Below are 142,610 nucleotides of genomic sequence, written 5' to 3'. Positions count from 1 at the left end.
TAAAGAATGTAAACTTTTCCATCATACTGCAGTGGCTGTACTGATGGTACTGCTGGTTGACCTTCATTAGGACATGATGAGTTTAACTGCATCTGGATCTGTGTGGTAGGATGACCAACAGCATTAAAACATAACTTACAGTTTCCACTAAGTCAAGTTAGAAATTGCTGCACATTATCATAACATCAATCCTATTCATCTAGTTATTGAATCAGACTTAAAACAAGTTTATAAGAGTTTATAAACTTTGCTTTTTGTGTCAGAAATTATTTCATGTGATTAATCTCTATTATTAATGTATAAAGACTCTTATTTATTAAATAACTCCTACTATGACATTTTTCATGTAGATGTTCTCACATCCTGTACGTTGCCCCCATCAGCTAGCCAGCAGAACTAACTCTGACCTTCTGATTGTCTTTCATCATTAAAGGACCTTTAAAAATGTCCTCCTTCTATCAACACCATAAGTTCAAACATATTCAGTCTTTTTCAGCCCTTTCATAAAAATAACCAACCATGAGACTGGGTTACATCTACTAGAGCAGCTAACGTTCCAAATGTCTATGATCTTCAAACTCCAGTAAAAACAAAATGAATTTGGTCTAACTTTAGTTGTGAAATAGATGATGATGGTGGATGTGTGTGACCTGCTGCACAGTGCTAATCTACAGGTAAACAAAGAGTGTTTCCAATCATTGTATCGCTCTCCCTTGCAGCACTCACTGACGTCAGTAGCATTCGGTCAAAATATTGTGGCGTTGCATCATGCAGACATCAGGACGGCGACATGAATGAGAGCAGGGCTGGATGGATGACAGCAATCCAAAGGTTCCCACGGTGCTGCGAGGTCACTTCCTGTCAGTCCTCAGGCCCTGCTGAAGCTGGGGACCACCAGCACCAAAATGGCCGCCACAGCGACCGCCGCCACCGCCAGGTTCCAGCCTTCAGAGTTGCTTTTCTAAAAACAAGTCACGAGTCATGTTAGAACCTAGATACTGAAAGAAGTGAATAAATGTGTTGGTCTGGTTGTTGGACATCATTGAAGAAAGATCACAGCCACCTAATACATTGTTCTGTTGAAAGTTCTTCCATGTAACTGGAGGTGCTAATGACCATTGCTGTCTGTCTTCTTGTTTGTGTCCAAATCAGGGCTCTGGACTAGGATGCACCCAGTTTCTATAAAACCAACTGAGAGCTTGGGTCAAACATGTAAAGACTCGGGCTCTGAGCAGAGATACTATCAGCAGTTTCCTGTTTGTTGTTGTGATATACTGCAGCTGGGAGAAGGTCCTGATGGTGGAGTACAGCAGTGATCTACCTAAAGCCTCATCATTGACCCGATCATTGCAGAGAGGTTCTAGGTAAACAAAATTTTCACATTCACAACCAAACTAAATTCTTCCCGAGAATGCCGAACTCTCACAACCAGGAATAAAACTGTAGGGAATAATTACAGCAACTGTCTTCATGTTTCCTCTGATTCTGAAGACCTTCCCCTCAAAATGCTGAGCTTCTGACCGATCCACCAAGAACCCGTCCCATTCATGGTGGCAGAACCGTAATGAGGAAGGACGCAAATAAACAGCGGTCATCTTTAAAAGGACTAAACAAAAGAAATCAGGCAACTGCCTCAGGATACTAAAGGTGCATTGGCAGATCCTGTTTACTGGTTTATGAACAACCAGTTTACGAGGAGAACTACAACTACAATTACCAGAATATCAGTTTTTCTGACTGCAAACTTAATCACTGTCTATCATTGACACTAAATTCACGTTCTTTCCAATGACCAGCATAATGAGTGGTGTAGGTAAACCGTAGATTTGTAAAAACATTTTCTTGATGAGTCCATGGTCTCACCGGGTGAATCAGAACCACACCACATCCTTTTTGTGCAATAAATGACAGAGCAGTGTTTTAGGATGGAGAAATCCTTCTCAAGTTGGTGTTGTAAGGATGTGCACAGCCTCCTGGGTTATTTCCACTAGATGAAGACCCCACCACTCTCTCCTTGACCTCTATCACCCTTCAGAATATGGGTGCATCTCAGCACAATTGGAAAATCTCTTTCACTGAAGGCAAGGATGGGGCTACATTATGTTCTGCTATGATTCCACCTCCTACACCCACAACTGGACCGCAACCTATGCAAAGTCCTGACAGAACCCTCTCAGAATTTGAGAAATCACGCCACGGTAACATAGTACTACAACCATAAGGGTCTTATAGCCTAAATATGAAATCATTGTGGCCAGTTCATCATTTACATTCCCAGACATACCTGTCACCCGCAAGATCCCAAGGCATTCCCAGGTCAGAAGGAATATATAGCCCCTCTGGATCTACCCGAAGGTATCCTCTGGTGGAAAGGGCCCGGACAATCTCTAAAACAAGGTGTCCAGGCAGTATCTTAGTCAGATGAACCACACATGATGACTTCCAGTGGATGTGAGCTCTTCTCCTCTGCAGAGGAGGCAGTGTTTGAATTAAGGAGATTCTCAAAGGACCAGATTCCAGTCCTGCTTCAGATATGCATCAATCATGCTACACCTGTGCCTGCTGACCTCACCACCATGCTACCGTCATGATAATTAAACACTACAACCTTACTGTGATCTATCAAACATAGTGGGGAGCCCACTCTGTTCTTGATACCCTCATGAAGACCCTGCAAAGACCATCTTTTTATGAGGTTGTTGGGTATTAATCCAGGTTGAAGTCAGCCATGCCCAACTGAAGCTACTGAGATGATGATGGGGGTGAAACTGCAAACCGAGGCCCACCCACTAAAAGGTGACATCACAGCGCGTACTTCAGTTTAATGGATGCAGCCTTTTAATGGTTATATAATGCACCATCATTGCTTTAAATAAACTCTTCCTGTTCTTTAACTGGCAGTGGAACATGGCTTTCTACTGAAAGTCAGACATGATGTTTTACTTTGATGCAAAGCACTTCTATCAGTCGAGAACTAATCCCATTTACTCACTGTCTGGCGCTCATTTGTCATGTCAGTGCAGCCTTTGCTGAGTGTGTCTGAATGAGGCACAGAGATCAGGAGGAAGTGAGGGCATAGCATCAGGTTTCATCTAAACTCCACTGCAGCTAACTGCATGAAGGTGGTTTTAGTACATTCTCGTTTATCAGCCACTCTTGGCTGCAGAAAGAACAAAGCCATGGCCATACCTGGTCCCCTTTAGGACGCCAGCTCCTCCCACCAGCACCAAATCAAGGCCACTATTACAATCAATCCTATGAAGGGGATGGAGAGAACAGGGGGCTCTGAAGGACGGGTGCAGTTCTGGGGAGAAGACAGGGTGGGAGTGTAGAGGGAGGAGGGCAGAGGAGAAAATAAAAGAAGAACATAATCTGAGTGATAAAGTGAGGAGTGACAGGGAGTAAATAAAATGTGATTCGATGAAAGAAAGATCTGCAGGCAAGTCGAGGATCAAAACAGCTTTAATCTGACAGAATTTTATAGTTAACAGTATAAAATTCATAGTAAACAACATCTGACAATAATCAGTCGAAAGCATGCAAAAGGATGGACAAAAAGCAACTAAAACATGGTCAAAGGCACAATGCTAAGGTGATCCCATTGGGATGGTCTGAGGAGCATCGGTGAGGTCACAGAGGGTTGGTCAGACTGAACCATGTAGTGTAAAAAATTTGGGGATTCTTAAACAACGAATACCAAAGGTGGAAAGAAATCCCCATCTCTAATTCCCAAACCAAACCTAGAAGAGGTCCAAGACCTCAGAACCAAGAAACTGACAAGATATTTGTTTTTGTTCACGAGGTGCTACATCTTAACTGCAGGGGGAGCCAAAGAGATTAAAACTAAATGTTTAAATGTTAGGACAATAAAGCTTTAAGACTTAAAATTTTCATGTCCAGAATATATAGTTAGTATATTATAAGGGCGATGTTAGCCAAGGAGAAAAACCCCAGCTAGATAACTAGCTGTATGTCACATTGGAACTCCAGAAAAAATGTGTTTGTGTGACAGTTGGTGGAGTTACGCCCTGTTGGAGAACTGTTCAGTCGCTTTGATCAGCGCTACTGGAAGCAGGAAATCTGGGCAAATGGTAACCCTAAGGCAGGAGACTTAGCCCTGAGGCTCCAATGACTCCAATAAATATAAAATGAGTTCTGAAGTAGTCCTACAGAAATGTTGTTTGAGGTCAGATGTTTAGGAAAACATATTTCTGAATCACCGTATATCTAAAAACCTCTACCAGTGTGATGGCATCATACTGCTTCCTTGATATGCTCTCACTATGCTGCACCTTCTGAGAATAACCCTACCACAAGCCACCAGCATCTGGGCCACGACCTAACTTCCCTCTCTCAGACTGTGTAAGGATGCAGTTACATGCTAGAAGATCCCATCTCCATAAGCTCAACACTACCACCAGGGGAAACAAGTAGCCTAGACATGAGGACATGTCAGACAAACTTTAAATCCTCACAGGACTACACGATGGTGTGGATGGATAGAGATTCCACTACAGGAGCCTTATAAACCACTACAACGCAAGTACTGAAGTTTCACTACATCTATCATTGGTAAATGGGCTCCACTGCATTCTTAATGTCACTGAAGAGCTCAGCCAAACCCTGCAAAGACATCCATGTTCCAATGACTTCTTTACTTTGGTGTAGATTCTCCATCCAGAATTACGTCTCCCCGAGTCCTTAAGATAAGAAGCGTCTGCCTATTTACAAATAATTAAATTTAACTTTGAGATTCGTCTCTGTTGGATCAAACTGTTAACCGTTTTCAAGAGTCCTAGTTTAGGAAAAGAAGGCATGTTTGCAAAGTACTTGTAAAGACCCAATTAGGTGTCATAGGGGCGCTGCCAGAAATTTTGGGCCCAATGACAAAATATCAAATAGGGTTTCTCCTGTGCAGCTGCTTTCACCACATCTGTAGAATCTCACTTACCCATGAAAAGCTTGATGTTACTAACTTTAAAGGCTTGCAAATGTCTTGCTTCCTTTGGTCCAGTTCTGGTACTACCACAATATTTACTACTGGTGAATTGTACATGCAACAGTCTGCATACAGTATGTAGTTCACTGTTTGACGAAAAGTAGGATATGTTCCACACAGAAGGCTGTTTTTTAATTACGGTATTATTATTTTATAAGGATTGTTTGAATTTCTGCCAGTTCTGTTGCGTGTTGATAAAAAGAGCAAGAGAGAGAAATCCCTATAAACTCCCTGCAATGATGCTAAGTGGCATGTCATTCAATACAGTGTTGCTCTGGACAGGGTGGAGGAGGTATGGTGGGTGGTGTGGGGAGTTAGGGCTGCTGCTGACTCATTTGTTGTTAAGTGTGGTAATACCAACAGGGACAGGTTATCTATGAATACCTAATCCTAACCTTTCACTGATTAAATGCTGGTGAAAAGTAGGCTAACGATAGTCTGTAGCTAAGCTAGCAATCTCATTTCACTGTCGACAATAAGCCAACAGGGTGATATTCACTCACACTAGTCTACCTGCCTCTCGGAGAAAAACTGGGTTACAAATTGACAACATTTGCTTTGTCTCCCTTCTTTCTCTTTCCTATTTTGAAAACCTGATTTCAATATTTTTCTAGGCAGCATGGATGTCATTCTTATCTCCTACATATACAGTATACAGTACAGACCAAACGTTTGGTCACACCTTCTCAAAGAGTTTTCTTTATTTTAATGACTATGAATGTTGTAGCTTCACAGTGAAGGCATCAAAACTATGAATTAACACATGTGGAATTATACAGGTCCTTCTCAAAATATTAGCATATTAAGTTCATTTTCCATAATGTCATGATGAAAATTTAACATTCATATATTTTAGATTAATTGCACACTAACTGAAATATTTCAGGTCTTTTATTGTCTTAATACGGAGGATTTTGGCATACAGCTCATGAAAACCCAAAATTCCTATCTCACAAAATTAGCATATTTCATCCGACCAATAAAAGAAAAGTGTTTTTAATACAAAAAACGTCAACCTTCAAATAATCATGTACAGTTATGCATTCAATACTTGGTCGGGAATCCTTTTGCAGAAATGACTGCTTCAATGCGGCGTGGCATGGAGGCAATCAGCCTGTGGCACTGCTGAGGTCTTATGGAGGCCCAGGATGCTTCGATAGCGGCCTTTAGCTCATCCAGAGTGTTGGGTCTTGAGTCTCTCAACGTTCTCTTCACAATATCCCACAGATTCTCTATGGGGTTCAGGTCAGGAGAGTTGGCAGGCCAATTGAGCACAGTGATACCATGGTCAGTAAACCATTTACCAGTGGTTTTGGCACTGTGAGCAGGTGCCAGGTTGTGCTGAAAAATGAAATCTTCATCTCCATAAAGCTTTTCAGCAGATGGAAGCATGAAGTGCTCCAAAATCTCCTGATAGCTAGCTGCATTGACCCTGCCCTTGATAAAACACAGTGGACCAACACCAGCAGCTGACACGGCACCCCAGACCATCACTGACTGTGGGTACTTGACACTGGACTTCTGGCATTTTGGCATTTCCTTCTCCCCAGTCTTCCTCCAGACTCTGGCACCTTGATTTCCGAATGACATGCAGAATTTGCTTTCATCTGAAAAAAATACTTTGGACCACTGAGCAACAGTCCAGTGCTGCTTCTCTGTAGCCCAGGTCAGGCGCTTCTGCTGCTGTTTCTGGTTCAAAAGTGGCTTGACCTGGGGAATGCGGCACCTGTAGCCCATTTCCTGCACACGCCTGTGCACGGTGGCTCTGGATGTTTCTACTCCAGACTCAGTCCACTGCTTCCGCAGGTCCCCCAAGGTCTGGAATCGGCCCTTCTCCACAATCTTCCTCAGGGTCCGGTCACCTCTTCTCGTTGTGCAGCGTTTTCTGCCACACTTTTTCCTTCCCACAGACTTCCCACTGAGGTGCCTTGATACAGCACTCTGGGAACAGCCTATTCGTTCAGAAATGTCTTTCTGTGTCTTACCCTCTTGCTTGAGGGTGTCAATAGTGGCCTTCTGGACAGCAGTCAGGTCGGCAGTCTTACCCATGATTGGGGTTTTGAGTGATGAACCAGGCTGGGAGTTTTAAAGGCCTCAGGAATCTTTTGCAGGTGTTTAGAGTTAACTCGTTGATTCAGATGATTAGGTTCATAGCTCGTTTAGAGACCCTTTTAATGATATGCTAATTTTGTGAGATAGGAATTTTGGGTTTTCATGAGCTGTATGCCAAAATCATCCGTATTAAGACAATAAAAGACCGGAAATATTTCAGTTAGTGTGCAATGAGTCTAAAATATATGAATGTTCAATTTTCATCATGACATTATGGAAAATAATGAACTTTATCACAATATGCTAATATTTTGAGAAGGACCTGTAAATGGGGTTGGGACCATCAGTTGTGTTGTGTTGTGCAGGAGGTGGATACAGTATACAGCTTGGTCCTAGAACCTAGAATATAAGACATATTTTCAGTTGTTTCACACTTTTTTGTTCAGTATATAATTCCACATGTGTTAATTCATAGTTTTGATGCCTTCAGTGTGAAGCTACAATATTCATAGCCATGAAAATAAAGAAAACTCTTTGAATGAGAAGGTGTGTCCAAACGTTTGGTCTGTACTGTATATAAATATATATATATATATATATATAAATATATATATATATAAAAATAAAAGTAGGGGGCCATTTGAATTGTCTATACGGTGCCACTGAGGTATCAGCCAATCACGCTGCCTTGTCTAAGCCTGGTCTGATTTTAATTTAAAGAGAAGTTCCTAAAACATGAATTATCCCACTTTGGTATATCAGACAGTGACACTAAGCTGGTGGCTCTCCAAGTTACGGTCAGGACCCCAGTGTGGGTCAGAAAACAGAGTTTCAGACCTCGAGTCATTTTAATTCAGAAATGATTGAAGAAATCACAATTATGCTCATCTTTGAACACTTCAGCCAGATTTAGTCAAGATTATTGAAATATTTTCCTGGGGAAAGGCAATGGAAATTTGTTAGGTAATTTCACTTTTCTGGGGCTTTAGGGGTAAAATGTTTATTGTTTTTATACCAATAATTTCTCACAAAAACTAGTTTTAATATGTTTGAGGTTGGAAGTATGTGAGAAAATAGACCTCAGAACTTCATCTATGCAGTCAGTTCATCCAGCCTACATTGAAATGTTCTATTGGAGTTTTCACAGCAGCGAAGCTCCGTGTTCTAAACAAAGCTAACCCCCAAATTCCACATCCTCCATTAAGCCGGGCTCACACTGAACGCGGTGCAGATGCGATGCAGCTGCGGTGTGGTCGTGCTGCAGAAAGCCACTTATACTGCGCTGCGGCCAGCCCGGCCCAGCTACGCCTCTGCCTGCGGAAACGGCGTTCCAGAGAGCGTGGGTTCACACTCTTTCTGGAAATTCAAGCAAGAACTAGCCCAAACATTTAGCAAGTCTCTCATAAACAAAGCCCCTATTTGGCCGTATTTTGACCCCGTGTCACCTGTTATGTAATGTTCATGTTTTGGAGCATCCAGGTAAAACAAGAGAGGAAAATCCCTGTCTCCTCCTTTCTGGTGCTCTCCCTCTAAATGACTAAAAACAGTTATGGATTTCGATTTCTATAGCAAGACCCGTTATCTGTGCGCATAACTATCGTTTTTCATCCTCAAATAGTGCCTTGTTCCCTAATTTTTCAGTTTTTTGTTTTGTTTACATTAGTCAATTTAGCGTACGTTGGTGGGTTGATTTTATTATGAAAATCACAGGAACTCTCTCTTGTCTGGCTTCCTGTTTGGCTGGTAAAGTTCATGAGCTTGATGCAGAAGCCGCTGCGACATCCGGTCATACTTCCTTCCGGCCAAATGTTTCCTTGCGGAAACATTTCGTTGAGCTGCATGGCCTCGGTAACTGCAACCACACTGCACCGTGGCTGATGTGAGTGTACACATTTATTTGAATGATTTGGGTTCCTTGCGGTGCCCGCACCGCAGCTGCACCGTGTTCAGTGTGAGTCCGGCGTTCCTGCTCCGTTCCGATCAAGTCCGACCAACAGAGCAACTCCGTTGTTAATGTTAATTAATGAAAGCGGTTCCACATTCTCCGTTATTACTCCGAACCTCACCGTGACGGACCCGCTCTCCATCGTACTCAGACACATTATGGAACAAGTCCAATTTTCTGTTCCGTTTCTGTCCGTCTGGCTCCAGCCGGGTCAAGTTCCGCATTTTTAATCGTAGCAAACAGGAAAAAGAACGCCAACGACAGCTGGTTTGTCAAAGTTAAACAGTAAATAGAGATTGTTAACACTCACAATAAGGTTAACCGTTTTATTTAAATATTGGAGGCAAACCACTCTTTTTGCACCAAGTAAGGAAGCAGATTTGCCATTTAAACAATAAATTTGAAACGTGATAATCCTCTCCAAATAGATTTGCATTCTGCTTGTAATTACGATGGTACATAAAACAACGGCTAAACTTAACTGCATTAGCTATTTTATGATCTATATTTTGGCGGTACCCAGAAAATCACAATGTCTAATTATATATATATAGATCAATATGTTTATTTTATGTTTATATAATGCTTTACTCTGCTAGGCTTAACATGTACTTCTCGCACATGCTCTATTCGGGGTCCAAGGAACTTGTAGTGGAGCTCAATGGAGTTACAGCCGATGTAGTAGGCTTTGCATTTCATGGACTGACGGAAGTGGTCTGAATACAAACCGGCCCTGATCTGAACCAACTACAGAAAACGTACGTCTCTTTGGACTTAACAAGTCACCGTAGCCGGTAGCAGAGATGTATGTTGTTCTGAAATCATACCTGATCAGCTGTATGTTGCTTAGCAATGCTACTGGCAACTGCAACCAAGCCAGCCTCCACTTCGAAAATGACCGTCAAACCAACCCTCAATGGGTTTTGTAGGTCATGCAAACACCATGCATTACGGTGGTAGCCCGAAGAGGACATTTCAAAATAAAAGCAGTATGTCTTAAGTTTATTGACTGGAGTCAGTTGATATCATTTTTGCTCTTCTGTTCTAGAAATATTTTGATGCCCTCCTGTGAATATGGATATATAAGAAATATATACATTTTTTATTTTAGTCAGTGTTTTATGTGGTTAATTGGATGCTCCTTATTTCAAAATGTCCATTTATTTACCCTAAGTTTTCATAGTTATTAACCAAAACTGTGTGTTTCCACTGAGTACTTTCCCTTCAGGATAACAGTGCAATACATCCAGATGCTGCTCACCAAAGTTCACCAACATCTGATGTGGAATTTCAAAATTAAAGCCCCTCAAAATTCACATGTACATAGAACACCTCCAGATCATGCCCACCAAACGTCATTAATATCTGATGGGGAAATTCAAAATTAAAGCCCTTCAAAATCTCTATTTCTAGTCACTGCTACCTAATTGGATGTCAATGTCACAGCAAAACTGTCTGTTTCCAGTTACTGATTTCACTTCAGGATCAGAACAGAAAACCTCCAGATGCTGCTGACCAAAGCTAATTAAGATCTGATGTGGAATTTAAAAATTAAAGCCCTCCAAAAGTGAGATTTGTCCTCACCTTTACTGAAGTTGTCGATGTTCCTAAAAAACTCTGTTTCCAGTTACTGGTTTCACTTCAGGATGATAATAGAAAACCTCCAGATGCTGCTTATTAAAGCTGATTAAGATCTGATGTGGAATTTCAAAATTAAAGCCCATCAAAATCTGACTTTATAGTAATTTTTCCCAAAGTTGCTGCCAATGTTGCAACAAAACTGTTTCCAATAAATACTTTCACTTCAGGATGACATTAGAACATTTCCTGATTTAAAAATTAAAGCCCTTCAAAATATAAATTTTTATAGTTGACTATTTAAATACCTGGGTGACAACTTCTATGTACTGTACATACAATTTACGCAAAAATATCTAAAACAAGTTGGATAAATAACTTCAATAAAAACAATAAATACAAGCAGCAAACTTTAAAAGCCCCCGGTAGGGTCTCCCATGGCAAACAGGCTCTGGGTGACAGGTCAGACAAAGAGCGGTTCAGAAGCCTTCATGAGGAGTAAGTAGTACAACGAGGCCAGGCCTTGGGTTGGGACCCGTTGGCGAGCGCCTGGTGGCCGGGTTATTCCTCGTGTGACCCGGCTGAGCCAAGCCTGAATGAGAGACCCAAGCCCATCGCCTAGTGGGCCCACCACCTGCAGGGGGAACCAAGAGGGACCGGTGCTAAGAGGATCGGTAGTGGTCAAAGGTGGAGACCTCAACGGCCTGATCTCTAGATGTTTAAACTGGCTCTAGGGACATGGAATGTCACCTCAAGACCTACAGCATGCATTGGAGCGGTTACAGCTGAGTGTGATGCACCTGATATGAGGATCAGCTCCTCCAAGTCTGAGGCCATGGTTCTCAAACGGAAAAGGGTGGCTTGCCCTCTTCAGGCTGGAGAGGAGCTCCAGCCTCAAGTGGAGGAGTTCAGGTATCTCGTGGTCTTGTTCACGAGTGAGGGGAGAATGGAGTCGGAGATCGACAGACAGAGCGGTGCAATCGCTGCGGTAATAAGGATGCTGTGCAGGTCCGTTGTGGATACAAGTGGCTAAAATAAGCTTCCTCCGCAGGGTGGCCAGGCACTCCCTTAGAGACAGTGTGATGAGCTTGGCCATCTGAGTAGGGCTCGGAGTGGAGCTGCTGCTTCTCCACATCGAGAGGAGTCAGTTGAGGCGGCTCAAGCATTGTTTTTGGATGTCTCCTGGACGCCACCCCTGGGGGGTGTTCCAGGCACTCCCACTGGGAGGAGGCACGAGGGATGGCCCAGATGTCTGGGGAGAGGGAAATGTGGGCTTCTCTGCTTAGTCTGCCACCCCCGTTACCACGTCCTGGATAAGCGGAAGAAGACGAGTACAATTATGAGTATCAACTTGGATTAAAAAAGAAAACAGGTGTTCCAATTATTAAACATGTCAAACATGCCCTTCTTGGAAAGGGATTTATTTCCGCAAAGTTAAAGAGACGATTTAACATATATATCAAATGGATAAACACCCAAAAGGGGGAGGGGGGATTAAAGCCAGCTATTGTAGCTATTTAACAGATACAAAAACTCATATGCTCATATTTTACACTTCAACAAGTGCCATCGTAATAAAAGTTATATTAGCCTTTATGTTATGGCTTTCTGATATTGAGAAGCCACCGAACACTGAAATGATCAATTTTATCGTAGAGACGTAGGCCTACTTACCCATGCTATTTCTTTGACATCCTTGATAACTTGATAATTGATTTTTATGACCCTCACAAAAATGGCGGCCCATTAGACGAATATGCTATCCTAAATACCACGATGTATGGGCCATGTATTTTAAAGAAGTATAAATATTATTTGGAAATGTATAAAAAAGAAAGGTCTGTGTGTTCTTTTCCCCATCTGACTGTAATCGAAAAGAAATCAAATTGAAATTCTCAATGATTAAAGATGTTCTCTGTTGGTAAACTAAAAAGAAGGCTTGTCAAACTCCTTTTAGATTAAAATGCATTAATAAATGTGATTTGACCAATAATATTCTATGGGTTTGAATTTGGAAGTTCCAAAACAGATGTTGTTAACTGTCTTGGGCAACATTTGCGGTGGTTGTTCTATCTTCCAGAAATGAAAGTATTTACTGGAAACTGACAGTTTAGTTGCAATGTTGACAGCAGCTTAGTAAAATGTGAATAAGATTTTGAAATTCCACATCAGATGTTGGTGATCTTTGGTGGGCACCATCTGGAGGTATTCTACTGTCATCCTGAAGTGAAAATAGTAACTGGAAACAGTTTTTTTAGCAACATCGACAGTAACTTAAGTAAAAGTGACTAAAAATCTTAATTTTGAGGGGCTTTAATTTAAAAATTCCACATCGGATATTAATGATGTTTGGTGGGCATGATCTGAAGGTACTTCTACTCGTCGTCTTCCGCTTCATCCAGGTCGCGGGGGAAGCAAACTCAGTAGAGACACCCAGACGCCCCTCTCCCCAGGCACCTCCTCCAGCTCCTCTGCGAGGAGCCCAAGGCGTTCCCAGGCCAGCCGAGAGACATAGTCCCTCCAGCGTGTCCTGGGCCGTCCCCTGGGCCTCCTCCCGGTGGGACGTGCCTGGAACACCTCCCAAGGAAGGCGTCCAGGAGGCATCCGGTATAGATGCCCGAGCCACCTCAACTGGCTCCTCTCGATGTGGAGGAGCAGCGGCTCTACTCCCAGCTCCTCCCCGATGGCCGAGCTCCTCAACCTATCTCTAAGGGAGTGCCTGACCACCCTACGGAGGAAGCTCATTTCAGCCGCTTGTATCCGGGATCTCGTTCTTTCGGTCATGACCCAAAGTTCATGGCCATAGGTGAGGGTAGGAACGTAGACCGACCAGTAAATCGAGAGCTTCGCTTTTCGGCTCAGCTCTCTCTTCACCACAATGGACCGGCACAGCGCCCCCATTACTGTGGCAGCCGCACCGATCCACCTGTCAATCTCCCGCTCCATTCTCCCCTCACTTGTGAACAAGACCCCAAGATACTTGAACTCAGGTCTTGGCTAGAGGGGGCCAGCAGGACCGCGTCATCTGCAAAAAGAAGAGACGAAATCCACTGGTCCCCAAACCAGACCCCCTCCGGCCCTTGGCAGCGCCAAGAAATCCTGCCCATAAAAGTTATGAACAGGACCAGTGACAAAGGGCAGCCCTGCCAGGGTCCAACATGCACTGGGAACAGGTCCGACTTAGTGCCGGCAATGCGAACCAAACTCCTACTCCACTTGTACAGGGACCGGATGGCCCCTAATAAAGGGCCCCCGACTCCATACTCCTGGAGCACCCCCCACAGGGGACACAGTCGAATGCCCTCTCCAGGTCCACAAAACACATGTGGACCAGTTGGGCAAACTCCCATGAACCCTGGAGTACCCTGCAGAGGGTGTAGAGGTGGTGCAATGTTCCTCGGCCGGGACGAAAACCACACTACTCCTCCTGAAGCCAAGGTTCAACTATCGGTCAGACTCTCCTCTCCAATACCCTGGCGCAGGCCTTACCAGGGAGACTGAGGAGTGAGATCCCCCTGTAGTTGGAACACACCTTCCGGTCACCCTTCTTATGAAGGAGGACCACCACCCCAGTGTGCCAGTCCAGAGGTACTGTCCCTGACTGCCACGCAATGTTGAAGAGGCGTGTCAACCATGACAGCCCCACAATATCCAGAGACTTGAGGTACTCAGGGCAGATTTCATCCACCTCCGAAGCACTGCCACCTTGGAGCTTTTTAACCACCTCGGTGACTTCAGCCTGGGTGATGAACGAGTCTAACCCTGGGTCCCCAGCCTCTGCTTCCACCAGGGAATGTGTGATGGCAGGATTGAGGAGATCCTCGAAGTACTCCTTACACCGCCCGATAATGTCCCCAGTCGAGGTCAGCAGCTGCGCACACACACTGTAAACAGTCTTGGCGAAGCGCTGCTTCCCCCTCCTGAGGCGCCAGACGGTTTGCCACAATCAATTCGAGGACAACCGGTAGTCCTTCTCCATGGCTTCACCGAACTCCTCCCAGGCCCAAGTGTTTGCCTCTGCAACAGCCTGGGCCGCTGCATGCTTGGCTCCACAGTACCCGTCAGCCGCCTCAGGAGTCCCACAAGCCAACCACAACCGATAGGACTCCTTCTTCAGCTTGACAGCGTCCCCTACTGCCGGTGTCCACCACCAGGTTCGGGGATTGCCGCCGCGACAGGCACTGCAGACCTTACGGTCACACCTACGTGCATCAGCATGGACAACAGATGTGGAGAACATGGTCCACTCGAACTCTATGTCTCCAACATCCACCGGAATCTGGTCAAAGCTCTCCCGCAGGTGAGAGTTGAATCCATCCCTGGCCGAGGGCTCCGCCAGACGTTTCCAGCAGACCCTCACTATGCGCTTGGGCCTGCCAAGTCTGTCCAGCATTCTCCTCTTCCCGCAGATCCAACTAACCACCAGGTGGTGATCAGTGGACAGCTCAGCCCCTCTCTTCACCTGAGTCTGTTTCCAGTAAATACTTTCACTTCAGGATAACAGTAGAACATTTCCTACCAAGCAAAGTTCACCAACATTTGATGTGGAATTTTAAAATTAAAGCCCTTCAAAAAATAAATGTTTATAGTTGACCTGCGTGACAACCTCTATTTTTTGTACATACAATTTACACAAACAATATCTAAAACAAGTTGGATGAAGAACTTTAATAAAAACAATAAATACAAGCAGCAAACTTTAAATGACAACAAAGTCGATCATCGACCTCCTGCCTAGGGTGTCCTGGAGCCAAGTGCACTGATGAACATCCTTATGTTTGAACATGGTGTTCATTATGGACAATCCATGACTAGCACAGAAGTCCAATAACAAAACACCACTCGGATTCAGACTGGGGAGGACATTCCCCCCGATCACGCCTCTCCAGGTGTGACTGTCGTTTCCCACGTGGGCGTTGAAGTCCCCCAGCAGAACAATGGAGTCCCCGGGAGGGGCACTATCCAGCACCCCCGACAGGGACGCCAAGAAGGCCGGGTACTCCGCACTACCGCTCAGCCTGTAGGACTATACGACAGTCAGAGACCTGTCCCCAAACCGAAGGAGCAGGGATGCAACTCTCTCTTCCAATGGGGTAAACCCCAACACGAGACGGATGAGCTAGCAAACCCACCCCAGCCCGCCGCCTCTCCCCGTGGGCCACTCCAGAGTAGAAGAGAGTCCAGCCCCTCTCGAGGAGATGGCTTACAGAGCCCACGCTGTGCATGGAGGCAAGCCCGACTATTTCTAGTCGATATCTCTCGACCTCCTGCACAAGGTCAGGCTCCTTCCCCCCCAGCGAGATGACATTCCACGTCCCTAGAGCCAGCCTAAGCATCCGGAGATCGGGCCGCCGAGGTCTCCACCTTCGTCTGCCGCCCAATCCTCTTTGCTCCGGTTCCTCATGGTTCCCCCTCCAAGTGGTGAGCCCACTGAGGGATGGCCTCGCGTCTCTCGTTCGGGCTTGGCCCGGCCGGGTCCTGCGAGGAGCAACCCAGCCACCGGGTGCTTTTGACCGACCCCAGGCCTGGCTCCAGGGTGGGACCCCGGCTCCACCGTACCGGGCAACGTCACGTGCCTCGATTTTGTGGTCCTCATGAAGGTGTCTTGAACCGCTCTTTGTCTGACCCGTCACTTAGAGCCTGTTTACCATGGGAGACCCTACCAGGGGCATTTAAGCCCCAGACAACATAGCCTCGAAGATCATTCGAGCACGCAAACCCCTCCATCACGTTAAGGTGGCGGTTCAAGGAGCGGTGATCTGAAGGTGCTCTACTGTTATCCTGAGGTGAAACCGGTAACTGAAAACATACAGTTTTGCTACAACATTGACAGGAACTCAGTGAAAACTGAATATACATAAGAATTTGGAAGGCCTTTAATTTAGAGGTTCCACATCAGATCTTAATAACCTCTGGTGGGCGGCATCTGGAGGTGTTCTATTGTTATCCTGATGTGAAATCAGTAACTGGAAACAGTTTCTTACAAATATTGACAGGAAGTTAGGTAAAAGTGACTAGAAATAGAGATTTTGAAGGGTTTTAATTTCGAAATTCCATTTCAGATCTTAATAACCTTTGGTGAGCAGCACCTGGAGGTATTCTACTATCATTCTGAAGTGAAATCAATACCTGGAAACAAACAGGTTTGTTGCAACATCAACAGCAACTTAGGGAAAACTGACTGTACATATGAATTCTGAGGGGCTTTAATTTTGAAATCCCACATCAAATGTTGGTGAACTTTGAGCAGCATCTGGACGTATTGCACTGTTATCCTGAAGTGAAAGCAGTCACTGGAAACACAAGTTTCAAAAATTATTAAATCTAATAAAAAATAAATGGACATTAAAATGATGAACACACCAACAACCATATAAAACAGTGAAAAAAATAAATAATAAAAAATATTTCCATTTCCACATTCGGACCTGAAAAATAAAATTAGAACACAGAGCAACAAGAATGACACGAGGGCTGGCTTGACACCAGTTACTGGCATGTTGTGGAACAAGGCACATTCTTTCTCAGACACCGTTCCAAAATCAAAAATAGAACTTCGCAAAATCCGTGTTGAGTGAGCTGCTCCTGACTTCCACAATAATATTGCAGCTGTAATAACGGCACAAAAATGCAGAACAGAGTTGCTGAACGCAGCACGTCTACAGTTGTTTTCCTAAATTTCTGGGTCTGTGCTGTGTCGTGTCCCACTGGCCATTTCTGGCCAAAGGGAGCAATGAACGTCACCCGTGTGGCATTGTTTACAAGTAATAGTTCACTTGCAGAAAGTACAATGTGAAAGCAAACTGCGCCACAAAAAAGAAAGTCTGCTTTTGGTCCGGACCAAACAAGCAGACTTAAGGACTTTCCTGGTGTGAATACACCCTAAGCTAAACTAGGCTAGGCTAAGCTAAGCTAAGCTAAACTAAGCTAAGCTAAACTAGGCTAGGCTAGGCTAAACTAAGCATTGGCTAGGCTAAGCTAAGCTATGCTAGGCTAAGCTAACCCATCGGCTGGACTGGGACTTCCGCACTAAAAGCTGGCTGATCTTGGCCCGGCACTGTGGGATTTCCCGCTACCTGTTTTTTGTTTGTCGGGGCTGAAATTGAATATAAAGCGTTTAGTAGGTGTGAGGTGAATACCTGCGAGTGCCAGAAAATATTTTTCAGGAAACATTTTTCACATTTTAAGCTATTGTTGGTATTAATTAATATCTGTTTCCCCACAGTTCTGCAAGACAAATGTTTTAATGCAGTGCTGATGATCAGAGCACGAGCACTTTAGATTTTCCATGTGCATAAAAATACACATTTCCCTAAAATTGTAAACCTAACTTAGTGGAGTATGAACTCTTATTTTTCATAGTTTTATTCAGACGGCTCTGCAGGAGGAGAGACAACAGTTCCAGGTTTGGATGCGGTTTCCCAGAAGCTCCTAAAGATGATCTTCATGTGTCCTACCATCATCTACTCCACTCTTTACACATTTTCTACTTTATATAAATATTTGTATATGATTAGACAGTCAAGGTATCAATTCCCTGTACCTCTGGACTGATAATCAGGTTTTTTTTATAATACAATTTTTACCAAAAACATTTTTTGTGGTTATGTGATATGATTTACCTGATGATAATAGAAGAAAAATAAGTGTGTTATTCAGTGTTTAGTAGTTATTGTAAATGAATGATGCAGTTGTAAAGCAACAACTCTGGTCAGATGCGGGTTGGTAAAAAATTAAATGTAAAATAATGATTCAAACATTTCCTGCTTATGGATCCAGAGCAACTTAAGAAATAATGGAAGGAATTAAACTGTATAACTCTAAAGCTGTTCATCATCTATTATTTATCAGTTAAAAAAAAAAGATTTATGAGCTTACAGTCTTTTAAATGGAGTTAAGGATTAATGCAATCTGCTGGAATTGAGGTGTAGTGCAGGTTTCTTCACAACTTGCCCAGACGTCGTCAGGCTGACTTAAATAAATGCTCTGTGGTCTTTCTGAGCAATGGAAACAGAAAGCACAGAATTCCATGGAATTACCCAGACAAAACAAATCCTGGGGCTTTCAGTGGAAAAGGGGCTGATGACTCTCTTTAAAACGCTGAAGCACTGATAACGCAGGCTGAGTGTCAAGACCAGGTGAAACAGGCTGCAGCTGTAGTTGCGTCATCCTTCAGTTGGAAGGCTGCTGGTTGGATCTTCTGCTTCCTCTGACTCCCATACTAATGTGTCCTTGAGCAAACTTGGGGACCATGCACCATCTTTCTTCAACAATAAACATTTTTGGCTCTCAGGTTTCAGCCTAAGGCGCTACAGACGTAATGCTTAGTCTGCTTTAGGTGAACGTCAGACATGATCTGGTCTCATAGCAAAGCTCCTCACAGGCCCAGCCAGACTGCTGCTGATGGTCCTACTGAGGTCTATGGTTCAGTTACAGTCAAGTTCACATGGAGACAGAAACCCTCCCCTTGGCTGTTTGTTTGATCAACATTTAGAACATGGCAACGCCTTTATCAGCCACTGTGTTAAGCAGACTTTGAATCAGACACATGGAGAAAACAAATGTTCTCTAAAACATGTTAAGAAGCTTGCAACAAAAAGTTCATAAATCTGCTGTATGAGCAGTCCTGCAGGCACAACATGACAGTTTCAGATGTCATCAACATGCACACAGATGGACAGTGGTCATGGTGACGAGGCCGGGAATCTCATGAAGGTCCTCCATCTTCTAGGTTTCTCCCAGCAGATCTGAGCATCTTTGTTCTTACCTTGAATGGGACCAGATGTAGTTCTCTAACTCTTCTGAGTAACGTGGCACTTCATAAAACCCAGCTCTGACATTTTGAGAAATCCCACCATTCATTTGTAGCCAGATCATCCAGCTCCCACTGGTCTTCTGAGCTCTTACCTGCGACTTTCTTCCCAGCAGTTTCTGGAGCTCTGCCTTGCAGCTCTGCAGCTGGAGCTCCAGAGCTGCTCGTTCCTGCTGGCTGTGTTCATACAGATGCTGCAGGTCCTCCAGCTCCCTCTTCAGACCTTCACACTGACACAGACACACAACAAACACCCAACTCTCATTGGTTTCATCAGAGAACAATGACAGGACTTTATTTATTACATCACAACTTACAGGTACTAATGCTGTGTTTAACAACCCAATAAAAGCAACAAATTGTTCCAAAAAAATGACTCAAAGAAAAATCCACCAAGAACAAGACAAACAGAATCAGACAAAAATGCTACAATTTGAATAAGAATAAATAAACAACAATATAAGATGCCTTTAAATAGTCACAATTAGATAAAACCCAGACACAAAACTACAACAAATGAACTTAAGCTATATCAGATACCTCCTGCTGGACCTTCTGGGCCATCTCCTCAGCCTGTCTCAGCTGGACCCTCAGGACCCTGATCTCATCCTGGACCACTGAGGAGTCCGGATTCTGCAGTTTGGGTCCAGACTGGGACAGAGTGATGTAAGAATCTGCCTTTAGCTGCTCCGTCTGTTCAGTTTTGCCCTTAGTTCTGACTTGCAGATACGTGTCATCACACCTGAACATAAGGCGATAATCCTGTAAGAATCCTGTGAATATACAGCTGAATTTATCCAGAGACTAATCCGGATGTAGTTCAGAACCCGAGTTTCGGTTTTTACCGCCTACCAGAAGCAACAGTAATGTCTGCCAGCTAGTAGCTTTAAAGCTAAAATAGTCTGGAGTGATTATCCCTCTGAACTTTGGATATGAACCACTCACACGCCTTGTTGCTGCTGCAGTTGCTCCAGTTTGTTGCTCAGCTCTTTGCGGTTGCTGCTCAGAGTCTGACACTCATCTGTAAGAGAAATGAACTCTTCCTGCAGCTGAGTCACGTCACCTGGACACACAAGTCCATCATCAATCAGCAGACACCTAACAGATGATGTTATTGTTTTTTTGAGGAATTCACTAACCGATGCAGTAAACTGAACTGGTTTAGACATATAGCTGTGTTGATTGGTTACCTGGCCCGGCCGTGCTGGGGCTCCTCATGCTCATCTCAGCTCTCAGCGTGGCGATTTCCAGCTTGTACTCCGCAATGGTGGCTTGCAGACGCTGCAGCTCCACCCTCAGGCGACACAACTCCTCCTGCAGGGAGGCGATGTCGTTCTCCCTCTCTGCAGCCGCCTCCTCGGCCGCCTGCTGCAACAACAGCACCTCCTCCTGAGCCGAGCGCAGCTCCTGCAAAACCTCCTCCAGCTCACTCTCCTTCTCCTCCTCGAGGCTGTTCATCTCCTCTTGGACAGAATGGAGCTGTGCTGCAAGCGTCAAATAAGCAGAGATTTGAAACTTGGTCAAAGAGTCAGGCAGCCTTCACATTTTTATCAGACAGAATTGTGGACAAGTTGAAACTCTGGTGAAATGTAGAGTTTTAGAGGGAACAGTTTTGCTCCTGAAATGAGATTGTGAGGACCTTGAAGCCTCTGGATCTGCCGGGTGAAGCTCTCCGCCTGGTGTGCACTCGCCAACCGCTCCTCATCTAACAGACCTTTGGAGGACAACAAACACACATTAAATCTGTGTCACTGTTGGTCCTGTGACACCAACTGACCAATCCTGCAGCTTCTCACCGTGCAGCTCCACAAAGCTCTCCTCATGCCTCTGAGAAACCTCACGTGTCTCGTCCAGCTCCAGGAGCAGATGGGACACCTGAGCTCTCAGCTCCTCCAGCTCCGCCTCTTCAACCATCACTTCTCCCTGATCTTCATCCTCGGACTCCCTCTCCTTTACCTCCATCTCTTCCTCCTGCTGCCCCTTCTCACCATCTCCTTCAGTCTCCTCCTTCTCCTCCATGGACTCCCTCTCCTTGGCCGTCAGAGTATCAGCCAACATGATGGGTTTGTCCTCCTTTAGCTCACACAGCTCGTCTGCCGACAGACACATACATCAACTAATGTTTCCATCATGGTTCTATGGTTCAAGTGTTGAGTTTTAACCCTGGGGACATTTTAACACGTTTAAAAGTTTAACATTGGTTTAATCATTTCCTTGAAATTCTTCCACATATCTGGAATAAAACTTAAATGTTAGAGAAAACCTGCAGATGAGAATAAAATACCAGGCCAGGAGACGAATAGAGCAGAGCAGCCAATCACATTCTGGCAGCAGCATTCATATATTACAGCATCACCACCATCACCATCCAGACCCATGTTCTGCTGCTGTTATGACTTCATCAACCTGCTCTCATCAAGACAACTGATTGGCTTACAATAAGCTTGTGGAAGCTTTTTACTTGGTGTCACTGGGGACCCAAATGCTATCTGCTAGCAATGATGTGCCAGACAGCTGGAGGAGGATGGAAAAGTCCAGATCAGATCATCTGTACCTCAACATCTCCTTCAAAAGAAAGACATGGAGGGGGAAGAGGGTACAACACCAGAGGACACCAGAAGAATGACAGAGCAACGTGAATAACAAGGAAGAAGGTAAACAACAGGGATCATTTATAATAACATGATGAAGTTATGATGAAAAACTACATGAACACATGATGAAAGAGGAAAGAATCAAATCTATAAGGTTTTTATCGTTATAATGCAGATAACATGAGAATGTCATGAGATCAATATGAGAAAGCTAATAGGATGTTACTGAAAGGTTACAAGAGCAGACTCCTATATGGAACTGGTGTTTCAGCCAGAACACATCAGCTGATCAGTCAGAGATCATAATCATGTAAATGAAAGAAAAGCCACACAGTCACACTCTGACCACCTCTGATTCCTGGAGAAAATACAAGACCTTCTTCTGGAATGTGTTTTTCTTTCTACTGAAGCTACAAATCATCTAGTCCACCCCTTTTTTCCCTTGCTCTGGTCTCGGTGGAGGACGCACGTTTTCTCTCCCTCCCTCTTGCCTGCTTCTGCATCTGCTTTTGTCTGTGTTTTTCTCAGAGCCTCACTTTACATATCTTCTAAACTTGTAAATTATGGATTTGGTCAGCTGGTCTCTCAACGCAATTGATAAATTTTTTCCACGGGAAGACAGGGTAAAGCAGAACCCTCTTGCCCAGCCGGTACGTTCTTCTCTGGATACATGATGGATTCCTGGCAACAGTGGAAGATTGTGTGCTTGACTACAATGTCGGTTGAGGACGCAGAAGACGTGTATTTATTTGGATTTTTGAGAACAGGATTTGTGCTTTTTGGAGCCGGCGGTTACCTGACTTATCGAGTGAGTAGCACAACGTGGGCAGCTGTTCATAGCATCCCAGAGCTGCCTGCGATGCTGGATGGAATCTGCAGAGCGATCAATGCTCAGACTGAATTGTTAAGAGAGCTAAGCTGCAAGCTGGACGGTTCTTGAACAGAACCGTAGCCTGGAAGCGGCTTTTGGACTCAGAGGTGAAAGGATTTAATCATGGAGAAAGTTGTTCACTCCAGAACTGCGGGAAAGTCCCAGAAATTTGGATATTTGGATTTGCAATTGAGAGATTACAGTAAAAACTCTTAAAGTGGTTAGAAATCCACACAACTGCTTGAACCAGAACATTTATTGTTTTTCTAAATCTGGTGCCCCAACGTGGCCTTGGCAACTTCTGCTAAGTGGCTATCGACAAAATATCTCCTGGATGTCATGTAAACATGGCGCTCTTTCCCAGCACCCCGAACAGCTGTGACCCAGATAAGACTTTGTGGTCGATTGATAAAACTTCTATCTCTCTCCTCAAGGACAATGGTGCTCTGTCTGTGTTGACCGTCTAATTCTTGCTCACACTCTCAGTTATATATTCACACCCCCAGGATTCCACCGCACTCTTGCAAAATATTTTCTACTTGTGTGTTGGTTAGCCCTGCACCTAATTGTGTGATTTCATTACTTTTTCATAGGTTTTTAGTTTCATCAGAAGGATTACCAGCGAAAACCAAACATTATTAATAGAAAATTTGGACTATAGCTGCTCTTACACCAATGACCCAGTTTTCTTAGTTAGACTACAATGGACTGTTATTACTTAGTTCAACTTCAGTACCAGTAAAAGCAATTTATATTATTAGCACCTGAAAATGTGGATTAAAGCTGTTTTGAACCAGTGACTCAGCTTCACTAGTTAGAATTCAGCAGAATGATGAGACTATCAATATTATCATCTTTTTTTAGCAGAAGATGCTTTATTATTAAGAGTGGCTCAGAACCAATTTCTACCAGTAAACCCGGAAGGATTATTAATGTCATTTGATTTGTTTTTCTGTATCCTTGTAATGTTTTTTCTCATGTACAGCGCTTTGAGTGCCTTGTTGCTGAAAGCGCTGTATAAATAAACTGGACCTGACTAGTCTACTAACTGAACCAGACTCCCAGCAACATCAACACATATAGTCCGCCTGAATAATGCATTTCTCACAGGTTAGTAAACAACAATCTTAGCCATCTTATCACTGACCAGAAGGGTCGAGCACCTCCTCGATGACGGGCGGCAGCCGGAATCCATCCATGATGCCGGCTGATGTAGGAGCTGCTTTGGATGCTGTGGAGGCTCGGAGGGGGGATCAGAGGGGACGGATAGAGCTCAGGAAGCTTGGTCACGCTCCGGACAAAGAGAGCCGAAGCAACTCCTTCATCTTGCCGGAGCCTAGAGATAACTGAGGAGGGAGGCAGGGAGAGGAAATCTGAGTGAGGAGAACTGCAACAGCATCCAGCTTCAGCAGAGGTCCATACTGAAGCTTCAAATACAAAGATCTGCAGTGTTCAGCTTTCCACACAGTAACATTCACTGCAGCAGGGCCACACTGCAGGTATTCATGAAACATCTGATTAGTTCTTACATTTTTAAACATATTACTGCAACAGTTGTCTGAAAACTATGAACACATCTAATGTAGTAGGTTTGGCAAGTAAATCTGATAAATATACAGAACTACGACTAAGGATGGATGGATGGATGGATGGATGAGTGGTTGGATGGATGGGTGGATGATGGATGAATGATTGATGGATGAATGATGGATGGATGATTGATGGATGGATGATGGATGGATGGATGATGGATGGATGAATGATGGATGGATGGATGAATGATTGATGGATGAATGATGGATGAATGATGGATGGATGAATGATGGATGAATGATTGATGGATGGATGGATGATGGATGAATGATTGATGGATGGATGGATGATTGATGGATGGATGATGGATGGATGATTGATGGATGGATGAATGATGGATGGATGAATGATGGATGAATGATGGATGGATGAATGATGGATGGATGGATGAATGATGGATGAATGATTGATGGATGGATGATTGATGGATGGATGGATGAATGATGGATGGATGGATGAATGATGGATGAATGATGGATGAATGAATGATTGATGGATGGATGAATGATGGATGGATGGATGAATGATGGATGAATGATGGATGAATGAATGATGGATGGATGATTGATGGATGGATGAATGATTGATGGATGGATGATTGATGGATGGATGAATGATTGATGGATGGATGATTGATGGATGGATGATGGATGGATTAATGATGGATGGATGGATGAATGATGGATGAATGAATGATTGATGGATGGATGAATGATTGATGGATGGATGAATGGATGGATGAATGATTGATGGATGGATGAATGATGGATGAATGATTGATGGATGGATGAATGATGGATGGATGGATGAATGATGGATGAATGATGGATGATCTAGAAAGCATTAAACCTGATTTCATAATGTTGTGTTCAGACGGTTCTGGATGTCGTTCTGGATTACTTCTAAAACCATAACTGTTAACCGGTACAAAACCAGAGGAACACAGAAGCCCAATGACAGCACGTCTCCTTGATGTCTTCCTGTTTCCCTTCGGTGTGAAGCACTGAAAGAGTCGTGTTCTGTCCTCTTCATCCACACACCAGTCAACCAGCTGGTTTCTCTGAGATGCTCCAGAACATCACAGGTGGAGGTGCTGTTCCAAACTTGCACAATAGATGAGCAAAGCTTGTATTTCTGTTTTAATCATTTTATTGTACTCTTCTCTTCTAATGTAATTTATAATTCTTTTTATAAATCGGTTTAATATTGACAATAAATGCCAGAGAGGACAGCTGAACACAGAGCTCAACAAGCAGGAAATGTGGAACTTCTCCTTTAACGTGAAAGCAGTGGGCCAGCAGCCACCGCACTGCGACCTTCTTCTTTGCTCTCTGATAAAAACCTTCTCAAGCATCATGAGCAGCAGCTGTAGAAACAGTGAAGACGTACCTGATGCAGAGCTGCTGCTTTCTGCTTCTATCTGTGTTGCTGCAGATGTCCTCCTCCTCTTCTCCTATATTTTCCCCTCACCATCCGCTCCACTCGCCCAGTGATGCTGAGTGACGTCACTGCAGGCTTCTAACACATGCAGGTCATGCTGAGAATACCAAAATGGTTCTGCATGATGGGATTTTTTTAACCGTTTCCTGCCTCAGCTTATCTTCATCCTCACTCCCACCAACCAAAGCATCCTGAAGGAAGCAGCTAAAAATAAACGCAGCAAATATTTATTCAGATTTCAAGTAGCAAAATCTGGAAAATCTCCCAACAAAGACTCATGCTAGCAAGCAGGAGACAACAGTAAGAGCTCATCACTGCGGCAACCACACCTCTAAAAACCCAAAAGGTCCCTCCCCTTTCCACCTTCCCTCACTCTTGAGCAGTTGCTAAGCAACAGAAACTTCCAGGCTGAAGAAGATGATGCAGGTAAAGAGCGTGATTAATGTGAGACAGTTCGTTAAACTGAAGACATAACAACACAGACAAACCCATCCCAGCACATGAAGATGAGGTTTTAACGTTGTTCCAAGCAAAGAAAATAGTTATTTTGCAGTAAACAAAGAGCACTGCATCACAATTAGTAATTTATTAGTAAATTATTAGTATGAGGAGGCATCAAATAAAGGGTAAAGGCAGGTGGTTGAGTCTAAATCAGTCTTGGGACTAAGATTAGGCAGGGTCAATGACACTGGTAAGTAAACTGTTTCTACTCTGACAGAAGGTTGCTTCTGTTGATCCAGAAGATCAGATCCTGGAGACAATGAGAGAAACCTGAGTTGGCAGTTTTTACTTTGACCCGATTGTTTCTGCTTCATGTCTCTGGGCTGCTTCCCACACAGCTGATGAAATATGGAGCAATCCCACAGAGTAGGAGGAGGACAGACTTCAGAGGGAAGTTTGAATCCCAGTTAAACATCAAAACAAGAACCTGAGGGACCCAGATCAATTATTCACTTCAGGGCTTCAGTAGGATTCAGGACACCAATGCAGCAAGAGAGCGTCTCCACGGAGACCAAGTGTTTCTTTAAAGGATCCGTCTGCTGTCACAGAAAGAGTTTCTCCCCCAACATTGGGAAGATCTAAGATTGATTTCACAATGTTCTAGAGACCTCCGTTTACTCCTGGCTAGCCCCAGCTCCATAGTCCATCTTCTCATTCAAACCAGGTCCAACGTTCTCATCAGCTTGAAGAATCTAAATCCAGATTCCAAGCTAGATGAGCACTGGTCATGTTCACAGTCTGCAGACCTGCTGAAGAAACATGTGTGTTTATAAAATGGACCCCAGGAGTGGTACCTCTGCTTCGCTTTGGATCGTTGATCCGTTACAGGGTAGGGGAGGTCCAAAAGTCCTGTTTAACTGAGAACTACAAAACATCCATCTAAGGAAGTATTTGACAGCAGCCGCTTCTGTCTTGTATGTCTATGTCGGTGAATATTTTACTCCTTATAGTTTGTCTTTGCCAACAGAACGACTGAAAACACAAAGTTAATTATTCCTCCTTTAGAAAACCAGCTTTATTACTTATGGTTCTGATGGGTTCAGTAACATCTAACATATTACTGACTTGCAGCTACTGATCTGCTTTTAGTGAAAACATCTTTTTTCTAATCAAATAAAGAGGTTATATGAATTGATTTCTTTACATTGAATTAGACTTTTCCTCAGGTTAAACCTTCTTCTAATGAAGCTGATCTTGTTTGGTTGTCATCAGGACAGAGAACCTTCCTTCCACCTCAGAGGTTGTGATTTTACATCCAGATATGAGAGAAACATTTCTTTCTATGAGAGGGGAATAATTACCGACTCAGGGTGACTCGTATCATTGTATGTATTTTTAAACCTATCTTTGATTTTGAATGGATACTAATGAACCTGACACATTTCTGCCATGTTTTTTATTCTTTATGATTTAAAGTGTCTGTGACACGCTTTTAAACAAATGCAGAAATTGAAAAAATCTTAATTTTGAAGAAACTGGGCAATAATTGACAAAAAAGTGATAAAAGACAATTGTGACCCAAAAAAGGCATACTTCCAGTTCAACTTCCAAAGTTGCCTGGAAATGACGTCTAAGGGGAAGTCTCGGCTCATTCACTGTGTGAGCCTCAGTAATAAACTGTTCAGGTAGAAGCCAAGTTGCTTTAAAAACAGCGTTAATATGGTGAAACGGTGCATTGCTGGTGGTGGCAGCAACACTAAGATAGCAGCCGTTAGTCTGCACTACGTACCTGAAGGGAAGAGGATCAGAGCTGCCTGGATCAGAGCTGGAAAACTAAGGAGAAACAGATGGGCTGGTCCCACCATGCACAGCCAGGTGTGATCAGAAGACTTTTCAGGAAACTGTTTTGAACAAGAAACCTCTGAATTCACCAGAGAAATTATGTTAGAGGTCAGGATATCTGACAGATGGAGAATGTTGAAGCCGAGTCTAAAGCCTCGCTGTTCAGAACATCTGATGGGAATAGATCTCCAAAGAAAAGGTTGTTGCTGCTGTTGCTTAACGGATCCAGGCTCAGCAGGTAAGAACATTCCTGGTGGTAAAAGTACATTTAGATATCAGCAGTTGTTATTAATTAAAAATGCTAAATTCTTATTTTTATTATTAATAATCTGAAAGTATTATCAAAATAAGATAAATTACACTCACATACGATACATTTAAATGAATGTTTCTCCAAAGATTCTAATATAAAGTTTAAAAAATGACCCACCGGGTGGTGTCTTCAGGTCTTATCTGCTGAGTCTGCTGCTGCTCATCTTCTCCGGTTGTTTCACCCAGTGCAGTTTATACTGTAACGCTTGGGTTTCACTGCCAGGTGGCGCTGTCAACTCTGCTAGTGCAGGGTTTCTGCAGGTATAAGCAAATCTAGTTTAATGCTGTTTAATGCTATTTTTAACTATTTTAATGCCCATGTCCAACTGTGCAGATAATGTATATATGAAAACACACACACAGAAACAATTGTAACCGTTTGAAAATGATCATCTTTAATAATTGTGTATGCTTAATACTGCACAAGTTTTAGTTCATTTCCTTTTTGCTGCAACTCTGTCTCAACGTTTTTGAGTTCAAGGCATTTCTCCTTGTGTCTCCTCCTCCTCAACACAGCTTTTTTCTTTCTCAGTGCTTCCAGATCATCCTCCACTGCTTTTCTTTTAAGTCCACGCATTGCAACCTCTCACTTCCTCCTCTCTTCCTCCAGGTACATCCTGTATTTTGTCCTGGCTGAGGCTACAGGAGCCAGTAGTTCTTTAGTGAGTGGCACTTTGAGAACACCCCCACAAGCTCTGACCTGGTCACAGACTAGTCTCTGGGCCTCAACAGTTTGTTCAGTTATGTTGCAGATTTCCACTTCCTTGTTGACAGAGAAGCCTCTCTCCACTGTAGCTTGGCCATGAGATAAGAGCAGCAGGCGTTGAAAAAAAAAAACTCAAGAACTCAGGATAAGCCCGGTTGAGAGTTTGATGAAGAAAAACATCAAGCCGCTGATTCATGGGTTTGAAGGAGAGAAACTCCTGGCTGTTGCCATGCTGAGAGAGAAAGCTGTCAAACTGTTGCACAAGAGCATCACCTGAGATGGACAAACAAAAATAACACATTAAATTACAACGTAAAAATTACTAATTTATACATGTCACATTGATACAGCATACTAATGTTTGTAAAATGTGAACTTGATTAAATAATGTAAAATCTATTAACTCTTCATTTGGCTACAACTTTAACTGTATTACCTGTTTCTTTGTAACAAGCCTTATCTTTAAAAACTTTGCCAGTAAGTTTAGTGTAGTCTTCTCTTCTTGCAGGAATGTTGTAAAAAAACAAAGTGCATTGCTGTTAATAGTTTCTTAAGATTCCATATGGAGAAGCCGGTTTTGAGTGAGTTGTGTAGAGTATGGAGTCCACAGCTTCTAACAGAAATTAGCTGCCGTCCTCCATGAAGTTCAGCATGTTCTCGCTGGAAGTCATTCAGAAACTTAAAGTTCACATTTGGCCCATCCATGCTAATGGAAAGGAGATTCTTCAGGTCTAATAGGTGCACACATTCCTGAGGAAAAAAATAAAACATTTGTTCAAATGATTTGACACCATGCAGACCTTCTGAAAGATATTGGTTATTGCAAGTTTTCTTTTTTGAATTAATAAACAAAAACAGCTATTTAAAGCATCATCTCCAAGTGATAAGATTCAATGAGAAATGGCAAACATATCTCATCTTAGATTTGCAATAAAAACATAGAACGTTGACTTAATAATTCTTAATTCATCTAAACACAATTCCATAAACATCAAGGTTTCCACATTTTGAGTGTGTTTGTTTCTGTGCATGGGCCTGTATGTGTGAGTCAATGTCTGCCTGTGTGTGCCTGCATGAGTCTGTGCATGCATATAAACACAAGGTGTGAGTGGGTTGACAACGTTTAAACTGGTTTAAGTCACCCTTTTTGTCAAAGCATATTTTCAATCATTTGTAAAGCACTTTGTGTTGCATTAAATGTGTATGAAAGATGCCCTAAAAATATAATTTGAATTGTTTTTATTTGTGAAAGCATAACTATACTTACTTTGAAATGTTGCAGCAGATCCTGTGTCTTTGAGTGTCCCATGAACTGTGATCCGAGATAACGGGAGTGGACACAACTGCCTTCCCAAAGCCGCACATGGACATCTAGTTGTTTATTTTTTGTCGACTGGTTCAGACTTTCATCAAACATTAAAACAAAAGGTCCTGCCTTGTTGACTGCAGAAATCAGCACATTGAATTCCAAGCATCGAGTGTTGTGACTTCGTGCACCGGCTGTACACAATAGTCAATTATAGGTTCCGCCTGATTATCACGCTATACTTCTAAACAAAACGTTTATGTAATCAACATAAATTGTGAATAACAATGTTTTTGTTCCATCAAGTGTTTGTATTTTTTCAATGCCTCCGGATGTTGAAATTAATGCTTTTTAAAGCTATTTCAGGCCTTGATTTTCAGAAAATCTAATTACTTTTAATGACCCATGGAAACCCTGTAGTGGCTCCTGCATATGGTGGCTCTGTCACCTGATGACATCTGACTGTTTTCTTCTGACTCTGCTTGGTCTCTCTAATAGTGACTGATGTTGTGACTATGAATCTGAGATTATTATTTAATAATTAATATTAATATTTTAATATTTTATCAAATAATATCTGGGTCTGTTAAGGATTGTCCTGTGAATACCAGCCCAGTAAGGTGATGGTATTAGGACCAAATAGAAAGGTGTGAGACGAGCTCTGACATTATTGAACAGCATAAACTCTGCACATATATGGAATAAATTCACACAATTTCTTAAAATACAAGAATTTATTAACAAAAATAAGTCAACTCAAAGTCAAACATATTTCAATCAACAAACTCTTTACTTTGCTAAAACAATCCAACTAAACTACCAAGCAGAATTAAAGAATAATGAAGACTAATGGGCTATGTACAATATAAACTAGTTGATTAAAGATGATTGAAAATTATGACCAAAAGAGTGATGCAACATTACCATGCAATGTTTATGTTTGAGAACCAAGGATTATCTTGAAGAATCTGGAAATGAAGTTAAGTTAGTTTTGGAACCAACTTACGAAATAATCAGCAAACATTTAGACAACCATTCACAATGTAAGATCAGATAAAATATTATTTTAATAAAATAATGTTTTAAATAATGATCTGCTGAATAAAACCAACCTTCTGGATGAATAATTCTCAACGGTGTCTAATTAGCTGCCTTTATTTATTAAAATAATATTTAAAAAAATATTATTGAGTATTTTGGAAAAGAGCCAAATCTTTCTGGAGAAATGGGGCTTAATGGTGTTTACTTAGTTATCAGATTTAGTAAAATAATGTTTAGGGACACAATATTTACTAGCTTGAAAACTAACAACCTTTCTGGGTAAATATTATGTAGCAGCTAGCACGTGTTCTTAGCTGTTAGCAGTTAAAGTTAACAAAGAAGCTGATAGCTTAGCACCAGAATCAAACACACACCTTTAAGATACCAGGGTTAATAAAAGGGTTAAAATGCATGAGCGCAGACAGCGCGTTATGATCAATGTTCTGTGTTTAAAATCATCCTTTAAATAAAGTTTGTCTTAACTGCTCCGCTTGGCTTCATAGAGACCGCTTCTCTGTAGGGAACTTCTCTGGGACAGTTTGCTGCTACAAGCCTCAGAGAGAAAGTAAGCAATGCTTGTACCTTAATTTCCCCGTTCATGAATGAAAATACCGGATACATATGATCGATGATCTTATGACATCCTTGGATCTAGTTGAAGAGTTTATGTCTGTTTGCCAGCAAAGAGACATCAGCGCGCTGGGCCTTCCCCATCCTGGTCCCACAGAGGAGCAGTGGAAAGAGGTCGACTTGTTGGAGAGGGGGTGCTCTTATTCAGACACTGGCATCATGGGAAGTCTGCTGCTACCCCCCTTTCCTCAGTTGCTGGAAGTCAGTTAAATGCAATTTATTTTGAAAGTTCCAGAAAAGTGTGTACCAGAGTTTTAATGTTGTCTGCATGGCTGGGTCCCAACACTGAAATACATCTGAAGAAACATCAGATTCTTGGTTGCTCTCTGTGTGTTCAGACATTGCAGCAGCAGTCAGTTTACTGCCAGGGTTCCCCTTTCACATCATGAGAGGAGCGGTCTTGACTTGCCTTTTTAGTGACATTTACGACCATTTATCTCTACAACTCTTTATTTCAGTGCCATGAAATTACTATTTTGCAATATTTTACCACTGGTTCATTTTCATAAATATAACTGGATTTATCATAAAATTTGGATGCCACAGGCACTTTAAGGTGTTGGTCTGCAGCCTTTCTGATCCATAAATGTGAGTTATTGATAATGCAGCTCGGTAATTATCTGACTGCCTCTGTAGTTGACCTGAATCTCCCACAGTTTAATGTTTGAGGCCAGACAGTCAAATGGAAAAGACTGTCTGATCAATTACAGCTGCATCATAAACTAGATCTTGTTCCAAACGTTGATCCATCTGATGTAAAAAATCATCTCTGCTAACAGAAAGCTTTACCTAGTATCAGCCATGGTTTCATGTGTTAAACTCTGAAATATATACAGTACTTTTGTCATAGTAGTATAACAGTTAGGGTGAGTTAACCCTAATATAACTGATCAGGAGAATCTCATATTAAACTTGTTTTTAGTAAATCCAGCTTTAATCTTCCAAATATTGTCAAAATGAGAAATATCCTGTCCCAGGGTGCTGTGAAGACTCTGTAAGTCATGTATTATTTATTAATTTTATTGGGAAAATGCAGTTAAAAGCCTTCAGCTGATTTAAAAATGCTGCAGCAAGAGTTCTGATGAAAATTAAAAAGAGAGATCATATTTCTCCTATTTTAACTTCCCTTCATTGGCTCCCTGTTAAATCCAGAATAGAATTTAAAATTCTCCTCCTCACATATAAAGCCCTTAATGATCTAGATCCATCATACATCAGAGATCTGATTGGTCCATATGTTCCTAACAGAGCACTTTGTTCTCAGACTGCAGGTTTACTGGTGGTTCCTAGAGTCTCTAGAAGTAGAATGGGAGGCAGATCCTTTAGTTATCAGGCTCCTCTCCTGTGGAACCAGCTCCCAGTTTTAGTCCGTGAGGCAGACACCCTGTCTACTTTTAAGGCTAGGCTTAAAACTTTCCTTTTTGATAAAGCTTATAGTTAGAGTGGCTTAGGTTATCCTGAACTATCTGTGTAGTTATGCTGCTATAGGCTTAGGCTGCTGGAGGACATACTCCTTGTTATCTGCAGATGTTGCTGACAATAACTTCATGATTTTTCTCCTCATGGAAGATACATCTGACCCAGTGTCACCTTCTTCTAACCGGCTGTTAATAACATTATTAGTAACAAATAAATAAACTAGGTTAAATCTGTAATAACCCAATCTTCTTTCTAACATTAATGTTGATTCTTTCCAGAACAGAACCACTGGAAGAGCTGTGCTTAGTTTCTTTGTTTATTAGTATGTTTGATCTGGTCAAATATTTCTATATAATTAGATATAAACTGGATCTGCACATATAAACTAAACAGATTTGTAATAATCCTACGTGGTTAAAAACCTTCTCAGCATGTTAACCTACTCACTCCATTTATACTGGAGGGTGAATTCAGAACTGTGATAAAAGCTGGAAGAGCTTTCTACAGGAGCAAAGGTCCAGGCCAGAGCCAGGTCAGATTTCCTGGAACTGCTTTTTTAGAAAATGATGCTGGAGGTCTTTCTGTGTGGAATATCCTCTGATTCTTCACGGTCCAGTGTTGATGCTCTGCATGCTCTGATCTTGGCATTAACTGCATCCATGTGTTTAGCTGCAGTAATGAAACACAGCTGCAGCTCAAACGTTACAGTTTGTTTTAGGATTCTGGAAATAAGGACACCAGCAGACAGTAACACCTCGTCCATTAATTCAGCTCAACACAGGTTTCTGTCATCAAACCTTTAATGTGTTACTAGAAACCGATAGATGACCCATCTATCTGAGGTGGTTAGAAACAACAGTCATGTTGGTCTGATGTTGTGAACTAACGTCATCTCCTAAAACACTACATTCATTCTTTGGTTTTATATAAATGGGTTTCTTCACTATTGATGCTATACAGTAATTATTCAAACCGGGGATGTTTTAAAATGTTTATTTTGATGTTATTAATCATTTCAGAGGCATATGTTATGTTTACAAAAAGTGATTTGTTTAAGACTTGGTCCGTAGAAGGTTGACATGGTTTCAGTAAAAGCTCAGCAAATGGACCTGTTCTAAATAAATAGGTTATAATTAATAAATTAATTAATTGTTCAGACAGAATAAAACCTGACAAGATTGTTAATGGTTGACCTTGTTAATAAAGTTTTGAAATGTGGATATCATGATTGTGTGGATGAATGAAGAATATAATGAAGAACCCTGAGTGGGGGTGTTACGGGGGGGGGATGGGCAGTGAGCAAGAGTTTCCACAGCTACTTTAGATGAGATCACACAAAGGATGAAGGTGGGAAAACGAGGAGAAGAACGGCTTATAGAGATCTCATACAGAGGAGGTTAGGGTGGAGAACATGGTGCTGCTACCACAAAGATCTCATAGAGCGGGGGCAAAAAGAGATCAGAGGCATCTGACTCCTTAATGTGACCTTGTTGATCCTTTTCTCAGACGTCCATAAGACGTTACGTAAATGTGTCGCCAGTGATGGGATTCTGAGTTTAATGTGAGTCCATCTGTTCAACAGCTGAAGTTTGGTCCAAACTAGGTCATCAACAGAACAATGATCCAAACACAGCAGCTGATACACGACAGAATGACTGGAAAAAAGTCCTGCAATGGCCTAGTTAAAGCCCAGCCCTCAACCTGACTGAAATGGGGGGAACTTCAGAGCTCAGCAGAAACCTTCATGATCTAAAGCAACACTGAATGGAAGAGTGGACCTCAGTTCCTCCACAAGCTGATGGTTGGGTTGTAACACTGCTGTGACCTCACCCTAACCCAAGGGTCTGGATTTTGTCCAGCAGGTGGCAGCAGAGAAACTGAAAGCTTTTAATCTGCCTGTTTATTTAAATTCAAATTCATAGTTTACTCACAGATTCTAATCCAATGAATTTAATCTTTCCATAAAATCAGTGAAATGATTTGGTGATTTGAGTTCATTCTTATCATCATTAATTAAATGGAAATATGATTGACTGCAGCGTTACCTGCATTTAAAAGTAGCTCAATGTAAATTATCATCAACTCAAATTCCCCTGAACACTGTCTGACAGGACTGAGGAACACAGGTGAACTTGTCTGCAGGAGCAATCTGCCGGAAGATAAAGCTCATATTTCTGTTTCTCCTCCACTGGAGGTCCCACATTTCTATGTCTGGAGACAATCAGGAAACATGGAACCACCTGAAGCTGCTCCACCTTTGCACCCAACTAAACATCTGCAGATAACTGATCAGAAAAACACCTGATATAGATGAAAGCACAGAGTGATGAAGAACAAAGATGGGTCTATTCTCTAATGATGTTTGCTACAATTGCACATCGTGAATGGAAATGGGCCTGGACAATAAAATGGAAATTTACGACAAAGACTGACATCTTTTAGCCCATGTCGGTAGTTTTGGTCTTTTAAAAAAATGAAAAGAAAAGCTGTTTTTTCTATGACCAAACTCATGTCCTTTTAGACGCTGCGCTACGTATGCAGTCGCTGGTCATGTGACTCCATCCCATCCAATCTGCAACAAGTGAAAGAGACGGTGAGGTTAAGAAAATGGAGGTAGAGCTGGTCGAGGAGGATCAGCTCATTCCCAAAGAAAATGCGTCATCCATCATTTGGCAACATTTTGGGTTCGGCAAAGACGGCAAAGGGCAAAACACAGTCGTGTGACTTAACTCCGCGGACATGTCCGCCCAAAGCTCAGTTTGTACGACCACGTGGACGGTCCCACATAAACTGCTCGGTGGGAAAAAAAGTCTCCACATCAAACTGTTTTATATGTGACACACTGCTCCGATCAGCCGGTCGCGATTACACACAGCGTCACGCTTCTCTCTATGTGTATTCCTCTTCTTCATCCCTAGTCTGCTTTATTGGACTTTAACACCACCTTCTTTTCTTTTTGTTTTTCTAAAGATACACAGCAAATTAGTTCCGCTTCCCTGTCTGATAGCAGTTAGTGTAGGAATTCGTCACCAGAAATATAGGAAATTGGTACGCTTGACTATGAAACACCAACAGTACTGACAGTCCACCCTGCTCACAGTAAGTCAGACTATGTTCTGACCTTAAGGCACATGCTGTAATTTGGGGGGGTTAGGGTTATTGTCCATTTTTCTTTATCAAGATGAACTGCTCAATATATCATGATATTGATTTCAGGCCATATCGCCCAGCCCTAAATGGAAAGTCATGTGACATGTCCTCACACCTCCCCCTAGAAACATAAAAAACTACATTGACCTCAAGCTTCAGTGAGAAGCAGGAGGTTCAGAGAAGCTCTCAATTACACACTCACTATCTGCTCATTAGATCCAAACCTTTGTCCTTCTCCAGCCTTCTGACTCCGTCAAACTTTCACAGTCTAAAGTAAGACCTGTCCTGCACACATTGGACCATCTGCTCATACGTGTCCCAATTGAAAGCCATTTAAATGTCATGTTTTTGCATTTTCCCATCACCTCAAGGATGACAGCTGAGCCTCTGGGTTAAAATGATAAACTGTTTACAATTTTTCTGGAATTACATTTTTAACCACTAGTGGGAAGCAGAGCACATGTGTGAATTAAGCCTCAGTTGTTTGTTGCCTTTTTTCACAGAAATAAAATATATTATTGCAGCACAGACCAGTCATTCATCCCAAACATTCCTCTCTGCACTTTATAAATGACATTTTTATTGATAAAATACGGGGCCTATTATGACAAAATAGCCTGATAATGTAAAAAATATTTATATTTCAATAAAATGTATAAAAACACACACTGCAGTTATTATCAGCGCTGAAGCAGATTAAAAGATGTACGCTTTTACCATTCTCATATTTTTTTCTGCAGGAACCCATTTGGGACCCTGGAGTGTTAGGTGTTGGTGTTGGTGTCCACCCCACCAGGCGGTTAACTCACACTGCGGTCTAACTAGAACCAGTCTCTAAGCATTTATCCTCTTGGCTTTAACTGTGTAAACCTGTACAACTCTGACCCTTTATCGATCTAAACTCTGCAGACAGGATGAACAAATCTGCCCTCCAATAGGAAACAAATTAAATGTGTGAGCAGATCATGGTGTATCTCATTAGTCCTGCTCTCGTGTCTCCAGCATCATTCTACAATGTTATTTAAATAACCCCCACAGGTTTTTACAGCCCAGCGGCAGGACTTTGATAAAAGTGTTAGTGTCAGATTTTAAAAACAGAGTGAGATGTTTCTTCTCCAGATGCAGTTCTGTCATGAATAATGCATGAAACATACATCCAGCAGCAGCAGCATGAATGAGGATAAAAGAGCATTTCTGCTGCGTCCTCTCACAAATGCTAATAACACTCCACTCATTAACATGAGCAGCGTCCTCATCGTCTCTCCGGCCCATTATGAGACTCTGAACAATAACATCTTCATTTACAGCAGCCTGAGCAGAGGTCACTTCATCCTTCAGCCAAACCACCACACTTGATAACATCATCTTCCTAAAAACCTCCAGCCCAGTTATACCAGTCAACAGAAGAACCTGTACACAGTCAGTTCTTTCTGAAAGATGCTTCATCTTCTGGGGATCCATCACATTAAATACATTTCTTCAGTTCTGATGGACCATCAGCATGACCCTTCAGGTCTTTCAGGAAGTGTTCCCAGTCCAGAAGACATATATAGCCCTTGCCGAAAATTTTGGATCTGCCCCAGGTTCTCCTCCAAGTGGGACCTGTACAGAAAACCAACCAATGGGAGATGTTGAAGAAGTTCACCTCAGCTGACTCCGTTCGATGTTGAGGAGCAGGTCTACCTGGAGTTCCTCCTGGATGGTGAGCTTCTCTCTTCATCAGCTCTTTTCAACATGATGTTCTTAATATCATGAACTCTTCTCTTCAGATGGATGTTTTCCTTCTGTTTTTACAACCACTGCTGAAAGCCTGATCTAAAGAGGAGTAACCTCGATGCCTTCATGCTTAATAATTCTGTATATAAAGTTTCCAAGAACAATTAGGAGCAGGTTCCCTGAGGCAGATGCCAGATTGTTTTGCTCATGAGTGGTAATCAGGCTCTCTACTTCTGGTGTCTTTATGCTCCTCTAGTTTCTGATATTCGCCTTCACTGTCACTCTACAGAAATTCCCATTCCCTGTTGACGTTGTTCCTGAACTCCAGTGATCTACTTCCTCGCGATTGTTGCCTGCACTGGAGTCTCTCTCTCCAACAAACATGACAGCTGAGGCCCAGTTGGCAGTGTGGACACCAGGCACTATCCACAGCATTACCAGACGTATGTCTCAAAACACACAGCTTACTCTACCAGAATTTCTGGGGTTACTTATGGGAAGACACCTATTAGCACAGGCTACATGGTCTTACTAGACCTTACTGCAGGGCTTGATACTGCTGACTAGACGGACTCAGACAGAATAGACTTTCTGGAACAGTTGTGAAGTGCTCCAACTTATATCTCAGCAGTAGGAAATTCTTTGTTATTATAGGAAACTGTTCATCAGAATGTTACCATGTAAACTACGGTGTTCCACAAGGCTCATTTTAGGTTCTACTGTTTTAATCTTTTGGCACTGCCATTGGGTGATGTCATCAGGAGATATGGCATTCATTTTTATAGCTACACTGATGACACCCTGCTGTACATCACTGTCTCCTTATGACCTCTGACCCATTGATGGATTTCTCATGGTATTTTAGATTATATTAAAGGAGACATCTGATGCTTTTAAATCACCTTAAATCATCCAGTTGTGGTCTATATAAAGTGGAACCTCAATGCTTTGGTCTGAACTCCTTGTTCTTGTAGCTCCTCAAGCTCCTCTTTGACCTGTTCTGCAGAGCGTCTGAGAGCAACTCGTTTTGGTGCCGTCTCTTTATATGCTGTTGAGGGACTTCAAACCTCAATGTCAAAGTTCGCTCCACTTTAACCCATTCGGCCATTTTTGTATTTTGATAAAAATTATCTAGCACCACAGAAACAAGACAAAAACAGCAAAAACAATGAAAACTGTTCATGTAACAATATTAGAACCTGCAGTCTGGTTCTGTTGTAATGGAAATTCTTTTATTTAGTGTTCTAAAGTGTTCTAAAGTGCTGTGAACTTCCATTTACCTCTCTCCTCTGATCTCTGTAGAGGAGTTGGTCTGTAAAACCATTATCAGACGTTTAATGGTTTAAACACATCCTGGAGGGTTGTGTCTCTGGAAGAGCAGATGGTCTGCTCATAAATGACTTTATTACCTCTGACCTGAGGAGGGTCTAGGGCCATAAACCACAAACTTGTTTAAGTTGAGATAACACCCACATACTCTTTAAATACGGTGTGTAAATGTTGATCGGGGCTCTGCTTCACTGACTAAACTCAGTGACAAGGTCTTCAAACGCTGAATGCCTTTGAATAATCAGAATCAGAATCAGCTTTATTGCCAAGTTCGTACATACAAACAAGGAATTTGACTCCGGTACACTTTGCTCTTTTGTTTTGTTTTTGCATTACAGAATATACATATTTACAATGTACAAATATACACATATATAATAAAAAGGTGCATTTGCAACATCTGTATGCTGTTGTTTTGTACTCTATTAAATGTTCATCAGAGAAACAGCCTGGAGGAAGAAACTGTCTCTGTGGCGGCTGGTTTTAGTGAACAGTGCTCTGTAGCGCCACCTGAAGGTAAAACTCTGAACAGTTTATGTGCAGGGTGTGTGGGGTCTGCAGAGATTTTAGCAGCTCTTTTCCTGACCCTTGACCTGTATAAGTCCTGGATGGAGAATAAAACTTATAAAGAGAAAGTCCGGATTTTCTCTTGCTGTGAGTCAACTTCTCTCCCACTTTGATAAGAAAAGTCCACTACACTGTCGTCCAGGAGCTAAAAGCAGCACACAGCGCTAACATCAGCAGAAGATCCAATGCTCCTGCTATCAGAACCAGGCCAGGACGTCACATCAACACAATAAATTCATGTCTAAAATAAAGTTTGGTGTCATTTTAGTGTTATTTTCAGCTTACCGCTTTGCTATGTCCGTCATTTCCATAGACAGAAGGAACTGACCCCTTAATCAGATTAAGTCTTTCAGCAAATCCTTCTGGATACTGGAGGAGGTTGATGAAGAACCCGTGCTTGAAGAGCTTTAAGCAGACAAAGAGGAACTTCCCCAATGATGTGGGAACATTTCCATGAAAAATAAAATTAACCAGGAACTTTGAAGAATTTGGAATACAAAATCACAGCTAGAAATAAAAATGGCAGATACACGAAATTGGGTAGCTGGATGTCCATGACCTTGTTTAGCTGTTCAGCAGCAAACACTGAGACGTAACAGTTGGAGAAACACAACAGTGGATAGAGAAAACTGAACTGACTGAAAAATATGACCCAAACAGAATATTAAGATATGTGCAGCACCTGGAGAGACTACATTCAACTTTTCTGCTCTGCTACAGACTCCAAGAACACAACAACATGGATTTAAAGGTTAAAAATGTGGATTTTGCATCATATGTCCTCTTTTAAAGATGAAACTGTAATAACTTTCACACATTGAAGGTCACAGCTGCCCCAACCTTTATATGTCATCACAGACCAGCTCTCAACACATTCAGAGGTGCATTTGCTGACATCAGTTTAGCCCCACCCCCTGACGACCAAATTACAGGTATCTTAGCTGTTTCACCTTCCTTGACAGTCTCCAGAAGTTTCAAACTTTGTCTAATAAGACATAATAATTTTAGATGACATTTTCAAAACAAGATGTCTTCATTAATCCTTCACCACCAAACAGGAAGTGACCACAGCTTCCATCAGAAAAAAACAATATTGGCCAAATTTTGAACACTTCTCACCCGAGCAGAACTTAGCATGATCGAAGGTCATAGGAAAGCTTGTTCACGGCACCGCCTAGCGGTGATGTGCGGAATCAAGCAGCCGACTCGTCGGTGGCATGGAGGCCGAGATGCAAGACTCCCACGGTCGTGACACAGGCAAAGCGGCGCTAAGCTTGGAGGGCTGCACAAAGCTGCTTGCAGCTTTAATTAAAAGCGAAGTTTCACAAACCACATTAAAAATGTTACAAAAACTCTGATGAATATGATGGAACGAAAACCTCTACATGTATTGAATTACTTTTTACGAATGCAAAAGATCTTTGTTCAAAAGCAGCTTTGATTTGTGTTGGTTTTAGCGATAATTAGGCCCGAGCAGCAAAGCAGCTGCGAAGGCCTATTGTAATCGCTCGAATTCTTATTATTATTCTTCCGGGGACTTTTGGCGGCGCAATATGGGGACTTTGCCATATCCCAAAACTCACCAAATTTTACCCAAAATTGTCCCCCGCGTGAAATTTTTGTTCTTTAATGTCGTCGTCAGTGGGCATGGCCAAACCACTTAGCCACGCCCCCAAACGTGAGATAGGCCAAACCGTAAGTCGTACAGATCTGAAATTTGGCACAATGCTGGAACTTCTCAAACCAAGAAAAAAAGTCTCTTGGGGGTATGCCCTAAAATGCACAGGAAGTCGCCCATTTTGGGTCAAAGGCCGATTTTTGCCCGTTTTTCACTTTTACTCACCTCGAACTTTAACAAACTCCTCCTAGGGATTTTCAGCTATCGGGTTCATATTTGGTCAATATGCAGATAAGGCATGGGGGATTAAAAGTTATCAAAATCCTGAGTTTTCGGCCATGTTTAGGGGGCGTGGCCGGGGCACGAACTTGGCAAATCACAACAAAGTTGGCATGAAGGAGGACCTTCCGGTTCCCGACGATCCTATGGGGTCATATGCTGACATCACCAAAGCCACGCCCCCTCAGAACAGGAAGTCACTTTTTTCACTTGGAAAGGTGCCTCTCTGACCCTCTTGAACCAATCAAATTGAAAGTGAGTCAGAAAACAGATAACTAGTGGGTATAACGTCGTTTGAAGCACAGTGACTTTTCATAAAAGGGCGTGGCCATGGCGGCACGGCGAAGTCAGACGTCACGCCATGTCCATACGTTTGCCTCTAATTTCCACATAGATCATCTAATCTGCACCAAATTCAATGTGATTTAACCTTGTCCAGTCCCCAACAGAGATCTGATGACATATTCAGTGGGCGTGGCCTAATTCGTACACAGCGCCCCCTAGAATATTTCAAAAAATCAGCCCCAAGCCATGCTATGACCGAGGATTCTGAAATTTGGTACACATATGTAACGTCGCAGGACCTACAAAAAAGTGTGTGAAATGTACGTATTTTAAGGATTTCACGAAAGTCGCAATAAAAATGGCTCAACAGCGCCCCCCTGAAATTTTCAAAAAACCATCCGCATTGACCTTACTTTATCGTACAGTTATGAAATTTTGTACACTTGTAGAACTCCCCGAGAACTAACCAAAACTCTCTTGCACCCGCATCCTACAACAAACAGGAAGTCGGCCATCTTGGATTGAAGTTAAAATTTTGACCCCATTTTTGCCCTTTATAGCATCCGTATTTGATCGAACTCCTCCTAGAGATTTTGATTGATCGCCTTGAAATTTGGTCAGTTTGCTCAGAAAGGATGGGGGATCTAAAGTTATCAAAATTGTGACTTTTTGAGCATGCTGAGGGGGCGGAGCCAGGCCTCAAAGTTTGACGACTCGCCAAAAAAATTGAAATTGTTATAGCTCTTACTAGGAAAGTCGCAGACACACAAAACTTTCTGGTATTGATCCACATCTGGCCCCAAACAATATTCAATGGTCACATCCTGCCATCATCTAAGCCCCGCCCCCTGAGAACAGGAAGTACCATGTTTTACTGTGAAAGGTCCAAATTTCACCCCTGTTACCTAATCAACACGAAACTGTCCCTAGTGACAGATAACAAGATGGTCTAAGTTGGTTTGGAACACAGAGACTTTAGGCGGGAGGGTGTGGCCATGGCGGCGTGGCAATGACAGACGTCACGCCATGGCCTTACGTTTGCCTGTCATTTCCACATTTCTAAGCCGATCGCCACCAAACTCAATAGGATTGATACTGGTCCAGCCCCCTAAAGATTTCCAGTGATAAAATTGGTGGTCGTGGCCTAATTGCTCAACAGCGCCCTCTAGGAGCACTCCTACAACCAGCCCCAAGCCATGCTGTGTCCGAGGTGTACATTCAGTACACTTATGTAACTTCTCAGGACCTACAAAAAAGTCTCTTGGACCCATTGTCCAAACCCCACAGGAAGTCGGCCATTTTGGATCAAAGCCGCCATTTTGTCTCATTTACACACGTGGAATCTGAGCGAACTCCTTCTACAGCTTTTGACTTACAGAAATCGAAATCAATGAGCATAGTCTTAACGCATTGGGCATTAAACATTATCGAAAACTTTTTGCTACATGAAAGTATGTGGGCGTGGCTAAGCCTCAAAATCTGACTTCTCACCATGAAACACGAAACTCTTATAGTTTCTACAAAGAAAGTCACAGCCACATGAAACCTTCTGGGATTGATCTGCCTCTGGCCCTGAACAATATTCACTGATCAGATGCTTACATCATCGAAGCCCCGCCCCCTCAGAACAGGAAGTGTCATGTTTCACTTAGTGTGGGCCATATTTGATCTCCTTCAACTAATCAACATGAAACTGTCTCCAATGACAGATAACACGATGGTCTTACTTCATCTCCAGTACTGACAGGTTTGGATGGAGGGTGTGGCCGTGGCGGCGTGGCAAAATCTGATGTGACGCCATGGCGATACATTTGCCTGTAAATTACACATGCAGGGTCCGATTTACTCCAAACTCAATATGGTTGATCCTTGTCAGCCCCTAAACAGCTCTATTAGATTACATATGAATTTGGCTCAACGGCGCCCCCTACGACACTTCAAGTGCTCTAGCTCCCTCATGCCCGATCGGATCCACTTCAAACTTCCTGTACATCATCATGTATCAGTGCTGGACATGTTGACACAGTCAATACATTACATCACTCTAGCCCCGCCCACTAATAAACAAATGACTGTAGCTTCCATATGGAAGGTCCGATTCACTCCAAACTGAATATGGTTGATCTTTGTCAACCCCCAAACAGCTCTATTGGATTACATTTAAAATTGGATCAATAGCGCCCCCTAGGACACTTCAAGGGCTATATCTCCCTCATTCATCATCGGATCCACTTGACATTTAGTATACATGATCATGGGTTAATGATTGACATTTTGACACAGTCAATTGATGATGTCGTTTTTGCCCCGCCCACAAACAAGCGACTGCAGCGTCCTTCTGGAAGGTCCGATTTACTCGAAATTTTGAATGCTTTTTGCCAGACCGAAACTCTGCATGACCGAAGATCATATGACATGTTGCTCACAGTGCCACTTAGTGACGACGTGTTGAAGTGAAGCGGTGTCATTGTCGGTGGCGTGTATGAGGCGATGCCAGGCTCCTGCGGTCGCTCAACAGCCCGAGTTGCGCTGAGGGGTGCGAGGGCCTTCAAAGCTGCTTGCAGGTTTCTAGTTATGTAATTGGAATTAACAGAAAGACTAAAGTCCCCAAATCAGGTCAGATAATTATAAAAAGGGTTTTCAAACATTTTTGTGAAGCTAGTTTTTGTGCAGATATTAGTAATGTTGACTGGCCAAGTGTTGGTGCAAGGTGATCCAGATAAAGCTTTAGAGGTTTTGACAAATTTTATAATGCTGATTGTAGATAAACATGCCCCTTTGAGATGGATGACTGTGTGAAATGTTGCCTCTTCATGGTTAGATTCTGAACTTCAAGGATGTTAGGCAGAGGGACAAAGTAAAAGCAGAGGCAATTTCATCAGGTGATAATGCATTATGGGAAACATATAGACAGGCAAGGAATCATGTAACAAAATTAAACTGAGCTAAAAACAGGAATTACTAAGAAGACAAATTCAAAGAAGTGAAATTTGACAGCAAAAAAACATGGAATACTTTAAAAGAATTACCTGGAAGAAAATACCAATCTGTACCAAAATTACTGGAAGTAGCTTATTCTTTTTTGACCAAGCTGGTAGATATAGCTAATTAAGTGTTCATTTTAAAAATAAAGTACAACATTTACAACAGTACATGATTGGAAGTCCCAAAGGGGACTTGTCATGTAAGACAATTTAAAATCATATCATGAAAAATAATTCTTGTAAATTCAGTTTTGATAAAGTAGATTACAGTATAAAATTGTCTTACAATCTATGAAAGCTAATTCTTCAGGCACCGGCAAATTAGATGTATGGTTATTAAAACTGGTGGCAGATGAGATTTCAGTATCTGTTTGTCATATTAATAATTTAAGTTTAGAAAAATGTAAGTGCCCTGATAAATGGAAAATTGCACAAAAAATAGTGCCTCTTCCAAAAAACAGCAAAGAGCCATTTTCTGGAAGAAATAGCAGACCTGTATTTTGCCCATTTTGAGTAAATTATCATAGAAAATAGTCTATCTTTAAATTAATCTGTTCTTCAATAAAGATGGTTTAATTCTCCATTTCAACGGGCTTATAAGAAATGGCACTCCATAGCAACAGCAGTAGCTCAGATGACTGGATAAGAGATATAGAAAATAGGAGATTGTATAATAGGGACTGTATTGTGAGATCTGAGTGCTGCGTTTGATGTACTTGATCGTGATTTGCTGTTGGAAAGGTTGAAGTGGCATGGCTTTAAGAAATACTGCAGTTGAATAGATTAAAAGTTATTTAATGAATCAATGGTTTATTGTACTGTTCAATGGTAGTTATTCTGCAATGTTCTGTGGAGTGCCACAAGGGGGTTGTCCCGGATTGTTATTTTCTGTTTTTACAAATGATTTGCCCTTTATTTTAAAGCAGGCCACGATTGTCCTATATGCAGATGATTCAACTATTTATGTGTCCGATCACAATTTTGTGAAATTAAACAATATTGAATGAGGAGTTAAAATTAGTAGAATATTGGAATAATGAGAATAAGATGATGATTAACGCTGAGAAGACAAAATGTATGGCAATTGGATCATCTAATTTTTTTAAGATTCCGCTGTTTTGAATCTGTCTATAGGAGGGACAATTATTGAAGTCTCAGGGGCTACGTTGCTGGGTGTAATTGTGGATAGTGTGCTAACCTGAAACACTCAAATTAAACAGATATTAAATAAAATAGGAAAAAGTACAGCAGTGGTTAGGCATTATAGAAAATGTATACCATATAGAAGGAGGATAACTTTAGTTGAATCGCTTGTTTTGTTTTGCCATTTAGATTATTGTTCTATTATTTGGTCAGCCATGGTTCTCGACTGGAAAAGGGTGGCTTGTCCTCTTCAGGTTGGAGGGGAGTTCCTGTCTCAAGTGGAGGAGTTTAAGTATCTCAGGGTCTTGTTCACGAGTGAGGGAAGAATGGAGCGGGAGACCGACAGGTGGATCGGTGCGGCTGCCACAGTAATGGGGGCGCTGTGCCGGTCCGTTGTGGTGAAGAGAGAGCTGAGCCAAAAAGCGAAGGTCTCGATTTACCGGTCGGTCTACGTTCCTACCCTCACCTATGGCCATGAACTTTGGGTCATGACCGAAAGAACGAGATCACGGATACAAGCGGCTGAAATGAGCTTCCTCCGTAGGGTGGCCGGGCACTTCCTTAGAGATAGGGTGAGGAGCTCGGCCATCCGGGAGGGGCTCGGAGTAGAGCCGCTGCTTCTCCACATCGAGAGGAGCTAGTTGAGGTGGCTCGGGCATCTATACCGGATGCCTCCTGTACGCCTTCCTCGGGAGGTGTTCCAGGCACGTCCCACCGGGAGGAGGCCCAGGGGACGGCCCAGGACACGCTGGAAGGAGTATGTCTCTCGGCTGGCCTGGGAACGCCTTGGGCTCCCCCCGGCGGAGCTGGAAGAGGTGTCTGGGGAGAGGGACGTCTGGGCGTCTCTGCTGAGTCTGCTGCCCCCGCGACCCGGTCCCTGATAAAGCGGAAGACGACGAGTACGAGTACGAGTATTTGGTCAGCTACAACGGAAACGAATCGAAATAAAGTGCAGGTTGCACAAAATACAGCAGCTCGCTTGATCCTAAACTGTTCGTTTAGGACAAGCATTGAGGAGATGCATCATCAGTTGGCATGGCTCAGTGTGAAGAGGAGAATAAATTATCTAACCAAATTCGTAAGTAATAGAATCACAAAAACACCACACATTTTTTATAATAAGCTGACCTTTTTTAGTGATGTGCACCAGCATTCAATACGTCAGTCAGTTGAGGGACGCTTTTTACCTGCCTGTTGGACTAACTATATTCAGAAACCGGTGCACTATAGGGCAACAGTGGCATGGAATTGTCAACCACCATTTTTGATTTTACAGATATAGACAATCAAATTTGTAAAAGGTTGAGATTATTTATGTTTGCTCAGGAGTAACACATATAGATGGTGTTGGAGTCATCCATTTTGGTCGCACATTTTGACATGCGCAGCCCAACAGATGTCACTGGGAGCATAAACCGTCTGAGATGCAGAGTTTCGGTGCCATTTCCCGCCTGTCACAGGACAGCACATAGGAGGCGCATATCTGGAAACAAAAACTCGCAGGCAAACCTTTGCTCCACAAGGCCATTCCCAGAAGAGCTTGAAAGCTGGAAATCTGTCTGATACGAGAAGATCACAGGATTTATTTGCCGATCAAAGACCATGCTGACACCCGGCGCAGGTGGAACCCATAGAGGTTCTATGTCCAAGGAGATGAGTTTTCCCCCTTGTGTAATGCAGTCGACTAACGGTTCTTCATCTTTTCCCCTCCTGGACGGACGAGAAGTTACCGTTTTGTTTTCATAATTTGATCATGGACGCGTGATCCCCGCCTCCCCTCCTTTTTCGTCAAACCTGATCCATCCTCAACCAGTGGAGAGAAGAAATCAAGCTCAAAGTAATTTCGTTCTTTTTATATTAAACTGATAGAAGTATTTTATGCTGAGCTGTATTTTGATTTGTCCGGCTGATCTCGAATCAGCCAGGAGTTAGAAGTCGGACTTTTAAAAGTTTTTCACCAGAGGACAACATGTTCTTTCATAATCCAGATACTTTAGTTCAGACTTTTCTAGCTTACTGGAGAGAACCAGAAAGAGGGCTCACATCACACTGAAGTCTCTGCACTGGTTTCCTTTCCATTTATAACTGCTTTTAAGGTTCTCTTACTGGAATTGAAAACTCGTAATGGTTTTAAACTACACCATTCATCAGATGTTCTTCTCTCCTACGGTCCCTTCAGAGCCCTCAGGTCATCTGAATAGGTTGTTGTTGGTACCTAGAGGGAGAAACAGAACTTATGCTGAGGCGTCCCTCAGCTGTAGAACATCCTTCCTGAAGACCCGAGGGCAACTGGGAGTTTAGATGTTTGACAAAAAGCACAATAAAGACGCATCTATTCAGTTTGGCTTTAGTTGAAGTTTAGAGCTGTTTATTATAACAGTTTATTTCATTTCAGTTTTAGCAGCTTTTATATTGTCTATATTTTAGGATATAACGAGGACTGTCACATGTTTTGATATTACTTTTTAGATTTCATTGTTTGCGATTTGTGTTTTAGGATGTTTACCAAGTTTGATATAACTTGTATTTTCATACATTTTTATTAATTATGTTTAACAAAAACATGTATATTTCTACATGTTTCTAGTTCATCGTCCTCTAAAATTGATTATTTTTAACATTTCATTATGATTATTTATTGTATCTTTACATTGACTTAATTTGATCATTTTTATTGAACGTGTCTCTAAGGTTTCCATTTCTGCCGTTTTTAATCTCATTATAGCTCGTTGTGTTACACCTGACTGAACGGTGTTGGAGTCATCCATTGTGGTCAGGCAGCTTGACAAACGTCACAGCTCTGACGTCACCCAGGATTATAAAACCCGCGGAAAATAAACTTTCGTGGCCATTTCCAGCATGTCTCACGGGACCACGCAAAAGGAGGCGCATATCTAGAGACAAAAGCTCGCGGGCAAACTTTTGCTCCTCACGGCCACTCCTGGAAATCTGTCTGATACAAGAAGATCAGAAGATTCAAATACCGATCGAAGACCACGCTGACACCCGGCACAGGTGAAAAACCCACAGAGGTTTTATTTCCAAGGAGATGTGCTTCTTCAGACCTACCTATCCTCAACCGGTGGAGAGAAGAAATCAACGTCAAAGTAATTTCTTTCTTTTTATATTAAACGGGATAGGTACATTTAGAAGTCTGGGCAGGATGAGGCATAGTGAAAGTGATTTACAATCACCAGTAGTTAATCTAAGGTATTAACTTGTTGCATGCAACACTGATTGAAGTGTTTTATCCTGAGTGTTTGATTTGCTGTACGGCTGAACCGCGGAACGTGGATGCAATCAGCAATGTACGTGTTCATGTTTTTGTCCGGCTGATCCTAAATCAGCCAGGAGTTAGAAGTTTTTCCATTCAAAGCTGCTGTGGCCTCATGGCCTGACCACTCCATTGTCCCAGTTTTATTACTGGAGTTTTCCCACTGAGTTCCAACCTCAGACTTTTATGAGTCTTTGTTTGAGATTTGGGGAAATCAGCTGCTAGTGGCTAATGGCGCAGCCCACCGTCTACCAGCTGATCGCTGCAATCGAAACATCAGCACCAGGAGGACTTCTCTTTCCATTTAGCCCAAATTACACATTTTGTCCATAAAACTGCTGGTTTGATCTTCATAGACATTAAATGCGCATATATTTTTCTTCTATTATTATTGTTAGGTAGTCATTTTTATTCCCTTTGTGTAGAATAGTGCTTGTTAGTTAGGTGAAGGTTTTTGGACCAGAATAATGGTATATCAGGATTATTTGGATTGAATAAATCTTCATTTATATAATTAAGAGAAGCGTGTTTAGTTGTGGAGGAATGATTTATCTGTCAAAACAAGGTCGAAGTTCCCCCCATCTTCGTTGAAGCGGTTAAATAAACAGTGATATTTAGTGGTTTTGGTTAATAATTTATCATTAATGACGAATAGCTAATTGTAATTATTAAAGAGCGTTAAGCCCATAATCACAACACCAGAGGACATCTCTGATTTCTATTTGTAAGTAATGATTTTTGGTTAAGAAATTATTCTTCTGAATTCTGATTTTTGATAAATATTAGTTAATCAATAATCATAATCCTTACAATGGTGCTCTATAACTATTGACTGATTGATCGATGCCACCACAGAATCAAAAGGTCTTCAGGAGCGCCCTCTGCTCTCCAAAAGATCTCAGTCTCCTCAGCAGGTTGAGGTAGTGGTTCTGCTAGCACCAGTCCAAAAGGTCCTGTGTCCATTGTCTGCACTCTCAGTGGTCCTCCCCTGTGATGAGGCCGACTACAGCAAAGTAATCTTCTAGATGGCAGCCTGAAGAGTTGATGGAGAAGTCTGCAGTGTAGAGGGCGAGCAGGAACGGTGCCAGCCCAGTTCCCCGAGGGGCCCCCGTATGGCCATTCTGTCAGAGACACATACTCACAGGGGGTTGAGTGTTTGGATGTGAAGATGATGAGATGGAGTCTCTGGAAGCAGAACTCTGTCAGATCATTAAAACATGTTATATTTTCTACAGTCTTGGAGTTTAGTTTGTGGCCTGAAACAGTTTTCAGGTTCTTTCAAACTTCACCCATGTTCTGGTCCTCCATCTTGTTCCTGCAGATGTTGTTCCCCTCTCTCTGATCTTTGTTCTACACAGCTCTTAGCTGCTGCTCGTTTCCTGAGCTAAAGGAGCCTCCTCGATGGTGGCATACAGGACTTCCAGTGCTTTGTTGTCTCTGGTGCGGCAGGTGACATGCTGGGTGAAGGTGGACAGATATGATGCTTTGAACTCTTCTCCTTAAACGAACCTTTGTACAATTAGATCATTTCGATCCTCGGTAACCTATCTTATGAACATTGGCTTCAGCTAAAACATCCTAAAAGTCAAGAACATCGGATCTTTATCGCAGGTTAAATACTCTCTGATGCTGAAAGCAATGCCCCTTCTCTACTGGCTCGTTTTAGCCGGCCCGGCTCGCTCCACTCGGTTCCGCTCTACTCGGTATGGTAACTGTTGCGTTTCCACTGACCCGCCGACGGCTGACACACCACCTCCAGCTATGAGTGTAGAGTGCTGTGCTGCTACTAACGTTACTGTACATTGTCACATTAAAGTCATCTGCCAGAAATGATAAAAAATAAAAAGAGAAATAGAAAATAGAAACATAAATAAACTAAATACTAATACCGTTTGTATTAATATATATGCAAGAATGTCTTATGTTTTTATGCCTTAAATGATCCACTGGGATTAATTATCTGGACCACAGCCCAGCCAGAAATTACTCAAGAATAAAATAAGGCTCAGAGGTTCTGATGTGAGGGTGGAGCAGGAGAAGCAGATAGGAGAGGCGCTGCTGTCTGGATGGTGAAGCTCCAAGATTATTATTATTTATTTAATTCAGAAAGCTAATTTGTCCTTTTCCTTTTCTGTCAGCCTTCAGGCATGATTTAAGATCTGGAAATGGTAAAATGACATGTATGACCCGCTCCAGCCACTGTGCTCCTTAATATTATTGTAGTTACTGGAGTTTTATTAACTTTTCCCTGAAACGAAAACCTTCTCATTTCTCCTCCTGCCACGGCTAATCAGTGAACAGCTGTTTGTTCATGCCACATGTGGTCCCGACTCCGACCCGGTTGGACTGGTACAGAAAAAACTGTAATGGAAACGCTCGCAAACGCACCCAGGGGTCTTTGCAGCTTTTTATTTTTGGAATAAATGTGTTTGTATTTCACTTGTATTCTACAGCATTTAGGTCGCATTAAAAGAGGAAAACTGTTAATAATATTTAAATCACAAAGGCCTAACATTTTAACAAGGGTGTGGAGACTTTGTCTGCAAGACAACATTCCCTGGAAATGAGCCTGGGGTGTTTTAGAAGGCATCATGTTGACATAGTGCCTCCGTTCAGCTGAAACCAGTTTGTCATGTAGAAATCCTTCCTGATTCTTCAAACTGACACACTGACTGCTGAGATCTACTCCACACAACCCCACTAACACCTTCCGTTAATCTCAGAGTGATGCATTAAAATGTCTGGCTTCCTGTGTTCAGAGAGGACTTCACTGGATTCAGATGAAGCTTCTAATTGTTCTAAAGCCACACATGACCTAACTGAAGAACCAGCAGGTCATCAAATCCACACACCTGACAAGAGGGAGGCAATCTCCTGCAGTAGGGGAGGAAGACCAAATGAAACAGCGAAGAGAGGAGGCTGTTTCCATCACTGCTGACTGCCAGCCAATCAGAGCGCAGCAATAATGGCAGAGGGAGAGAGGAGGAGGAGGAAGCATCTGGATGTTGAATCTTTTTATAGATGGAAGAAGAAAGTTTGTTAGATGAGACGGGAGGAAGACGGATGCAGAGGGACTACAGGTGGATGAAACTGAAGGAACAGCCTCAAAGGCAGGAGGACAGGCGAAGGAGAAACCAGTCCAAAAGAGGAGATGAAGGGATGAAGATGGAGGAAAATACGCTGATTTGAAACCAGTGAAATGAAAGTGCAGAAATAAAACAGATGAACAAGAAGGAGCAGACTAATTGCTGGAGAGGAAACGGTGAGTCTGAGTTTTCATTCAGTCTCTTGTGGTGTTTCAGGGAGATTTCTCATCATCAGTAAATCTCAACTCATTTTGATCCAAAACTGATTTTTTTTAGCATCAACTGTTGAAAGGTTGACTTTTCAAACAAACACATTACAACCACTGTAGAGTTTTGGTGCCAGAACTAGCTGACACTGCAATAGAACTTTATATTTCTACATTTAAAGTTCTGCTGGGAAGAACCAGAAAGTCCAAAGATCTCAGTCTGACTGAGAGAAACCAACCAGCTGCAGACAGAGACAGATGGAGGAAGGATGACCTCTGTCTCCAGGTCAGAGGACAGGATGCAGAGACAGACTGGCTCATGTTCTGATGTTTTTAGTAAGGTCCAAACTGGGTCATCAACAGAACAATGATCCCAAACACAGCAGCAGATTTACAACAGAATGGCTGAAAAACTAAATAATCAAGCTGCTGCAAAGGCCTAGTCAAAGCCCAGATATCAACCTGATTGAAATGCTGTGGTGGGACCTTCATGGAGCTGTGCAGCAACATTGGTAAGAGGAGTGGATCTCCTCCACAGTAAATGATGAAAAGGTTGGTTCTGTCTGAAGACCCGTCCGAAGTTCTCATCCATCATCACGGACATCGGTACATTCAATCGGAGATTTTAGAGACTCTGATCTTTGAATGCTCTTGCTTGGCTGAACTGGTAGAGTTTTATCACAGTCCCTGAGTTTCCAGCAGGTCAGAGCTGTGAGAAGCTTGTTGTCAGCCTGCTTTATCCACTGAAACCAGTTTGGATGTTTGAGGATTATTGTTCTGTTAGAATACCAAACGGGCTCCGGGTTTCAACCATCTAGCTCTAGATCTGAGGTGAAGTTTAAGAGTTTGGAGGTAGTCCTCCTTCTTCATTATCCCATCCACTTTCTGCAGTGCACCAGAACCATTGGAAACAGATGTACAGCATGATGCTATCACCTCCATACTTGAAAGTTGGCATGGAGTTTTTTGTTTGAAGGCCTCATCTCAAATTCTCCAAACATCCTTATCATTGTGTCCAAACAACTCAATCTTTGTCTCGTCTGACCATCAAACTGGTCTCCAGAACATGTTCTTTGTACATGAGGGCAGTTTTCATTTCATGGCAGGTTTATGTTTTGGTGGTTTCTGGACTGTTCCTGAACATCCCGACCAGATTCCTTTCATCTACTGGGACAGCTTGGTGACACACCTGAACAGTTTGGACTTCCATACAGTTGTTTGATCCGATGATGTTGGAATCTGCAGATGTTCAGAAATGGCTAAAATGAGTCCACAGTTCTTCTCAGATGTTCACTGAGCCAGCTGGACTGTCCATTGTTGTTCCATTGTGATTGTTGGTTGGTCCAATAAATGCTGTCAAACAGGTCCTTTATATGCTGCTGACCATCTGCCAGCTGCACATGATCCCTAACTAGAATTTACCAGGCCTTGGCTTCAGCAGCATCACGGATTAAAAGAGTGAGATGGATGTACAGAAACAACTTGACTATACATGCAAAGCTTCTCTCCCAGGTATAAAAGTCAAGGCAGCTGCATCGTGAATCCCAATCAGCTCCAGATGAAGGACATATGTTCTAGAGCTGGGTGATAAAACAGCAGCAATATGCATCTCGAAATTATTTTTCCTCGATAGACATCTGATAAAGGGTCGATATGGACCTTCAATATACAGATAATGATAGCCAATAGTAATAAGAGTTGCGCCGTGCTGGACCAATCATCCGGAAAGAAGACAGAAGACACAGCGAACCACCTGGTTGACCAGAATGACCCCAACAGTTCAGTTGTGTGGAGCTATCTTGGCTATTTGAAGCCACACAAAGAACAAAGGAGTGACACTGCAACTTATGTTGAGTGCATGAATACCACCTATCTGTTTTACCACCAGAACCAGCGCTGCTCACTGGAGCAGCAGGAGGTTAAACTTTACAATCGCAGACGAGAGCCTCGCCCTCTCCCTGAAAACAGCGCCTGCAAAGCTGCAACAACCACCCAAGGTCGGTTTCTCTAGCTCCACACCTTATAACAGGTTTAAGATTTATAACTTTATTATTTATATTTCAGTCTATTTTATTTATTTGACATCAACAGAACAATGTCAGTTTCCATTCTGTTCTCCTGTAATGCTTGAAGACTTTAGTTTAAATATACCTTTAATTTATGCAGTCCACCAAGGTTCAACTTTTCAAAATAAACCTTACATCAAATATAAGCTTCTGATATCTTGAAATCTGACTTAATAGAACCAGGGAACATTAAAGATGGACTAAAACTGTGATTTGTTTTATATTGTGATATATATCGATATCAACTGACATGAGAAATATTTTCATGAAAGGATTGTTTTCCATACCTCCCAGTCCTGATTCATTGGAGATTCATGGATGGAAAGTTCCTCTAGGAAAAGTTAAAGTTCTATTCATCCTCTGCAGACATTATTTCTGAGACAAATGTGAGATTATTTGTGTCTGGACTGCAGGAATCAGCACCAACAGAACAGAACCAAACAGAACTGGGGGTGATCAGTCCAAAAACTGATTTTAGCTCTATATAAAAATCATTAAGGCTGGAGATGAGGATGGACAGATGCAGAGAGAAGAACCAGTTAAATCAAATCATTCAGCTGCTTGGTTTCTTTAACTGAAATCTTCTGATGGTTCTGCTACAGCTTTCTGGTCTCAGCATGTTTCCATCAGGACCAGACACCACGTTAAAAAACTGCGCGTTAGGTGTTTGGCTCTGGTCAGGGTTTGATGCACCAGGGCTTTTCCCTCATATTAATGTGGTTCAGATTCTGTTGCTTTTAATGACCTCTCTGTGAGCTCGGCCCACTGGATGAGTCAGAGAAAGCTCTCTAGGTGATAATTAATTCAAATTAATGTCATTCTGGAAGCAGATGAGGAGGCTTTTATTGTGAAAGTATGACCTCCACCCAGCTGTGGAGCTCATCTCCTCTTCATCAGATTACAGAGCAGCAGATGTGCTCCACTAATTTGTATTAATGAAAAGATTATGGATTTAAAAACTCACCTCTGTGTCATGTGATCCCAGAAGATCATAATCTGATGACCTTATGGCACCTTTATGTCACTTCCTGTTGGCTGTTAGTGAGAACCTCCACACAGATGTATGAATACTTTCTGAATGTATTCAGACGGCCACTCGGGTCCTGCTAAACCCTTCTCCTCCATGGTGACACGCTCTGATTAGCATGTTCACTTCACATGGAGGAAACCATCTTAACGCTTGTTGCCGTGGTTTCTTACTCAACATGTCCACCTGCTCTGCTGTCAGAGGCATCTGAGAGGAAGAGCTCTCCTATTTTAGGTCTGATGAGAAGGAAGCTCACTGCAGCTCACCTGAACATCCAGGACAAGGATTTTCCACCAGGTAGCCTGAAGTGGCCCCCTCATTAATGAGTTTCATTGAGGGTTCTTTTATCAATCAGAAAAGAAAGTCTGTCATGAGGTTAAGCAGAGAAACCTCCTCTTTGGAGCCTGACCTCCATTGATGATGATGTTGAGAACATCAATGCTGTCACAGAACTGTTGGTTCAATTATAGAAGCTGGACAGTGAAGAAAACTGCTAAAAATGTCCTTGAAGATGCAGTTCATTAATGGTTCTGCTCAAGTCTCTGAAGGTCCCACCACAGCATTTAAGTCAGGCTGCAGTCTGAACTTTGACTAGGCCATTGGAGCACCTTGAGTCTTTTCTTTTTCAGTCAGTCTTGTCGTAGACTAGCTGCTGTGTTTGGGATCAATGTTCTTTCGACGACCAGGTTTGGACCACGCTTCAGCTGTTGGACAGACGAACTCACATTCAACCCCTTCAAGCAGATGTTGCCCACCCAAGCCAGGAGAGGCGTAGGAATATTAATCCTGAATGATAAAGCAAAGAGGCAGACATGTCAAGCTGTTGTATTACAGGTCCTTCTCAAAATATTAGCATATTGTGATAAAGTTCATTATTTTCCATAATGTCATGATGAAAATTTAACATTCATATATTTTAGATTCATTGCACACTAACTGAAATATTTCAGGTCTTTTATTGTCTTAATACGGATGATTTTGGCATACAGCTCATGAAAACCCAAAATTTCTATCTCACAAAATTAGCATATTTCATCCGACCAATAAAAGAAAAGTGTTTTTAATACAAAAAACGTCAACCTTCAAATAATCATGTACAGTTATGCACTCAATACTTGGTCGGGAATCCTTTGGCAGAAATGACTGCTTCAATGCGGCGTGGCATGGAGGCAATCAGCCTGTGGCACTGCTGAGGTCTTATGGAGGCCCAGGATGCTTCGATAGCGGCCTTTAGCTCATCCAGAGTGTTGGGTCTTGAGTCTCTCAACGTTCTCTTCACAATATCCCACAGATTCTCTATGGGGTTCAGGTCAGGAGAGTTGGCAGGCCAATTGAGCACAGTGATACCATGGTCAGTAAACCATTTACCAGTGGTTTTGGCACTGTGAGCAGGTGCCAGGTTGTGCTGAAAAATGAAATCTTCATCTCCATAAAGCTTTTCAGCAGATGGAAGCATGAAGTGCTCCAAAATCTCCTGATAGCTAGCTACATTGACCCTGCCCTTGATAAAACACAGTGGACCAACACCAGCAGCTGAAACGGCACCCCAGACCATCACTGACTGTGGGTACTTGACACTGGACTTCTGGCATTTTGGCATTTCCTTCTCCCCAGTCTTCCTCCAGACTCTGGCACCTTGATTTCTGAATGACATGCAGAATTTGCTTTCATCCGAAAAAAGTACTTTGGACCACTGAGCAACAGTCCAGTGCTGCTTCTCTGTAGCCCAGGTCAGGCGCTTCTGCCGCTGTTTCTGGTTCAAAAGTGGCTTGACCTGGGGAATGCGGCACCTGTAGCCCATTTCCTGCACACGCCTGTGCACGGTGGCTCTGGATGTTTCTACTCCAGACTCAGTCCACTGCTTCCGCAGGTCCCCCAAGGTCTGGAATCGGCCCTTCTCCACAATCTTCCTCAGGGTCCGGTCACCTCTTCTCGTTGTGCAGCGTTTTCTGCCACACTTTTTCCTTCCCACAGACTTCCCACTGAGGTGCCTTGATACAGCACTCTGGGAACAGCCTATTCATTCAGAAATTTCTTTCTGTGTCTTACCCTCTTGCTTGAGGGTGTCAATAGTGGCCTTCTGGACAGCAGTCAGGTCGGCAGTCTTACCCATGATTGGGGTTTTGAGTGATGAACCAGGCTGGGAGTTTTAAAGGCCTCAGGAATCTTTTGCAGGTGTTTAGAGTTAACTCGTTGATTCAGATGATTAGGTTCATAGCTCGTTTAGAGACCCTTTTAATGATATGCTAATTTTGTGAGATAGGAATTTTGGGTTTTCATGAGCTGTATGCCAAAATCATCCGTATTAAGACAATAAAAGACCTGAAATATTTCAGTTAGTGTGCAATGAATCTAAAATATATGAATGTTACATTTTCATCATGACATTATGGAAAATAATGAACTTTATCACAATATGCTAATATTTTGAGAAGGACCTGTATTCGCCTACAGGATTTAATGGGAATAATAATTCAACAAACATCTAGTTTAATCAGTTATTTTATAACATGTATTTGTAGGTGCACATAAATACTACCCATTAATTAATAGACCGAAACAAATGCATTTATTTGTTATATTACTGTGAACCTTCAGGCATTGCTTACAACCAGCTCAAAATGGCGCCTTGAATGCACATGGCCAGTGTTATTACCCTGGAGCCTGACCATACACGTATAAACTTAAGAGCTCATTAAACTCATAATTTAAGCCAAACTATATAAACTCCATGGTCGTTCAACATATTTATATTTTCCTGGTCCATTTTAACACATTGTTCTCTCAAACGGCGGTCGGTAGGGCTCTAACTGCTGTGGCGCAAGCGCACAAGTAGCTCCCGCTAGCTTAGCACATTAGCCTATAGTGCCGGACCCATATGAAGACAATATCACAAACTAAAGTTCTCTGAAGTGTTCACAATCGCGCCAACACTTTATCAAAAGTTTCTACATCAGTCATTGTTGTCCGGGTCCCTTAGAAGAACATGAAACCAACCTGAATGTTAAAGAAAAGAGACAGATGTCGGGCTGCTAGCCGCTTCGCCGCGGGGTTTCTTCTGCATCTTTACCTCTTAGTGGCCATTGTCTTTCTATCGATGCGCCATCTCCTGGCTCTTCAAGGTATTACAGCCACAAAGAAAACATAATTTGGCTTACTGCCATGGAGAGCCGTTTCATTCAAAATTAAATAAATACTGCTATTGATAAATTATTAATAAATATCCCCATGAAATAAAAAAAAATAATTATGTTAAAAGAAATTTTAATCTTATTTTATTTAATTAATTTCAAGATTTATTTAATTTACTTAAAGATTTATTTATTGATTTCATAATGCAGTTTTATTTTGTGATACCTTTATTTTGTAAAGCTGCTTTACGTATTTCAGTTACTTTTACTTTTTAACCCCGTTTTTCATTTTAAGCTCCTTTTATTTAATGTTCTTATATTCAAATGAGGGGGTGTAGTTTTATCTGCTGGGTGGCGCAGCAGGGCGGAGCTCAGTTCGTGGCTGAGGCCGGAAGAAGACAGCATGCCGAAGGGAGCCTGGGGATTTTCAATTTCCTATGTAAAACTTGGTTTTACATATGAAATGTCTTTTATGAATTGTTACTGCTTTTATAAGTTTTTAGCCTATTTATCCATTTTGTTCTATTTTAATTAATTTAAGACAGTATCTATCTATATCAGCCTTACACAGCTATGCTGGTTTGGTGTTTTTCTAACTGTCCTGTCATGACCTTTAACCTGCTAACTAAGGCCTATAGAGTCTGAGAAGGAGCTCTTAGGTTTTTGATCATTTCTCTGAGCTTCACACTATGACCTTGGGCTGAATCTGCTGGGACATCCAATCCTGGGAATAATCTTCTCTGTGGGATGATGGACTTCAGATAGTTTGGAGATGACCTGATAACCCTTCCCAAGTTGATGGACAGCAACAGTTGCTTCTTTAGTATCTTCTGACTTCTCTTGCTCTCTTTAATCAATTTTAAGCAGTGTGGGCGCTCATATTGTTTCACTCATGCTTTCTGAATGTTTGTATAGAGTCTTTATAAATATATATATATGGAGACTGTCTAATCTGCCAAATGTTGTCATTCATCTGAAGCTGACACTGTCTCTTTGACCTTATAGCTGTTTTTAGAGTTTATTCAGACCAATCCTTAGTCTTATTTTGGCATTTATATGAGGAAGAGAAGCAGTTTGTTAATTTGGTTTGCTGAAGTGTCTCCTCAGAATACATCAGATGCTCTCCAACAGCTTCACTGTTACCACGATACAACAAACAGGACATGTAAATACAACCGTGCATGAAAGATGCAAACTGGGAGTATTTGTGATTGGGGTTATTTAACATTTACCAGATAAGAAAAAATTAATCTGAACAATAGGTGAAAGAGAAGAAGAAAAGCTCACGCTTGAATGACCATAACCTCTCAATCATGTACAGCACCATACCACCACACCAAACACAGCATATCAACACAAACACCTCATTCCAACTGTCAGGTATGATGACGGCTTGTTCTGTAGCTACAAGACCTGGGTAGCTTGCAGTCAATGAGCGGACCACGACCTTCTCTGCTTACCAAAGCATACACACATGTGAGTCCATCTGTACGACAGGTGAAGATTGTCCAAACTACAAATTAAAACAATATCTTTAATTTCTCTCAAGTTAAGTAACTGTAAAAAGTAGTTAGGAACCATGTCAGGAACATAGTTCTCCTAAAAAAGGTGAGGAACAACATCAAGGTCACATTTATTGTAGCACAAAATCTAAAAATATGGTTAGGTAGAAAACCTCCAGGGACATGGTTAGCAGACCAACAATAAACCAGTTTCCTGTTTTTGGCTGAGAGGAGAGACAGCACCAAACCACAGGCAGACTGATGATGGCCAGAGAGGAACATCTAAAACAACCTGATGGAGTTGGTGAAACATCTGAGACTGAAGCCAAACTGAGGAACTACCTGACAGCGGTATCAGCGAGGTGAGCTCCCTTTCTCTGTATTCTTTATACATATGGATGAATGCACATTACCACACTAACTCAATTATTTCCAGATGTTAAGTATAGGCCAACTCCTGTGGTCCGACTCTCCATTATGAAAAATGTGACACCTAGCAGTCCCCCCAGTCTGACTTACCTGATGGACTACAACTACCTAGCCCTGGTTCTTGGCATCGTGTTGATCCTCGTCATCATCCTGGGAAACATCCTAGTGTGTCTGAGCGTGCTCACTGAGCGCTCACTGAAGACCGCCACCAATTACTTCATCATCAGCCTGGCGGTGGCCGACCTGCTGCTGGCTGTGCTTGTGCTGCCGCTCTACGTCTACTCTGAGGTCAGTCAGGTCTTGTGCTGGAACAGGTGGAGTGATGTCTATGTCAAGTAAGAACTGTGACTGTGAACTGATGTGTGTATAGTTCCTTGGAGGAATCTGGACTCTGAGCACCTCCATCTGTGACGCTCTGATGACCATGGATGTAATGCTCTGCACCGCCTCAATCCTGAACCTCTGTGCCATCAGCGTGGACCGGTAAGTTGCTGTTCCAATCAATATCCCTTTATATAAAGTAATGTAGACATCCATCCAGAGCAGGTCCTGAACGCCCCTTTCCCAAGCAGCACTCCTCAGCTCATCCAGAGGGATTCCAAGGCATTCCCAGGAGATTGTTTTTTTTTAACCCCTCAGGGAGTTAAAAAGGGCCACACCTTCAGCTTCTCCAGGAGGCATCCTAATCAGATGAACCACCTCAGAGGAGTTGTGGCTGTACTCCAAACTCCCCCTGAATTAGGTTCTCACCTACTTTCTAAGAGAGAGCCCTGCAGAGGAAGCTCATTTCATCTGCTTGTATCTAAGCCCTCATCCTCTACTTCTTGATCTATATCTCAGGACTGTAGGTGAGGGTGGAAAAGTCGACGGACCATAGATTCCAGAGTAGCTTTGGCTCAAGGTTTATGTTCAATTCAATTCAATTCTGTTTATTTATATAGAACCAATTCACAACACATGTCGTCTCAAGGTTCTTCACAAAGTCAGGTTCATACATTCCAATTAATCCTAACAATTGAACAGTTCAGTCAGATTCAGTTATTTATTCAAATTGGATAAAAAGTTTTTCTATCTAAGGAAACCCAGCAGATTGCATCCAGTCAGTGACTTGCAGCATTCACTCCTCCTGGATGAGCATGTAGAGACAGTGGACAGTCACTGGTGTTGACTTTGCAGCAATCCCTCATACTGAGCATGCATGTAGCGACAGTGGAGAGGAAAAACTCCCTTTTAACAGGAAGAAACCTCCAGCAGAACCAGAACCAGGCTCAGTGTGAGCGGCCATCTGCCACGACCGACTGGAGGTTTGAGAGAACAGAGCAGAGACACAAAGAGAACAAAGAAGCACTGATCCAGGAGTACTTTCTACGGGAAGGAAAAGTAAATGTTAATGGATGTAGCTCCTTTAGTCGTTTCATCTAGAAAGAAAGAACAGATAAACTCTGATCCAGTTTTCAAGGTTAGAGTCTGAAAGAGAGAACATAGAGTTAGTTACAGTAGAAGCTCAGTCAGTAGCCATGTCTAGGAGAGAGAAAGGGTTAAACACTAAAAGACAGGGCCATGTGGATCATCTGTAGAAGGTGAGCATTAAGTTGTTGCCAGCAGAAGCTTGGACGATCCCCCTCTCCAGAAAGGTGTCACAGGTAGACACAGAGTCAGGCCAGGTGTAGCTTCTAGGAAGAGAAAAGAGAGAACAAAGTTAAAAACTGAAATAACAGCAAATAATGCAGAATTGGAGAGTAGTGTGAGAATGTAGCAAAGAGGGTGAAAGTGGTCATTATGTCCTCCAGCAGTCTAAACCTATAGCAGCATAACTACAGAGATAGCTCAGGATAAACTAAGCCACTGTAACTATAAGCTTTATCAAAAAGGAAAGTTTTAAGCCTAGCCTTAAAAGTAGACAGGGCCTCACGGACTAAAACTGGGAGCTGGTTCCACAGGAGAGGAGCCTGATAACTAAAGGATCTGCCTCCCATTCTACTTCTAGAGACTCTAGGAACCACCAGTAAACCTGCAGTCTGAGAACAAAGTGCTCTGTTAGGAACATATGGACCAATCAGATCTCTGATGTATGATGGAGCTAGATCATTAAGGGCTTTATATGTGAGGAGGAGAATTTTAAATTCTATTCTGGATTTAACAGGGAGCCAATGAAGGGAAGCTAAAATAGGAGAAATATGATCTTTCTTTTTAATTTTCATCAGAACTCTTGCTGCAGCATTTTGAATCAGCTGAAGGCTTTTAACTGCATTTTGTGGACATCCTGATAGTAAAGAATTACAATATTCAACCCTAACCCTTCCTCCCTCTCTGTTGGTTGGAGTAAGGGGGAGTCAGGTTTAGCCTAAACCAGCTCAGTTATGGTTGAGGTGCAAACACACCCTCCATATCTGCTGCCTGTATGACCCCTTCTCTTTTCCAATGGTTATAATCAGTCTGACAGAGAGAGGTATCCCAATCATTGTGGTTTTTAGTATAACAATGACCATCAGTGGGACCCTTTGTGGAGATACGACATTGTTGTAGCGCCGTTTAACTAAATAATCTGAACTGAAACTATCTGTGTACTGAGCCTGGTTCTGGTTCTGCTGGAGGTTTCTTCCTGTTAAAAGGGAGTTTTTCCTCTCCACTGTCGCTACATGCATGCTCAGTATGAGGGATTGCTGCAAAGTCAACACCAGTGACTGTCCACTGTCTCTACATGCTCATCCAGGAGGAGTGAATGCTGCAAGTCATTGACTGGATGCAATCTGCTGGGTTTCCTTAGATAGAAAAACTTTTTATCCAATTTGAATAAATAACTGAATCTGACTGAACTGTTCAATTGTTAGGATTAGTTGGAATGTATGAACCTGACTGTTGTGAAGAGCCTTGAGACGACATGTGTTGTGAATTGGAGCTATATAAATAAACTGAATTGAATTGAAAAAGTAAAGAGCTGAAATGTGTCATCTTTTATTATCTGGTGAATCTAAGTTCCAGCCCTGACTCGTGCTCATGAGATATGGAGCTGGCCGGGACCCAGATCCTAATGAAGGGGAGGGAGGGCAACAAGTCCTGATGGGTTCCAGGACTTAACGTATCTGATGCTGCTGATCACTAATCACTTCCATCTTTATAGGCCTAATTAGCAGCACACTGACAGCAATCATCATGAACATTTCAAGAAAGAAGTCATCTGGTTTAATAGAAATATTTAGAAAATATGTATTATCCTGTATTAAAATGTCTTTCTGAAACAGGAATTATCAATTAAATTAAATGTATCAGTCTTAATGTCATTAAACATGTTACTCCTGAGGTCACTTTGTTGTTCATGGGGCAGAAAAATGTTGTTTTCTCATCCATTATTCCTCATAATAAATTAAGCTGCAGTGAAGAAGCTTGTTATAGAGATAAGAGGTTCTATCCTGGCTTTCCAGGATGGCAGGTGATAACAGGCCCAATTAACAACTTGCAAGGTGTTAAGAAAGTTTAATTAAACACTTTGGTGAATCAAACATGGCTGAGGCTACACATTTATATTTTTAGTACTAAGGGTGACAAGCTATATTTGAAGCAGAGGCTGTTATTTGGCATATTAGTAGTTGTTTCTACATTTCTTAAAGGGAGGATGTCTGAACCCATTCTGTCAGAGTTAGCCACATTCTGTGTGCAAATTCACGATGTTTGCTTTCATGGGGTCCCGCCTCACCATCTTCTTGTCTTCAGTCTCAGAACAAACTCCTGAGAGTCCAATATGTTTGGTTGTACTGCAGGTACATCGCTGTGGTGGTGCCCCTAAAATACAACCGGAACCAGTTTAGTGTTCGCCAACTAGCTCTCATCACTGCAACCTGGGTCCTGTCTCTGGGCGTAGCGAGTCCAGTCATCTTTGGTCTGAACCAGGTGCCGAATCGGGATCCAACGGTGTGCAAGCTGGAGGATGATCGCTTTGTGGTGTACTCGTCAGTCTGCTCCTTTTTCGTGCCATGTCCAGTCATGCTGTTCCTCTATTACTGGATGTTCCGTGGCCTGCAGCGCTGGAGCAGTCGGAGCCGGTCTCAGGCTCATCGGGTTGGTCACAGAGGTTTCTCTTTGCATCTCGGCTCAACTCTGCGTAGAGCTAAAGATACAACCCCTGGCAGCCAAAACAAGGTTGTTTTTACAGCGTCTCCCATAAGCCCAACCTCTCCATCTAAGTTCTCAATGGCAACACCTTGTGCCACCCCGCTTGGAGAGGAAAACCAGGATAGGACAGTGATGGCTGCTGATAGCGACCCAATGACCCCTCAGATGGACAGCGCGTCGGAGGGCGAGCCCACAGGGGGCAGGGAGCGAGGCAGCCGCTTAGAGAACAGTCTGAAAAGCAGCGTCACAAAGAGAGGACGGAGGACCAGCAAGACCAGTAGGGTCAGTGGGAGGGAGCGCAAGGCCATGAAAGTCCTACCGGTCGTTGTTGGTGAGTACCAGAACCAGGCTAGCTCTGACACTCGATACGATATGTTTAATTTTAGGAGACAATCGCCTTCAAACTGCATCATAAAAAGTTAGATTTTATTTATTGTCAGGATGAACCAAAGATGTTTAATGTTTTCCCTGGAATAAATGCAATAAATGAAATGCAGAGTGCAGCAGGTGGTTTGCAGCTTAAATAAACCACCCAAAGCATCAGGGTATGCTTGATTTGTTGTGCAGAGTGTGAGAGCGACCACGTGTGAAGCAGCAGCACAGCTTGAGCTGACTGCATGAACCAGCTCATCACCTCATTCATCACATTTCAGACACATGCAGCAGCAGGCTTAGCCATTCTGGCCCCTGGCGACCCTTCATAAAAGGGCCCTCCCCCATGTCTGCTGTAATGTAACAGTAGGCCCTGTGGGCCGCCACAATTTTCATACTGGAATACTGGGAACCAGACAGGAGCAAATTCGTACTTTAATAAGACCCAAATACTCCTTAATATTCTTTGGAAAAACCTTTGTTTTATTGTTATAATAAAAGTGAACGCCACTCATTGTGTACAAACTAATAACAGAATAGAATAAAATAGTACTGGGGCGTACAATGAAATTGCCATTAATGACAGAGTAGAGGTTAAAAATATAGTAAAAATATAATATATTGCTCAATTATATATTGCACAATTCTTTGAGTCATATTGGATCCTTCTGACCGGGCCCAGTTGTTAGAGCCCTGTGGAAACATCAGTGTGTTTAAGAGAGGGGGTACCTGGAGGCAGGTCCAAACATTGGTCCATTGCAGGTATGGACAGGGAACCGGACTGGATGAAGGATAATGGACAGGAAAAGATACACTTGCATGAGCTGTAAAATGACAACAATAAAAAGTTGTTTTATCTGTAAATCTTGTAAATTTGTGCCTCTCTGTATTTTCAATTGACAATGCTATTTACACAACGAATGAATCTGAAGAGTGAGGAAAGGAAATGAGTGGAACTGCAGTTAATGATAAAATGTTCAGAAATGTAAAGTTATACAATAAGAGTCCTATAAAGCCGTATGTGTGTGAGGGGATGGGAGGAATATGAGGACAGAGTCAATAGGTTGGCAGATAATTATCGTATAGTTAACAGGTTAGTATGGAAAACACTTAGTACTTACTGGTCTTGTGTGATGTGTGGATAGAGAATCGTCTAGATAAAAAACATCACCTGTTAAGGCGACTGTGGCTCAATAGGAAGAGTAGTCATCTTGCAATCAAAAGGTTGTAGGTTCAATTTCAGCTTCCTCCTGCCACATGTCGATGTGCCCCTGGGCAAGGCCTCAAGTTGCCTACTGATCTGCGTATTGGTGTATGAATGTGTGAGCGTTAGTGAGTGCGATTGGGTGAATGTGGCTAGTGTAAAGCGCTTTTAGTGGTCTGTATGACTGGAAAGGCACTATATGAGTTCAGTCCATTTACCAATATTGGCGGAGATGACCTCACTATGTTGTACTTATGTTTTTACAGCATTGAGTGATCAGACTTTATCTTTATTGTCCACTAGAACGTCTATAAAAGCAGTTGTCTTGTGTTTTACTGAAGAGAGAACAGCATCACAAATAAATTACATATAGAATGTAATTTACCAATAAAATGTACTCTATCCTGCTCTCCCCTAGGCTCCCTATTTCTGTCTCCTCTTTTATTCTTCTTTTCATGGAATATGAATGGACTTTTCTTGAATTGAATTAAACTGAAATATGCTTTCTTGTTTATTGTCTCTTTCTTCTTCCTGTCCTTTATTGTTCCTCTTATAGTGAATGCATACTCCTCTTCATGGCCCCTTTCAGATGGATGTGGTTTCTAGTTTTTTATTGGTATTAGTGATCAGTATGGATATTTAATCTTCCTGTCACTGTAGTTGGTTGGAACAGTTGATACCACTAGTTGGAAATGACCCTGCAGGCTTTGGCCTCTGGAAACCTTTGGATCAGTGCATCCATGTCCAGGGTTCCCCTGATCTCAAGGCCATTCAATCATCCCTCATCATGTGAATCCTCCCCCTTGTCCTGTTGTTTCCTCGTCACTCACTTGTTCTTCATTTGATAGTCCAGGTCACATTTGTTTTGAGGTGTTACTTAATCAAAAGGCAGTGGAGGTTTGCGGTGTGAGGAGACATCAGCATTAAATTTGATGGACCACCCAGTTCCAGTGAAGTTGGGACGTTGTGTAAAACATGAATAAAACCAGAATACAGTGACCTGCTAATCCTGTTCAACCTTTAAGCAACTGAATCTACCACAAAGACCAGATAATGTTCAAACTCATCAACTTTATTGTTTTATGCTAATTTTCCTCATGTTGAGTCTGATGCTTGCAACACGTTCCATCAAAGCTGGACCGGGTCATGTCCACCACTGTGTTTCTTCACCTTTTCTTCTAACACTCAGTCAGAGTTTGGGAACCGAGGACTAATTGTTGGAGCTTTCTAGGAGGAACTATGTCCCATTCTTGCTTGATGAACAACTTCAGTTGCTCAACAGTCCAGGGTCTCTGTTATCATATTCTGATCTTCATAATGCTCCACACGTGTTCAATGGGAGACAGGTCTGGAGCGCAGGTGGGCCAGTCTAGAACCAGAACTCTGTTACTATGAAGCCACGCTGGTGGAACACGTGCAGAATGTGGCTTGGTATTGTCTGGCTGAAATAAGTAGGACGTCCCTGAAGAAGATGTTGCTAGGATGACAGCAGATGTTGCTCCAGAACCTGTATGGACCGTCCAGCATTAATGGTGCCTTCACACATGTGCCAGTTACCCATGATGCCATGGGCACCAACACACCTCCATACCATCACAGATGCTGACTTCTGAACTTTGCTCTGATAACAATCCAGATAGTCCATTTCTTTTTAACCTGGACGACACAACGTCCAGGATTTCCATGAACAACCTGGAATGTTGACTCGTCAGACCACAGCAGACTTTTCCACTTTGCTTCAGTCCATCTCAGATGAGCTCGGGTCCAGAGAATCCAACGCCGGTTCTGGTTGTTGTTGATGTGTGTCTTGTCTTTGCATTGTAGAGTTTAACTTGTAGACGTAGAAATGAACTGAGTTAACTGACAATGGTTCTGAAGAGTTGCTGAGCCCATGTGGTGATATCTGGTACTGAATGATGTTGGTCTTTAATGCAGTGCCTCCTGAGGGGTCGAAGGTCACCGGTATTCAATGTTTTCCTCCTTGCTGCAGAGATTTCTCCAGATTCTCTGAATCTGTAGATGACGACATTCCTAAATTCCTGCAGTTGTACATTGGGGAACGTTGTTCTTAAACTGCTCAACTATTTGCTCACACAGTTGTCCTCAAAGTGGTAAACTTGACCCCATCCTTGCTGGTGAACGACTGAACCTTTTAGAGATGCTCTTTTTAAACCCAATCATGACCCTCACCTGTTTCCAGTTAACCTGTCCACCTGTGGAATGATCCAAACAGCATTCCTCAACTTTCCCAGTCTGTTGTTGCCGTTGTTTCAGCTTAGTTGGAACGTGTTGCTGGCATCAAATTTTACATGAGCGAATATTTGTAAAAAACAAAGATTATCAGTTTGAACACTAAATATCTTGTCTTTGTGGTGGATTAAACTGCATAAAGGTTGGACTGGAATGTTTTATATAATGTTCCAACTTCATTGGAAGTGTGGTTGTATATTTAATGGTCATTTCAGAACTCCTGGTTCACTGAGCAGGCTGGAGATGTCCTACACCAGACTGAGGTTAGTGGACCAAGTCTGGGTTTGATCTGGGTCAGGGTGTTAGCATAAAATCTGATTTCAATCTAAACGTCATGTTTTAAACACGTGATTCAAGGCCAGTTTAAAATAAATGGAATTATTTCCACTTTAAACTTGATCTGCAGACTTCATATGAAGTTGTTTTTCACACTTAGTTATTGTCAGTGTTAAGTTATAAAAACTACCAAACACAGTGGGACAGTAGAGGTAAGGTTTTTATCAGCTTCCTGCAGTTTCTCATTGAGAACGAGAGATTTCTCTGCAGGAAGTCTCTTCTCCACAGAAACTGTTTTCCTGTAACACAGGCAAGCTGTGGTTTCAGTAAAAATAGAAACTGCTTCTCCGTGAGAGTTGCTTTAATTCCTCAGCACTAGCTTCACGCCAAGGAACATAAAAAAAATCACACTTTATTCAGCTAAAATAGCCCGCAGGCTGTGATTTTCACAGAAACATGGCTGCAGGCAGAGAGAACACAGACAAGCTGCTTAATGCATCTGTATTTTCCTGTTTTCTTTGTTTCTCTCCAGGAAGATTGATGCCAGTCTGTCTTTTTGTGTTTCAGGTGTGTTTCTGGCCTGCTGGACGCCGTTCTTCACCGTCCACGTCACCAAGGTGTTATGCCGCTCCTGTGACATCGGCCCCACTCTCATTTCTGTGGTCACATGGCTCGGCTACGTTAACAGCGCCGTTAACCCAATCATCTACACAGTCTTTAACGCAGAGTTCAGGAACGTCTTTCACAAGCTGCTCTGCTGCCAGACGTGACCCTTAAAGCACCGTCTCCGAGCTCACAAGTTCTCCAGAACATCCTGATAGGCTCCAGAAGACCTCTGAAGTCAAACTGTCTCTTATTTCAGCGTGTCAGTCTGGTTCTTAGAGCGGCTTAGAGGCATCGAATATCAGCCAGATGTTCTGTAATATCTGAGTAGTTATACATATGTGTATTTTAAAGCTGTTGCAGGTCAGTGTGGACTTATTTGATGCTTTTTTTTTCCTTTATTACATTTTTATGACACAAATGATCAAAATGGAGCAAAACTGAATGTTTTAATGAAGGTTTGGTGATTTGTAGATTTTGAATCTGTGAAATGGACATCATGAGATGTAGCTGAAATGGATGTCCTCCTTCTGGACTACTGAGACAATAAAGTAGTGAAGGACACATCACACAGAGAGTTTTATGTTCTTACAGTAATCAGTAAGGTCCTCAGAGTGAACTTTGTTTTATCAGTTGTTAAAGTAGAGTCAGCAAGAGGCGGATGGCTGCAGCTGCAACTTTAACTGTCAGGCTTCACCTTGAAAAGGTTCCTGAAGTGGTCTAAAACTGGGGTTAGTTGTAGTGCTCTTTGCATGCTCTCCCTATTCTGGATGAAGACCCAACTGATGCAAAGTCTTGGTGAGGACTTCAGGGGTCATTAAAACTGTTTTGGGGATGCACTACCCTCTATTTTGAGCTTTGATCATTTCTTATCCTAGAGGCACCATGTTGGGGTCCTGGGTGGGTGTGGCAGCAGGATGTTCATGATGTTTGACCACATCCACAGGCGTGGCTTGTTTCAGATCATCTAAAGCAGGAACCAGCACACTAGCCTCATGCCCAGCCTACTGGAGTGATCATGGGAGTATGTAACTTAAAGGGACAAACTGTGCAAAGGTGCTACAGATGACTACAGCATGGCAAAGGTGCAAGAGAGCTTCTTAAGAACCTGCAAACCAGCAGGAAACCCATGTTTGCTGAGTGTGGCACCATTATGGTTAAAAATGTAAGAATGTAGTTTTCATCAAACTTTTTGACTGCTCGAGTGACAGGTTGATCAGGCAGTCTTTTCAACTTTCAACTTTTCCTAAATGTTGTGGGAAGCATGACCTCTCCCCCCCCCCCCCCCCCACACACCCCATAGTATTATGTATGTAGTTCTGCCACTCCCCTATGTAGAGGAATTTCACAGATCCATCCCTTTTCTTATATTTTAAAAATTTACCTCCAAAAATCCAAATACAATCTATATATTTGCTACCCTTCGTCTTTCACTGGAGAAAGCTAACAGAGGGAAAAAGACAATGAAGGAAAAATGCGGGATATGTAACATTTCTTCTGGGTTTTATATTTGTTTTTATATTACAATATTACATATTTAAGGTTTAGGAGTCTGTTTGCTAATTTTAGGTGAGAGCATGTCTGAGGGGTGGGGACCTGCTGCTGTGGTATTCGGCTCTCATTATCTTCATTGTTCACTAAATGTTTTCTATCATTCCTCACAATCGCCTTCATTAAATAGTTGTACAACAATTGTATTGAATTAAAAGACTCTATGTACTAATTAACTCTCTTCTAGAGGCAACTGTTGTTTTTTTATGACTATGAGAGTGATAAATATGAACACACCACACTTTTCAGATGTCTGAAAAAATGTTGCTTTCTCTTCTAATTCTTATTTCTTTTCAACTCTGTACCTCTTTGTGTTTTTTCTATCAGCATAATACAGATAATATATATTGTTTTTTCTAGCCACACTGTGGTAGAAAGTTGAATTTCAAATACTGATCTTTATTTACCTCAGTGAGCTCTGGTTTCAGAGCCCTTTGTTTAGTTTAAAGGGTTGACTTTTGATGAGCCTTACTGGGGTCTAAGTGTGCAAGCAGCCTTCAGATGGAATACCTGGGACAGAAAAATGAGTGGGATTATAAAATGTAATAGTTTTTGATCTTTGACCTGGTTAAGTAGGTTTCAAACTGAAAAGGTTTTGACGGAAACAAGCTGTAGGGCTTATTTAGGTCTAAGCTGCCACTGTCATTTGTTTCACAAGATAACTCAGGAGCATTTTTATTTTTGCTGGGTTTTCTGATTATTCACTGAGGTAGACATAGTAAAATGCATTGCTCACTTTGTTAGTGATTCTTTTATATCTTACAATCCTATTTTTCTTGTTACCAAAACCCGTTTCGGTAGATTTTAAGTGTCAGTCAAAGGTCTACATCTTTACATTTTCCTGATCCTCAGAACAAGCATTCTCGTATCACCGTCAAGTGAGAAACCTGCTTCAAACAAGAACAATTCAAAAAGGAAAACACATCCCCCAGAGGTGAGAGTGATTCCCTTAGACCATGCATTATACTCCTAAACAAGCACTCCACACTTTTCAGATTTTTTGAAACACGTTTTTGTCTTTTGCTCTAATTATCTGGGGTCATGGGGAGGTCAACCTGTCACTCGAACTGTCAAAAAGTTTAATAAAAACTACCTTATTACATTTGTTGTAATACCTTTGCTCTAATAAAGTCCTGCTCTGACTGGATCGGGCTCTAGCTGAAAACAGTGACGTACTTTCCAGAGGTGACCAAAACGTTGTCCACACGCACTAGATGCTGCACAGGTTCTCACCAGATCTTTAGGACTTCCAACAGGATGCTACTGGAGGAACAATTAGAAGTTGTTTAGATTACTCTGCTCATTTATTTCCTTTACTGTGATCTTCTCACTTTTGTCGAGTTCCTAAACATGTCTCATCTTCTCTCACTCCTCTGTGCTGTGTTGTTCTGTCAGCTCCATCCTTTCAGTTAATTTTCCGCTCCGTTGCAGAAACATCAGTTAGGAAATAGCCTCCTGCGTCATGCAGCTCCTCCGTGATCTTTTTAGGTTAGGATTGTGCAAATATCTACAGTACTATTTCCTAGTAGAGTAGCTGGGTACTGTGAAGAAACTGTCTCTGTGGCGGCTGGATCGGGACAAAGTGACCAGATCCTGGATCAAAACAGTCTAATCAGCTTCCTCTGTGGGTGGCTGGGCTATGCCTTAGAGATATGGGGGAGGAGGTCCATCACCAGGAGGAAGCTGCTGCTCCTCCGCCTTGTAAAGAGTCAGCTGAGGAATTCATCTGATCAGGACGACTCCATCTGTGTTGATTGGCGGAGGGATCTCAGGAATCTTTCCTGATGTGGAAACACGGACAGCAATGACTGATGGACAAAAACCCAGAAGCCAAAACAAAAAAAGTCATAAATATAACAAACTAATGGCAATGAACAAATAGTAGCTGAGTACTTTGACCTTCACATGCAGGGGGACTGACCCAGTGCAGGTCAGGGAGGTGCCAAATCCGACAGCAGGTGTGCAGAATGAGGAATCAAGGAACCGAATCAGACAATATACGCTGTAAACTAAACCAGACATGAACAAGTGAATCCTAAACACCATTTTTTATCTGCTTTGTGTTTTTTTTTGACAGTTTTTGCTCACAGTGAAAGCTCCTGTTGCTGGACCTGGATCAGCCTCTGCTGCTTCTCTCCTGCTCTGCAGCACAAGGCTTCCTGATTTCACAAACTGTTTAGGTGCTTCACGGTCTCAGACCTGGGGTCAGTTTCCCTCCATGATCCACTGTGGAATACCAGATCTGGTGGCAGAACATCAATGTGTCTCCTTTGTCAGATTCAAACAGATTCAAGGCCAGACATCTGCAGAATCTGAGACTTCATTCTGAGACGTGGATTAAAGGTCAGAGCAGCAGAATAAAGTCTCAGCTGAGAGACTAAAATCTCACCTGGACAAATTAACCTTTAACTCCCAGTGGAGGTAAAGATAGAACCAAGAGGTGGAGGATGGAGGAGAAGGGCTCTGTTGGACATTTACACGGACAGATGAAATGGAGGATTTACACCTGAGAGGGTTCAGCAGGTAGTTTCCACTCTGATGATGACTCACCTCCATCAGCTCAGAGAGAACATCAGCTTTACATGAGGAGAAAAATCTGGAGTTCTTACCAAAAACAGCTGAAATAAAGCTGCAGCAGAACCCGCTGATAGAAACAGAATCTGTCTCAGACTGAGGCTCCATCAAAGTCTTTTCTGCTCCGATGTCTGAAAGGAAGGAGTACTGACTCACGCTGTTTCACTCAAACAAGGCAGATTCTCTCTGTCCAGCATCTGTTTTCTTGATTTTGTCATTTTTAGAGATCGGACCAGTCGCTGCTTTCAATGAGTCTATCTCTGAATCTGGGTTAGGGAATATGGGTCGGCCTCATCCAGATGTTGCTCAGATATAGAAAGTTCCCCTAAACTGTGGCTCTCATTGCAGCGAGGAGCTGATTTCTGAATGTAATCAGAGCTACGGACTGGACCCATACTGCTATAAGGGCCCCATCTGGAAGTCAATATGCTTTAATGAATAGAAAACATCTTCATTCAATATATGTGGAACCTATTAGTGATGCTCAGATGTGTCTCACTAATGCAACGATGGCTTCCTCACCTCAGCTTATTTGGACAGGTGGTGGGTGCCTTCCAGCTATTTATCCTACTTTGTATATGCATTCAGGGGCGCGGACCAGGCGGTTTGAGCGCCACTTGCAACTGAGCCCAATTCACAGCTGAGTGCGATGCATGAAGGCTACGTGTGCAGTTAAGGCAAGCCAACAGTGTCATAAAACGTCACTTTTACCAGGCGTCTGGTTCAAAGTTCTATTGGATGTACTGACTGTTTTATAGGTCAGTACACCATACATTATGACAAAAATACCTTCAAAAAAGCCATTTAAGACCACCTAATGGACGCTGCTTTTTACATAATACGGTGTTCAATGACCTGAATAAAGTGTGTTTTCTCACCGCTTTATGACATATTACACCGTCTAAAACTGCGTTTTGTTAAATTCTGCAAAGCCCTGCCCATACTTTTCTCGTCCAGTTAATTTAAACTCCAGTCACCAAATAAGAGAAGCAGAACTGCAGACCACACAAATTCATCGCAGATCAACTGAGTTGTGAGAGAGCTGATGTATTTCTTTGGCTGCCTTTATTTATTCTGCAGCACTCAGTGTCAGTCTTTGCTTCTGTATGGCTGGTCCACTGGTGTAGTCAGAACCACCTGGAACTTGGCCCACTCAAGACTCTGGAGATGATGGTGGACTTTAAGAACATCACCCCCCACATACCCCCACATATCGGCTGCTACCATCTCTGCAGACCACCCACACCCTGCACACAAACAGTTTAAACTTTTATCTTCAGGTGGCGCTACAGAGCTCTGTCTGCTAAAACCAACCTCCACAAAGACAGTTTCTTTCCCCACACTTTCTCTGATGAACTCTTGACAGTCAGAGCTCCAGAACAACACCATACATACTTGGACTGGTCCCACATTATCTTCTATTGGAAAGTCAATTGTGTTTATATATACAGTACATTTAAAAAGTTATTCTTTATTATTGAGAGCAAAGCGTACCGGAGTCAAATTCCTTGCTTGTCTGAACAAACTTGGCAATAAAGCTGATTCTGATCTCATCTTATTATTCATTCTGATGTCTTTAGAGTCCAATAAGCAAATAAAATCGCAGTGAGTAAAAGTGAGTCAAATGTCATATGTGGTGACATGTCTGCACCCGGTTTTATACATCTGAATTGTTTTTAACGCCACAGTTTTCAGAATTTCTCCCTGCCACCAACTCTTAGTACGAAAGCTGCTTTCATGCATCACTACCCTTATGTTACTTCCTCTACAGACAAACATTTATATTAGTTGCCTCTAGGTGGCAGTAACATTTCAAAACAGCTATTAGACATCCATTCGATGACAATTTTATTCTGAATTTAGATGAAGTTAAGATTTTCTCACAGCTCCAGACTCTGCTGCCTTTAGGCGTGAGAAACGTGACTGAAATCAGAGGATGGGAAAATTGATGTGTGTAGGAGCTGGAGAACATCCTCCTTTCAGATTATAGAGGCGCTTCGACATCAGCCACAGGTTAGGGATAAAAACTTCCTGTCAGACGGCTGCTTCAAATAGACGGGCCATTTGGAAATACAGGGTCTGTTACCATGGTGATATACTTAGAGTGAGACTTAGCTCTCTTAGAGGAATAGAAGAGCCAGAGTTTCCCTGAATTCAGGGTTAACATACCTTGGAAACCCCCGGACCAGCATTTGAGTCCTTTTATGTTCCGAGGTTTCTGCCTCCACAAACATCCAATATTCAAAGCAAGAGAGTTTTTGGGAGTTCACTTCCTGAATGTGTTTAATTACAACATGAAGGAGTCAGAGCTGAGCCGATAATCAGCTGATAACGAGCTGCAGCAGCAGGTGGAACTAACAGGCTCCTGCTGGCCTACTTAACCTGCTCATTAATGCTGCGTAAGCTCTCTAATGCTACCTCACACACACTGTGACCACAACTAGCTCCTTTCAGCTGAAACACGAAGACACGAACCGGTGACAACATGAGGCTGAAATCAGGTCTGAAGGCAACAAGGCCGAGAGACACCGGTCGACTGTAGGCCAGCAGGAGTGACAGAGAGGTGAGCAGTTTTACTTTATGTTCATCTGAAGGTTTACTGCACCAGCAGGATCCAGTTAAACCAGCTCATCCAGCACTGAAGCTACTTGGTTCAGGTTTTACTGCATCCAACCCTGATTTCTACATCGGCTCTTAAAAAAAGACATAAAACCTTTATTTTCCTGATGCTAAATCAGGTCGGAATTAATTAAATTATTCCTATTTGCTAAATGCCAGAATAATGAGAAAGAAGTTTTTATTACTTTCCTTAAAGTCAGGTTTACTACAAACCTAAAATTATAATATTGCACAATGATGTAGCCGTTATTACTGTTGTTATTGTGTTTTATCTGATTTAGATTAACTAAATAAGGGACAAAAGATCAAAATGAATCTGTGGCTCCAATCTTTTATAGTTACATTACTCTTAAATAAATTCATATTTAAGAGTTTAAAATAAAAGTAACTGAAGCATTTTTCTAGTTTATTCTATCAATCTATAATTTGGTCAGAATGTCTGGAAACATTTAATTATTAATCCATGAATTCCTCTTCTGCTCGGGTATAAATCGGCCTATGATGTGACACCATGCAAAGTGAGGAGGATGAGAAAAGAGGTGAAAACATCTGTAAAGCTCACTGTTTAAGATCCCATCTTGGGATCACCAAATCACCATAGCAACCATGACAAGATGATCTACAACTGGTTGGTCTTTTCTCTCCCACCATCACAGATGTAAACAGGTTGAGTTTGTTAAACTCTACAGGGTCTTTAACGGGGACTGTGAGATTTCAAGCTCAGACTCTGATTCAACCAATCCAGGTGGGTCTGCTGTGAAACAAAAGATGAATGGGTAGAAAACACCTCATGTCCTCTGTTAAGCATGGTGGAGGATGTGTGATGTTGTGGGCTTGTTTCTCTTCCAAAAGCCCCAGGAACCAAACCCTATTAGAGTGCATGGCACCCTGAGCATTAAGCCCGATGAACCTGCCAGCGGTTTGGGCTGTGTGTGGTGTGTTTCATTGTTTTTGGTTTAATAACACATAATTCAGACATAATAACTGTTACAATAGTGCTTCCACTTGAAAAAATATTCTTTTATGTCTTACCTTTACACAGGTGCCAAAGGTTTGCATGCAGACCTTAGAACTGTGTGGCTATACTTGATTTATTTCAGGTATGTAATTTCAGGCAGAAATTGCTTCCAAAACCCTTAGGGCTTAACAGGTTAAATGAAAATCTGGTTCCTCAGCCAGAAAACCCAAAATGAGTCATGAACAGATAACATGTTCAGCGGACGCTAAATCAACCATCTCAGTCCTCACAACTAAATCCTGCAGAAAACCTGTGGCCGGCTGAAGAGAGACCAGGACACTGGACCATCTACAGCAGTGGTGTCCTGAGTTGGTTCTCAAGGGCTGATGACCTACATGTTTCAGATGTGACCCTGGATCAACACACCTGGATCAAATGGTTGGTTCATTACCAGGCCTCCTTGAAGACATGTTGAGGAGGTAATTTAGTCATTTAAATCAGCTGGGTTGGAACAAGGACACATCTAAAACCTGCAGGACACCAGACCTTAAGGACTGATATTGGACACCCCTGATCTAGAGGGACACTTTACAGAAGAATGATCCCTCTCTTTGCTCCAACTCTCAAATGTTCTCAGATTAACGGTTGGATTTTTTGAAATCATAGTATAAGAAGATCATGCAGCGGCAATAAGAGATGCTTTATTATATGGCTTTTTACCTTGTTGGAGTGTATCTGGGAAGTTCTTTAGTGCCAACACAGAAGATGTCACGATCATCTCTAACATGAACGGGCAGCAGCGTGAACTTACCAACATGACCATCAAATCTGTCAATTTGGTGCTGCCACCTTCTACAGGTGGAACCAGGAGAAGAACAGCATCCTCAGCACCACAGAGAGATGAAGTCACTTCCTTACAGTCGCAGCTGACATGTAAATGGAAGATGGAGGGTTAACGAGATGTTTGATGCTAAAACAGGGAAAATGTGGACTTGTCACCTTTTATCAGAGGTTAGAATCATCTGCAAGCTAAAGCTGAGCTCAGTATATTTCAGTCCAGACCCTAAACATTTTGAGAAGAAGTAAAACATATTCTGTGTCCTGCAGGACACAGACAGGTAACTTCATACCTCATTTTGCAGAGGTAAAGCAGGAGATGTGATTCTGAAGGAACGTTTGGGACTTTAATTTCTGGAATGTGAAGCAGCTCCTTCCAGGAAGGATTTAATGGAGAACAATCCCTTCTAAAGAACTGGGTTAGTTGAACGCTTGAGCAGTGGTCTGTGCCTGTGGGAGCAACTCACTTCAGTACACACAGTGGTCAGTGAACGCCTCGCTGCTCATCTGCAATATCTGGAGGGGAGCAGGAAAGGTTCTGGACCACTCTGGTGCATGCTGAAGGTCATGGTTTGAATATACCTACAGAACCACCTGTAAAAAGGAAAGATGAGACCCTGAGGTTCCCAAACCTGACCACCAACAACTCTGCCAACCCATATTTACCCAGCACCACACACAGGAACCTTCTGGGGACACAGCCTTGAGCCTTCTCAAGGTTCACTGAACACATGTTGAGGGGACAGTCAGACTCCTGCGACCCCTGCAGGAGTCTATTTATGTTTGTTTGTTTATTTAGGACTAAACTTGAGGGAGTCAAAAGAGAAAAACAAGCTCAACACACCGATGAGATGGCAGCTCAGCAAACTGAGGCTTCATAAAGTCAGAGAGCCTCACTGAAGCTTCTGATCAAACAATCAGCCCTGATCAGCATGGCCCGACTCATTTCCAGTTTACTCACGTTCTTATCAACGGTCATGACTCAGGCAGCTTTGACCTCCGACTGTTCCCGCCTCAGGACAACAACCTGCTCTCACATGGGAAACCCGGGACCCGCATTAAACACAGCAGCTCTGTGCCGCACAGAATTTAATTCTGTAAAAGGAAAACCAGATTTCAAGTCAGGCTAATGTTGGGGCTTTGACTAGGCCATTAACACCTTGATTCTTTTCTCTTTCAGCCATTCTGTTGTAGATCTGCTGCCATGTTAGGATCATAGTTCTGTTGATGACCAAGTTTGGACCAAGCTTTAGCTGTCGGACACATGGTCTCACATTTCGCTCTAAAATACTTAGTTCTACAGAGGAGTTCATGGTCCACTCAGTGACTGTAAGGTACTCAGGTCCCGTGACTGCAGAACAAGCCCAAACTATCAAACCTCCACCACCGTGCTTGACACTTGGTGTGAGATGTTTGTACTGATCTGATGTGTCCTGGTGTCCATTCTGGTCAAACATCTCTACTTTGGTCTTGTCTGTCCAGATGACATTGTCTCAGACATCTTGTCTTTCATTCAGATGCAGCTATATGACCCAAGTCCTGTTGGCAGCTTTTTTTTTTAGAGAGAAGACACCTTCTCCTTCAGCTCTTCCAAAAATCCATACTGTCATGACCTTTAACCTGCCAACTGAGGTCTGTAGAGTCTGAGATGGAGGTCTTGGGTTTCAGGCCATTTCTCTGAGCTTCACGCTCTGACCTTGGGCTGAATCTGCTGGGAAGTTCACTCCTGAGAAGATTGGCAGCTGTGTGATATGTTTTCCCTCTCTGAAGGATGATGGACTTCAGATCATTTGGAAACCCTTCCCAGATTTACGAGAAGTGTTGTGGCGATTAGACTTACATTATCGATACTGCAGGTTTGAAACAAGAGGAAAAACCAGAATAAGTCTTTTCAACATAGCATAGTGCTTACACACACTTGTATGCTCCAGAGCAGCAACCTGACATTTATCCTGCTTTTCTAGAGGTGCTGACACCAATGATGGTCCTGTTACTCCCTGTTTTATACAAATGCAACTTTATTTGCTGATTTGTCTGATGGAACAGATTGATTGTTTATTGATCAGGTGGAGGAGGAAGATGTCAAGGTCTTTCTGTCTGTTGCTGTGGCAGGCAGCTCTCAGAGTGTCCTGCCATGTTGTTACAGGTGAGAACATTTTCTGCATCATCCAATAATATCATCACATCAAGCAGTTATTGGTGCTGCTTCAGTCCATCAACTGCTGGTTCTGTTTGGTCCTCAGCCAGTCTGTGTATGGGGGGCTCCAACATCTTTGCATCTGTCAGAGAGAACAGTCCACTTGGTCAGTTCATCTCAGACATCAGCATCAGATCCGACCCAGGAGCGAATACCGTCCGTCTGTGTCTGACCGGACCAAATGCCAACTGGTTCTATTTAGAGGGTCGGACTATCAGACTCAACTCGTCTGCATCCAGAGTCCTGGACCGAGAGGTATGGCTCAGCCTCACCTAAAACCCTGTCCAACCTGTTTGATTAATGGAAACATGTTTCTTTCTCAGGTTCTGGGGCCTTTTCTGATCGCTGAGCTCACCTGTTATGAGGACGATATCAAACAAGTGAGTCCACAGAACACAATCATCAGCAGAGAATAGCCACACCAGTCAGTCCAGTAAAGCAATGTGAACTTCTTTCAGAGCCACTACAGGATTCTGGTGGAGATTCAGAATGAAAATGACAACAAACCGAAGTTTCTGGAGGAGACCATCCAACCGTTCAGCATTAGTGAGGTGAAACTGATTTCAGGAGAACCTGTAGGATTTCAACCCATGGTTTTGTCCAAGAACCAATTAAATCTTGGTTCTTTATCCTTCTGCAGGTTGCGGCAGTAAACTCTGTGGTTTTTACTGTGAAGGCTGTCGACTCAGATGGAGATATGATCAGCTACACCATCGACCAGTCCTCGGTAGGGTCTCCATTAATTTCGGGCCCATTCAGCATTAAAGTTTCTAGATTCATTCTTCAAAGCAAACCTCTTGTCAGGAAACTTGCGCCACCTGTTTTCTGGTACCTGCAGGAAGATGCATGTTTCTTCAGGATCGACCTGCCCAACAGTGGGAAAGTGGTGCTGAACAAACCTCTGGACTATGAGAGCAGAACTCGTCTGCAGATCATTATGTGGGCTCAGGTAAAGGTCAGCTGTAAACGGGTCCAACAGGACTCCAACACACCAAAGAGATTTTACTTTATGAACATTGAGAAATTAAAAAGTTTTGACTTCAATACAAATGGAAGATGCGGCCTTGAATGGTCTTGGGTAATTCTGTTTGCAGGAATCAAACACTGAGGAGAAGTTCAACATATCTACTGTCCTCACCATCAACATTGAGGATGTTGATGACCAGTATCCACACTTCCTGCCCTGCACACCAGTGTCCCCAGATGTTCCGGTATGCGTGAACCCAACCTACAGCGCCAACATCACACGGAAGTACCAGGTAAACAACAATACCTGTAGGCAAAACACTGGCTTCTGCTAAAGGAATGACCGTAACATGTTGGTCTACAAAGACCAGAACAGAACCAGATTGTATTATTGATTGGGCTGCAATGTTTAAAATCTGAGAGCTGACAGAGGAGGGAACAATTCTGGGATGTCTCCCATTGGAGGTTTCCTGGTACATCCCACTTGGAGGAGACCCAGAATCCTCAGAGTCCTGCAGCTTGGTACCCTCCAGGAGGAGCTGGAGAGGGTTGCTGAGGAGAGGAAGGGTCAGCCTAGCAACATGATTGGGCAAACAGAAGACATGCCCAGATTTGTGGGTTCATTTTACAGCAGAAGGCATGTGAAACACTCACCTATCTTTGAGCACATTCTGAGCCTAAGGAGAAGAACCTGGGTGATGGTTTAGCTGCTAACACAGCTTCAGCCTCCAGGTGTGTTTAATTTCAATTTTAGGACTCGGTTCTGGAGTTTTCTCCTGGTCCAATCAGAGCCAAGGATGGAGATCGGGGAATTAACGCTCCTCTCCTGTATATGATCCTGTCAGGTCAGCAGCAGTCTAAGGATCTTAAGTAAGATGGCAGCAGTGACCAGGTGTGACCAGGTGTGAATTTGACTCCACAGGTGATGATCATGGCAGGTTTGTGATGGACAACAGGACAGGTGAGATCAGGTTGACCAGAGCTGTGGACGACCGACAACCAGCAGCAAACTTTACACTCACTGTCATGGTAACAACATCCCTTCCTTCGTCCTGTTCCAGTCTCCTTAATGTGTTTCTGATTAGCCTGCTCTTGCTCCTGTCCAGGTGTGTCAGGTAGAGGACCGGTTAAAGTACAGTCTGGCCACAGTTCTTGTCAGAGTTCTCAGTGTGAACTCCTTCCCGCCGCTCTTTAACACAACCACCTTCAAGGGGTTCATTATCCAAAGCTCAAGCCCTGCCTCCATCGTCTCTACATATGGGAACCAAGTGTTACAGGTCCAGGTGTTTGACTGGGACTTCCCTGATGTAAGAAAGCATACTGCTCCTTCTGTACTATCACCACCTGTCCCACCTGTACACTCATCACTGTTGTCCAAATGCAGGGAGTAAATCCAAACATCCGGTTCTTCCTTCATCCACCATCCCGACTGTTCCACGTTACGCAGGAGGGGGTTCTGATCGCCAGGACGGACAAACTGCAAGCCTTCGACAGACACATTCTGCAGGTGAGTTTATTTAACGCAAACACTTGAACTGGTGTAGCTGATGTTTGATAGGAAAACAACTGAGGTGTGATGTTTGGACATCTCAAGGCCTGTTTTAAGACTGTTTCCTGGACCTCAGGTAGAAGCAGAGCAGGAGAATCAGCTGGAGCCCAATGTGAAGACTAAACGCTTCTCAGTGTGAATCCACTTCAGCTTCATCCATCAGGATACCCAACAAGCCTTTATTTCTAAAAAAGAATCAAGAGGGAAAACAAGCCCTAACCCTAAATGAATGCAGATTAGAATCCCTCACAGAACGCTGCATCAATGGTAGCACCTCTGCAATGTTCTCCCAGGTCTTCTCACCATCACCCAGTCTGCCCTGAACTGATGACCTCGTAGATAACTTTAGTCAAGTTAAGTCAAGTTTATTTATGTAGCGCTTTTCAGCAACAAGGCACTCAAAGTGCTGTACATGAGGAAAAACATTAAAATGATACAGAAAAACAAATCAAATGACATTAATAATCCTTGGGGGTTTACTGGTAATAGCTGGTTCTAATCCAACCATTTTAATAGAGGTAATTATATCATTAAATCCTCTGTGGTAAGGAATTCATCCTGTTCTAGAAGAAAAATGACAATATTAATCCTTGAGGTCGCTGGTATGAGGCAGCTGTGGTCCCATCTTTCAAATAGTAAGTAGAGAAGCCGGGTCCAAATTTAGGTCCACTTTAGGTCCAAACTTTCAAATACTAATAACATTTGGCTTTCACTGGTATGAAATAGTTGTAATACAATCCTTCTAAGAAATCTAAAAATGTATGAAGCCACGTTTAGGTAGAAAGAGGATAAGAAGAAAGACCACATTAGGTAAGAGGAGGGGAAAAAACATATTTCACATTTTAACCTTAGCAGGATACAGTTTGAGATATCAAAAAATCTCAGCACAAATAAGCAACACATATATGAGACAACATATAGCAACATGCTCTGCAGATCCCTTCACATAAACCAGGCAGCTTTGCAATGGCCAGAACTGCTGCCGACGTTTTCCCAATTTCACGATATGCCAGGTAACCACAAACTCCGAAAAGCAGAAATCCTGTTATCAGATATCCAATTATGTACACATCTTTCACATCCTTGACTGACATCATTGTCAGACACACAATCCTCCTCTTCTGCCAGGAGTCCATTGTGTATCCGGAGAAGAATGTCTCGTCTGGACGAGAGGGGTCTCCCTTACCCAGTCTTCCCGTCGAGAAAATTTGATCAATTGCGTTGAGAGACCAACTGACCAAATCCATAATTCACAATTCTGGAGATATGCAAAGAGCTCCAAAAGAAGACAAGACACAGAGCAAAAGCAGGGCGGATAGGGGAGGGTGCGGGAGACAGAGAAAAGCCTCCTCCTCCACTGAGAGCAGAAACAGAAAGGCCTGAATATTAGTCTGCATATTGTGGAGGAAAATGGATCATATCAGAACCTATTCCACAGTCACTACACTGGCTTCCTGTTTGTCAAACAATAGATGTTAAAATTCTGCTATTGGTCATAAAGCACTAAATGATTTGGGGTTGAAATACATTCCTGAGTTTGTACAAATTATATGGAAACAAATGTTTCACCAAGAGCTGTGTCTTCATCAGAGCCACAAGTGAACACAGAAGTAGGGGAAATGATTATAGACAATCTGACCACAAGGAGAGGCAGCATTTAGTTTCCATGCTCCTCAGATCCAGAACAAACTACTTGAAAACCTGAGATGTGCAGAAACTGATGGTTCCTTTAAATCAGGACCGAAAACATTTTAGTTTAGAGCAGCTTTGATCAAAGAATCTGACTAATGAATTGTTTTAAACATTAGTTTCTTGTATGCAACACTTTTATGTTGTGTTATTTTCTTTCTCTCTGTCATTTGATGTTCTGTAAAGTATTTTGGATTACCTTGTGTATTAATAGTGCAAAAGACTTTCCGCTACCATTTACAGAGCTCACATATGATGAATGTAACGCACAGACAATCCTTGGAATTTTGACTCTGCAGGTTGTTGCCAGGGATGAAGAATCAGGAGAGGAAGCTTCATCCTCAGTGGACACTGAAGTCCTGCAGCGAGGACAGGCAGGTGAGGACAAAGCCTGAGTAGCCCTGAGTGAACGTGTCTACAGGTATACACACTCACATTACAGTTTACAAGCATGTGACAGTGGCATACTGTGGTGCATTCACTGACCTTACTTCTTTCTTTTAGTGCTGACAAGGGCTCTTCATGTTTTAGTGCCTCATGGTGCATTCACTGACATGCAGTTTTCTGATTCAGTTCCTCACGGTGCGTTCATGGAGCAGCAGCTCTTTGGAGTTGTGGACAGCAGGGTGGCAGGAGGAATTACAGCGCTGATCTTGCTGATGTTTCTGTCAGCCTTCCTGTTTCTGCTGCTTCGATTTGTCAGGAGGAGACGGCCTCAGGAAGCCAATGTCCTCCCAGCCATTGCGGTTGGAAAACATCCTAAGGTGATCATAAAACAACAGAGTTTTAAAGACGTCATTAAATTAATTGAGATGAATTTATTTTGAAGGGATGTGTGAATAAGCCTGCTTGATCTGAGAGTAAAGAGCGGCTGAGTTTGTGATTAAAAGTTTTGGAGGACCAGCTCCAGAGTCAAGGAACAGATAAAGACATGATTCCTTGAGAGGAACTGAAACAGGACCAACTAAAGCTGACAGACTAACCTTTACACTGTATGTTTGTAGAAATGGTTTTAGATGATGCAGTCTTCTCACATGTTTGCTGCGAATTCACATGAAAAGATTTTATTCTGTGGGACCTTCATCTTCTCCAAAGTTCTTTTTCCACAGTGGCACACGTTTTTCTAAACCTACAGTTTCACTTTACAACTTTGGATGAAAATACTTGCTGGCAAAACAGTTCAGCATGCAGGAGGAATGCTCTGAATGAATGGATCAACAAGTCCATCAAGAATGACCTCCAGGGGGCAGAAATTGTGGCACCTGGAGGGGGCTGAAAGGTGTCTTGCATGAGATCAGTGATATTATTGTGTCCTTGTCTCAGATTATTGAGGACAGACCATGTCTGCAGGATTGTTGAATTCCAAACTTTCAGGACTTGGTCACTCATCTTTTCCCAGTCTGACCTGTGGGGGGTTGCTCAGACACCAACTCTAAGCCAAGTTGAAAGCCTGCAACAGACAGCACCCAACAGCTGCAAGGGACAGGTGGACTTGGCTTCAAAAGGCCACAGGCATATACTGTAGATACACAGGGCATCACCCCAGGGCAGCCATATGCCTCGCACCGAGGTAGGTCATCAGTGAAACACAGGAGCAGCAGCCCCAGGCCAAAGAGTTACAGGGTAAGATGTGGAGCAGGTAGCCCCCGCAACCCAGCCACACCGCCATCTCCCGCCATGAACTCCAAGCCCGGGAACCAGTGCCCATGGTGTCCCAGGATCCCCCACCAAAACCAACAGAAAGACCGCCCAGCACCAAGTAGGGCAGACCCTCACAGATCCCCCAACATGCCAGGCAGGCATGAAGCCCATAGCAGCGAGAGTAATTTCGTAGGTCAAGGTAGGAAGCACACACATTACCATCCCCACCTGGTGAGTTAGCCCCTGGGAGGTCAAGAGAGAGGGATACCCACCAAAGCCCTGTGTAGCACCTGCAGCCCACAGCTGGCCCAACTAATCCCCAGGAGCCATAGGCCACCCGACAGGAGCACACCACTCTGGGACATGGCCTGAGCATCCACACAAACAACACCCCATCAAAGGGGGAGTAGAGCCCCATCAGTCCCTCATGGTGCCGTCAGAGACTCCCAAGACATCTACAGTCCTTGCCGAACCAGAACAGGCATTGGAAGGGGAGCAAAAGAGGACCATGCCATGTCCCCCCCTGAATAAACACCCTCCATGCCCAACCCCAGCCCCTCAAACTGACGGTGTTTGCATTTGTGTCTGTGGAACTGTGAAATGTTGCAATGAATGCAGATGTGTATATCTAAACTGCATTTTAATAAGGTTTGTGGCTGAGGTATGCAAGACTGCACAGCTTGCTGACTGCAGATAAACCCCAAAGTCCTATGCATCTGTAGTGGCTTAAAAATTGGTGCAAGACGGGGCTTAAAATGGGGTGGGGGGGGGGGTTGCTTAAGGCACCACTGACCGGCCAGCTGCTGAATGCCAACACTGGAGTCTGGTTGGGTTTGGATTCTGTTTCTTATTTGGCTTCCATCACAGTCCCCTGCTGGAGTTCATCAAAGAACTCGGAGAAAGCTAAAGTTAATGATTCACCATTTATGACCACGTGGTACCATAAAAGGTTAATACTGGTGATTATCTATGTTTGGTCACTTCTCAGACCGATTCTCTGTGGTTCTTCTGTGACCTTTAGGTGAGCTCCAGGTCTCCAGGGTTTATAGATGAGTCTGTCAGTCGTCAGGCTTCCTCACAGTCCGACAGCTTCCATGGCAGACAGGGACTTTACACTCGGCGGCAGTCTCTTCCTCCTCTAACCTCCTGCTCCTCCTCAGCAGCAGACAGCACGTCCAAGCCCCGCCTTCCTGCTCCATCCTCAGAGGTCAGCCTCAGTGATCCAGCTGGTCGCTGCCACTTTCAGACGGATCTGTTCATGGTTGTAGAGAAACCTGAAAGTGGACTTTACAGGTGGGACAGGACCCCTGATGTCACAGTAGGTCTGCCGTCTACAGGTCAGTGCACTGAGGTCCATGCTGGGACACCTCAATGTGACGAGGAAGTTAAGACTGACCAATCACAGGACACTTAAATGATTGTTCCAGCCAATCACAAATCAAGACTTTACAGCAGCAATTTGAGAGATTCAACATCTGACTGGCAAACAGATTTAAACTCATATTTACTTTTTGGAGGGGTTTAATGTAAAATGGCTTTCAGAGATCATTTTTAAAAAACATGTTTGATTTCTGCTTAAAAACATTCCGTGAACCAACAGCAGGAAGATTTTTTCCGAGACTCTAACTGAACCTGCAGTAATAAGCATAGCGACCACCGGGGGGTGTTGGTGAGCTGTCTTTTTGACCTCCACCCTAACGGTAACAGCCTGAGGTGGAGTCAGCTAAGCTGAATTTTCTGCACCAACCTGAAGTCGATCTCATGTGAAGACAAATCCAGACCGGAAAGGAAACTGGGCTGAAATTATATAGCAGAGAAATATCTGAATAAAATCCTGTTTCTGGGTAAAACCTCCATTTTTCAGGCTTGGACTAGATCTGTCTCTGTGATGTAACAGTGTTTCTGCACTAAGTAAAACAGCCACTCACTAGATTTTCAGATATTTTCTACCGTTCTGCCAATTAAATAACATTTCTGCTGTTTGTGTGACATGCATCTGCTCCAACAGAACACTGCAGGCCTCAAAAGAAACACTATCACTGGGAACATTGTACCTGTCCTGGTTCTGACCCAGAGTTCACAAAACATTGTATACTTTATGAGATGAGGGTTATATCTGACAATGAAGCAGGTTCACATTTGGGGATGAAGAGTGTCTCTCAGAACTCCTCAGGTCAGATTTATGATGTGGAATTAGATGATTGGCTAACAGTTCACCGATTCAGAAGTTCCAGCTACAGGTTAATCTTTATGGAGACGAAGTCAAGGCAAGTTTATTTATTTTATTTATAGCACATTTCAGTGGCAATACCATTAGAAGTACTGCACATGAAAAAAGAAAAAGAGACATAGTTGGAAAAGTACATCACAGTGGAATAAAGGTCATAAAGTAATTAACGAACCTAAATAATTAAAGAGGATAAAAATGGATAATTAAAATGATAAGATGATAATAAAAAAGATAAAAAAATTAATGATAAAATGATTGATAAGAAAATGCAAGGAAAGTTGGACTGAAAACTTTATTAATGTTTAGATGGCTCAGTCAAAGGCCACTCTAAACAAATAAGTTTTTAATCTTGATTTAAAGCAATTTAGGGTTTCAGTGGTTTTCCAGATTTCTGGGAGTTTATTCCAGATTAGTGGACCATAAGAACTAAAAGCTGCTTCTCCCTGTTTGGTTCTGGTTCTGGGTGTGAAGAGTAGATTTAAGCCAGAAGACCTGAGAGGTCTGTGTGGTTGAGACACTGACAACAATAATGTACTTTGGTGCTAAGCCATTCGGTGATTCACAGACTAACAGAAGTATTTTACAGGAACCAAAGATCAAGAAATATACTACAGGAAATATATTTTACAAAGAAACATAAAATTCAAAGCAAATAAATCCAAAAAGCAGAAACAGAAATAATCTGGTAATAAAGTGATTATAGTGGAGTTATAATATGTTATAATGGGGTTTATAATTATGGGGCATCTGATGCTGATAAGATGAATGTTGGTGAATATGAACAGAACTGCGGCCATCCGGGTTCTTCATCGCTGATACTAAATGAGGTTCAGTTATAACTGGCCAAGTATGTCACTATAATAACATGTTGATGACATTACATTAATCAAAAGCTTCAAAAAGCAATGAATTAAAAAAATGGAATAAATAATATAGTTTTATATAAAACTTATTCATGTGCTGAGTCCGTTGTTAAGTTCAAGAACTCGAAACATTTAGTGTTCCTGTTAATCCAGCTGCATCATTTGCTCCAGCTGTAAAGTTTTTCATCAACAGGGGACAATACTGAGTTCTCAAGGTTTGGAGAACTTAACTATTCAGGATGAGATGTTTCTGACCTTCCAGAAACCTTTTATGTACACCAAAGCAACCAAAAACTACTTTATTAGTCCTACCAGCAGCAGAGCAACCTAAATCTGCATCAGAAGAACCCAAACCAGCAACAGAGCTCAAAGCAGCAGAAGAAGAACCTAAACCTGCATCTGAAAACCCCAAACCAGCATCAGCAGACCCCGAACCAACAGCAGGCATTCTCCATTCAACACCCCCTGTGGCCGAGGCCCTGCTACTAAACCAACATCTTAAAGAAGCCGCAGGAAAGAACAAAGCTAAAAGGATAAGAGACAGTAATAAACTATCAACAAAAGCCATAAACTGTCAGGTACAACCAGACACAGAGTTAATATCAGAAACTAAATCATATAAACTGGCTTTATTGAACATTAGATCTCTGTCAGGAAAATCATTTTTAATCAATGACTTCATCACTGACCACGATCTTGATGTTCTGTTTTTAACAGAAACATGTTTACATGAATTTAATGAAGCTCCCATTCTGATAGAGGCGACGCCTCCGAACTACAATTTTCTTTGTGAGAGCAGACAGCAAAGAAAAGGTTTAAAGATTTATTAGAGTGTAAAAAAGTATTTCTGGGGAAATTTGACTCTTTTGAATATTTGGCTCTCCAAGTAAAGAACCCGGTCCGAACCATGTTCTTGAATATTTACAGGCCTCCTAAGTCTAAAACAAACTTTTTCAGTGATTTTAATGAGCTTTTATCTGTGATATGTGTTGATTATGACTGTTTAATTATTGTGGGAGACTTCAACATTCACATGGACAATCCTGAAGACAGAAGTCCAATAGATCTATGTGACTCTCTTAGAAATGTTGGTTTGACTCAACATGTTAAACAGCAAACGCACAAACAGGGACATATTTTGGACTTGATCATCATTAAGGGTCTAAACATTTCCAAGGTGTCTGTAACTGATGTTGCTCTATCTGACCACTTTTCTGTTATTTTTGAAGCATCATCTGCAATGACTCAGTTTACCAAAGAGACATGATAAGAAAACGCATCTTTAAGGACGGTGCTGCTGAAACCTTTAACCAGATTTACTCTTCTACCTCCACTTTGCCCTGTAACACTGTAGATGAGCTGGTAGATAACTTTCATTCTAAAATCTCAGACATCATTGATTCAATTGCTCCAATTAAAGTTAAGAAATCGTACAGCAACTAAGCTCTTCTTCCTGCTGTCTCGATCTTTTACCCACAGCTTTCCTTCAGAAAGTTTTGCCTGTAATAACATCTGATTTAACACAAATAATAAACACGTCCCTTTTGTCAGGTGTTTTCCTCCAGGCCCTGAAAACAGCAAATATCAAACCTCTATTGAAAAAGAGCAACTTGGACAAGCTGCTACTACAGAACTAAAGGCCTATATCAAACCTCCTCTTCATCAGTAAGATTATTGAAAAAGCTGCGTTTCAGCAGTTAAACAACTTCCTAACAACGACCAACCGTTTCGATGTCTTCCAGTCAGGCTTCCTGCTCACCACAGTACAGAGACGGCTCTTGTCAAGGTGTTCAATGACATCCGTATAAATGCAGACTGTGGAAGAACCACAGTGCTGGTATTATTGGACCTTAGTGCAGCATTCGACACTGTTGATCCATTTTATTAGAGCGCCTGGAAAACTGGGTCGGCCTTTCTGGTACAGCACTCAACTGGTTTAAATCCTACTTGAAGGACAGGGACTTTTTTGTGTCAGTATACCGGTAACTTTAGATTAGAGACCACAAAAATCACGTGTGGCGTTCCCCAAGGATCCATCTTAGGGCCCCTTCTATTCAATATCTACATGCTCCCCCTAACTCAGATTTTAATAAACAACAACGTAAGTTATCATAACTATGCAGACGACACACAGCTATACGTTACGATGTTACCAGGTGACCATGAACCCATTCAAGCGCTGGGTAAATGCTTAGAAGAAATCAATGCATGGATGGGCCAGAATCTTCTTCAACTGAATCCAAACAAAACTGAAATAATAATCTTTGGACCAAAAGAAGAGCGTTTAAAAGTTAGCACACAGCTTCAGTTAATACAGCTAGAAACCACCAGTCAGGCTGGAAACCTGGGTGTAGTGATGGACTCAGACCTGGACCTTCAGAGGAACATAAAGACAGTAACAAGGTCGGCCTTCTATCACCTAAAGAACATCTCCAGGATTAAAGGAATATTATGCTCCACAAATCTGGAAAAAACTCCCAGAAAACTGTAAAAGCTGAAACTCTAAGTTCCTTCAAATCAAGATTAAAAACTTATTTGTTTAGAGCGGCCTTTGACTATGCCATCTATACATTATTAGTTAAGTTTTCAGTCCAACTTTCCTTTCATTTTCTTATCCATCATGCTATTCTCTTTATTTTTTAAATCACCTTTATGTCACTGTAATGAACTTTGCCTATTATGTTTATTTTTATTTTTTCCTTCATGTGAAGCACTTTGAACTGTCTTGCTACTGAAATGTGCTAAATAAATAAACTTGCCTTGCCTACACCTTAGGAGATTTTATTTAAAAAAAATGCTTATTTATGAGTTTATCGAATCAACTTTCAGCTGATTTTCCAGAAGTTCTGCTGCCTCATCATCTTTGAACTCCTCACTCTCACATGATTTACAGTTATTTGCCGCCACCTAGTGGCTTTCTGTAGAATAGATCCATAGAGAAGCTACTGCCTCCTATTGGTCAAACCAGAAACTGCAGCCATCTGAGAACTTTCTCCAAACACATCTGGTTGGCCCATAGAACTTGATCTGAAACCAAGTCTTGGTGAACTGTGAGTAATGCTTGGGATCATTGTCCTGTTTGAAGGTCCAGTAATGTCCAAGCTTCCTGACACTATATTGATTCCATCTTGTACTCCACATCCAGCAGGTTTCCAGTCCCAGAGGATATGAAGCAGCCCACAGCATGACAGAGTCACCACCAAGCTTTTTAATGTATGCTTCATTCTTCCTCAGAAAGACAAACCGCTGACCCACTTCTTGAAAAGTTCCAGTTCTGATTCATGGCTCCACAGAACAAATCAAGAACTTCTCTGGTGTACTTGGATCTCCCGATACACCAAACACTGAATCTCTGTGAGGATTCATTTAGACTTCCAGATGACCTACAAACACTGGAGGTGAAAATGATTTCAAAGACAGAAAATGTCTCAGCTGTAATGAGGACAACCAGGAAGTGTGTCTGAAGCAGAGGCAGGATGATGTACCTTTTCCTCTCCTCCTCAACAAAGACTGTTCAGGCCAGTGAACAGACCTAATAAATGAATAAAAGTCCAAAAGCAAGGATGGACATAAAGAAATAATGAATGAAGATCTGTTTTAACACCTTTCTGCTCCTGTCTTATGGTGAGGAGAGAGGAGTTGAACACATGGTGAGTTAACTGAAGTGATTCATTAAGGTCCTGGTGTTTTAGTCAGTATCCTGACTGACCCAAAATCTGCTTTCCACCTCTGTCATTTATAGTTAATTTATGCTAATTGACTACGACAACATTATTGTGCTAAATGTAAACGTTCATGCAGTAAAGCTGCTGAGGGAAACCGTTTAGAAATGGACCCTTCATGGAACAGACATGAACTGTGGCTCGGATTAAGATCATTTACTAGCAGCATTTTATTATTAACATTAATATAAGATATGGTGTTTAGCATCAGTTTTTATCAGTGATGCAGCCCACAGCCATGCAGTTATAATGAACTCCCTAAATATCATTTGTTAAAACTAAAACATAAACAGGACAATTTTTATATCTTTGGGCAGGAAGGTGTGAATAATTCACGATTTAAAACCAATGTAGACATTATTCAGGATCATCTGCAGAGATCAATCATCACGGTGGACCACCTGGACCATATTTGTCCCAGTCCAGCCCAGATCTAAACCCATCCATGGACCGATGGAAACTTTCTAAGATTGTCTGATGTTCCAGAAATAAGTTGGCAGGTGTTTGAGATATTTGATCATACATGAACCTCCTTCAGGACAGCCATGTGTTCGGTTAGACCTTCTAGGACCCAGTTGGATCCTCTGTTGCTGGTCTCTTCAGTCTGGATCTCTGGCTGGTTCTTTACTTTTTTTTTGTAAGAGGAACCTGAACTTTCACTGAAAAACACCCACACGTGGGCACAGGTAACTCACCGGAAACTACATGAGAGCTGTCAAAATAAAAGCCCCTGGAAACTTCAATGACTGATCGAGGTTCTGATAAAACGTGCTACAGGTGGACTCAAAATATACACGATTCCTGTAAATAAAACGGCTTCATGTGAACCTACGTTGTTCTTCTGATTAATGAGACAACAGCAGCAGGTGTATCACCAATAAAATATCTTTGTAGAACAGAGTTCTACACCGGGAGCTTTTATTTTGAAAAGAGCAGAATATCTGAGCGGAAGCAGTTTTCCAGATTCACTTTACTGCAGCTGAACGGCTCTCAGGGACTTTCTGTGACTGTCATGCGGTCCCGGCTCCGAGCATTTAGCCTGTTTGTTTGACCGTTAGGAGCGGAGCACGCAGAACCGGAACCAGGAAACGAGATCAGGTGAGTCCATCATCCTCAGAGTGATCTGATCTGAGATCTGCCTGCGCCATCAGAGACTAACTCACTATGAACTGAATACTGGTTCATCCACCGAACTGGTTTCTGTGTCAGAACCTCGACATGAAAACTTAACTAAACTCCAGATCAGTTCAGGAACCAGATTGGGCCTCATGGAGCCCGACTCTGCCCACCGCTCCAACTTTATGCATCTGTTCTTACTCCTTCCACCTACAGCTCCCAGAACTCCTAGTCTGCACAGCCATGAGCATCCACCCCCGCAGGATCCGCCTGAAGCCCTGGCTGCTGGCCCAGGTGAACAGCGGCAGATATCCGGGTCTCCAGTGGCTCAATTCGGCCCACCGGCTCTTCCAGATCCCCTGGAAGCACGCAACCCGCCACACACCCGTGTCAGAGGAGGAGAACACCATCTTTAAGGTATGATTCCTACTTTCTGTCCTGCAGGTTGCTGGGTCCAGATGAAAGCCAGGACACTTCCAGACCCACCTTTCCAAGGGTCCATTTAGCTGCTGTAGAGCAGAGAGCCCAGAATGGGGAAGGGGAACTGGCCCTTAAGCTGTAGGGACTGGGAGCAGTACCAGCCCCAGTACATGTTTCTTTTGCGTGTCACTCTGCTTCACCCTGAAACAAAGAGGCCTTTCAGTTGGACTTCCTCTTGGTGTGAGCTTTCATTTCATGCTTTTTCTGAAGAACTCAATCATGAGCTTCTCATGGTTTCCTCTTTCTCTACCCCTGCTTCCTCTTTTCTGTCAGGCTGAGGAGAATCAGCTCAGAGCAAACAGAAACCTTCAGGGTAGAGTATCCAGACACTTTCCAGCTTGGTCCAAGCTGCACATAAAGGCTGGAAGAAAGAGGACCCGAGCAGAACTGGGCTCCACCCAGGCTGAAACATGTTAAATCTCGTTTGCTGCCACGGATTACGTGCTGAAGTGTTTCCTGAACCAGTTCTGAAAGTAGAAGCAGAAAGTGAGCAGTCCTGAAACCTGCAGCTCTAAACGTTTCCTCCATGCTCTGTGTCTGACAGGCGTGGGCTGTGGAGACGGGAAAATACCAGGAGGGAGTGGACGAGCCCGACCCGGCCAAGTGGAAGGCCAACCTGCGCTGCGCCCTGAACAAGAGCCGGGAGTTCCAGCTGAAATATGACGGCACCAAGGAGACGCCGCTCAAACCCTACAAAATCTATGAAGTGTGCGACGTGCCCGGCCACGCAGGTGAGACGCACCTGGACCAGCTTTGATTCATGCCTGAACTCTGAAGGATACCTGGTGCTGATACCTGTTTGGTCTTTGTTTCAGACGGCGCTGAGGACGACGATGAGGAGGTGAGGAAGGGACCCTGTTGAACAACTATCTCAGCATTTTTTCACCTCACAAACTAAAACCATATGAATGTTTTCAGATGCCGAACCTGATGGACCTTACGATCAGTAAGTGAAAGGTGTTGATCCGTGTTTCCATGGTAACGCAGCTGCTGGTAATCCAGTCTGACCTTATATCGTCTCCTCAGACCCACGGATCAACGAACCGACCTCCTTCCCCCCCTTCGGTCTGTCCTCCAACAGGACGTTTGGATCTCCCCAGGTGATCCCGATGCCTCTCCTACCAATGAGTTCCGACCTCCAGCCGCGGGGTCCAGTGGTGGATCCAGGGAGCTTTGGCCCACCTGGAGAACTTCCTAATGAACTCCAGGACCTGAACTTGCTTTCTACTACAGTTTCCGCTGCTCAGCCCATATCAATGGAGACCAGCAGCATGGAGTCTATCCAGACAGACTCTCGGAACCACCAAACCTTCAAGTATGATCTGCTGAGCAGCGTCCCACGTGAGTCTGATGTCCAAAGGCGTTCAAAGTAGCTCTAGTTCCTCTGATTATTTACAGCAGGAATGTTCTGACTGTGGCCATCAGTGTGTTAGTGGTTAAAATATAATAAACTCAACAATAGGCCTGGTTCAGAGAGGACAGCTGACCGACAAACGTTCAGTCCATGAAGATCCGACTTCCCCAACCATGAAGTTCTGCTTTGGCAACCAGTGCTGATGCCTTAGACATGTTAGTTGTCTAACTAGTTGACTAGTTCATCAGGCTTAATGGATAAATGAACCCTGTGGAACCCCATAATTAACGAAGACCTACCAGATTAGCAAACACGTGAACAGTTCATCCGTACTTCAGAACCTAAAGGCGATGTTATGGACTCGTTAGTTTCTATCAGTAAAACATGTCCTAACAGGCCTCTGTAAAGACATCATCTCTTACTGGTGACTAAAAGCTGATTGGCTGACCCAGCTGGCTGAGTGTATGCAGGTGAACGTCACGATTAACCTTACCTGGACGGGACGGGCATCAGGAACAGGGTATAGTTTAGGTTTTTTTCTTTAGAAATGTAATTCAGTGTGATCACAGCTCAGGGCATTGGGTTACCGGGTTCTTGTGATAGAACCTGTGTTCTGCTGGAACCCCTGAAACAGATGCTGATACATCTAACCAAAGCTTTTTCACTCTTGGTGCAGTAACAGATCTGGACCTGAAGTTCCTCTACAGGGGCCGAGCGATGGGGTCTCTAACTGTCAGCAACCCCCAGGGCTGCCGGCTCTACTACGGACACTTGGAACCAACCCCAGAACAGGTGGACTTGTTTGGGCCGATCACTCTGCAGCAGGTCCTGTTCCCAGGAACATCGGAAATCCAGAACCAGAAGCAGCAGTTCTACACAGACGCTCTACTGGACGTGATGGACCGAGGTTTGATCCTGGAGATTGAGCAGCAGGATATTTATGCCATCCGCCTCTGTCAGTGCAAGGTGTTCTGGTCAGGACAAGGGATGCCAGAACAGGGACCACCAAACCCAATGGAGAGGGAGAGAAGGATCAAAGTGTTTAGCCTCAATGAATTCCTGCAAGGTCTGTTTTCTACTCCTGTTTGGGGTTCTGTAACTGGTGCTGTTTAATGAATGTTCTTCTGGTCCTCAGGGCTCATTTTGTTCCAGAAAGGTGAAGCTCCAAACCCTCCACCCTTTGAGGTTTACTTCTGTTTTGGAGAAGACTGGCCAGACAAGAAACCAAAAGAGAAGAAACTCATTATAGTCCAGGTCAGTCAGCTGATGTGCCACTTGCTCTGGGTTCTTATGGTCCAGGTTGTAAAGGTTCTCTTGTTGGCTTCAGGTGGTTCCTGTGGTGGCTCGGATCCTGACAGAGATGTTCTCAGGAGAACTGAACTGGTCCACTGACAGTATCCGGCTGCAGATCTCAAACCCTGATGTGAAGGACCAGACAGTGGAACAGTTTAAAGAACTGCAAAGGCTCCTGCAGAACCAACTGGGTGCCCAGGGGCCCTGGGCCCCCACTGTTCCCCCTGGGTCTCTGGATGCTTCCATGAGCAACGCATCGAGTGGATTCTCCTGCAGCTGAAACCTCCCTCACAATGAGATCCTGGACAGGAAACATGAGCCACTGGACTGGTCCGGTCACCTTTGACACTGAAGTCACGAAGGGTTCGGGTCAAAGCTTCTCTGACTGATTCCACAGAATCTTATTTCATACTTTTACAGATCATTGGTGGACCAGAAACAACCAGAACTTGAATGAAGCAGTCTTCCAGCTTCATGATTTATGCTTTGCTGTGTTTAAAAAGCTCCAATGATTTGTTCTGAAGAATACCTCAGGATGCCCAACCAGTGTTCTGCCTGCATAGCTAAGAAGTTTCAGTGGTGGGGCACCACCTTGGTCCACTCTGGATGGGTTTGTGTTTGGCTTCTTCCCAAACTTTGACATCTCTATATACAAAGTAGTGTCCCAAATTCTCCAGATCCAGTCCTAAACTGTCAGCCAGAATTTTCTGTGATCTTTTAAATGGGTCTTGACCAATAGTTTGTTCTAAAGGTCTTTCTTTGGACTTTGGCTGCTTTTTTGACTCGTTCCAGTCTCTGGTTCTGACCGTTTTCAGATGAAAATCATTCAGACCTCAGGTGGAGAAGCAGGGCTGTGGCGACACAGAGCCAAGATAAGTTAGTGAGACATGCAGCAGAACTTTAGCTCCAACAAGGTGATTCCGAGACATCTTCTCATAATGTAGATGATCAGCTGGAGGGTGATGCAGGTTCTGGTTCTGGTTTTCGATGAAGTCTTAAATGTTTCTTAAACACAGGACTTTCAGATCCTGTTCAGCTGCTGGAGATGTTTGTCCTGACACACTGACCTCCACTTAGGGGTCAGGGCTACCTCACACTGGTTTCCAACTGCACCATGACCCAAAATAACTCAGCCAGAACCTTGATGGTCTCTGCAGTGTCATGATAACCCAAACACTGAACCACACACAATCAGCCACATTAATCCAAAACCCTTCCAGAACTGGACTGGAGATGATAAGCAGCTGAAAACTAATGATCATTAAGCCCAAATTAAGAGATTTCCTTACAGCCTGGCTCATTGGAAGGAAAATAATGATTGTTCTGGAGTTCAGGCAGGGATATTCGGTACCATCCTTTGCTGTGATCTTTGAGGTCCGGTCTTTCCTTGTTCCCGGGTTCAGGATGTCGGTCGGCACCGCTGCAGTATTTGTTTTTCCTCCTGGCTTGTGTCACTGAGCTGGAAACATGCTGCGCCTGTTGGAACATGTTGCTACAAACCTAGAGGTAGAACCTGAAGACGGTCCGACTCAGGTCCATCAGAACACACTCTTCACTGGTGTACTACAGGCACTGAACAGTAAAACACTCGATATCATTGTTTATGTAGTATTTCAAAGTACATTTTTGTACCTTTACCAGTGAAATCATGTTTCTACTTTGATGAATAAAGGGTCAATCCCAATAATTAGCTTACTTCTCAGAGTTTTGCTTTCTAGCGCCACCATGAGGACAAACTGGAACTGGTTCTGGAACCAGTGTTCATAATTTGTTTTCTGATTGATTTTGGGCAGCAGATGACCACAAACAGAAACCAGTTTAATTAGAACTCCCAGCAGCAGGAGGAGGAGATGTCCGCAGGTGAACTACAGAGAGGTGACGAGGGGTCACCTTTCACGGCATGGTGTCGAGTTCCTGAAACATCTGAACTCCCCACTGGTTAAACTGGTCCCACTTTCTGTTTCACTTTTATACAGCAGAAGAAAAACTGAACCATGAATTCATTTTCAGCTGTTTTTTATTGTTTACAGCAAGGCTACATCACCACTGATGTCATGGTGTCAGTCTGCCTCATTACCCAGAGTCCTCTGTTTCCATTTATGGAAAGACAACTAAAATAAACCAAAGATAAAAGGTCAAAGGTGACGCCAAATCCTCCAGCATTATGCCACTCAGCATCATGGGAATTTTTTTGGCTCTGTTTTTTGGCACGGGCAAAAACACATCTTGACCAAAGTCCCAAAAATAAATCTCTTAAAAACAGTTGAGCAGGCACGTCCTGATTAATCGCCACTGAGGATCCAGCAGGAACCGATCCGCACCCTTCCTGCAGTCCTGACCCCACCCACCCAGAACCACCTGCTGCAGGTGAGGCCAGCTCAAGTGAGCTGGGGGTGGGCTCCGTCTGTCTCATCAGTCTTCACTCCGTCAGGTCACAGAGTCCGTTTCACATTCAAAGTCCCTCGGTCCTCATCATTGTCTTCGTGGTCTGCAGTCGCAGCTTTTTGCCGTCACCTCTGAATGTTGGTCAACTAAAGATTTAACCTGAAGAAGAAAAGAAACCTGATTTAGGACAGGTGCCTCCAACTCCTCTCACTGTAATCATCTCAGGACGCGTTCTATCAAGCCATGCTTCCTTTCATTAACAGGTGGAAGAACACCTGACACCAAAGGTCATCAGCGCTAACATACTGCTGTTCATTGAAATGACCACGGATACTAAATCATGACTGCACAGCATAAAAACTTAGGATACTGAATGACCCGATTACCGTTCTGCAGCAGGTCGGTCTTGTAAAGGGCCTCGAGGTAAACCTTGTCAACCAGCTTCAAATAAAAAGGTTGAAGTGAAATTAAAACAGGTTCTTGCTTGGGGCTGGAATACTGCACATACCGATACTGTGGTTCTGATACTGGCTCAATGAAGAGCACAGCTTTATAGATGGTACCAGAACATCCCAGGGCACTTAATACAAAACAAGGTCCAATTCAATAAGACAGGCTAACATATGCCAATTCGTCCAAAAGGTCCATTTACTGGTCAACCAGAACTAAAACAAAGCTATGGAAATATTGACCTGAGATGTTCCCACTGCTAAAAGTTTGTAGGTTACCTCCACCAGCCTGAAGCTGCAGCTCAGAGATGTTCCCTGTGTGAAGCCTCACCTGGTGTCATGAGAGGGCTGCAGCTATCGGTACAGTCTGGTGAACTCTCTGATGGCCCAGCACACCTGCTTACACTCCTCAGCGCTGGAAGAGAAACACACACACATTTCAGGTTCCTGTCAGATGAGTTTGTTTCATCACATGATTGAGTCAGGTGTTATCTGCTGCAGCTCAGGTAAGGTCTAGCTCCAGGACAAGTCTGATCTCGCTCCTTTTGGGCTCCAGTCTTACAGCGCTCCACCTTCAGATGGACAAGTCTCAACAAGAAACTATATGGAGCTTCAGGCTTTGACTGTCCCTGAACACCTCTTGGATGAGTCATTCCTGAGACTTCCCCCTGAGGCCCGTCAGTACCGAACCTCCTTGTTGAAGGCTGGTGGCATCAGATCAGGCAGGAGCTCCTCTCAGGAAGAGACAGAGCAAGGTTTTAGATGGAGTCCGATTCACACACTGAACAAACACTGAACTGTTATTTGATGGCTCAGCAGTTCCTGCAGCAGCTCTCTGTTGGCATGGCAACCACAGAAACCACAGGAAGTACCAGCGGCGCGAATCATGTCTAAATGAGGAATGTGTTTGACTGACGAGGACTTGAGGCTGCCGTCTGCCTCTGCTCCTCAGGAAGATGTTTGGTCAGCCGTTCAGCTCGGTTCTGAGCTGTGCAGCACAGACAGACGGTCCTCCTCCTGCTGCTGTTCAGAACTCACCTGGTCACCTGTTTGTGGAAATCCGTCAGCTGCTTGTGGGTGACGGTCACAGCTCCTCCCGCCGTTTGCTTCGGCAACCCTTTCAGAGCATTTTCCAGCCAGCGGCAGAACATCTGGAACACAGAGGAGCAGAGATCAGCGGAAAGAGATCAGTTGCCGGACGGAGCAGACCACAAAACCATCTGCAGGTGGACTCACAGGTCTGTTAAACAGCATAATCTCCCACAGAACCTCGGCCACGTCCGGCAGCGTGTACGGCGGCAGGCAGAAACAGCACGAGTGCAGCAGCTGGTTGATGAGCTGCTGGCCATTCTGCTCCATGGCCTGACCAATCAGACGCTTCCTCAGATCGAAGTCCTCTTCATGCTGCGCGCGCACACACACACACACACACACACACACACACACAAAGAGCTGAATCCTGACATTTACATCCATGATATAAAGTTTCTGGCCAGGGTTCTGACCGCTAAATGTCAGAATAATCTGCTCTGAACTCCAGATGCTCTCAGGTGTTCTTTCATGTTCCTGCTGACTCACATCATTGCCGACTCCAGTGTGGACCAGGTCTCGGATGAACTTCATTACGCTGCAGTTGGCGTCCCGGTGGTCCAGCGACGTGGCGGCGACGGCGCACTGGATGATGTGGATGATGATGCTGCTGCCGAGCAAAGTGACAGGACTCCTCTGGACAAACCTGGACACAAAGACACCAGAAGATATCAGGCAGGACCTCACATCCTGTTCTGCGGGAAGCTCTCATTTCAGACCATCTGATAAATCAACATGGAAACACAGCACCTCATCATTATGACCACTGACACATTGCATCTCTTTGGAGGTTCTTTGCTTGCCACCTTGCCAAATGATTGTCCAGCAGACCTTCACAGGTCCAGAGGAGTCCAGGAAGTGGTTCTGGCTTAGTATCTGTAAGTGCTCACCTGGTGGCTAGTCTGAACAGATCATCCACGGTGTCAGGGTGATTCCTAAGACTGTTGGGCTGCTCCAGCAGCTGAAAGGTGGGCATGCACAGAGCCTGCAAGAGAAGAAGAACAGCTCTTCGTCATCAGCTGATCAGATCTGAGGGGCGTGGTCACAGGTGTGTGTTTACCTGCAGCATGTCCAGCAGTCCCTGCCTGCAGCCCTCCTCCATGCCGTACTCGTCCACCAGGATGCTGCCCAGGTACAGGAAGCAGGAGTGTGGATACACCTGGTACACGCTCACCATCTGATGGAGACAAGCATCCCATCAGTGTTTCCATGGTAACACCCAGCACCAGATTCTGACACCATAGGTGTGTATCACCTGAGTGACGAGTGGCTGCAGCAGGGAGGCAGAACCTTTCCCGACGCAGCGCACGGCGAAGCGAAGGCAGCGGCAGCACCGCTCAACGATCCGGTTGTCAGCCTGGTGAGCGTTGAGCGTCTCTGACAGGACGGGCCAGATCTGCAGGTGAGACGGCATCATTGCAAAGATTCAAGGCAGTTTTCCACAGAAAGCTCAGGTGTGTTCGGGAGATTTACCTCCTGGATGACTTTCTGACACGGATGAGTCTGTCCGTTCTCCACGATGGGGTTGGTGTGTCTGAGGAAGGAGCAGCACGATGTGTTCACTGTCTGCAGCTGCAGTGGGGAAAGTTTTTCTGCAGGTAAACTCACCTGAAGATGACGGCCAGCCTGTCCAGCCACACCGTGGGATCAGCCGATTTCCCGTTCGTAGATTGTTCTGCCAGAAGCTGGAAGGACACAATTCAGTCAGAATGTTTCTCATAGCTTCAGATTACCGGGATAGACACACACTCACCTTTTTCAGAGCCACAACCTGAACAGCACACAGGTCACTGAGACACTCTGCAATCTTCTCCAGAGGCAGCCGGGCCAGGACCAGCGCCGTACCTGCACAGATGACACATTAACCAATCGGAAGCAAGGACAGCGTAGTTCCTGATATAATGCAGCAGATCAGTCCACATCAATTTCCCATCTGATCTGTTTCAGGACCTTAAGATCCTCCGATTCAAAACGGTCCAACTTTCAGATTCTGGTTTCTGAGATCAGCAGTTCCTAGAGCACGCTGCACGGCCTTGCTCCCACAGGTTGGGTAACCTGCAGATCCTGACTTCTGCTTCAGTCTGAGGGAACGTTTAATGAAGCAATGATGGGTCCATGATCCAGCTCACCTCTGGAGACCGAGCTGGGACCAATAATCTGCTATACTCCTTCTAGTGGCTGATAACTGTACGTCAGAGAGCCTGTCGCTCTGAACACCAAAGATTACTTCTACCGCCGACTAATCGGAAACCGACCAACTGCTGAAGTCAGACCAGACTCCTGGTGTCCAGAAGGAGCAGTGCATCTACCTTTTAAGAGTCCAACAGCAGCCTCGGTGGACAGAGCGAAGGAGTCGAGGGAGCGTGCAATTTCCAGCAGCCCCTGGAAGTGCTGAGCCATGTGATCCCTGCACACGGAGCAGATGTTGTGGATGGCCTTGGCCGCTGCAGACGCCAGAGGCTTCTCTCTGAGCCCCTTCATCAGGTAGTTCAGCACAGGGTCTGAAGCAGGAGGAAGACAGCAGAGTTTAGCTTCAGAAGGAGAACTGCAGGGTTTAACAGGCAGCATCAGGAAGGAAGTCACCCAGACCGTCGTACCCAGAAATCTGGGGTTCCTGTCCACCACCTCGCTCATCTCTCCCACCAGCTCAATGCTGGTGTAGCGCACAGCCATGTGCACATTTTCAGGAAGTAGGACGACCTGCTGCAGCACCTCAGCCACCGTTGGGTTGTTCTCTCTAGAAAAAGTCAGCAGGTCAGTTCTGAACTCTACACCTGAACCTGGTTCTATTCTGTCGGCCTGGACTGAAACTCACGGGTCGACGCTCTTTGCGATGGAAGCCATGATGAAGAGGACGGCCTCCGTCACCTCCCATGGAGGATTCCCGTCTTTTAGTGTAGAATATAACTGATAGAACAGACACACAGAACGTTATCTCAGCTGGAGCACAGAGCCTAACCCAAAGATTATTCCTGAAGATCTGAAGATACCTGAGAAAAGCATTCCATGGATCCAACTAGGAAAATAACATCTTTAACCAGGTCTGAAACTCTCATCCTGAACTCCCCAAAATCATCCGTTTCCTCTGGAATTCCCTCCTGTGCAGTGGGAGAAACTTTAGACTGAAGAGCAGGAATAAAACTGGGCCAGCTAGAGCTGGTTCTAGTGTCTTACGTGGTCTGGATCGAGCTGGCAGTGCCGGGCCAAACAGTGCAGAAGTCTCTGGATGTACGGTCGGAAGATGTTGTTAAGATTTGCATCATTTATTTTATATAGATGTTCTCCCAGACGGTACCAGAAGTTAAAGGAGATCTCCACAACCTGCAACAGAGACACCAGAATCAGAATCAAGACCAACTGGACTTTAAGACAAAACAGTGTCTGGGATCACTGTTCTGCTGATGACCCAGTTTGGACCAAGGTCCAGCTGTTGGACAGATCTGACCATAGAATAGTTTGGTGCACAGAAGTTCACGGGCCACTCAGGGACTGTAGGGTGCCCACATCATCATCCCTCCACCACCGTGCTAGACGGTTGGTCTGAGGTGTTTGTGCTGATCTGCTGTGGTTGATTTCCTCCAAACCAGAGGACATTGTCTCAGAAGCCTTGCTCTACATCCAGATGCAGCTTTGCTAGCCTCAGTCTTGCTGCCATCTAGTTTTTAGAGAGAAGAGGTTTTCTCCTTCAGTCCTTCCAAAACAGCCATACTGGTTCAGTGTCATGACCTTTAACCTGCTAACTGAAGCCTGTAAAGCCTGAGATTCCCTGGGTAAAAGCAGGATACTTATTATGCACAATTCAACCAAGAAATCTGAGTGAAAAACAGAAGGAAAAAAGATGCAACAATCTGTTTGGATCAGTGAGAACTCTGCTGAGGCAGAGATGAAGTTTCAGCATTCAGTTATCTCTGCCGGGAGCCGGTCACTGTCCTCGCTCTGCCTGAAAAAAGTCTCCAGATCTGTCCACAGCCCTCCTCAGGTGAACCACCAAATTTAGTCAGATTTAGTTGTGGGCTCTGACTCGGCCATTCTAGAACTTTCATTTCCTTTCATGAACTCATGTTCCACTGTGGGTGGAACCTGACTGACATGTGCAGAGCTTTGTCACAAACATTTTAGAGCTGTGGTCCAGAAGTTCCAGTTCTGTTCCTTCAGACACTAACAGATTGTCCTACAAGCTTCAGGGAGATTTTAGTCAGGGCCAGCATGTGAAATTTAGAAGAACAGAGTTTGGTCTTCAACTTCTGCTCCTAAGACCAGGGGAATACAGGAAATGGTTGTCACATGGGAAACAATTAGAACTAAACAGACGTTCCTGCAGTTATAACCAGTTGCTGTGAGCCTCTGGGCCGCCTCCCTGATCACTTCTTGTGCCGTCTTTTTATCAGCTTCAGAAAAACATTGTTCCACCTTTTCTTGAGGTTCAGAGGATGTTCTTCATCGTGTGATAGTACAGAAATGATGCTGCGGACTGTTTTGTTTTCCTTCTTCTGACTGATGCCTTTGATTATTTTGGTCCTTTGTAAGCTCTCTGCAACCTGTAGCTTTCATCAGGTTCTCCAGAACCGAATCAGTTCAGTTCTTCAACAAAGCTTTAGTTTAACTGGATGTTCATTTATGCAACCAAGTTATCACAGCTTTTTAGTTTTCCCTCTTACAGATGTGTTAAGGTCGAAGGGTTCAGGATAGAAGTCACATTAATGGTGAAAAAATGTTTACGATAAAATATTTTATTAATTTAAAAACCTGGAATTTTAGTCTAGACTGATGAAAATGGAATACCATCAGGCTAAAACTAAAATCAGGATAACACCAGTCAAACATCAGAGAAGTCAATCAGGATTAAATCAGTTTATAGCAAAACAAAACCCGGAATGGAACTCAAGATAAAATCTGAACTTATTTAAAAACAAATCAGGTTTAAACCAGGCTATCGTCGTCGGCTTTAAACCAGGCTAACGTCTGCTTTAAACCAGGCTATCGTCGTCGGCTTTAAACCAGGCTAACGTCTGCTTTAAACCAGGCTATCGTCGTCGGCTTTAAACCAGGCTAACGTTGTTGGCTTTAAACAGGGCTATCGTCAGCTTTAAACCAGGCTAACGTCAGCTTTAAACCAGGCTAACGTTGTCGGCTTTAAACCAGCCTAACGTCAGCTTTAAACCAGGCTATCGTCGTCGACTTTAAACCAGGTTAACGTCAGCTTTAAACCAGGCTATCGTCGTCGGCTTTAAACCAGGCTAACGTCGTCGGCTTTAAACCAGGCTAACGTCGGCTTTAAACCAGGCTATCGTCGTCAGCTTTAAACCAGGCTATCGTCGTCAGCTTTAAACCAGGCTAACGTCAGCTTTAAACCAGGCTAACGTTGTCGGCTTTAAACCAGGCTAACATCAGCTTTAAACCAGGCTATCGTCGTCGGCTTTAAACCAGGCTAACGTCGTCGGCTTTAAACCAGGCTAACGTCGGCTTTAAACCAGGCTAACGTCGGCTTTAAACCAGGCAAATGTCGACTTAAAACCAGGCTATTGTCGTCGGCTTTAAACCAGGCTAACGTCGTCGGCTTTAAACCAGGCTAACGTCGGCTTTAAACCAGGCTAACGTCGGCTTTAAACCAGGCTAACGTCGGCTTTAAACCAGGCAAACGTCGGCTTTAAACCAGGCTAACGTCAGCTTTAAACCAGGCTAACGTCAGCTTTAAACCAGGCTATTGTCGTTGGCTTTAAACCAGGCTAACGTCGTCGGCTTTAAACCAGGCTAACGTCGTCGGCTTTAAACCAGGCTAACGTCGGCTTTAAACCAGGCTAACGTCGGCTTTAAACCAGGCTAACGTCGTCGGCTTTAAACCAGGCTAACGTCGGCTTTAAACCAGGCTAACGTCGGCTTTAAACCAGGCTAACGTCGGCTTTAAACCAGGCAAACGTCGGCTTTAAACCAGGCTAACGTCAGCTTTAAACCAGGCTAACGTCAGCTTTAAACCAGGCTATCGTCGTCGGCTTTAAACCAGGCTAACGTCGTCGGCTTTAAACCAGGCTAACGTCGGCTTTAAACCAGGCTAACGTTGTCGGCTTTAAACCAGGCTAACGTTGTCGGCTTTAAACCAGGCTAACGTCTGCTTTAAACCAGGCTATTGTCGTCGGCTTTAAACCAGGCTAACGTCGTCGGCTTTAAACCAGGCTAACGTCAGCTTTAAACCAGGCTATCGTCGTCGGCTTTAAACCAGGCTAACGTCGGCTTTAAAACAGGCAAACGTCGGCTTTAAACCAGGCTAACGTCGTCGGCTTTAAACCAGGCTAACGTCTGCTTTAAACCAGGCTATCGTCGTCGGCTTTAAACCAGGCTAACGTCGTCGGCTTTAAACCAGGCTAACGTCAGCTTTAAACCAGGCTATCGTCGTCGGCTTTAAACCAGGCTAACGTCGGCTTTAAAACAGGCAAACGTCGGCTTTAAACCAGGCTAACGTCGTCGGCTTTAAACCAGGCTAACGTCGGCTTTAAACCAGGCAAACGTCGGCTTTAAACCAGGCTAACGTCGGCTTTAAACCAGGCTAACGTCGGCTTTAAACCAGGTAAACGTCGGCTTTAAACCAGGCTAACGTAGGCTTTAAACCAGGCAAACGTCGGCTTTAAACCAGGCTAACGTCGTCGGCTTTAAACCAAGCAAACGTCGGCTTTAAACCAGGCTAACGTCGGCTTTAAACCAGGCAAACGTCGGCTTTAAACCAGGCTAACGTCGGCTTTAAACCAGGCTAACGTCGTCGGCTTTAAACCAGGCTAACGTCGGCTTTAAACCAGGCAAACGTCGGCTTTAAACCAGGCTAACGTCGGCTTTAAACCAGGCAAACGTCGGCTTTAAACCAGGCAAACGTCGGCTTTAAATCCAGACCGAAGAGAATCCAGCAGATGCTTCCTGTCTGAATGAGAACCAGGATGTTTCCCCATCCAGGGTGTGGTGGTTATTCTGTACCTCATACTGCGGGTGTCCTGCACAGATCAGCAGCAGCTCCAGCATCCTCAGGTCTCCCATTCCCTGACCCGGAGTCCTGACGGTCGTCTCTAAGAACGTCTCGCAGAGCTCGGTGAAGATCCTGCAGTAGTTCAGCACCCTGACAACAGAAACCAGGCTTTATTGTGACTGACACCACAGGAACCCCACTTTCAGAACCAGGGGAGCACTCCATACTTGTCCAGGTCTTCCCGGGCAACAGCCATGTGATAGGCCGTCTCAAACGTCAGGACACCCTGAAAAAGCTGCAGAGCCAGAGGGATGTTGGTGTCCACGTTTTCTATGGCATAGAGAGCTGAGCAGACGCAGTCGGACGCCGCTTCGTGCAGGTTTGTTGATGTTTCATCCCTCTGCTGAAGAGATGGAGCAGAATCAGTTAGACTCAGACTCTGGCATCAGACTACTGCCTGATCAGGACTGAGCTTACCAGGATTTGGAAGAGAACCATGAGCAGCTGGCTGTTGGCCATAAAGTTGCTGTCCAGGACTCCCAAGTTGAACCAACTGCCCAGACAGCGGAACACCTTGATGAGCATCTTCTCATCGCTGCCCGTCTTCTCCACGCATGTAGTCTGAGCAGGAAGGACACAGAGACATTAATTAATGAGGTTCAGATGGACAGAGACAACACTAAGACAGGGTGGACAAAAACAGAGGACAAACTGACCAGCAGGGACACCACCGTGTTGGAGTAATATGCCAGGTCCTCAATGATTTCTGTCCTGCGGTTGGCTCCGATCCTCAGGGAGCGGCTGTGAACTTCCTCTGGCAGCACCGTCAGGATCTCAATGAGGAACGGCATCGAACTGATGTCATCGTTGTACCTGAAGGGGCAGGGTCACACACAGCAAGGGTCAAAAGGCGGCTAAATAGCAGAAACATTCAGTATGTGATCAGCGAGGGTTGTTACTTTTCTATGAGCGTGTGAACGCAGCCTTTCCAAGAGGCCATCTGTAGAGCCAGGTCAGCAATGGCCAGGGCCAGCTGCAACAACATAGAGACAGTCAGAACATCATCTGGTCTGCTGGTCAAACCTTAACCACTAATGCAACTCAACATTTTACTTAAACCAGCTGCAAACCTGTTCATGTACATGATAAATCATCTTTAAACTCCAGGGTTAATTGTGGAGTACCACAGGGTTCAGTACTTGGGCCAATTCTCTTTACTATATATATGCTTCCAATAGGTCAAATTATCAGGCAGCATAGGATAAATTTTCACTGTTACGCTGATGATACTCAGCTTTACTTATCCATAAATCCTGATGAACCCAACCAGTTAGATAGACTACAAGCAAGTCTTGAAGATATAAAAACTTGGATGACGTTAAATTTTCTGCTTCTAAATTCAGACAAGACAGAAGTTGTCGTCTTTGGACCAGAGTCTTTAAAAAAGAAACTGCTTAGTCAATCACTTAACCTGGATGGCATTAAATTGACCTCCGATAATAAAGTAAAAAACCTTGGTGTTATTTTTGACCAGGACATGTCATTTAAATCCCATATTAAACAGGTTTCTAGGATTTCCTTCTTTCATCTCCAGAACATTGCCAACATTAGAAATATCCTGTCCAGGAGTGACGCTGAAAAACTAGTCCATGCATTTGTTACTTCAAGGCTGGACTATTGTAATTCTTTACTATCAGGATGTCCACAAAATGCAGTTAAAAACCTTCAGCTGATTCAAAATGCTGTAGCAAGAGTTCTGATGAAAATTAAAAAGATAGATCATATTTCTCCTATTTTAGCTTCCCTTCATTGGCTCCCTGTTAAATCCAGAATAGAATTTAAAATTCTCCTCCTCACATATAAAGCCCTTAATGATCTAGCTCCATCATACATCAGAGATCTGATTGGTCCATATGTTCCTAACAGAGCACTTTGTTCTCAGACTGCAGGTTTACTGGTGGTTCCTAGAGTCTCTAGAAGTAGAATGGGAGGCAGATCCTTTAGTTATCAGGCTCCTCTCCTGTGGAACCAGCTCCCAGTTTTAGTCCATGAGGCAGACACCCTGTCTACTTTTAAGGCTAGGCTTAAAACTTTCCTTTTTGATAAAGCTTATAGTTAGAGTGGCTTAGTTTATCCTGAACTATCTGTGTAGTTATGCTGCTATAGGTTTAGGCTGCTGGAGGACATAATGACCACTTTCACCCTCTTCGCAACATTCTCACACTACTCTCCAATTATTCATCCTTTGTAGTTTTTGCTTGATGTTAATTTTATGTTGTCTCTCTGCTGTTTTATCTTGATAAAAACTACATCTGGCCCAGTGTTTCACTTTAGCTGTGAGAACTTTCTAGAGGTGGTCATTACCTGAGTGACGATGATGGGAGACAGATCTTTGAGGTTCTGGATGTGAGTCAGCAGGGAGTCCCGCAGTGCGTTGTGGGTCTCTGGAGGAAGCTCATAGAAGGAAGTCTGGATCTTCATCTTCATGGTCTGAGCTGCGAAATAACACGACTCCACATCCTGTTTAAGCTGCAGCAGCTGGTCCGAGATCTCCCAGGCAAACATCTGCACACAGGACAAGAAGTGACATCACCAAATTTGGGCGCCAGGTCAGAGGGTGGGGCCTTCATTAACTCCCTTTAGACTCAAAGCTGCACATTTTATAGCGGTAGAACAGAATCTGAACCTCCACATAGACTGAAGTAGAGTCTAAAATAATACTCAGCAAGTCAGGATTTAGAACAAGACAAAAGATGGTTCTTTAGAACCTGAGTTAGTTTGGAGTCAGAACATTAGGAATCCATCACTTCCTGTAAGATCCAGCTGAGATGAGTGTTCTCATCTCAGCTTAAATTCTGGTCCATTATAAAAAAAAGGTTTCTCTCCTAAATCCCAACCACTCTCTGCTTTTCTCAGATATCAACATGATCGTAGTGGATTACTGAAATTCATAGATTACTTCACAGTTTTCTAAGTTTATCTGCTTCAGAAGTTTTCTGTGACCACCAACACTTCTATCGATTCATGTCAAAGTTGTTCCCAGACTAGAATCAATTGTCCCTCCAGTAAGCTCAGTTGACTCATTTTCAGTACAAAAGAGCAGTAAAACTTCCACAAGTATCTGTGGCTGCAGATATTTTCCAGGATAAGAGCTTTTTTACTTTTTAACTGTTTCACAGTCCCAATAAAGTTTTTACAAATAACTCTAGCCGTTTGCAAATATATCTTTCCAATCAAAATATGGTTTACTCTTGGACCCGGTCTATGGTATAACTATTACTTTTTGAAACTGACAGGCAGTTTTTTGTTTTAGTTACAGCTAGTATTATAGATTAAAACACTTTGAACGTTGAGCCGTGATGAAGCAGTCTGACTCATTGCCCTCCTCAAACCTCAGGATCTGGTCTCAGAGTTCCTTCAGCTGATCCAGAATCACTTTCACTTAAATCCTGCAGATTCTGGCTAGAGTCTGGTTCAGCTGTCAGTCAGACATGCTGACAGCAGAACAGGGCCTGTTAGGAATAAATCTGCTCTTTCTAAATAAAATCAAACATTTTAATACTTAAACTAATGATCAGTCACTTATTGAACTGATATGAGTTGTATTTAACCAATTAAATATCGGATAATGTGACTAAAGAACAAGATATGTGTCTGTTTTGATCCATTCATTCCGTTAGCTTAGCCACAATGCTAACAGGAACCAGGAGCTCCTCTGAGACTGCGCAGGTCGCCTCACCTGTCCGCTTCCCCCTCAGGTGACACATTAAACCCATAACGAACCCTCGGCAGACCCAAGTAGATCCACTCCCCGGGGCTCTCACCGATCTCTGCAGCTCTCCGAGCCACAGCGAGGCTCGCTCCTTCCCGGCCGGGTCCGGGTCGTGGTACAGGGCCTGGACCGCCTGGTAGACCAGCGCCAGGTTCGGTTTGCCCCCCTCCATAGCGGCCTGGAAGCAGGCTGCCGTAAGGCAGATGGTTCGGTTCGGCTGCGGAACTAAAAAACAAAAAACTACCAAAGGGTCCGAGAACCGACCGCCATCTCACACGGGCTCTTCCGGGGACAGCCTAGATCCTGTTCCGACAAGAAACACGCGTGGAACATTTGTTCCTCCCTAGGAGAAAGCACCTTTGAAACGAGTTTATTAAATATGTCACCAAATCCAATTTCATTCAGTTCGCTATATATATATATATATATATATATATATATACATATATATGTATATATATATATATATATATATATATATATATATATATATATATATATATATATATATATATATACGCATATATGCCAAGTATATACACACAAACAAGGAATTTGACTGTGGTGCACTTTGCTATATGTTTTATTTTTTGGATTTTTTGTTTGTTTGATGTAATATACTCGTACTCGTACTCGTACTCATCGTTTTCCGCTTTGTCCGGGACCGGGTCGCCGGGGCAGCAGACTTAGCAGAGACGCCCAGACGTCCCTCTCTCCAGACACGTCCTCCAGCTCCTCCGGGGGGAGCCCAAGGCGTTCCCAGGCCAGCCGAGAGACATAGTCCCTTCAGCGTGTCCTGGGCCTCCTCCCGGTGGGACGTGCCTGGAACACCTCCCGAGGAAGGCGTCCAGGCGGCATCTGGTATAGATGCCCGAGCCACCTCAACTGACTCCTCTCGATGTGGAGGAGCAGCGGCTCAACTCCGAGCTCCTCCCGGATGGCTGCATCTAGAAATCCTGTCCATAAAAGTTATGAACAGGACCAGTGACAAAAGGCAGCCCTGCCGGCGTCCAACATGCACTGGGAACAGGTCCGACTTAGTGCCGGCAATGTGGACCAAACTCCTGCTCCGCTCGTACAGAGACCGGATGGCCCCTAATAAAGGGCCCCCGATTCCATACTCCTGGAGCACCCCCCACAGGGCATCACGAGGGACAAAGTCGAATGCTTTCTCCAGGTCCAGAAAACACATGTGGACCGGTTGGGCAAACTCCCATAAACCCTCGAGTTCCCTGTAGAGGGTATAGAGCTGGTCCAGTGTCCCACGGCCGGGACGAAAACCACACTGCTCCTCCTGAAGCCGAGGTTCAACAATCGGCCAGACTCTCCTCTCCAATACCCTGTCATAGGCCTTACCAGGGAGGCTGAGAAGTGTGATCCCCCTGTAGTTGGAACACACCCTCCGGTCCCCTTTCTTATGAAGGGGGACCACCACCCCAGTCTGCCAGTCCAGAGGTACTGTCCCCGACCGCCACGCAATGTTGAAGAGGCGTGTCAACCATGACAGCCCCACAACATCCAGAGATTTTAGATACTCAGGGCGGATCTCATCCACCCCCGAAGCCCTGCCACCGCGGAGCTTTTTAACCACCTCGGTGACTTCAGCCTGGGTGATGAAAGAGTCCAACCCTGAGTCCCCAGCCTCTGTTTCCACCAGGGAATGCGTGATGGCAGGATTGAGGAGATCCTCGAAGTACGCCTTCCACCACTCGATAATGTCCTCAGTCGAGGTCAGCAGCCTCCCACCCCCACTGTGAACAGTGTTGGCGAAGCACTGCTTCCCCCTCCTGAGGCGCCAGAGGGTTTGCCAGAATCGCTTCGAGGCCAACCGGTAGTCCTTCTCCATGGCCTCACCGAACTCCTCCCAACCCCGAGTTTTTGCCTCTGCCACAGCCCGGGCCGCGGCATGCTTGGCCCCATGGTACCCGTCAGCCACCTCAGGAGTCCCACAAGCCCGCCACAGCCAATAGGACTCCTTCTTCAGCTTGACAGCATCCCTTACTGCCGGTGTCCACCACCGGGTTCTGGGATTGCCGCCGCAACAGGCACCACAGACCTTGCGGCCGCAGCTACGGGCAGCAGCATTGACAATAGATGAGGAGAACATGGTCCAATCGGACTCTATGTCTCCAACATCCCCCGGGATCTGGTCAAAGCTCTCCTGGAGATGGGAGTTGAATACATCCCTGGCTGAGGGCTCCGCTAGACGTTCCCAGCAGACCCTCACTATGCGCTTGGGCCTGTCAAGTCTGTCCGGCTTTCTCCTCTTCCAGCGGATCCAACTCACCACCAGGTGGTGATCAGTGGACAGCTCAGCCCCTCTCTTCACCCGAGTGTCCAAAACATGCGGCCGAAGGTCTGATGATACGACAACAAAGTCGATCATTGACCTCCTGCCTATCAGTGCACTTGGCACCAGGACACCCTTATGTTTGAACATGGTGTTCATTATGGACAATCCGTGTCTAGCACAGAAGTACAATAATAAAACACCACTCGGATTCAGATTGGGGAGGCTATTCCTCCCGATAATAATTGGCTCATATTTTCCACCGCATGGCTGCACTTCTGCTGCAGAAAAACATCTCGCTGAGCTGATTACAGACGTGGAGAAAAAATACACGGACTCTTTCATCATAATACTGGGAGATTTTAACAGAACAAACCTCTCCAATGAACTCCCCAAATACAGACAGCATATTAAGTGTCCCACCAGAGACAAAAACACACTGGACCATTGTTACACAGCTTTAAAGGACTCATATCATGCTGTTACCAGGGCTGCTCTGGGTTTTTCAGATCATTATCTAATCCACCTCATCCCAACCTACAGACAGAGACTAAGAGCTTCCAAACCCAAGGTTCACACTGTTAAGAAGTGGACTGAGGAATCAAAGCAGATGCTACAGGACTGCTTTGAATGCACAGACTGGACTGTTTTTGAAACTTCAGCCACTGACTTAAACCAAATAACTGATGTGGTGACATCATACATCAGTTTCTGTGAGGACATGTGTGTGCAGACCAAGACCTTCTGCACCTTTGGGAACAATAAGCCATGGTTTACTCCACACCTCAGGAACCTGCACAGGGAAAAGGAAGAAGCTCACAGCAGTGGAGATTGGGCGCGGTACAGGCAGGCCAGGAACAAACTAACAAAGGAGAACAAAACAGCTAAGAGAAGCTACAGTGAGAAGATTAAGAACATCCTTTCTACTGGTGACACTTCAGCTGTATGGACTGGTCTGAGAAACCTGACTGCCTATAGGAGCCCCCCCACCCATCCTGAACAGAGTCGTCCAACCGTCTGAATGGCTTCTACTGCAGACATGACAAGAAGCCATTCACACCTCAAACCATCTCCTCCACATCCCATTCAGGAACAAATTTGACCCGTAAAACAACCAACCCCCTACCTTCAGATCCTCCGCCTGCACTAAAGATCTCAGAGGAAGATGTAAACAGGCTCTTTCAGCGCATGAAAACAAAGAAAGCTGGAGGACCTGATAATGTCTCCCCATCATGTCTGAAAGCCTGTGCAAATCAACTCAAGTCACTAGAGAAATGTGAGGTCCCCTCCTGCCTCAAACGATCCACCGTCATCCCGGTGCCCAAGAAACCCACCATCGTAGGATTAAATGACTACAGGCCTGTAGCTCTGACGTCTGTGGTCATGAAGTCATTTGAGCGGCTGGTGTTGAAGCACCTGAAAGACATTACAGGCCCCCTGCTGGACCCCCTGCAGTTTGCTTACCGAGCAAACAGGTCGGCAGATGATGCTGTCAACTTAGGTCTACACTTCATCCTGCAACACGTCGACCACCCAGGGACGTACGCCAGGATCCTGTTTGTAGACTTCAGCTCGGCCTTCAACACCATCATACCAGACATCCTCCACCAGAAGCTCACCCAGCTCAACGTCCCAGCCTCCACCTGTCAGTGGATCAACAGCTTCCTGACGGACCGACAGCAGCAGGTGAGTCTGGGGAGCATCTTCTCCCGAACCAGATCAATAAGTACTGGTGCCCCCCAGGGGTGTGTTCTATCCCCACTCCTCTTCTCCCTGTACACAAATGACTGCACCTCATCAGACTCGTCCGTGAAACTCCTTAAGTTTGCAGATGACACCACTGTGATTGGACTGATCCAGGACGGTGATGAGTCTGCATACAGACAGCAGGTGGATCGGCTGGTACACTGGTGTTGTCAGAACTACCTTGAACTCAACCAACTCAAGACTGTGGAAATGGTGGTGGACGTTCGGAGAACACCACCCCCATACATCCCCCTCACCATCCTCAACAACACCGTAGCAGCTGTGGACCAGTTCAGGTTCTTAGGAACCACCATCTCTGAGGACCTGAGATGGTCTTCACACATAGACACTGTTCGAAAGAAGGCCCAGCAAATACTGTACTTCCTGAGACAACTCAAGAAGTTCAACCTTCCACAGGAGCTGTTGGTCATCTTCTCCACTGCCATCATTCAATCTGTCCTGTCTTCATCCATCTCAGTGTGGTTTGGCTCATCCACAAAACAGGACCGGTCCAGACTGCAACGAATAATCAGGACTGCAGAGAGAATAATCAGGGCTGACCTTCCCTCCATCCAGGACTTATACAAGTCAAGGGTCAAGAAAAGAGCTGCTAAAATCTCTGCAGACCCCACACACCCTGCACATAAATTGTTTAGAGCCTTACCTTCAGGTGGCGCTACAGAGCACTGCTCACTAAAACCAGCCGCCACAGAGACAGTTTCTTCCCCCAGGCCGTTTCTCTGTTGAACATTCAATAGATTAAAAAACAACAGCATACTGATGTTGCAAATGCACCTTTTTATTATATATGTGTATATTGTAAATTGTAAATTGTAAATTTGTATATTCTGTAATGCAAAAACAAAACCAAAGAGCATAGTGTACCGGAGTCAAATTCCTTGTTTGTATGTACGAACTTGGCAATAAAGCTGATTCTGATTCTGATTCTGATTCTGATCACGCCTCTCCAGGTGTCACTATCATTTCCCACGTGGGCGTTGAAGTCCCCAGCATAATAATGGAGTCCCCAGGAGGGGCACTATCCAGCACCCCCGACAGGGACACCAAGAAGGCCGGGTACTCCGCACTACCGCTCGGCCCATAGGCCGAAACGACAGTCAGAGACCTGTCCCCAACACGAAGGCGCAGGGATGCGACCCTCTCATCCACTGGGGTAAACCCCAACACGAGACGGGTGAGCTAGGGGGCAACAAGCAAACCCACCCCAGCCCGTCACCTCTCCCCGTGGGCCACTCCAGAGTAGAAGAGAGTCCAGGCCTTCTCGAGGAGATGGGTTCCAGAGCCCACGCTGTGCGTGGAGGTGAGCCCGACTATTTCTAGTCGATATCTCTCGACCTCCCGCACAAGCTCAGGTTCCTTCCTCCCCCGGCAAGGTGACATTCCATGTCACCTAGAGCCAGCCTAAGCATCCGGGGATCGGGCCGCTGAAGTCTCCACATTCGTCCGCCACCCAATCCTCTTTGCACCGGTCCCTCACGGTTTCCCCTGCAGGTGTTGGGCCCACTGGGGGAAGACCTCGCGTCTCTCGTTCGGGCTTGGCCCGGCCGGGTCCCGCAAGGAGCAACCCGGCCACCAGGCACTTTCCGGCAAGTCCCGACCCCAGGCCTGGCTCCAGGGTGGGACCCCTGCTCCGCCGTACCGGGCGACGTCATGTGCCTCGATGTACTAGTCCTCATGAAGGATTCTTGAACCGCTCTTTGTCTGACCCATCACCTAGAGCCTGTTTGCCATGGGAGACCCTACCAGGGGCATTTAAGCCCCAGACAACATAGCCTCTAGGATCATTCGTGCACTCAAACCCCTCCACCATGTTAAGGTGGCGGTTAAAGGAGGGGTTAATGTAATATATATATATATATACATAGGTAAAGCTGAGTATCATCAGCATGACAGTTCAAATTTATCCTATGCTGCCTGATAATTTGACCTATTGGAAGCATATATATAGTAAAGAGAATTGGCCCAAGTACTGAACCCTGTGGTACTCCACAATTAACCGTGGAGTTTAAAGATGATTTATCATTTACATGAACAAACTGGAATCTGTCAGACAGATAAGATTTAAACCAGCCTAGCGCTGTTCCCCTGATCCCTACAGCATATTCCAGCCTTTTTAAGAGAATATTATGATTGACTGGATCAAATGCAGCACTGAGATCTAACAGAACCAGCACAGACACAAGTCCATTATCTGAGGCCATAAGAATATCATTAGCGACTTTCAGCAGTGCTTGTTTAGTGCTATCATAATAATAATAATAATAATAAATTTTGTTTGAAGTGTCTTTCAAAACACTCAAGGGCAATGTACTAACAAGAAATTACATAAAACCCAAGAAAATAAAAACAACAGACGATATTAAAATATACACTGAACAGAACAATCAATGGAGGTAAGCACAGAATGGATGGGTTTTGAATTTAGACTTAAACGGAGGGAGAGTGTCATTATTCCGAATGTCTGGAGGGAGTGAATTCCAGAGTTTGGGAGCAGAGTGGGAGAAAGCTCTGCTCCCCATGGTGCTAAGATGGGCAACGGGTTCAATAAAATGGATGGAGGAGAAAGATCTAAGGATGTGAGAGGGAGTAGCAATGTGAAGGAGTTCTGAAAGGTATTGGTGGGCAAGATTCTGGATGGCCTTGAATGTATACAGAAGGATTTTGAATTGTATTCTTAATCTAACAGGGAGCCAGTGGAGCTGCTGTAAGATTGAGGTGATGTGATGAAATAAGGGGGTTCTGGTAATAATACGCGCAGCTGAATTCTGAACCATCTGAAGCTAGAGATTTTTGAGGAAGACCAAAGAGAAGAGAGTTGCAGTAATCAATGCGGGAGGTGGCGAGACCATGGATAAGTATAGATGCAGAGCATGGGGAAGAGAGGGACTGAGATGACTAATATTGCATAGATGAAAACATGACAGTTACTTCCTATGCTCTCTCAATAACTGAGATTGAAGTAATCATGCTCGCAAGTATGCCAATGATTTTACTTTTAATAGAATCAATTTTATTGATAACGTATCCCATTAAGGGTTAGGGTAATAGAGAAAAATAGAGAATTTGGATTATTTGGCATGGGTGCCTGGGTATGTGTGTGCATCTGTGTGGAGGAGAGTGTGTAGAGTGTGTGTATGAGTGAATGTGTGCATCTTTGTGAAACCCCTAGGCCATAGAGAGACAGCGGGAGGCATAGGGAGAGCAGCAGGGGCACTGAACCATTGGCCCAACACCACCGCCAAGGCAGCAAGACTACCGGGGGCTTGTGGTTGTGGTGAGTATATGTGAACAGTTGTGAAGTCGGAAGTACACTGAGATTGCTTGACAGCGAACAGTCGTAGAAACGCCTACAGCCAACCCATGCCTTTCAGACTAACCCCTCCTAATTCTACCTACCTACTAAGTTTGTTCCCACCTTCAGTTCCCCAAGAGACACTCAGCAAAATAACCCTTCCTTTTGAGTTCAGTAGATAATTTGAAAAAGGAAAAAATGCTTTGATGTGGTTCCTGCAATGAATGCATATGTATATAATAATTAAGCAGGAACAGAACACCAAATTTTAGATTTCTGTATTACACTATTAAAGGTTCATGAAATAGTTTAAACTTTTTAAAGAAAATTTTGTTTTTGTTTGCCAAATTATTAGGGATATATCACAATGTGCCTTGAGGACCAGTGTTGAGAAACACTGCCCTGGGGGACCCACCACCTGCAGGGGGATGCATTGGGGATTGGTGCTTAAAGGATCTGGCAGCATTGGAAAGCGAAGGCCTCAACAACCTGACCTCTTGGCGCTTAGACTGGCTCTAGGGACTTGGAATGTTCCAATGGATGAAAAACAAAATTACAATGATTGGTTGTAAAAAGGTGGGGGTTGGAAACTGTGGGTTTGACTTCAGACCCCCCTTCACTGGGATGAAACATTACTTCATCTCTGCCTTGGGTTATCCTAATCCCTGCTGATCAGATTGTCTTTACCGCATCATTCAGATAGTTTGTTGACATATGAGGATCAGAGCCTGCGTCAGAGTACGATAAGTCTGTCAGAATCTGTCTGTCCATTTTTAAATTAAATTAAATCAACTCAAATCATATCTATTTATATAGCACATTTAAGAACAACTGTCGCTGGCCAAAGTGCTGTACACCAAAACATCACATTACTACAATAGTTCAAAGTAAAAAACGAACAAACAAAAAAACATGACAAGACAAAATAAAACAATTAGTCCACTCCCGTGCTGTATTAAAAGCCAGTGACTACAAGTTTTTTTTTTTTAGAAAAGACTTAAAAACAACCAGAGTTGAAACCTGTCTGATATGAAGGAGGGGGGCTGGTTCCAGGGGGTACAACTGAAAACCGGAAGCAAATAATCATTAGATCTAAGAGGAGGGCTCATAAGGCTGCAGGAGGTCAGACGGGTAAATAGGTCTTATAGGTGATCAATAAAAAAGGAAACCGATGAAGGGAAGAAAGCACTGGGGAGATAAGTTCTGAGATGAGCTGCAGTCATGAGAGGCTGGCCTGGCTGACACCAACATACAGAGAGCTTACAGTAATCCAGCTGGGAGCTAATGAAGGCGTGAATCACCCATTCAGAATTAATCAAAGATAAAAATGGTTTCAATTTAGATAAAAGTTTCAGTTTCAAAAAGTTATTTTTATTACAGAACTGATCTGTTTTCTAGATTAGAATCAGAATCAGCTTTATTGCCAAGTTCGTACACACAACAAACAAGGAATTTGACTCCGGTACACTTTGCTCTCTGGGTTAGGGTTTTTTGTTGTTGTTGTTTTTTGTGTTTTAAGATATATTCTGCATATATTTTTAGGTCCTTAAATACATATATACAATATACACATATGCAGAGGTGCATTTGCAACATCTGTATGCTGTTGTTTTGTTCTCTATTAAATGTTCATCAGAGAAACAGCCTGGGGGAAGAAACTGTCTCTGTGGCGGCTGGTTTTAGAAGATAGTGCTCTGTAGCGCCACCTGGAGGTAAAAGCATAAACAGTTTATGTGCAGGGTGTGTGGGGTCTGCAGAGATGTTAGCTGATTATTAGCCCTGATTATTCGTTGCAGTCTGGACCTGTCCTGTTTTGTGGATGATCCAAACCACACTGAGATGGATGAAGACAGGACAGATTGAATGATGGCAGTGGAGAAGATGACCAGCAGCTCCTGGGGAAGGTTGAACTTCTTGAGTTGTCTCAGGAAGTACAGTATCTGCTGGGCCTTCTTCTGAACAGTGTCTATGTGTGAAGACCATTTCAGGTCCTCAGAGATGGTGGTTCCTAGGAGCCTGAACTGGTCCACAGCTGCTACGGTGTTGTTGAGGATGGTGAGGGGGTGTATGGGGGTGGTGTTCTTCAAAGGTCCACCACCATTTCCACAGTCTTGAGTGGGTTCAGTTCAAGGTAGTTCTGACTGCACCAGTGTACCAGCTGATCCACCTGCTGTCTGTATGCAGACTCATCACCGTCCTGGATCAGTCCAATGACAGTGGTGACATCTGCAAACTTCAGGAGTTTCACGGACGAGTCCGATGAGGTGCAGTCATTTGTGTACAGAGAGAAGAGGAGTAGGGATAGAACACATCCCTGGGGGGCGCCAGTACTTATTGATCTGCTGCGGGAGAAGATGCTCCCCAGACTCACCTGCTGCTGTCGGTCCGTCAGGAAGCTGTTGATCCACTGACAGGTGGAGGCTGGGACGTTGAGCTGTGTGAGCTTCTGGTGGAGGATGTCTGGTATGATGGTGTTGAAGGCCGAGCTGAAGTCTACAAACAGGATCCTGGCGTACGTCCCTGGGTGGTCGAGGTGTCGCAGGATGAAGTGTAGACCTAAGTTAACAGCATCATCTGCCGACCTGTTTGCTCGGTAAGCAAACTGCAGGGGGTCCAGCAGGGGGCCTGTGATGTCTTTCAGGTGCTTCAACACCAGCCGCTCAAAGGATTTCATGACCACAGACGTCAGGGCTACAGGCCTGTAGTCATTTAATCCTAGGATGGTGGGTTTCTTGGGAACCGGGATGATGGTGGATCGTTTGAAGCAGGAGGCGACCTCACACGTCTCCAGTGACTTGTTGAAGATCTGGAGAAGAAGAGCTATGATTTCCACTTGGTCCAAAAATAATAACTTCCGTTTTATTTCTGTTGAAGTTTGAAAAATTTAAAGCCATCTACGCTTTTACCTCAGTGAGGCAGTCAAACAGTGGTTGTAGCGAAAAAGGATTACTACGCTTCAACTGAAAGTAGATCCGAGTGTCATCTGCATATGAATGAAATGAGAAGTTATACTTTCAACAGATGGAGCCTGAGGGAAGCATGTAAATGGAAATAAAATAAGTGCAAAAACTGATCCTTGGGGAACTCCTCGTGTGAGGGGAGCTGAGGAGGAAACAAATTCTCCCAGGCTTAAGGAGGAACTCCTGTAAGACAAATAAAACCTGACCCAGTCCAGTGCAGAGCCTTTGATACCACATAGCCAGGAGATCAAAATATTGTGTCAACTGCATCAAAGACAGCTGTCAGGTCTTAAAGCAGGAGAACAGCTGAGTCTCCTGAATCTGAAGCTAATAAAAGACAATTAAAAAACTTTTAAGAGTGCAGTTTCAGTGCTGTGGAAGGTTTTAAAACCAGACTGAAAACAGATTTCAAGAATGTTGTAAGCATTAGAAACAACTGCAGCTGAATACTAAATATCCTTCTAAAATTTCTGATAAAAAAGGAAATTTTGAGATGGGCCTTAAATGTGATGTATCAAAGTTAGTTTTTTTCAGCAACAGCTGCACAACTGCATGTTTATAACAGGCTGGAACAACACCTGAACTGATACTGCTGTTACAAGTCTCTAAACTATCAGACCCAACATATTTATTATATAGTTCCAGCCAAAAAGCCAGAAAGGTCCCTAATAAAAGCCTTGTTTTATTTCAGAGGTCTGTAAACAACACATCTCAAACATCAGAAGTTCAAAGCTTTAATAAAAGCTATACTGTATTTACAGGTAAACGTCTTGTTAATCACAGCTGCTACCTTCCACTATTTCCAGAGGTCCTCGAGTCATTAAAATATGAACAGTCTGCCGGTAAAAGACCAAAGCAACTACTGGACTCACTGATATTCTTCCCGGTTTCAGTCACACAAACAATCCATAAAATACAGAAAAAGTCATTCAGAATAAAAGTTTTATTGACTCGTGATCAGCGCCATCCTTGAAGGCAGCACAGAAGATGACAGAGGTGCCCAAACCAATGGTCGCAAGTTTATTGAGCTTATCCACCGATGCCTAAGGCTACAATGATGAGTGGGACAACAGTGGACACCGGACCCACCAATAGAACCAAACAGAGAATTACAGGATCCACAAAGCATCAAGACAGATGATGGGCAGATCTAGTCACAGAAGAAAGAACAGGGCAGGCTTTCAGCTTCACCAGCCATCCTGGGCGACTTCCTGGGCCTCTGTGGGGTGTCTCCGCGCAGACAGGGTCACAGTGTGGAGAAGGTACACAATTCATCGGCCAGTGGAGGAAGACACCTGGTGCTGCACTCATTACAATTAAAAATGGTGAGCTTGGTGACAGAGAAATGAAGAACCAACAGTGTCTGATGTTCATACACCAATGCTGAGTTTATGTCTCTGAAAAAAGTGTTAAAAACAGAACAAACAATAAAACTATTGATAAACCATGAGCAACAGCATCATCTTAACAATTCTCTGAATGAGTTTTTATTAGAGTTAAGAGAGTCACTGGTTGAGAGGCAGGGTACACCATGGACAGGTCACCAGTCCATCACACTGCACTGCAGAGACACACAGGATATACAACCATTCAAGCAGATACACACCTCAGGGAAATTTAGAGTATTCATGACCTAACAGGCATGTTTGTGGACTGTGCTAGAAAGTGGAGGGAAGCCACAGTACCTAGAGAGAACCCATGCATACATGGGGAGAACATGCAAACTCCATGCAGAAGACCCTAGGCCCGGGATCGGAACTCAGGAGCTTCTTGCTCCTTGGCAACATTGCTACTAACAGAACCACCATGTCAGAATTATGTTTTGCATAATGCAGCTGGCTGCTGTTTTGGAATCTATTCACAACCCCAATGACTTAAAAGACCTCCCCAACAAAATCCATCAACACCATGGTGTCAACAGATCAGCAGCAGACCCATTTGATTTGACGTTTCAGAAGACAGAAAGCTGTGGACTAATGGTGAAAAGGTTGTTTTATCCCTCCTTTCACCCCTGGGGGTAGGAAAAAGTTATGTTGAGTGGTGAAACGTTACATCACAGGTTCAGTGCTGTTGCTGCTCTAGGAGATGTTAAAACTGAGTAAACTGCTCTGAGGCTTACGACCTGTTGTGGAAAAATTAGTTTTCACCAAGACAGAGACCGATGATTGTCACTCGGAATCAGTTTTATTATAACCTGGACAAGGGAGAGTAATTTTACATTACTGGACATTTACCCAGGAGTGCTCACAAATCATTCTGATAGACAAAGCAAAAGTTCTCCTAATAACAGCTTCCACAGCTCTCAAGGTAATCTTCTTGAAACCTGTTGTTGGAAATTGAGCCTTCCACAGTGTGGCGTACATCTTGTCCCATATAAGTGTCGGGTTCTGGGAGTTGCTGACTTTATTTTGTGCCTGCTATTAACTGTGCTTCACCCCTAGGTACCGCTTGTGCTCTGTTGGGTTAAGGACAGGTGTTTTCCGTCTCCGTGATCAGCTGGGAGGTTTAAAAGGAGCATCCTGCTAGCCCTTCAACGCTTGAGTGTTTTGCCTCTGTGGTACATTCTGCTGGCCAAAGTAAACGAACTCCATGTTTATGCTAAGCCTAGACTTATTGATCTCGTCCTTACTTATTTCCAGGTTCAGTTTTGGACACAGCTCAAGTTCCTTTGAAGAACCTACCTGCCTTTGCCTTTTCATGCCAAGAATTTGAGTTTGGATATTCCGTCAAGCTCCGCTGGCAGCAACCGGACTCCATAACCTCAGCTTCCTCCGAGCGAACCCTGTCCACCCTCCAACGAGCAGCACCTCTGGACTCCATCTGAAAGAACGCACCGAACCTAAGGTCTGATCCTTGGGAAGGATCAGTCAAACCTACGTAACCAGGCTTAACAAGCTTACCAAACCCGGAACCTTATCTCCTCCAGTGAGCCATCCACACCTACAACTGTAAGATACATTACACAACAAATCCTAACTGTTACAACCCACCACTTTCCTGTTACCTCTCCATGAAGCCGAGGAGTTCATGTCCCGGACCACGCCTTCCAGGATCCTGTGATAAAATAAATGCTTTAAACTTTATAATCTTTTTGAGTGTTTTCTGCATGTGGGTCAAATCGGCAACAAACAAAATGACAGAACACTCAGGCCAAGCCCACCCAACAGAAACACATAAAAGAACTCTTTCCAAACATAGTCACCAAATTCAGGCTCAAGGTTCATCTCTCCGCTCACTCCATGAACAACAGAAACAAACTAACCAGCAGCTTGAACAAATCTCCTCTCTCTTGCAGCATATCCTCAGTACCAAAGACTCCCCTTCACCTGGTGGCACTACTGAAACTCCGCTGTCTCAACAATTACTTCCTGGACGTGACGTAACTTCCCCTAATCCGGAGAAATTTTCTGGAGAAATCAGAGACTGTGGAGTGTTTCTGCTACAGTGTAAGCTGGTGTTCAACCGGTCACCTCAATCTTTTCCTCACGATGATGTCAAGATTTCATATGTCCTAGGGTTATTAACTGGAAAAGCACTTTGGTGGGCAGAATCTAGATTTAATGATTGTAATCAGTTTGGATGTAACTATGATGAATTTATCAAAGAGTTTAAGCAAACATTTGCTCAAGAGACTGATCAGACTCACATTTCACGCCGCCTGTGGGCACTACAACAACAGAACAAACCTTTAACTAAGTTCTCCACAGATTTCCGCACATCGGCAGCAGCTTCAGGTTGGGATCAGTCGCCTCTTAAAGCAAAATTTTTTCAGTCGTTGGACGAGGCCGTAAAGGACGAGTTAGTCCTGTTGGATGAGCCCAAAGAATTAAACGATTTAATTGCCCTAGCTATAAGAATCGATTCACGAATGAAGGAGAGAAAAATAATCCGGTCTGGGCGATTGGTAAATAAACCACAATCACCCTCAGGCTCTAGATCTACTTCCGCAGCACCTCAGCCGCTCTGTTCTGCAGAACCAGAACCCATGCAACTAGGGAGGACCAGGCTTATTCCTGACGAGCGACAGCATCGAAGGGAAGCTAATCAGTGCTTCTATTGTGGTTCAGCTGATCATTTTGTGTTTACCTGCCTTCTTCGGCCAAAAGGCGGGGTCCATCAACTGTGAAGGTGAAGCCGGTGGACCGACTTTATAGCTCCAAGACCCCTAGATTTACCTTGCCTGCCACCTTGTTATTTAATAATGAACTTATCAGCCTGTCAGCCCTAATCGATTCTGGTAGCGATCAAAATTTAATTGATCGAACCCTAGTCAGTAAATATCAGACTGAAACGGAACCTCTCCCCGTGCCACGTCAAGTCCAAACTCTGGATGGAAATTCTCTCCACAGCATTACCCACCAGACCAAACCACTCGAACTGATAATATCAGGTAATCACAGAGAATATATTTTGCTTCTTGTTTTTCCCATCTCTCAGAGTTCTGTAGTTCTAGGCTTTCCCTGGCTGCAGATTCATAATCCTCATCTTAACTGGGCAGAAGTTCGAGTCGAATCCTGGTCATCTAAATGTTTGTCTCTTTGTTTACAGTCAGCTGTTTCACCTAACATCCCGGTTATGGACCGTAAGGGGGAGGAGCCTTCAGATCTCACTCAAGTTCCCTCTGAATATCATGACCTGAAAATGGTTTTCAGCAAATCCAGGGCCCTCTCTCTCCCTCCTCACCGGCCCTATGACTGTGCAATTGATCTTCTTCCTGGAGCACCTTTACCATCAAGTCGGCTATATAATATTTCTCAGCCTGAATGGATTACCATGGGGAAATATATTTCTGAGTCTCTGGCATCTGGAATCATCCGCCCATCATCCACACCACTTGGTGCTGGTTTTTTCTTCGTCTGCAAAAAGGATGGATCATTGCGCCCATGTATTGATTACCGTGGACTTAATCAGATCACAGTTAAGAATAAATATCCCTTACAATTACTCTCATCTGCTTTTGAACGAGTCTATGGTTCCACTGTGTTCACTAAGTTGGACTTACAAAATGTTTACCAACTCGTCCGGATTCGCAAGGGAGACGAGTGGAAGACAGCATTTAAGACGCCCCTAGGGAATTTTGAATATTTGGTTATGCCGTTTGGACTTAGCAATGCGCCTGCAGTGTTTCAGGTGTTAGTGAACGATGTGCTGAGAGATTTTTTGAATATATTTGTTTTTGTTTACTTAGATGACATTCTCATTTATTCTAAGAACATCATCGAATAAGTGCTCTGGAGAAGGCTGAGGAGCCATCTTTCTAGGGCTAAACAGAACCATCTGCTCTAAATTTGCAACAGAGGAACAACTGAGGGGTCTGAATACTTTTATCAGAACACAAACCAATTAATTTAAACAAGGCTCTAAAATTGACATCAACATTCCACCGTTTTAATTATAAATGAACCTTATTTAATGTGTGATTGACACTGACAAAATAGGAACGTTACTGGGTTACAATGAATAAATATATAACAAAATTAATAAAAAAGTAGATACTGAAACTGATTATTAGAAGGGAAAAAAATCAATAAAATTGAAAAACGAAATTGATTTAAAAAGTAAATTATGAATAATGTAAAAGGAAACTAATGTTTTGAATACTTTCATCTGGTCATACAGAGAATCAGGTCATAAACCCAAAGCATTTAAACAAAGCAATGAACATTTTCATCAACAGACCCTTGAGACCTTCGAAGCAGAATTATCTTGGATCCACTTACAGATTCTAATGGAGGACTTTTTGTTCTGATTGTCATTTCATGCTGCATCTTTCTTCCAGCTGAGAACAGCGATGCAGCATGCCCTGTCCACCCTGACAGCTCTTACGGATGCCCTTGCTGCTGACCACGCCTGATTCTGATTGGTTCTGATGGCTCTCAGGTAATGGCTGGAAGACGCTCCTAATCCTCATGCTTCTCTCTTGCTGTGTGGTTCCCTCCTAAAGTGGTTGGTGAGAGATTTCATAGATGTTCAGACTGTAGAATACACCTTTCTCTCCCACTCTGATTCTGACCAACCTCACCTGTCAGACTGACGACTAATGACTCTGATCTCTTCTCTGAGGATGATGTTAATGTGTTCTTTCTTTGTTTTTTCATTTAAACATTACTTTCCTCCTGCAATGCTTTGCTAAAACAGAAATAACTGTTTCACAAAAACAAATTCTTTCTTTTCTGCAGGTCTGTGTGTGATGGTTGTTTCACTCCCTAACATTTTCCTAACATGTGTGAGTTGAAATTTTACTATATGATTAATGTGTTGTTCGCGAAGGTCTCATAACTGTGTTGAACTTATGATTTATATTATACCATACCAACTTTATTTATAAAGCACATTATACACCGACAGGACCAAAGTGCTGTACACAATCATAAAAACAATGCAAAATGGAAAAAGATTGAATATAAAATACATATTAATGTACAGACACAATAAATCAAGTAAAAACATCTCAGATTTTGCCAAACGCCAAAGAAAAAAGATGGGTCTTAAGGAGGGACTTAAAAACAGTGAGTGAAGAGGCCTGTCTTATGCCCAAAGGAAGATCATTCCAAAGCTTGGGAGCTGCCACATAGAAAGCACGGTCCCCTCTGAGCTTGCATTTTGTTTTTGGCACCTTCAGGAACAACTGATCAGCTGACCTGAGGGAACGTGACGGTGTGTAAGAATGTAACAGCTCAGACAGATAGGGAGGGGCAAGGCCATTAAGAGCTTTAAAAACAAATAAAAGGATTTTAAAATGAATCCTAAAATTTACTGGCAGCCAATGTAAGGAAGCTAAAATAGGGGAGATATGATCAAATTTTTGGGTGCCTGTTAAAAGACGAGCAGCAGCAATTTGTACCCTCTGGAGCTGGGAAACATATAAATCACTGACTCCTATATAAAGTGCATTGCAGTGATCCAGCCGTGTGGTCACAAATGCATGGATTATTGTTTCGAAATGCTGTCTGGAAAGGATATGTTTTACTTTGGCTAGCTGCCTTAAGTGGAAGAAACTGGATTTTACAACGGCTCTAATATGTGCTTCCATCTTAAGACCAGCATCCATCTTGACCCCTAAATTTGTGATAACCGGCTTGACATACTGGGCCAGAGAGCAAAGATTAGTCGGGAAATCTGTAGTCGATCTGCCAAAAATCACTACCTCTGTCTTATCTTCATTTAGTTTCAAGAAATATAGGGCCACCCAGGCCTTCAAATCATCCAGACATAATTGCAGAGACCGAAGAGAAGTGGAGTCTGCATTTTTTAGTGGTAAGTATATCTGTGTGTCATCTGCGTAACAATGAAAAGCAATCCCATATTTTATAGAAATAGAGCCAAGAGGGAGGAGGTACAGCAAAAAAAGAAGAGGGCCTAAAACTGAGCCCTGTGGGACACCACACGACAGTGGAGCAGAGGGTACCTATGGGCATTAAGACAGACACAAAAAGTACGGTTGGCCAAATATGATCTAAACCAACCCAGAGCTTTGTGACCGATGCCCACCCAATGTTCCAAGCGGGAAAGTAAAAGGCCATGATCAACTGTATCAAAAGCAGCTGATAAATCCAACAGTACCAAAACAACGCAGTCACCAGAATCCGTTGCAAAAAGTACATCATTAAAAACTTTTAAAAGAGCTGACTCTGTGCTATGAAATGGTTTAAAACCGGACTGAAAAACCTCTAGAATATTATGTACTTCAAGATAATCCATTAGCTGATTATAAACTACCTTCTCAAGAATTTTCGAAATAAAAGGCAGTTTAGAGATGGGTCTATATTTTGCCAGCACAGTGGGATCCAAAGATGGTTTCTTGAGTAGAGGCTGCAGAATTGCATGTTTCAGAGTTTTAGGAACAACACCTGAGGACAAGCTACTATTTACAAGAGCAAGGACAGAAGGGCCTATTGTAAGAAAGACATCTTTATATAATCTAGGTGGAATAACATCATCCAGAGAACCAGTGTATGTCTTTACTTTATTATGCTTATTGTAAGTATAATAGGCTTCACTGCTTCTACACTCTGAAGCTCATCTGCCAAAGCTGGTTTTGGCAGCTGCAAGAGAGAAAGAGAGGCTAGTTCTCACAGTCTCGTAAATCCAGCATTTTTGCACTTCTCCTGTCCTCCTCTGATGCAGAAGCTCTGTGTTACAGCCTTCAGCTTTCATCTCGTACAACATACTTTAATAAACTGGACCAGGTGATTCTAACCTTACTAGATAATTTTATTATTCCACCATAGGACCACAGCGGAGCAGCAGCAGGAGGGAGTAGGAGTTGTGGAGTCATTATATGTCTAAGCTCTTTGTGAGCAGGATTCGGGTGGATTAAGGTAGATGACCCGCTCAGGTAAATCTTAGACATCCGGATTAGATCTGAAGTCACAGAAACATAAAAGTTCTTTGAAGCAGATCTCAGAGCTGCAGCCCTGCAGTCTTACACATTTACATTGGAAAAAAGATAACTCAGTGACAGCTGTTATTTTATTGTCCAAACGAAAAGAAATACATGTTTAAATGTGAAGCAAAAAAAGAGCAAGAAACACTTTTCTTCTGAGATTAAAGTATGATCGATAAGTCTGATAAGATCATTTCTAAAATCTAATTAACAATCCTCTTAAATAAGAAAAATGTTAAAAATGATCTTCAGGGAGCTGAATGATTGTTGGTTTATGGTGAATAAAGATGTCATCATATTGAGTAATAGTGACTGTACTGTGTGCTAACCTGAAGCTTAGTGTGCTTCAGGTTGGTCTGAGGGAGCCGTTAATCACTGAGCTCTGAGCAGAACAAACATTTATCTTTGTCTTCATTTGCAAAGATTGTCCCAAAATAAAAACAGTCACTAATCTGATCAGCCAATCACTGCTCACCAGTCATCAGAGGATTGTGTAGAAACTTACATAATTAACATCAATTCATTTTCTATGAAACTTAACATATTTCCTACAGAAAAATGTGGATTTGCTGCAGTTTTTCCAAGGAAAACTCACAGATTCAACCATTAAAAACCAAACCGTGTCTGAAACATTAATTTTGTGTTTAAACGGGATGGGCTGTATGATATGAGTCTGTTTATTTTGTGTCTTTACTATAAGAAGATTAAAGTGTCCGAAGCATTTAATCCGTAAAGTTTGTGAAAAGCTGGGTAGATTATCTTTCCTTTAAGTGGTTTATGGGTGTATATAAGGAGGCTGAAGGCACTCGCTGAGATAGGAAAAGCTCAGGGTAAAGATGGGGAAACACTTTCATCTGTATGAGAACATCTCCAAAGTGGACCCCTTTGAGGGGTCCCAGCATTACCTGGCCCCATCGTGGGCATTTCACCTGCAGGCCCTCTTCATGGGTTTCGTCTTCTTCACAGGGACGCCGTTAAACTTTTCGGTCCTCCTGGCCACAGCTAAGTACAAGAAGCTCAGAGCTCCTCTAAACTACATCCTGGTCAACATCTCCTTAGGTGGCTTCATCTTCGTTACCTTCTCCGTCAGCCAGGTGTTCCTCGCCAGCGTGAGGGGCTACTACTTCCTGGGTTACACCTTGTGTGCGCTGGAAGCTGCCATGGGCTCCGTAGCAGGTAAGGTTGAAAGTCAGAGGTTCTGGTTATTGTGGTGAAGGTAGGTGATGAGCTCTGATGTTCTCTTTGCAGGTCTGGTGACATCCTGGTCGCTTGCTATGCTTTCCTTCGAGAGATACCTGGTGATCTGTAAACCATTTGGAGCCTTCAAGTTTGGCAGCTCTCACGCTGCCGCTGCTGTGGCCTTCACCTGGTTCATGGGGGTGGGTTGTTCCAGCCCACCTTTCTTTGGCTGGAGCAGGTAGGTCTCCTCCAGCTGTTGGACCTTCTGTCCAAGTGAGTCCTGATCTTCTCCAGCTGATGCAATGATTGTGTGCAGGTTCATCCCTGAAGGGCTGGGTTGCTCCTGCGGGCCTGACTGGTACACCAACAACGAGGAGTTAGGAACCACCAGCTACATGTACTTCCTGCTGATCACCTGCTTCTGCATACCTCTGTCCATCATCATCTTCTCCTACTCCCAGTTGCTGGGAGCTCTGAGAGCTGTGAGTCCATCAGTCCACCGTGACATGTTTCATAAAGGTTAGGGCAGAGGACAGGAACTTCTTTTCAACAGGTCAGGGAAAATGAGGCAGTGAAGCTCAACAAAGAGCTGCTGCAGAGGTTGTTAGTTGCATCATCTGGTTCTTCAGGGGTTTCCAATGTGTTCTCCTGCAGGTTGCAGCCCAGCAAGCAGAGTCTGCATCCACCCAGAAGGCAGAGAAAGAGGTATCAAGGATGATCATTGTGATGGTGGGCTCCTTCGTCACCTGCTACGCACCGTACGCACTGACAGGTCTTTGGTTTGCCAACTCTACAGCTGTGGACAAAGACTATCGGCTTGTCACCATCCCGGCATTCTTCTCCAAGAGCTCCTGCGTCTACAACCCTCTCATCTACATCTACATGAATAAACAGGTGAGGAGGACCAACCTGATTCTGGTATCTGAAACAGCTAAGTATCACATTTTGTAGAGATATTCCTGTCCATGTTCTTTTTCCAAAAACAAAAAGACTGCCTACCTTCACCTGAACCTGTACAAAGCCAAACATGAAGATCAAATTCTAATCACTGTTTCTCCATCTCCAGTTTAATGCCTGCATCATGGAAATGGTGTTTGGAAAGAAAATGGAGGAAGCTTCTGAAGTGTCTGCAAAGACTGAGGTGTCCACAGCTTCGTAATGTTTGGAGCAAACCTCAGAAGGACGTGACTTCCCCAAAGGACTTTTACATATCTGACTTCAAATGATCTACAGAAAACGCCACCATGTAAATAAAGTTTATATATAAGACACCAGATGATATTTTATTGTAGATTGCATTAGTTTAGATAAAAGCAACAAAAATCTAATAAAAATGTATTCAATTTATCCGTTTGTCCTCACTTCTGCAAAAAGACAAGTCGCAGGTTAAAATCTCTTTGCACAGCAGTAAACCAATGTTTTATTCTTGCAAAACAATCTATTATAATGCAACAAAGGAACAAATGTGAGGAGATCCAAACCAGAGGCTGAGTGCAAACTGCCAGAAGGTGTAAAATAGTTCTATCGAACTTCCTGATTTTCTTTTTTTAAATTAAAGCTCTCAACGTTTAGAACAGCTGAGAGTTAAATACGCTCACTGACAGAACCTGCTCTGCATCCTCAAGAACCGGGCTGATCTGGAGGTAAATGATTAGCTTTGCAACCAGCTGGTACATCTAGAAGGGCCACCAGAGGGCAGCAGTGGTGGCATCAGAGGGTCTGATAGTCAGACGGAACCACCCGGCATGATGTAAAACCATAATGACGCCTGTCACACTGCATCCAGAGCTGGTAATACTGTCTGGGAAGCCATCCTGTTTCTGCTGACCTTCACTCACTCTTCTGACTGCCTGTAGGTCCTCTCCTGCTCTCTGGTGGCCACTCAAGATGTGCCAGCTCTTTGTAAATCAAACCACCTTCATCCCAGACACTGGTCTGCACATCGACCCCTTACATCCAGATCAAACATCGTGTTGTCCTCATTTGGACCTTCCGTTCAAAGGTTTTAAGTCTTAAACCTCTCACCTCAATGTTCTATAACCTTGTCCTGTAACATCTGAATCAATTGGCTTCATTACCTCACCACCAGGTAATAAGAAGAAGCAGGGACAAATCTAAAAGCTGCAGGACTTGGAGTTTTGGAGGGGGTGGGAATTAGCCAGGTACTGCTAATCAGATGATAATTAATTAATTGGATCAGAGGTCAGAATCTAAAGAGAGCTCCATCTAAGATACTTGAATCCTATTTAAGTATCTCAGATGAAGATACTTCAATCCCATTATGCACGGCTATGTTTGTGGAAAACCAAACAGCATTTCAGCAAGAACACATCAATCTAACGGTGAAGCACGGTAGTGGAGGACTGATGAGGTGGGCTTGTTGTGCAGCACAAGCCAGAAAAAGACATATTTGGTTTGAATTATCTCAGTGAGGACCAGAAACAAACTAAAAGTCCTGAAGGTCTTCCACAGACATTCAGATATCTGCCAGACAGACTGCATCACAAACATTAGAACTTTGAAATAAATTACTGGGGGATTCGTGCCGGCACCTTGGCACCCATCCCCTTCTCCCTAACATATGCAAAGCTACACATCAGTAGGATCCTAATGTGTGAAACGATGCACCTTACAGGCATGGGGGGAGCACAATGCCGTGCCCCCATCTGTTGGCCCCGACCTGCACCACAATTTAAAAACACTAGAAACACTTATGGCTTTGGGGTGGGGGAGACTGCTGTTAGCAGGCAATAGGGTCTCACATATCCCAGCCACAACACTAATATTAATGCAGTTTATTGTATTGTATTGGTTTATTTGTCATATGCACGTTAACACACAGTCAACAATTCAATGAAATGCTTGGATAAGAAGAGCTGAAAACAATAGTACTAATGGCGTGCAATAAAAAAAGTACACATCATGCAGCAGCAATTAGCTAATAAAGTGTCATAAATGTGATTTGGTGCAGTATTATTGTCCAGAGTTTGGTAGTGTGACAGCTTGTGGGTAATAACTGTCTTTAAGTCTTTTTGTTCGTGCTGGCAGGCACCTGTACCGCCTGCCAGAAGGTAGCAGATGGAAAAGTCCTTTTGCTGGGTGAGTGTGGTCCTTGATGATGCTGCGTGCTTTACGCAGACATCGACTGCGGTAGATGTCCTATATGGGGGAACACTGCTGCCAGTGATTACCTCTGCCGTTCGCACCACCCTCTATAGTGCTTTTCGTTTCTGATGGGTGCAGTTCCTGTACAACACTGTAATACAGCCCGTCAGCAGGCTCTCAATAGTGCAGCTGTAGAAGTTTGTGAGGAAGCTGGTGTTCAAACTGAACTTCCTCAGCCTTCTCAGAAAATAGAGTCTCCGTCAGGCTTTCTTGACTACAGTGTCTGCATGTACTGTCCAGGTCAGTATGCCAACCTCAACGTTATTAATATAGATGGGGGAATGCTGAGCTCTACACTGTCTCCTAAAGTCCACTATCATGATCACTGTATGCAAACCTCTGACCACAGTTTAGGTGTGTAGTTAAATCTATAAGTTTACAAACTGACATGTTTTAATCACTGAGAAATACTAGTCTCAGTGTGTTTTTAACACCTATATGGGAATAAAAACTGAAATGTCAATAGCCTTTAATTCACTGCCAGTGGGTCTTGATGTTTGGTAGCCCATAAGGTTATGGATGGGTGTTATAACCAATAATTTCTAATCCAAGTAACATTCAAGTACATAAAAACATCTTTTATGCAGAGTTGGGATTTTGCTATTAATGGGCTGAATACTTCTGTGAGCAAAAACAGCCATACAGCTGATACCTAGAAAATGCTGCGTTCCAGAAGAGCATCCTGGTTCTGATTGTTTAAGTGGATCAGACAACTCGTTTCTGATCCTATCTAAAACCAACAAAATCTACTTAAACCATACCAAGATAAACCTTTCAGCTTAGGAGTCACAGAAGCAGCTTAACTTGGACTTGCGCAAGCTCTGTTACATAGATTACTTTGAGATAAAGTCCATGGACATCATCTTGCTCATACTACACATTAGGTAAATGTCCATTCTCTGAGTTAACATGTTTGATGTTTTAACATCACTGAGTTTAACTGGAAATATTGAACAATTTCAGTTAAGATTCCAACTTATGCACATCTACATTTTGTTTTTGACAGGCTAGCAGCCTCATCACAAGCATGGACAGAAGCTAAGTCAAATAAAATCTCCTCATCCCATTAGAATCTTTAGAGGACCCTTTAGGTTTAGGTCCTTGGGGCTTCTGCACTGTGGCTGCTGGGTGGTTCCCCTGGGGCTCTCCTCTGCTCCGCTATTGAATATTCTTATGGAGAAACCTTATATACACAAGGGCACTCACACTTACGCCCTCAGGTGGTAACAGATACACAGATATACTCTATATTGGGCTGCAGTCGCCACTAAATACATCTTGCATTCATGTACTTTTCAGTAACATTGCTGTTGTTATACATATGCGTTTCTGCAGATGTAGAAGCAGTCTTCTAGGGTGTTATCTTGTATTCTGTGTGGGTGTATGCTCCACTTGTGAAAGTATATCTGTTGGGCTTCTTGGTACTCGGACACCAATTCTGATCTATGCTGCCACGTTAAAAAAATAAAATCAGCAATTTAATTTTTCTGAAGAACCAGAAAGGTCCAGAGTCCTTTCAACCATTCAACAGTGAAGCTGCAGATCAGCAGAACATCTGAAACCTTCAGTCAGCTGATCTGAATCACAGGCTCCTTATGAAGATATGTCATAAGGTTCTTCAAGCAGAAATAGAGACACAAGTTTAGTTTAGGAAGTCATGAAGATGACCAGAGAGCTGTTCTGGTCAACCTGCCTAGGAGAGTTGACTGTAAGGTGTTGGAGCTTCAGTTTCAGGAGGAGCAGCATGGTTTAACTCCAGATCATCACTGCATCAGATCTTTGGCCTCACAGCAGTTCTGAGGAGGTAATGGGACTGTGGTTGACAGCTCTTCAAGGGATCTACATTTGGAGAAAGGCTTATGACCATGTCCCTAGAGGCATTTTGTTGAACCGGCTGCAGGACCATCAGGTGCCCATGGTGCTTTTAAGGACCACCTGGTGTCCTTGTATACCCAAATTAAGAGCTGAGTCTGCGAGGATGAAAGTCAGCTTCTCCAAGTCTGAGGCCATGGTTACCCAGAAGGTTCCCTCCAGGTCAGGTTCATTTCCTGCTCCAGTTGGAGGAGTTTCAAGAACCTGATGGTCCTCAGTGATGTCAGGGTGGAGCAGAATGGTTAGATGGGTCAGAGCCTTAACCATATCATTGCTCCAGTCTGTGGTGGTGAAGATGAGCTAAACCTGAAGGTGAAGGCTCTGCTGCATCTATGTTCCAACCCTCACCTATGGTCCTGAGATATGGATCGTGGCTGAAAGAACCAGAACCTGGATAGAACCAGCTGAAATAAGCCTCTTCTGTACGGTGACTGTGTTGTTCTGTCCGATAATTAATCACACTGAGCCATTATGAGCAGCTCAGTGTGAGAACGGAGGATTAAAACCCAGGCAGAAGTGTGTGAGAAAATCAGCATTCCTTTCTGCTGCTGATCCCGTTAAAATCAGGAAAAAAACAACAACAAGCAGGTTGATAAAGCTGCTCCAGCGTGATCTCCAGATCTAAAATATATCAATAATTAAACATGTTTCAGCCGTTCAGAGGAGAAATGTTCATCCTCCCTGACAAGACACTAAGACTCAGCATCACTGAGCAGAAAGAAGAAAACGGCCTGGAAACCAGAGTCTTCTCAATCATTCAACAGTGAAGCTGCAGAACAGCAGAACATCTGATACCTTGTTCAGTCAGCTGATCTGAATCACAGTCTCCTTACGAAGATCTGTCACAAGGTTCTTCAAGCAGAGATAGAGACACAAGGATAGTTTAGGAAGTTATGAAGAAGTTATTATGGATTTCTCTCCCAGGCCTGTTACTTCCATGCCCTGATCCCAGAGAGGTACAGGCCAGATGAAGGTCATGTTTTTATAATTTGAGACTCTGGAGCAGCAACAATTAGACACAGAAATGACGGTTTGAAAAGAAGTTATTGTATAATATGTATAATGATGATTTTCTTCACCATGCAAAAACATGAAAAGATGAGAGCCTGATTACCACTCGTGAGCATAACAACCCGCCGTCTGCTTCAGGGAACCAGCTTCTCTTTAAGCTCCTCCTGATGAGCCTTGATGAGCTCCAGCTGTGGAGACTTCACCCTGGAAGGAAGGAGGAGGAGAGACACAAACACCAACCTGCACTCAGTGTTTTGGACAATGAAGGGAATGTCTTTGTGGCCATGAGAACGTTGTTACCAAGTTATGGAAAGCTCTGGAAAAATGTCTGGAAGCATGGATAGGTTGAAGCCCAGGCAGAACAAACAGGAAACAAGAAGGTGCTGCCTGAACCCAAACAGAATCATTGAGGAGCAGAAAGAGCTTCAGCTCTGATGGCAAACAGATCTATGATAGGTCTGGAAACCTTTGTGAAAGGAGAGCTTCATGGTCAGATGGACTCTGTGTTTCTCTAGACAGAAACGCTAAGATGTTTCTTCAGGTAGAAAAATGTGTCCGTGTGATGAAACATTTCAGCTCTGCTGCAACAAATGAAACATCAGCTCACTGAGTTAGATGATCCTTTATCTTCTGTGTTTCAGCTCATATTTATTGGACCAGAAGCTCTACTTTAGTGACTGAGTCTGGAGGACGTGTTGCAGAGGTGATGAATGGTTCTGCTTTGCAGATGATGAAGGACTCAGAGTAGATAATGAAAGACAGGACCGCTAATCTCCCTGAAGCTAAAACAGACAAATCTAAAACACAATAACTTAATCATTCTGCATCGCTCCAGTTCTTCCAGCAAGCATCTGGAATACTGATCCACCTACTCCGTGATGGTCCTTCTCAGATGGCTCCGGGCCCAAAGAAACTGGTTCCTCCTCTGAGGTTAACATCATGCTGCTTTTCTGCTCAGTTAGGTTGGAGAATATAACGGTACCGTACAGCTGGATGAAGGTTCTCCTCCCTGCTCCATGTGGTTCTATCAGCTGCTGACGGATCAGGGTTCTTGATGCCGTCTGAGGGATTCCTTGGAGGCCCTGCAGAGGGACAAGCAGGGAAAACCTTCCTAATGTCTCTGTGAGCAACTTTGTTTTTCATGTTTCTCACACATTGTTGCTCATTCTCATTATTATTATTGTTGTTACCTCATTATTGGGCCGTTCTGTTCTTTACTCTGAGTGTGTTTTAGTCTGAGCTGCAGGAATGGATTTCTGTTCACAGATAACATGAAGCTAACACGATTAAATGTGGAATATCTCCGTCTGTGAGGAATGAAGCAGTCTCCTAACTTTCTGGGATTCAGGTTGTCATTTATCAGGAAACGTGCAGCAGACGGAAGAGTTTGGCCTCGTTTCTGTTCCCATCTCCTGGGCTGTTTGTGGCGTCACGCTGGGATTACACTGAGGTCATGTGACGTCTTGCTGCGAGTGGACGTTAGGGGGGTTGATGATGAAACTCCGGGTAACCTTCCTGCAGTCTCTGCTCATTAATCCGGTCTGGTTTGCCATCTGACAGCTCGTACCTGCAGATCTGAGCTGTGGTGACGGATTCCTCTGCTCTTGGCTCCCTTTTCTAATTATCTCCTGCCTGGCCTCCTTCTCTCGGCCTCCTGCTCCTCTGGATGGATGACAGCCGGGTGGGGGCGGAGGAGGATTAATTAAGAACAGCTTCGGGACTCAGTGGGTCTGATGGATGACGGCCTGCTTGTGTTTATGAGAAGTGGTGTCAGGAAACTCTCTGATTCTGTTTAACATGGATGCCGGCGTTGATTCGGTTCTGCTCCAGCTGCACAGCGCCACCTGAAGGATTGCTGCCTGGTTAGATGTTTGGTGTGCTGTTAATTGTCAGGTATGGAGGGTTGCTCCATGATGACCGTGTGGTGAGAACGTCCACAGACACATCACCTCATTTCATCTGAAATGAATTCATCTCTCAGGCTAATTCCCACCAGGAACCCCTGAGATACAAACCTAAAACAGTCAGCAGACTTTAACCGTCCCCTGATTAATCCTGGGATCATTTATAACTGTGATTATAGAGAAAATCATCTTTCTTCAGCTTTAAAGAGACGTGACAGAAACTTAACGAAAGGAGCTTTTAACTGAGGAGATAAATAATCTCTGCAGACAGAAAGCCACTGCAGCCCTGCTCTCTTGAACTCCTCCTGAAATCAAAAGAAGTTTCCTGTTGGTCCTGATCCAAGCTTGATGTGATTGAGATAGCATTCTGGTGAACTTGTTAAGCTGGGTGCTTGGTTCTGTTGTTCCCAGCTGACTCAGTCCAGATGGAAGTTTAGTAAAATCCCAGAAAGACTGCATTCTTGTCACCAGGACATTTGTTTTCCCGCCAATTGATGATATTTTATTTATTTGTTTACTTGGTTCCGTGGTGGGGTGGTTTGGCTAGTATGACGATGGCCAAAAAAAGCCAGGACCTGTGCAATCACTTAAAATGAGTCTAAAGATCATAAACTTCCGTACTGAAGTAATATATCCTAATGATTTGTTAGTGTTTCCTTACCAACTGAGTGTATTACTAGATGCTGTTTTAGTCAAAGTTTATTTTGTGATTGATGTTGTGTTGTTTGGACATGTTGCTTTACAGTAATCGCTGGGGGGGTCTTTCGGGGCCAGTGCCTGTTTAGACTGGTGGCTCGGGCAGTCTGCCTGTCTCCACCTTGGAATGAATGGGATCATCTCTTGGGTACAGGAGCTGGTTGCCCCTCTGGGGTATCGGTACCCCATCAATTTCCCCTCTGTCGCACTCCCTACCGTTGGCTGTCGTTTCTGCCCACAGGTGCATTGGTGGGTCTCGGTGTCCAGGGCTGTGTGCTGCCTCACTCCTGGTGGCTGCTTGGTGAGGCCTGAGCCCCCTGGGTCTGTCGGGCCTTTGCTGGTGGGTGGTATGCCCTTGGGTCTCGGGTCTCTGGGTCCATGGCTAGATCTGCTCTTGCATAGCTGGATGCTTGTGGGGCCTGTGGACTCGTCACTGAATCCCTGGGATTGCTACACTGTTCCTTCTGGGTGGCTCTCTCCTCTGTTCCACTCAAAAGGATTTGAGTGGAAGTCTTTTATAAATACTAGAACTGGTAACTTACAGAAGGTGACAGGACATGAAACTCAGGCAGGTATACAGACATGGAACAAGTAGCAACAGGCTAGGCATGACAAAAAGTAGGATCCAGTGGTGAGCAATGGAAACTAGAGAGTATAAATATGGATATAGGGTGAAGAATAGACCAATAAACTAGAAGAGCTAATCAGATGGAATGTGAAGTAGCTGGTGGCAGGAAAATGCAGAGCAACTGACAAAGGGAGGCTATTTAATACAAATGAGCAGGTAGTCTAGGGAAGAAACTGAAAACATCAACATGAACTGAAATAGGTAAACAATAAAACTACCAAAAGAACATAAACAAGGAGGAAATAGATCGATAAGAAAATACAAATTAAGACGTCTAACATAGGAATTCAGGAAGAAACAAACGCCTAAATTGCCATTTAAAGTTATTGACCAATGAGCACCAAGAAGGGAAAATCACATTGCCTTAATAAACCTAGAATGTCCATATGACAGTACATTTCTGAACAAATACAGAAATTATCATGCAAAAAAGACCACTATAAAGTAACATTCAATAGCTGATATAATTAGTGTTAGTGATACGGTTTGCTGAGGTTTTGTCAGACCAACAAGTAGATCAGAGTGGAGGAGTCGCATGGTGAGCTGCAGAGTTTCTTTACTTATAATAAACTGGTAGACTTATAAACATCAGTGCATGGAACACAGGCAGGTAAACGGACATGGAGCAGGTACTAACCAGGAGGAACCAGTGGCGAGCAATGACAACCAGAGGGTATAAATACAGAGGTAGGGTGGAGAATGGCCCAGTGAACAAGGGGAGCTAATACAGGTCCTTCTCAAAATATTAGCATATTGTGATAAAGTTCATTATTTTCCATAATGTCATGATGAAAATTTAACATTCATATATTTTAGATTCATTGCACACTAGCTGAAATATTTCAGGTCTTTTATTGTCTTAATACGGATGATTTTGGCATACAGCTCATGAAAACCCAAAATTCCTATCTCACAAAATTAGCATATTTCATCCGACCAATAAAAGAAAAGTGTTTTTAATACAAAAAACGTCAACCTTCAAATAATCA

At 43.6% G+C, this 142,610-nt stretch overlaps 6 protein-coding genes and 2 long non-coding RNA genes across 12 annotated transcripts in view; 5 read left to right on the top strand and 3 right to left on the bottom strand.

Annotated features, from left to right (window-relative positions):
* The window catches only part of LOC124883096 (coiled-coil domain-containing protein 136-like), a 31,640-nt gene extending 5,438 nt beyond the window's left edge, over window positions 1-26,202 (bottom strand). The window contains exons 1-10 of one of the 3 annotated variants that reach the window (XM_047390002.1): window positions 25,834-26,202; window positions 23,999-24,197; window positions 21,183-21,479; window positions 21,026-21,100; window positions 20,577-20,870; window positions 20,332-20,449; window positions 19,927-20,128; window positions 19,482-19,616; window positions 3,190-3,304; window positions 727-961 (exon numbers count right to left, since the gene is read on the bottom strand). In XM_047390002.1, coding sequence (XP_047245958.1) covers window positions 3,200-3,304; window positions 19,482-19,616; window positions 19,927-20,128; window positions 20,332-20,449; window positions 20,577-20,870; window positions 21,026-21,100; window positions 21,183-21,479; window positions 23,999-24,050 — 1,278 coding nt within the window. In that variant the 5' untranslated portion in view covers window positions 24,051-24,197; window positions 25,834-26,202 and the 3' untranslated portion in view covers window positions 727-961; window positions 3,190-3,199. Of the gene's footprint in view, window positions 1-726; window positions 962-3,189; window positions 3,305-11,470; window positions 11,884-19,481; window positions 19,617-19,926; window positions 20,129-20,331; window positions 20,450-20,576; window positions 20,871-21,025; window positions 21,101-21,182; window positions 21,480-23,998; window positions 24,198-25,833 lie in introns of those variants that run through there. The other 2 variants (XM_047390003.1, XM_047390004.1) reach the window with 2 other exon arrangements.
* On the top strand, window positions 7,610-18,170 carry LOC124883098. The gene is made up of 2 exons (XR_007042080.1): window positions 7,610-8,930; window positions 17,937-18,170. It is a non-coding gene; the product is annotated as an uncharacterized LOC124883098 (long non-coding RNA).
* Window positions 26,203-28,751: 2,549 nt separating the features above from the next.
* LOC124882738 lies at window positions 28,752-59,407 on the bottom strand. The gene is made up of 4 exons (XR_007041978.1): window positions 59,309-59,407; window positions 56,249-57,097; window positions 40,629-40,748; window positions 28,752-29,458 (listed from the first exon to the last, which is right to left on the bottom strand). It is a non-coding gene; the product is annotated as an uncharacterized LOC124882738 (long non-coding RNA).
* Window positions 52,816-70,757, top strand: drd4-rs (dopamine receptor D4 related sequence). Of its 2 annotated transcripts, none has more exons than XM_047389258.1 (6): window positions 52,816-53,188; window positions 61,176-61,306; window positions 61,381-61,661; window positions 61,744-61,856; window positions 65,132-65,814; window positions 70,153-70,757. In XM_047389258.1, the coding sequence occupies exons 3-6, from the start codon at window positions 61,422-61,424 to the stop codon at window positions 70,353-70,355; spliced, it is 1,239 nt and encodes a 412-aa protein (XP_047245214.1). In that variant the 5' UTR covers window positions 52,816-53,188; window positions 61,176-61,306; window positions 61,381-61,421; the 3' UTR covers window positions 70,356-70,757. The 2 variants fall into 2 exon arrangements, with proteins under 2 accessions (XP_047245214.1, XP_047245213.1); XM_047389257.1 differs by having other exon boundaries at window positions 61,155-61,306.
* Window positions 70,758-76,703: 5,946 nt separating this feature from the next.
* On the top strand, window positions 76,704-88,623 carry cdhr5-rs (cadherin-related family member 5, related sequence). 2 transcript variants are annotated; one of them, XM_047390233.1, is made up of 15 exons: window positions 76,704-76,876; window positions 80,794-80,873; window positions 80,971-81,179; window positions 81,248-81,304; window positions 81,383-81,475; window positions 81,565-81,651; window positions 81,763-81,873; window positions 82,019-82,183; window positions 82,645-82,735; window positions 82,813-82,919; window positions 82,997-83,197; window positions 83,275-83,397; window positions 85,428-85,506; window positions 85,702-85,892; window positions 87,791-88,623. In XM_047390233.1, exons 2-15 carry the CDS (start codon window positions 80,807-80,809, stop codon window positions 88,181-88,183), a joined length of 1,974 nt encoding a protein of 657 aa, XP_047246189.1. In that variant the 5' UTR covers window positions 76,704-76,876; window positions 80,794-80,806; the 3' UTR covers window positions 88,184-88,623. The 2 variants fall into 2 exon arrangements, with proteins under 2 accessions (XP_047246189.1, XP_047246188.1); XM_047390232.1 differs by having other exon boundaries at window positions 81,565-81,873.
* A 5,899-nt stretch (window positions 88,624-94,522) lies between these two features.
* irf5 (interferon regulatory factor 5) lies at window positions 94,523-99,514 on the top strand. The gene is made up of 9 exons (XM_047390461.1): window positions 94,523-94,682; window positions 94,917-95,117; window positions 95,725-95,911; window positions 95,996-96,021; window positions 96,099-96,126; window positions 96,207-96,521; window positions 97,211-97,600; window positions 97,670-97,788; window positions 97,862-99,514. The coding sequence occupies exons 2-9, from the start codon at window positions 94,944-94,946 to the stop codon at window positions 98,105-98,107; spliced, it is 1,485 nt and encodes a 494-aa protein (XP_047246417.1). The 5' UTR covers window positions 94,523-94,682; window positions 94,917-94,943; the 3' UTR covers window positions 98,108-99,514.
* Window positions 99,515-99,826: 312 nt separating this feature from the next.
* On the bottom strand, window positions 99,827-112,778 carry tnpo3 (transportin 3). Its single transcript, XM_047390348.1, has 23 exons — window positions 112,524-112,778; window positions 111,064-111,264; window positions 109,659-109,732; window positions 109,416-109,572; window positions 109,177-109,320; window positions 108,927-109,102; window positions 108,711-108,849; window positions 104,925-105,071; window positions 104,741-104,848; window positions 104,566-104,657; window positions 104,348-104,487; window positions 104,060-104,251; window positions 103,504-103,595; window positions 103,359-103,435; window positions 103,224-103,284; window positions 103,006-103,146; window positions 102,811-102,927; window positions 102,641-102,735; window positions 102,240-102,396; window positions 101,898-102,065; window positions 101,700-101,812; window positions 100,993-101,076; window positions 99,827-100,371 (listed from the first exon to the last, which is right to left on the bottom strand). Exons 1-22 carry the CDS (start codon window positions 112,641-112,643, stop codon window positions 101,016-101,018), a joined length of 2,772 nt encoding a protein of 923 aa, XP_047246304.1. The 5' UTR covers window positions 112,644-112,778; the 3' UTR covers window positions 99,827-100,371; window positions 100,993-101,015.
* Window positions 112,779-131,985: 19,207 nt separating this feature from the next.
* Window positions 131,986-133,692, top strand: LOC124882961 (putative violet-sensitive opsin). The gene is made up of 5 exons (XM_047389692.1): window positions 131,986-132,342; window positions 132,415-132,583; window positions 132,662-132,827; window positions 133,000-133,239; window positions 133,412-133,692. Exons 1-5 carry the CDS (start codon window positions 132,003-132,005, stop codon window positions 133,502-133,504), a joined length of 1,008 nt encoding a protein of 335 aa, XP_047245648.1. The 5' UTR covers window positions 131,986-132,002; the 3' UTR covers window positions 133,505-133,692.
* The last annotated feature ends 8,918 nt before the right edge of the window (window positions 133,693-142,610 follow it).

This window comes from Girardinichthys multiradiatus, chromosome 17 (genome assembly GCF_021462225.1).
Source record: "Girardinichthys multiradiatus isolate DD_20200921_A chromosome 17, DD_fGirMul_XY1, whole genome shotgun sequence".
NCBI classification, from domain to species: domain Eukaryota; kingdom Metazoa; phylum Chordata; class Actinopteri; order Cyprinodontiformes; family Goodeidae; genus Girardinichthys; species Girardinichthys multiradiatus.
This window is presented reverse-complemented; position numbering and strand designations above follow the sequence as displayed.

Excerpts from the sequence above, each read along its gene's own strand:
- drd4-rs (XM_047389258.1), top strand. The coding sequence starts at position 61,422 with ATGAAAAATGTGACACCTAGCAGTCCCCCCAGTCTGACTTACCTGATG. Across the intron at positions 61,662-61,743 it reads CGCTCTACGTCTACTCTGAG|TTCCTTGGAGGAATCTGGAC; the intron begins GTCAGTCAGGTC and ends ATGTGTGTATAG. Across the intron at positions 65,815-70,152 it reads AGTCCTACCGGTCGTTGTTG|GTGTGTTTCTGGCCTGCTGG; the intron begins GTGAGTACCAGA and ends TTTGTGTTTCAG.
- cdhr5-rs (XM_047390232.1), top strand. The coding sequence starts at position 80,807 with ATGTCAAGGTCTTTCTGTCTGTTGCTGTGGCAGGCAGCTCTCAGAGTG. Across the intron at positions 81,180-81,247 it reads CCAGAGTCCTGGACCGAGAG|GTTCTGGGGCCTTTTCTGAT; the intron begins GTATGGCTCAGC and ends TTTCTTTCTCAG. Across the intron at positions 81,476-81,564 it reads AACCGTTCAGCATTAGTGAG|GTTGCGGCAGTAAACTCTGT; the intron begins GTGAAACTGATT and ends ATCCTTCTGCAG.
- irf5 (XM_047390461.1), top strand. The coding sequence starts at position 94,944 with ATGAGCATCCACCCCCGCAGGATCCGCCTGAAGCCCTGGCTGCTGGCC. Across the intron at positions 95,118-95,724 it reads AGGAGAACACCATCTTTAAG|GCGTGGGCTGTGGAGACGGG; the intron begins GTATGATTCCTA and ends TGTGTCTGACAG. Across the intron at positions 96,022-96,098 it reads CTGAGGACGACGATGAGGAG|ATGCCGAACCTGATGGACCT; the intron begins GTGAGGAAGGGA and ends GAATGTTTTCAG.
- tnpo3 (XM_047390348.1), bottom strand. The coding sequence starts at position 112,643 with ATGGAGGGGGGCAAACCGAACCTGGCGCTGGTCTACCAGGCGGTCCAG. Across the intron at positions 104,252-104,347 it reads CAGGAACCCCAGATTTCTGG|ACCCTGTGCTGAACTACCTG; the intron begins GTACGACGGTCT and ends CTCCTGCTTCAG. Across the intron at positions 103,596-104,059 it reads TGCTGTTGGACTCTTAAAAG|GTACGGCGCTGGTCCTGGCC; the intron begins GTAGATGCACTG and ends TCATCTGTGCAG.
- LOC124882961 (XM_047389692.1), top strand. The coding sequence starts at position 132,003 with ATGGGGAAACACTTTCATCTGTATGAGAACATCTCCAAAGTGGACCCC. Across the intron at positions 132,584-132,661 it reads CCTTTCTTTGGCTGGAGCAG|GTTCATCCCTGAAGGGCTGG; the intron begins GTAGGTCTCCTC and ends GATTGTGTGCAG. Across the intron at positions 133,240-133,411 it reads ACATCTACATGAATAAACAG|TTTAATGCCTGCATCATGGA; the intron begins GTGAGGAGGACC and ends CTCCATCTCCAG.